At 37.8% G+C, this 144179-nt stretch overlaps 6 protein-coding genes across 9 annotated transcripts; 2 read left to right on the top strand and 4 right to left on the bottom strand.

The window, feature by feature from the left end:
• The first annotated feature begins 608 nt into the window (after positions 1–608).
• Positions 609–25288, top strand: ntrk2b (neurotrophic tyrosine kinase, receptor, type 2b). 2 transcript variants are annotated; one of them, XM_053486054.1, is made up of 18 exons: positions 609–1205; positions 3205–3279; positions 6042–6113; positions 6197–6265; positions 6390–6535; positions 7244–7395; positions 10252–10384; positions 11002–11316; positions 11409–11420; positions 14474–14491; positions 14599–14630; positions 14801–14900; positions 16070–16258; positions 16614–16744; positions 18997–19169; positions 19725–19965; positions 21321–21479; positions 24084–25288. In XM_053486054.1, the coding sequence occupies exons 1-18, from the start codon at positions 1033–1035 to the stop codon at positions 24267–24269; spliced, it is 2376 nt and encodes a 791-aa protein (XP_053342029.1). In that variant the 5' UTR covers positions 609–1032; the 3' UTR covers positions 24270–25288. The 2 variants fall into 2 exon arrangements, with proteins under 2 accessions (XP_053342029.1, XP_053342030.1); XM_053486055.1 differs by lacking the exon at positions 609–1205 and adding an exon at positions 1588–1658.
• Positions 25289–31399: 6111 nt separating this feature from the next.
• Positions 31400–46444, bottom strand: kcmf1 (potassium channel modulatory factor 1). 2 transcript variants are annotated; one of them, XR_008356205.1, is made up of 8 exons: positions 46234–46444; positions 36839–37006; positions 36589–36728; positions 34577–34678; positions 33894–34071; positions 33517–33802; positions 32538–32853; positions 31400–32250 (listed from the first exon to the last, which is right to left on the bottom strand). XR_008356205.1 is itself a non-coding variant. In XM_053484747.1 (7 exons), the coding sequence occupies exons 1-7, from the start codon at positions 46247–46249 to the stop codon at positions 32592–32594; spliced, it is 1152 nt and encodes a 383-aa protein (XP_053340722.1). In that variant the 5' UTR covers positions 46250–46444; the 3' UTR covers positions 32361–32591. The 2 variants fall into 2 exon arrangements, 1 of the variants encoding a protein (XP_053340722.1); XM_053484747.1 differs by lacking the exon at positions 31400–32250 and having other exon boundaries at positions 32361–32853.
• Positions 46445–50872: 4428 nt separating this feature from the next.
• camk4 (calcium/calmodulin-dependent protein kinase IV) lies at positions 50873–83537 on the bottom strand. The gene is made up of 11 exons (XM_053484827.1): positions 83096–83537; positions 72344–72422; positions 71351–71413; positions 69133–69215; positions 67361–67433; positions 58825–58915; positions 58573–58647; positions 57065–57140; positions 54662–54788; positions 54371–54523; positions 50873–52940 (listed from the first exon to the last, which is right to left on the bottom strand). The coding sequence occupies exons 1-11, from the start codon at positions 83209–83211 to the stop codon at positions 52782–52784; spliced, it is 1095 nt and encodes a 364-aa protein (XP_053340802.1). The 5' UTR covers positions 83212–83537; the 3' UTR covers positions 50873–52781.
• Positions 83538–88650: 5113 nt separating this feature from the next.
• wdr36 (WD repeat domain 36) lies at positions 88651–105684 on the bottom strand. The gene is made up of 23 exons (XM_053485998.1): positions 105414–105684; positions 104271–104298; positions 104068–104168; positions 103458–103575; positions 103193–103325; positions 102028–102082; positions 101796–101928; positions 100990–101165; positions 100679–100799; positions 100489–100554; positions 97108–97191; positions 94850–95004; positions 94647–94761; positions 94390–94555; positions 93602–93710; positions 93396–93475; positions 92956–93063; positions 90887–90984; positions 90647–90789; positions 90424–90540; positions 90238–90319; positions 89943–90130; positions 88651–88902 (listed from the first exon to the last, which is right to left on the bottom strand). The coding sequence occupies exons 1-23, from the start codon at positions 105567–105569 to the stop codon at positions 88753–88755; spliced, it is 2682 nt and encodes an 893-aa protein (XP_053341973.1). The 5' UTR covers positions 105570–105684; the 3' UTR covers positions 88651–88752.
• A 4863-nt stretch (positions 105685–110547) lies between these two features.
• On the bottom strand, positions 110548–126389 carry slc25a46 (solute carrier family 25 member 46). Its single transcript, XM_053485093.1, has 8 exons — positions 125936–126389; positions 122184–122226; positions 122031–122088; positions 120159–120236; positions 119839–119939; positions 116099–116155; positions 114560–114617; positions 110548–112788 (listed from the first exon to the last, which is right to left on the bottom strand). The coding sequence occupies exons 1-8, from the start codon at positions 126180–126182 to the stop codon at positions 112201–112203; spliced, it is 1230 nt and encodes a 409-aa protein (XP_053341068.1). The 5' UTR covers positions 126183–126389; the 3' UTR covers positions 110548–112200.
• A 276-nt stretch (positions 126390–126665) lies between these two features.
• Positions 126666–138435, top strand: tmem150ab (transmembrane protein 150Ab). Of its 2 annotated transcripts, none has more exons than XM_053485094.1 (8): positions 126666–127009; positions 129932–130174; positions 131220–131267; positions 133883–133969; positions 134080–134147; positions 135173–135300; positions 135381–135558; positions 137931–138435. In XM_053485094.1, the coding sequence occupies exons 2-8, from the start codon at positions 130110–130112 to the stop codon at positions 138239–138241; spliced, it is 885 nt and encodes a 294-aa protein (XP_053341069.1). In that variant the 5' UTR covers positions 126666–127009; positions 129932–130109; the 3' UTR covers positions 138242–138435. The 2 variants fall into 2 exon arrangements, with proteins under 2 accessions (XP_053341069.1, XP_053341070.1); XM_053485095.1 differs by lacking the exon at positions 126666–127009 and adding an exon at positions 128517–128568.
• Positions 138436–144179: the final 5744 nt, after the last annotated feature.

The raw sequence follows: 144179 nt of genomic DNA, 5'->3' as shown, positions 1-144179 counted from the left end.
TTATGTTTATAATTTATGAATACAAGATGTGATTCTTGTGTGTCTTTGCTTAATCGATATCCTCGTGCAGGAAGCTCCTCTACCTCACTCTCTCTCTCTCTCTTACACACACACACACACATGCGCGCGCGCGTTCGTTCTGTGCTGGATCAGGCGCCATAACCCCGCGTGCCACGTTATACCATACACCACGCTGCGTTATTATTATTATTATTATTATTTATTTATTTATTTTTCTCCTTCTTCTTCAGGAGACGTGGATGGTGGAGTTTCGCCTGCGTGGACGCGCAGCATCACCACCACCATCACATCACTACATCACTACAGCACATCACTTCTCCTCCGCGTTATTTCTTCTCATTAATCTTTGCGTGCATCAGCGCGTGATGCTCAGCTCAGGATATGTTTATTATCTAGTGTTTATTTTGCCAAATCAAAGGGTCAAACGTTTTACCTCCTAGTCTTGCTCAGGGGGGGACAAACAAACGGGAGGAGGCGGGATCGCAGCGCCGTCAGACAAGCGCTTTTGGATAGTCTTATTATTGGTCGGAACCAATCCGGCTGCGCTCTCATCTCATCTCATCTCATCTCATCTGCTCTGCTCTGCTCTGCTCTCTGCTTTACGCACTCCAATACTGAAAGACGTGGTTGCTTGTTTTTGCTTGTGCTTTTGCTTGTTTTTACAAAAACTCATCACCTGAGATCAGTGAGCACAGTATTACCCTGGCACTGTGTGTGTGTGTGTGTGTGTGTGTGCCGACACATGATGGTGTGATTCCAGCCTTGTGTGCGCGCACACAGCAGAAGGCCACTCTCTCCGTGACAGCAGTCTCGCCTCCCAGTCTCGGCGTCTTTGCGCATCAGATTTTAAGGATTTCATTAGAATAAAGACGAGAACTGGAAGATATTTCGGGCCCGTCCTCTTTTAACCACCCTATACCCCCACCTCTCTCTCTCTCTCTCTCTCTCACACACACACACACACACATCACTGGGGCATTAAGACTGGAGCTGGTCGCAGGGTTTACCGGAATGGCTCGCTGGGGATTTTATGGGATTTTGATGGGGCTCCTAAAGCTCGGCTCTTCTTGTTATACATCTTGTAATTGTAACGCCTCGAGGATCACGTGTGTCTCTCAGGATCCAGGAATCGAGGAGTTTCCTACCCTGGTGCCGGAGACCGACATGGAAAACATCACCGAGATGTAAGTAGCAGCTTGGGCTTGGATCAGAGAGATGCAAGGAGACGTGTCGTGCTGCTTGGATTGCTCATTGCATGGCTTTTTTTTTTTTTTTAAGAACATCTTCCATCCTGCATGATTTTCTGTGACATCCTGATAACCTTCCCACAGCCTCCTGGTTCATATTCATCATGCTTAATGCATTTTTTTTTTTAAAGAAGGGAATCCAGGATGCTTATTAGTATTTATTTTATTGATTGGGCATTCATAAACAAAATCAAAATCTGTATATTTATTTATTAACATAAGAGGCCGTGCGTGTATGTGTGTGTTTATATATATATATATATATATATATATATAATGTGTGTGTGCGTGAGCATGCGCGCGCGAGTGAGAGCTTAAGCGTATGTGTTGCGCGGGTGTGCGTGTGCGCGCGCCGACGGGAGCGCGCATCTCCAAGGGGTGGGTGTTATGGTAAATAAAAGTAGATGCAATTTACACTAGGCGAAATCTACTGTAATTAGATCCTTCCAGCTTATGCAGTGAAAACAATTTAAAAAAACAAAAAAAAGGATAAAAATTATACTTTGTATCTATTAAGATCTAAAAAAAATCTGTGATGATGATGATGATGATGAACTGAAAACAGTAGCCTTTCTGAAATCCACTGCACATGCATGAAATGTGGAATAGAAATGTAGCCTATGTAATGCCAAAAAAAATTAACACATATATACCTTTATACACACACACATATAATTTTTTTCCATTATGGTGTGTGTATGTTTCAATTCAGAGTCCGCAGAGCAATAGGCATCAGCGCCTACACAAATATGTCACTCGGTTGCCATGCCAACGGCGCGGCGGAGCTACTTCAGGCGCATGCGGAGCAATCACGTCCCCTTATCCGAGAGCTCCTATGGCACAGTTGTAACTACAAAAAAAAAAAGGCCAAAACGTATACAAAATAAGAGCGTTAGAGATGCCGAAGAAGCGATCTCAGAATTAAAGGTACCTTGTCAGTGATGGTACCGTTAGTGCTGCATCTGTCGATCTTTACTATAGTTGTAGGCCTAAGTAGGCTCGTACCTGAAAAGGTGCACGAGGAAGATCCATGGCTTTAGTTATCTTTTTAGAGAGGTGTAGAGGGTTGTGTTGACTCGTCACAGCTCCAGGGTTTGTTCCTGATGTGATTTGTGTGTGTGTGTGTAGTTTCTCTAGATGTTCTGCCTCATGTTGGTGTGGGGGTTCCTCTGGGTTCTTCCAAAAATGGCAGCAGGTGGATTAGGTTGGTTAGGTTAAAGATATGAGTGTGTATATGGTGCCGTTAGATGACACGTTCCCACATCACTGTGACAAAAGATAAAGCACTTATGAACATACTGTAAATACCTCCCTCATTCAATGATTGAATGAGGGAGGTATTTACAGTATGTCCTGAGGTTTGAGGAAACTCAGCTATTTCCTCACAAATTTTGGCAAAAATATGTCTATGGTTTGTGCCTCTTAACTCCAGTGAAGGTAAATTGTAATAGTACATCGTACATTACACAGATAGTCAACTCTGTGCTTCAAACCTTGTGGTAAAAATTTGGGAAAGATCCATATACAGTTTCAGTATGACAGTCAGGTATCCACATCCTTTTGGCAATTTAGTGTATTTGCTACTAATTTCTACTATAGATATACATTTGATAGTATCAATCACTTGACAAGGAAAATAATATATTAATTTCTTTACGCCTTTCTGTTTGCTTCTCTATGATTTTATAATCGCCAAAAATCACAACCAATATTATCTCAATTATTAGTTATTAGCCAGTTTAATTGGCTTCACTTGACTAGAAAAAATTGAAGTCAAAGTGTAAATAACGTCATCCTGCAATCAACTCATTTCTTGATTACTGTAGCTGCAAAACATTTAAAACATTTCAAAACACTCCAGCTTATTCATTGGAAGATAATGAATGGTGTCGTAAAAATGATTAGCAATCATAAAACTGATTCTCTTTGCTTCCAGGTACATCGCCAATCAAAATGGACTATTTATACTCAATGAGGACTACATGAAGTTTTACACAAATCTCAGGAATTTGTGAGTATTTGTCATCATTTCTTTATGGAATAATTAGTAAAACTTTTCCTGAAAACATTTTATTACTTTTATACCATAACGATTTGCCAATTACAATTTCATTCCTTAATTAGGAATGACAGGTCATGCTTTTTAAACATAACCTAATAATTGCATTATTTTAAAAAATCATTTGGAGCAGTAATTTTTTTAACTCATCCAGCTTGATCGAAATGTAATTTCAGTTGAAATGAAAGCGGTTGTGTGAACATTTGATAATTCCGTTCAATAGTTAAGTATTAGTTATTTTAACACTTGATCTGATCTTTTCCCACTTGATAAAAGAAATACATTCTTTTTGTGATATTGGCCCCACGTAGGGGTAACATTAAGGCCCAGGGGGTGAAACCGGGTCTTTTGTGGAGAAGAGGAACTGAATGGCTTACATTATACATGTAGCAAAGCATCTAACCAATTATAGATGAGACTGAAAACTTGTCAATCATCACACAGAAGACAAAATATATCAGAAAAGAAATTTGAATTAAACCGGTGGCACGGTGGCCTACTGATTAACACTGTCGCCTTGCACATAGGTGTACAGGTTCAGGTTCGATTTGTGCTTTAAGTCTCCTGGGATAGGCTCCAGGCCCTCCACGGCCCTGTATACAGGATAAAGTGGTATAGATGATGAGTAAGCGAGTGAAGATATAAAGACATAACCTAACCTAACCTCAATGCCGGAGAAACAAACTTTCTTCCACTGTTAACTTTTTAGCAGATAAAACATTTAGCGGAACGCAAAACCACTTTGCGTATGCAAACAAAGTTCAATGATTTAAGCGAGTGAAGCACATCAGATCAGCCTTCATGTAAACAGTTCTGTTGGACGCTCTGTAATCAGAATAATTTCAGTCAGATTTAAGAAGTATAATTAATGTAAGAAGTCGATATAGTTATATTGAATGTTATGAAATGTCCACTAAACATGTTTCTGTTGTAAATTACATTATAGCAACTATAAACAGTTGTTCACCAAAATCTTTTTTTATTATTTCTTTCTCTGTTGAATGTGTATGTGGCGTGTCCAACATGCATGCTCCTGGGTTATTTTACTGCTCTAAGGCATCTTATACCTTAGAGGAATTAAACAACCTGCTGCTAATGTCTTGGTGCCAGACATTCATTTGTACTGGGTTTTTTTGTTGTTGTGATTTCGTGGTTTACTTAACGTTACGAATCATAACATTGATCAATATTTTTAAGATGAATTTTGGACTTTATTTTGTCATTTATTTATTCATCAACAGGTACAGTGTATTTCCTGTAAAATGTATGCTTCCATTGCATTTCCTTAAAATTAAACAGCTTTTGAATGAAACATAAAACATATAGCAGCTCTAATAACTAATTGTAATTTTTTTAATGAATAGTTAATGAATTAGCAATTAATTTTAAGATGTATAAAAAAATCATCATTATAATTCCAAGGCAGAACCATGGAGGATTCCTTTAGATAGATGGTGAAAGATCCTTCTACAAATAATATTTATATAGAAAATGCAATGAGTTTTATAAACAACAATCATCCATAACATTACAACCATTGACATATGAAGTAAATAATATTGATTATCTCATTACAACTGTCATGGGGTGGGATACATTAGGCAGAAATTGAACTTTCAGTTCTCAAAGCTGAGTGTTAAAAGCAGGAAAAGTGGCCAAGGATGTGAGTATCTTTGACAAGTGACAAATTATGATGGCTAGATGACTGGGTCCAAACATCTCCAAAACAGCAGGTCTTGTGGGGTACTCCCAGCAGACAGTGGTTAGTACTGTACGTATCAAAAGTGGTCCAAGAAAAGACAACCGGTGAAGGTCTTGGGCACCCAAAGCTTACTTGGGCTAGCCTGTAAAGTCCAATCCTATAGATGAGGTATTGTAGCAGAAAGGTGTCAGAACTCACAGGGCATCACAGCTGGCTGTGTATGGTGCTGAGTAGCTGCAGACCAGTTAGGCTGTTCACGCCAAACCTTGTCTACCAACAAAAGTGTCTATAATCCGCATGTGAGCATCAGAACTGGAACCTAAGTTGACTTGGTTTGGTCCAAATCCCCCAAATCTCAACCTTACTGGGTATCTCTGGTTTATGCTGTCTAATGGACAAGTCCAATGCATGGAGGTTCCACCTTATATTTCAGTAGAATTAAATGAACTGCTGCTAATGTCTTAGTCCCAGACAGCACATCTCATCACAGAGGTCTTGAGAAGTCCATTTCATGAAGGTCAGAACCAGAAATTGTTGTTTTTTTTAATGATATGGCTGATGAAGCACTTTACCTTTTTCTATTTTACTATCAAGAGTAAGAGATAAATGAGAGAGTAGATTCAAACATAATTATTCAATAAACTGAACATATAGTTTCAAATCTGAAAAAAAGAACAGATTGTTTTTAAAAAAAAAAAGGAGAAATGAAATTTATGGGGTGAAGGAGCTGCGTATTTTTTTGGGAGGAAGTATGAACCCGTTCAAAGGGTTACTTCCCTGTTTGGAGAATCTGCCCACACAAGGGCAAGAGGTCGTAAAAGTGCTGTGGCATGAACTTTTATGACAAATACCAAGAATTAGTGAATGAGATCAAATGGAGAGTGTGGTGGGAAAACGATGGTGGTGAGGACATAGAAGGTGGTGGTTTTATTGCAATATTACCATCAGTGTCAATTCAGTAGGATGTTGGTTTCTTATTATACTAACATTGATAATGATGTGTTTGATGCAGAACAATAATCAACACCGAACTGACGTCTGTATCTACAACAGCCTTTGTCTACAATTCCAAACTTCAGTTTTTGTAAGTACATTTTTCCATTTTCAAGTGAAGGAGTAGAACCATTCAGTACACAGTGTGCTGTAAGTTTTCATTCTGACTTGTAGGGATCTCAGAGACAACAGACTTTCAACCCTGTCATGGACAGCAATTCGCAATTCCAACATGTCAACACTGTAAGTGATTTTTCGCACCAGCGTCTTTAATATGGACACACACACACACACACACTGGTAACACCTCAGCATATGGGTGAACTGCTACTAAACAGGTAAAACCTCACATTTATGATATGTACAGGTTGCTGTCCGGGAATCCGCTGCAGTGTACATGTGAAAACATGTGGATCAAGTCGTGGTTGGATCCGAGCGAGAGAGATCAACTCAAGTGTGAGCAGGAAGGCGGAGGACTGCGGATCCTCTCCAATATCACTGTCCCTTCATGTGGTAAACCACTGACTCCATTCACATGTTCATGGAAACACTAAGGAGAAAAGTCTAGCTCGAGTTCACTACATCGTGTATGAGTGTCATTTCTTTGTTTTTTGATCATACAAATAAGATGCAAATTCTTTTTTAAATAATGGTTTAAGGGGTTTTTTTAATACTGGAAGGCTTGATTTTGTTTGGATCTGCTTTTTCTTATGCATTTTTTCTGCGCTATCTCAGTGTCAATTCTGTCAACTTTCAGCATAGCCGGATATCTCTCCTGTAACTTTGAAAATGCTTAACAAACAGAAACACAACCAAAATAAATATGGCAATGTTTTTCCAGGATGGAATAATTTATTTTTGGTGATACGGATAAGACCGAACGTAACAAATGTAAATGCTGATCAGTAGTAGTAGATTTAAGGGTATTCTATAAAAAAGGATTAAATTCCAGTTTTTATTCCATAAAGAATCAATTAGAAACATTTGATTTTTCTATTTCTGAAAAATTAAGGACAGCAAATGCATCCCTAACTCCTCATTGCATGTTGTAATGAAGTTGTAATTTGCCCTTCAGGCATTTGAAAGGTTCATGAAATTCATCCTCAAGTATTTAAACTTTAAAAAACCAAACTTGACAAATTTCGACCTTTTGCTGTGATGAATTACTTTGGCCTAGCTGAAGAAGTCATTGAAAATACATTTATATTTCTCACTTTCTAGAGTTTCCACAGGTCGAGGTTGTCCCGCCTGTTGTTAACCTGATGGCAGGAAGTGATGCGATAGTGGCATGTAGCGCTTCCGGATCTCCTGCTCCTATGCTCTACTGGAATTTGAACACCACTGAACATCCACCGCTAGCAACCAGTCATGAGGTAAAAACACATCCCCAAGTCTTTATACCACAGTGCTGATAAATGCTCAAATCTAAATGGTCAGCAGGTTCAGACTTAATAGGAACCCTATGGTAGGGTGACTGTGGTAATTTGGCTGTAACGACATTGTGAAAACATCCATTGTTTTTAATAGTTAGAACGACTTTGGTAACATGACATTGAGATACAGTATTGCTGAATGAATGTTGCAAATACAAATTTTATTGGGAGCATTTATGTCAATAAACATGTATTGGTTCCTGAAGTTTCTAACAGGGTTTAGAATTCTGATCGGCACAGACACAACATCTTCTCACACACAGCTTGTGTATCACATTATCATATTTCGTTATGATATTAGCGTGATGTACATCTTAGCTCCCAAGTTACTGGGTGTTTGTGGGACTCATTGTTATGTACGAGCCTTTAGGGACACCAACAGCATGTCTACTTGTGGACGTTATGACCAAAGCCACCAGAACTTAAACCCTGCTTAGGCCATCGAATTGACGTTGATGTGTAAGGGTCATTTTTTATCCAACTGTCATGCAATCAAAGTTCATCAAAGTATTTTTAACCTTTAAAAACAATCAAACACCAATGCTGTCCCAACACCCATAACGTTGTGAAATCATCAAAAAAATGTATGTTTTCTGAAAGGAGAAGTTTATTTAAAAATTATAAAAGAAATCTCCAGTGTCAATGCTTTGTGGCTATCTAAAGCCTTCAGGACTTAAGGATGTGTCTAAATAGTTTCAAGAGAGGAATAAAAGAAACTACTGATGGAATGATCACTTATACAGTAGTGACAATAACATAAGTGATAACAAGAAGTAGCTTGCCATTCCACAACATTAAAGAGAACTGTTAATTGCAGTATGTATGCAATCGATAAAACACCGTGTGCCCCTACTAGGAAATAAACAACTTATGGGTGGAAACAGTGGTGCCTCGTCACCAAATATTTCCCACAAATAATTACATTATTTTCCAATAATACCATTCCCTCAAGAGTTGTATTCCTTCCCTTCCCTCATTTGTCATGACTAACCAAATTTTTCAGCTTTCTCTGCCACGCGTCCACTTCAAAATGTATTGGATTGTATCATAAAACCTGAAATGCCCTGTGTATAACCACAGAACCCTCATGCAAGTCCTAACCACTCTGTACCACTGGTACATTAAGAAGAAGCACTTAAACACTTAATTGCCATTACACCCAGTAATGGACCTGTTAATCCCGATAAGACGCTCAGACCGCGAGAAACTGGCTCTAACTCCTGAAAGCCCCATGTTTTGTATTAATATTTAATGTCACCAATATAATATTTACAACAAAGCGTCTCTTGTGCCTGCTTGGAAACAGCAGCCTGTGGGATACAGATTCCTATGTAGTAATGCTGTAAGTTAGAGTTATGACCTACAGTCAATGCTTATAACTTTACTTTATGTGTGTGCCAAAGAAGCCGCTTCTGAAGTTGGAAGTGATTAAAATTTGCTTTCCTTAAAATGTTAAGATGCTAACTTGAGATGCCGATTTTGAGAGATGATTTTATATGTGCCCCAAAAGTTGCCATTTTCAGCGTTATACTGTCCCGCTTCAAACAAAAATAATTTAAAATGAAAATTATTCATATTTCTAAATTAGTATTGAATGTAAGCTTCTGGAAGCATAAAAACTGTAAAAATTGTTTGTTTGCTTTTTTTTTGCTAAAAGCTTAAAAAGAAAAAAATATGTAGTGTTTGTAACCATGTCAAATTCATATTGCAATACCTCAACAATTTAGCATTTTAGAATAATACACTTTTTCAGGTTTATGTCTTTTCGTGTGAAATCTAAATTGGCCAAGTTTCATCTGAATAACAATTAAATTCATTAAAAGATTTGAATTACAAAAAGTTACAGACACTACAGACATAAAATGGCATAAAATTGTATTTATTTATTTATTGTATATATTTATTGTATTTTTAAACAAAGTTTTTGTTTTTTTATTTGATGAAAATATAAATGTGTATGCGTTCACAAAAAAATGAGGCATGCATCGGGAGATAAAAAGCATTAATAAGTTTCATCTGAATAACAATTAAATTCATTAAAAGATTTGAATTACAAAAAGTTACAGACACTACAGACATAAAATGGCATAAAATTGTATTTATTTATTTATTGTATATATTTATTGTATTTTTAAACAAAGTTTTTGTTTTTTTATTTGATGAAAATATAAATGTGTATGCGTTCACAAAAAAATGAGGCATGCATCGGGAGATAAAAAGCATTAATTATTATGAAAAACTGTGCTATATGATCTTATCTGAAAAATTCACTTTTTCACCTAGGTGAGACACTTTTTAGCACCAATACCATGTTTTGACCAAGTGTATTATGGATTTTCCTAAACTATACATAATAAGTATTTGTGGTTAGGCCTTAAAGGTCATATATTTTACTATTTCTTCAACAGTTCCCAGAGCTCCCCAAAGTGTGTCCTAATGCTCCAGCTGAAATAATCCTCAGATAATATTTTTTTACAGCAATGAGAACAGCAAAGCTGAGCAAAGCTGAGCTTTAGGAGGAGCTCTTCTTATATAAGGTCACACTGCAGGTTTTGTTAATGTTTGATTTTGTTTAAAACCTTTGGAGGTTGGGTTGGTTTAACTCCGATATCTAGTGCAGTAAGTTGCCTTGAAAGCTTATGTTTGGGGTGTCTGTAAAGGGGTGCTACCTGGAACCCCATTTAACAGGGGAAGGTTAATGTGGAAGTTCAAAGAATAATAACACATTGTGCAGAATCTGGATGAACAATCAGCTTTAAATTTCGTAAAAACTTCTTGCATTTTTCCCTCAACCAGATAAACACAATTGACCTGCAGTCCATGTTGACACTGAGGAACCTCTCCCACAGCGACAATGGCCGAGAGATCACTTGCAGCGCTGAGAATATTGTGGGTCAGACTGAGGCCTCTGTCATCCTCAATATCCTCTGTAAGCACTCAGTCGTGTGTGTGTGTGCATGTGTGTGTGTGTGAGTGAATATGTGATGAACTACTTTGCTGCCATTTATTGCACTGAGGATTTATTTAACTGTGTGTGTTAAAACAAGCAATTTTGTTGCACGTTAGTGGGCTCGCATGCAGTTTCTTCTCTAAACCACCAGCCCTATAATTAGTTGTGTTGAAAACGAGTCCTGTGAGACTCCACTGATGGGCTTCTTTCTAGCTTTAACTAAAGCTAAATATAAGTAATGTACCAGCGACGTTATTACCAGTATTTTAACTCTGTACGTCCCATTGTGTTATCCAAAGTGCATTTTATTTACTGCTTGTTTGGTGGTTTATTGTTTGGGCTTATCACCCCTTACGTTCCAGAAAACCTTTATATTTCTTACTGTTCTGTTCAATTCCTACTCCTAGTATCCCCTCTGTACTGTTCCCTTTCGTCACATTCTTCCAAACCGAACAGCTTCTAAATCTCACCACACTCCGACTTCACCCCTCTGGTTTGTCTCCTGCCATGACCCGTGGTCACACTTCCTCTCCTCTCCTTTTCTTTCCCTTCCTTCTCTTCCTCGCCTCGCCTTTCACACCTTTTACCGGTCTCAGTCCGTCCGATCATCCTGGACCTGGACAAGCCCCTGCGCAACCAAGACTGGTGCATCCCATTCAGCGTGACGGGGAATCCCAAACCTGATCTGCTGTGGTATCATGAGGGCCAACTCCTGGAAGAGCAGGACTACATCAAGACTCAGATCCACGAGTCGACGGAGAGCGAGTATCACGGCTGTCTGCACCTTGATATCCCCACTCACATCCACAATGGTGTTTACACTCTGTTGGCCACCAACGAGTATGGCAATGACCAGAGAAACGTCACCGCACACTTCATGCTTATCCCTGACGTGGAGCACTCAGGGGCAGGTGGGTAAATCCTTTACAAATCCAGACATGAAGATGGTTACAATTTTGCATAATAATAAACATGAAACTAATTGAAACCATCTGCTTTACAGGGTTCTACTACGGTAAGTCACTTTATCACAATAACCATGCTTATAATTTCGTTTTCTAATCTAGAAAATAAATGTGGCAACGGTATGTGAAGGTTGCATTACAGTACATTGACTTCCACTAGAAGGTTTCCATCCCATGTCAGACTTTTATACTTGGACTGTAAGATACTGTAGTTTCCGCTGATATTTTCCAATGTTCCAGGAACATGCCTGTAGGGCTGCGGGTAAAAACTCAATACTTACTTCCTAGACCACCATATCCGATACAACATTTGCCAGACACTTCTTGTCCAGAGCGATTAACATAAGTGCTTTGAAGTTTTCATCGTTGAATATATCCTGCAACCATGTTTAAAGTCTACCAAAAGAATTTCTTCAAAATGTTAGTCTAAGGTAGTTTGCAAAGCCAACAGTCAATAATTGAACATTTGACAGCAAAATGAGATAAATGACATTTTTAGATTTTTACTTTCTTGGGGCGAATTATTGTCCTTTCACACACCAGGTTATCTATAACAACAAATTTATAGTTTTGAAAATTGCTATTCGTTCTTCTTTTCGTACCTGTGAAATATTACTTGCACTGGTTTAGCTGCATTTAAGAGCCATGATGCATGATGATATTTAAAAAAGTTATATTTACAGAAAATAATTAAGCAGAGAGATAATGATACAACAATCAGGAGACGTGTGATTGCTTTGTGTGCACTGATACTGATGGGAAAGCTGTTGAATTCGGTACGGCTTGGTTATGTCCGCTATGCCTCGTTCTCCTGTTGGGATTTCAAACTCTACTAGAACCTCGAGGGAACACAGACCTGTACTGTATATGCTGATGTTTGATGTCCAATCTGACCTTATACAGCACATAACTCCTATAATTCTTTAAATATTATGGAAAGGCACTGTTGTCCAAAACCAAAGTGAAGCAAAAAAATTTAGGGGTGAGAGGTTGATTTTGCATCGTAACCTGAATGTTCTGTACTATTATGAATGTTGTTATTGAACTTCAACAAACTATGCAATTAAAAAACTTACTGCCAGTAACTCACTACAAAAACACAATGAGCATGAGTTTGCAATATTAAAAAAATAAGAATAAATTTAACTCAACCAGCAATATTATTGAGACTAAATTGCATATATACAGTGGGGCAAAAAAAGAATTTAATCAGCCACTAATTGTGCAAGATAGGAGAAGCCTGTAATTTTCATCCGAGGTATATCCCAACTATGAGAGACAAAATAAGAAAAAAAAAATCTAGAAAATCACACTGTAGGATTTTTAAAGAATTTATTTACAAATTATGGTGGAAAATAAGTTTTTGGTCAATAACAAAATTTCATCTTAATACTTCATTATATACCATTTGTTGCCAATGACAGAGGTCAAACGTTTTCTTTAAGTCTTCATAAGGTTTTCACACACTGTTGCTGGTATTTTGGCCCGTTCCTCCATGCAGGTCTCCTCTAGAGCAGTGATGTTTTGAGGCTGTCATTGGGCAACACAGACTTTCTCCCTCCAAAGATTTTCTATGGGGTTGAGATCTGGTGACTGGCTAGGCCACTCTAGGACCTTGAAATGCTTTTTATAAAGCCACTCCTTCGTACGTCCACGTTACATCTTCAATGCCCTTGCTAATGGAAGGAGGTTTTCACTCAAAATCTCACGATACATGGCCCCATTCATTCTTTCCTTTACACGGATCAGTCGTCCTAGTCCCTTTGCAGAAAAACAGCCAAAAAGCATGATGTTTCCACCCCCATGCTTCACTGTACTGTAGGTATGGTGTTCTTTGATGCATTCTTTATCCTCCAAACACGAAAAGTTGAGTTTATACCAAAAAGTTCTGTTTTGGTTTCATCTGACCGTATCACATTCTCCCAATCCTCTTCTGGATCATCCAAATGCTCTCTAGCACACTTCAGAAGGGCCTGGACACGTCTGGCACTGCAGGACTTGAGTCCCTGGCGGTGCAGTGTGTTACTGATGGTAGCCCTTGTTACTTTGGTCCCAGCTCTCTGCAGGTCATTCACTAGGTGCCCCCGTGTGGTTCTGGGATTTTTGCTCACAGTTCTTGTCATCTTTTTGACCCCATGGGGTGAGATCTTGCGTGGAGCCCCAGATCGAGGGAAATTATCAGTGGTCTTGTATGTCTTCCATTTTCCAATAATTGCTCCCACAATTGACTTTTTCACACCAAGCTGCTTACCTATTGCAGATTCCCAGCCTGGTGCAGGTCTACAATTTTGTTTCTGGTATCCTTTGACAGCTCTTTGGTCTTTGCCATAGTGGAGTTTGGAGGGTGACTGTTTGAGGTTGTGGACAGGTGTCTTTTATACTGATAACGAGTTCAAACAGATGCCATTAATACAGGTAACGAGTGAAGGACAGAGGAGCCTCCTAAAGAAGAAGTTACAGGTCTGTGAGAGCCAGAAATCTTACTTGTTTGTAGGTGACCAAATAGCTATTTTACCAAGGAATTTACCAATTAATTTATTTAAAATCCTACAATGTGATTTTCTGGATTCTTCTGTCTTATTTTGTCTCTCATAGTTGAGGTATACCTATGATAAAGAATTACAGGCGTCTCTGACTGTATCTTTTTAAGTGGGAGACCTTACATAATTGGTGGCTGACTGATTACTTTTTTGCCCCACTGTACATGGCCACAAGCACAACTGACGGCTGATTTATCCTCTGTGTCCAAACCGTGTGAGCTGGAATTATAGCATTTTTGCAAAATAAAACAAAATTTACAGTTAAATAATCATATTTTTTTTACTTTGTGACTTAAAGAAACAATCAACAAAATATTTTATACATCTCGTTCTACATGAAAATGGATATATCTCATTTTGCTGTCAAACCGATCTTATATTTCCACTTGTGGGAAAACGGCGGCCAGAATCACAATTGCACTTGCATTTTTTTTCTCTGAGCTCGTTAAAGTAATTATTTGAAATATTTATATATGTATTATTATATAATGGTGAATACATACTTGTGATGTAATACATTTCTGTCATATTCTGTTGGTTCGCTGTGTGAATTCTCTGCTTAGACACAACTGACATTCCAGGTATGTTTGTTAAAATCTTATTCAGTGGGTTACTTCTTAATATTCACTAAATCTTGATTCATTTTAGAAATCATATTTTGTTTTTACCGTTGTTTTCTTCCCTTCAGAAATCCCAAAAAGCCAAGAGGGCAAAGTTGCTGTAAGTTTTAACTACATTTCAAATTTCCATACTGATAAATGCATTATATTACATTATGAGGTTCATCAGGTATTTGTTAAAAACTTAAAAAATGACTACAGCAGAACTATAACTAGGTGTTTTTCATCAGAATTAACTCTCATAAATTTTTTTTTGCATCTTTGTTCCAGGTTTATGCCGTGGTGGGGATCGCTGGGGTTGCGCTCACTGGGTGCATTTTAATGCTAATCTTTCTGAAGTATGGTCGAAGCTCGAAGTTTGGCCTGAAGGGTAAGAATGTGCCACAGCAGCTACTGGCACGACTTTAAATAAAGTTCTAGATTTTACGAGAATGTTTTCAAAGACAGCTTATCTTATTGTGAGATTAGGTTTAATATGCGGCTGGAAGGCAAGCAGTAGTTTATAGTTGCTTATAAATGATATATGTGGTGGCCTGGAAAAAACCTTGAGTTGATTAAATCAGTTTTCAATTTAGGATTGATTCACTTTTGCTTTTTAAAATATTTAAATAGATTTACAAATGTTAAATGGTTTAAAATTGACAAATTATTAAAAAATACACCAAAGCTTTTGAAGAAAATAGAAACCGTCTGCAGGCAGCACAGTGACTTAGTGGTTAGCACTGTCGTCTTGCTCCTCCAGGTTTCGGGTTCGATTCCCGTCTCGGGGTACTCCGGTTTCCTCCAAAGACATGCAGATTACTGTAGGTCAATTGGCATTTCCAAATTACCCATAGTGTGTAAATGAATGTGTTTATGTGTGTGTGCCCTGCGATGGATTGGCACCCCATCCAAGGTGTACAGGTGCCATAAGTCTCCTGTATAGGCTCCAGACCCCCTGCGAGCCTGTATACAGAATAAAGCGATATAGACGATGAGTGAGAGGAAATTTGGAGAGTGAAAGTAGACTTGGTCTGCCCTTTATTAGTCAGTGGTTTGTTTATTGAAAGTCTGCACCTGTCTGTGTCTCGGATCTTTTCAGAGCCTTATTTTCAGTTCCACATACAGTTTATCTTGTTTTTGGCTTTTTTATTGTAGATCATCTTCACTCATTGTTGCCATGTGGACTAAGCCTTGATTCTTGAGTTTGGCAAAATAAATAAGGCCTGTTACATGTATGTTACACAAGCGTGTGGAAGAAGAAGAAAAAAGAAACTTGTGCATTATTTGTGCAGCATTTATCTCACTCACAGCATTCCAAAGTTTGATAACCATTAAAAATAAAAACAGAGAAAATTAATCATGATGGATATTTCTACAGTCAGTATATCATTAAAAACTGAATTGATTAAACACATTTCCAACATCTTGAATGCTTTTTCTTCCTCCAGACCATCACATATATATTACTGGAATCAAATCTATTTTTCGAAACTGCTAATTAAACTCATAATCACCTGTCTGTATTTCTGGCACACTGCTCTCCCTTCTCGACTGCAGGGTCCTCCTCAGTAATCAGTAATGACGACGACTCAGCCAGCCCACTCCATCACGTCTCCAATGGCAACAACACACCGTCGTCGTCCGAGATGGGCCCAGACGCCGTCATCATCGGCATGACCAAGATCCCGGTCATCGAGAACCCGCAGTACTTCCGCAATCCTGGCAGTGTGCTGAAATCGGACACTTGTGAGTTGCCATGGCAGACCAGACCACCTTAAAGCGTCTACAACAACACACACACTCGCACACGGACGCAGTACACCACCTCATTACCTTCACTCCATTCCGACCCTCTGAAACTGATTCCAGACGTGGGCTTGCCTTCGCTTGTCGTCATCTTAAACTCACCTTCTCTACTGCCATGGCAACAATACTGAAGTGAATCACTAGATGCAGATTTAACAGATAGGAGCTCTGTGCTTTCTTTTACATGATTCATTTGCATGCTTCGCTATGCTGTAATTCTGTCCTGTTGTTTACACCTAATGCCTAATGATTTCTGATGCGTTTTTGTTTTTTTACATTTTTTTTTTTTTTTCAGTTGTGCAACACATCAAACGTCACAACATAGTCCTGAAGAGAGAACTAGGAGAGGGAGCTTTCGGGAAAGTGTTCCTAGCCGAGTGCTACAACTTGTCACCAGACCAAGAGAAGATTTTGGTGGCTGTCAAGGTACGAGCCTCTGAGATCCATTTGTAACTTAAAGACTTAAAGTCTTCAGAGGAGCCATCTTGCAAATTAAAGTGTTCCCTGTGTTGTCCCTTTTACAGAAAGTACTATGTGGAACCCTACTAAAATGTGATTTTCCTTTATACAAGGTTCTAGGTAGGATCCTGTCAGGAAGAGGTTACGTATTCTTAATTATCACAAGGAACCTAAAAATATCGCTAGAGATGTCCCAGTCTTTGTCCCAGTAAGGGGAAACTGGAAGATTCTTTGTAGAAGCACAAAATCAGGGTCGAAGTAAACTCCTTTTAGCAATGGTCCTTAATTATCCCAAAGAACCATTGAGTAAAGACAATAAAATGAACTTTGTTATAGCTTACAAAACAAGAAATGCATAATGTGGAACACATAAAGGTTGTTTGGTTGTTCTTAAAGGTTCTACATTGACCTTTAAGAACAACCAAATAACTACTTTACTACATTGTGTCATGCAGCAGAGGGTCATTTGCTGTAATTTGACGATTCTTTGACAATGACCTTTGTTGTAGAACCTCTTACGCTTTCTTTCTTGTCGTGCATGGAGAACCCTTAAGTGGTCTATAAAGAACCCTACAGCAAACAGTTTCTCTAAGATCTAAGTAGAACTCTTAAAATGTAAAATGTAGAACAATGTGGAAACCATGGTTTTTTTTTTTTTTACTTTAAGGGTTCTAAGGATAGAATCCTGAAACATAACTTCCTAATTAAAGTTTTTTTAGGAAGCGGGTAGGGTCAATTATTACTCACGAGAAGTACTTTTGCTACGATAACAGTTTACAAATGGTGTACGGTGTATGTGAAGTATACATGCTTAGAAAAAGTTTGCATCTAGAACCTTTAAACTTTGTTCAACTGGGGAACCCCTTATAGAAGGTTCTCTTTAATACAGAAAGCAGTGATTTATTTATGATTAATTGTGTTGCAGTGACGAGTGTTACTGTGCATACACCAATTAGCCATAACATTAAAATGTTAAGCTAAAACTAAGCCCAGTATTGTGCAGTTCCTCTTGTGCCAAAAGGGCAGCTATGGCATCTAGGGGCATGAATCCACAGGATCTCTGGGGTGAGCTCTGGTGTCTGGCACCAGGACATTGGGAGCGGATATTTTGGGTGCTGTGGGTTATGGAGTGGCCTCCATAAATTGGACTTGATTATCTGGCGCATCCCATGGGTGCTTGATCAGATTGCAACCTGAGGAGTTTGGGGCTCAAGTTGATGGTCTCTTTGCCCGCTGGTCCCCATGTGCAGTGGGCTGTGGTGCACTGGGTGTCCTGGTGTCTTTCTATCGTGGCAAACACTGACCTCTTTTGGTGATTCATGGTACATTGGCTGTTCTGTGGGATCAGACTGGATGGGCTGGCCTTTAGGTAATCCTTGAGAGTCCATGATTCTATCACCAGTTCACTGATATATAATTGCTAATCATTGCTAATGGTAATGTGTTAATTTTTTTTTTTTGCTAATCAGTGTACATTCAAGGGGAAGAAAAAAAAAACGAAACCTTGAACTTTTATGGGTTATTCCTGGTTTTGTATTGAAAACCCTAAACGGTTCTGTATAGAACCCAAAACAGAGCGGTTCTCATTCACAAAGGGTTCTAATTAGAACCGTTAAAGATCCCAAAGTGACAATGAATTATGGTTTAATAGAAGTACACTCTAAAGCTGTGCAAACAGTAAAGGTTCGACAGAGTTGAATGTTTGAAGCTGTGAGATTTTTGAGGAACTAATTTCTGAACAGTTTACGGTGAACTGGGTTGTAGCATGCACTCTTAGAAAAAAATGGTTAAGGTCTAAAGAGAACCCTATCACAGAGGGGTTTATCTTTCAAAAAGAGTTCTAACTAAAATCCCACAAGTATCCTTGTGCGAAGGTTACATGTTATAACAAACTGTGCCGTTTGTTCTTATTTGACCCTTAAAGGTTCAATATAACACCATATGGCAAAGGGTTCCCCTATCCAGAGCATATCCTTAATTATCACAAAGAACTTTGCCGCTAGGTGAATTGCATACACTCAGCAAAAAAAAAGAAGCTAAAATCTTGAACCCTTAAGCGGTTCTCCATGTCTCAGCTGGAGGTTTAATAAAGGATGCTAGAACAATGCATGCCAGACATTCATTATTTGATATTAGTAGTAGATCTCTTTTAATAATCATATCAAGTAGAACCTGAGAACTTTTAAACAAAATGTGTTTTTCTTTTAATAATCTCACAGACCCTGAAAGAGGCGAGCGAGAGCGGACGGGCCGACTTCCACCGAGAGGCGGAGCTTCTGACCAACCTGCAGCATGAGCACATCGTCACGTTTTACGGCGTGTGTGTAGAGAGTGATCCCCTTATCATGGTGTTCGAGTACATGAAGCACGGAGACCTCAACAAGTTCCTCAGGCATGTGTTAGCCCCGGTTCTAGAGCTCGTAGCTAAAACTGAAATGAAAGAATCAGGTTCTTGTTGGCAAAACTGTCACGCTGATGGTGTGGATGAGTGGGACATTTCGTTACCATGACAACATACGCATATCTTTGGACTGTGGGAGGAAACCGGAATACCTGGAGGAAACCCACCAAGCACAGGGAGAACATGGAAACTCCATGCACACATACTCGAGGCGGGAATCAAGCCAGTAATGCTAATGCTAACAAACCCTACAGCTAGACACTCGCTGAACGCTAAAGCCATCATTCAGATTACACACAAGTGTTTGAAGAATAAACTGTTACCTCTGGATGCTTAGAAATCATCTCAAGCCAGCAGTAGAACTTGTAAAAACCTCCACAGTTGCTATTTTTTAAAACTCCCACTCCTGATTAGATAACGTTTCGGGCTCTTAAACTTGTGCAGGAAAAAAAAAACTTTTAGTGGTTTTTTTGAACAGCACCACAACACAGACATGCATACATATCTTAAGTGGTACATGACGGGTCTTTTCTTACTCTCTCTCAGGGCTCACGGTCCAGATGCGATTTTAATGGCAGACGGGCAGCAGAGTTTGCTGGTGGAGCTGACTCAGTCTCAGATGCTGCACATTGCTCAGCAGATCGCAGCCGGTATGGTGTATCTGGCCTCACAGCATTTCGTTCACAGAGATCTAGCGACACGCAACTGCCTGGTGGGGGAGAATCTGCTCGTAAAGATCGGAGACTTCGGCATGTCCAGAGATGTGTACAGCACAGATTACTACCGGGTAAGGAGGCTGACAAATCAAGCATTATTATTTATGAATGTCTCCAGATTACATTCGCACTCCTATACATTTAACAGAAAAAGAAAATTCCAGCTTGAATGAATTGCTTACTAATAATATTTATGATTAATTAATGTCACCTGTAGTTGACGCTGCACAAGATTTTTTTCGGTTGTTGTTAACTTCTTAATTAATGGCATTTAGCCTCTCTATGTACAGAAGCAGGATTCAATCTTTACTCTGTCCAGCTCTCTGATCTCCTCGTCTCAGGACACATCAGCTTCCAAAGCTTCCACATTTATGCTCCATCAACAGCATCATGCTCAGCCTCTCCAGCATCACTAACTAGCTAAGCCTGTTTGTTGCTGTAAAACTGTAGTGGCGATGCATTCTTTGAGTGCATGTTTTGCGTAAACTTTTCTACCACTCATTAAAATGACGTCAAGTGTAAATGAAAACTGATGAGTGCGGAAGGGAAGCTCCTACTTATTTGTTTTTTTTTTACAATGAACTCTATTGGACATTTTTGTTAGTGCGCTAGCAATAACCAAGTTTCACAATCTAACAGGAATAAGGAAAACTACAGCAATAATCGATAAATTCTATGGATGCACTCGGGACGTTCAAGCAAGTCAAACTGGGACTTTTTACATTTACATTTTACAGAATAACAGAACACAGTTACTAAAGGTAAAACTTTTTTTATTTCTCTATATAATCCCCTGCTACACTTATCTAGTTATCCCAGTTTCACTAATGCTTGATTCCCATTAAAAGATTTCTCAGTATGCCGGACACATGGTCGGACTGCCTGCTTCTTATCTAGCCTCCCAGGAGCTCCTTTAATAGCCCAAACATGTGGAAAACAGTTGGAACGAATTCAGGACTGTACAGGACTGTATGTGGCAATAACTCCATTCACATGTTTTACTACAGTTAAAAGTCTCATCACCGTACTGTGCTGGAAGTCTTTCATCGGTTTTTACATATTCATTCATGAGAAATTTCACGGTTTGACTAGAACGGCCCTTGTATACATGACGCTTAAACTGACGATTAGGTCTAATGAAATATGAATGTGTGATTAAAAAAAGAACAATTTCCTCCTGCTGTTAGTTGTTCCAAAAAAAGCTTGGACCATATGACACTGAAGGGCTCTCCCAAATCTGCCCTATGCGAACACTGCCAGAAGCACACTGTGTGTATGTGTGTGTCAGCACTTAGACTACCAGCTCCCTCTCCTGTAACATACCAGACACTGAAACGACAGATATGGGACATTTCATCAAGACGTATATCCCAAATGTTTTGTTAAAAGCCAGAGTTTAATAATCCAGACCCATGTGTGCTCTCAGGTGGGCGGTCACACCATGCTACCCATCCGCTGGATGCCTCCTGAGAGCATCATGTACCGGAGGTTCACCACAGAGAGTGACGTGTGGAGTTTGGGTGTGGTCCTGTGGGAGATCTTCACCTATGGCAAGCAGCCCTGGTACCAACTTTCCAATAACGAGGTCAGTCTAAGGGTCAATAGATCACTTATCATTCTGTGGAGCTCATGCTAGCATTCCTCTAACAGTTTAACAATAATTTAGAAATATTTTTCAAAGCCAGAACAAATGCCTGATATGCTGCGCAGATGTCTTTTTTTATGTACCTGATGTGTTGAGATTACTCCCATGTGACTCTATTACTATAAAAATAATATAGTCACTGTTAAAATAATGATACAGCAGCTTCTCTTTTGTTTAATCATCTTTTCGTTTAGCTGACTGAAGGGGTAGTCCAGGGGTAAGGTTGGGAAGGGGGTTGGACATGGTGTCCCCTTAAAATGAGATGGCCACCCCATTTTAGCATGTGATTAAAAATTGCGTGAGCCCACCATACGTTTATATCCATAGCCAGGCCACCCCATTAATACCTTAATAAACCCGTAACCTACCCCTAAAACTGCCACTGCCTGACTAAAGTGATTTATTCGCTAGGTATTTTATACTGGCAGTTACATAATACGATGGTGCCTTAGCATACGAATTGAATTCGTTCTGAAGGTGGGTTTTTAAGGCGAAATTTTTTATTGCGAAATGCATTTTCCTATCGAAAATAATTCAAATGCAGATAATCTGTTTCAGCCACCCAAAAATATTACCAATATTATATTTAGAAAAGACATGTAAATAAAGATTCCTGAAACTTTTCTTTTCACGGTGCTATGTCTTCAGTAAATCTTGTAGAGATGGGAAGTTCGAATAATTTTAGTGACTCGGTTCTTTGAATCTCGTTCATCAAAATTTTTATCAGAAATAAATTAAAATGTTGCGTTTTCAATAAAAATACCCCCAATACATCTACATGCACAAATTTTGGCTATAGTTCCAGTTATTAAAATATTACAATGCAACCAAGGACATATTATAATAAACAGAATGAGCAGCTCACCTCTCATATCTTCCAATCGGAGTCTTTTAAATCTATTGCACCGCATAGCGTCTATGGTTTAGCGTCACCACATAGCGTCTATGGTTGGTTTGGCTCAGTTCGTTTGCTTATATGCCAAAAAATGCTTCTTATCTTGAGGCAAATTGCTTGAAAAATCTCAGTTCTTAAGGCGAAAATTTGTGAGGCGAGGCCGAGGTTCCACTCTAATTTATATTCCTAAACACTAAGTCAGAACAGGTTTAATTTTTACTTCTTTACGCAGATTCCTACCCCTTTAATGCTAGTGTCTAGTCTAATGCTGGTTTGCAGGTAGCCATTTTGTTTTTATCATTGTACATGGCTTGCTAGTTCCTGTCCCTTAAACACTCTATTATTAGCTTCCATAGCTAACTGATATCCAACACTTCACTACCTTTATGTGTTTTATGTCAATATAGATAACCAAATGACATGTATACAAAATGAAAGTTGAGTAAACATATTTTGAAAAGTAATCCATTACCTAAACCATACAAGCTGCACTCTGGCTAATTAGCTCAAGGTACTTGCTAGCTTAGTTTTATCATTTAAAATTTGATCAGTTAAATTTATCATTTTACATTTCATTCTTACTTTCTAAGTTAGCTCACACAGTCAGTCTATCAGTACATAAAAAAAAGATGAATGATTGGATTGTGCTGGAGATTTTAGGCTGCTATGTGAAGCTAAAACCTCAGTATAACTCAGTAGATAGCAAACAAATTAGCAAAAACAGCAACATCTTCTACATAACTTTATATATATATATATATTTTTTTTTTCTTTACAGAAATGAATGGCTAGCATATGCTAATTTACTAACATAACTCTGCTGGTTAATGTTTTTTAACATTTCCTGTCAAATGTAATAAACTAAAAACCTTATTAATGTATAGAGCCTTTGTTGTTTGTATATTTACTGAATCAGTGATACTATTACATCTGAAATTAGCCAGTTGCTAGCTTTGTATTTACTTTCCTAGCCATATTATCTAATCTTTCTTCTTATTTCTGATCAAATAAATACTGTATATGTATTAGGCTTATTTATTTTATCACTAAATAAAAAATGAGTCTGAAACAGTATGCATATATGACACCTCAATAGACTAAAACTATATAGTGCTAAATGGACTCATCTATTTGCAGTTGCAATAAGTGATAACTGGGAGCCACGGGTACACATATAGAATTTTTTTTGCCTCTTTTTTGGAAAGAAACAGTGACGTATTTATCTTTTAAGCATAACAAAATTTGTCACTTACTGTAGCTAACGTTAATTGCATCATTAGTTCTATATAATATATTTTTTGTTTATTGGTATTGCCATCATAGTAATACTGAAATCAAAGATGCACTGTATCAAAGACATACAGTACATTGAACTCAATTAGCTGCTACTTAGTTTAACCAAGTTTCCAATGTCTTTTAGTTCAAATATAAACCTAAAATTGCATTGTTTCTTCTTCTAAATTGAAACATAAGTGTATGTAAATAAGCACATATATGAAAAGATAGTGTATTTAAATAATAAATGTTTAATATTTATGTATGTACCTTATACATATTTATTCTAATGAGGTTTGAAACATTTGTATTCAGACAAAAGCCTTCTTGATGGAGAGTAACATCCTGTCTGTAATGAATGGCTCCCCCTGCAGGTGATCGAGTGCATCACACAGGGCCGGGTTCTGCAGAGGCCTCGTACCTGCCCCAAAGAGGTGTACGACCTGATGCTGGGCTGCTGGCAGCGTGAACCGTACATGAGACTCAACATTAAAGAGATTCACAATCTGCTCCAGAGCCTGGCCAAGGCCTCTCCTGTTTATCTGGACATCCTGGGCTGAACATCTGCGTGTGTGCGTGTACATGTGTGTGTGTGTGTGTGTGCGTTTGTAAAAGAGAGAGGGAGAGTGTGTACAAGAAATTGGGCTTAAATGTTCTTGCTTGTGTTTCTGCCTCTTTACCACATAGACTAAAGGCCTTAAAGTTGATTGCGTACATTTCTGCCTTTTATTTCCCTGGGACATCCATATGCTTCAAATTGTACTTTTTTTTGTGCGTTTCGACGGCGAACAAATGGAAACAGGCCGATTTTTGTAAATACTTCTGGACCTTTTAGGAGGCTTCTCTTCGTTTTCCTTCATCATAGCGACTGGAGAGACAATTTGCTGAAGTACAAGCAAAAAAAAAAACAACAAAAAACGACAACACAAAACACATTGAGAAAAGGGTTATGCTTAAATGCCAGAGATGACAGACTTTTGTGAAAACTGAAAAGGGAAATAATTTTTTTGTGGATTTTAGCCTCATACGCTTTTTTGTTGCCACCGTGGTGCCATTCTTTTTATTTATTTATTTTCTAATTTACACTTCCAAATAAATGGAGAAATCTGAATTTCGAGTCATGAAAGACTCGATGAAGATTTATCAGCACAACATTGTCACCGTCCTGGCTGTAAACGTGGACTGCAATACAACTGCTTACACAAGTTGGAGGACCATCAAAATACAAGAAAAAAAAAAGTTTGGATTAAGGGAAAACCAGTGGTATTTTTAACTTAAGCACAGTGGGAAAATCGAAAAAAAAAAAAAAAAAATTTGTGAAGTCTGTGAATTCTGGTTAACCGGCTCTGTAAAGCAGTTGTGCAAACGTCAGGACGGCTTTTGGTTTCATCTGTTTCTCGTCACTTTTTTTGTGGTTTTGGTGAGAGCACAGTGGCCGAAGTCACCAGCAGTGGAACTCCATGTGGATGGTGAACAGACTGCCCTTAAAACACAAGGGCTTTTTTTTTTCTTGACTAAATCGAAGTCACAATCCTGGTGACTAGATGAGAGGATACACAATGGCAAAAAAAAAAAAAAAAAAAAAAAAAATGGCCACATGTATATTCCATGCTGATTTTAGGAATCAAGGTGGGTTTTTATGAATTGACGGAGACATGTCGAACTAATACACGAAGATGGATTTCATTTGCACTTATGATTATAATCATAAATCATAAATAATTATGTATGGGTTTTTATAGGCTCTGTTATTTACTATGACAAAAAGAAAACTGATTTAAATGTGCCCTATGCTACTGTATGTTCTGTTTTAAAAAAAATTTATTTGTTGTGATTCGAAGGCGGGTGTTTGATTTCAGTGGGCACTGTGAAGTGACGTGACACAAGCTGGCCTTCCCTGAGGTCATTACCCGGATATTAAGACCCTATGAAGGGAGCCAGGATAAATTTGTGTGTGTGTGTGTGTGTGCGTGTATGAGTGATTGGGTCCCACCTGCTTTGTGAAAGGAGGAGGTTATTTCGAGAAAGACTTGCATACTAACCCTAGTACATTCGTAAATCACTCTAACATGAATAAAGTTAGATCGCAGTGATTTAATTGGCTAGTTCTCAAAGTAAGTCCTCCTCTACACACATCTTCTAGCGTTCGGTGGGCGTCCTCTCCGCTAGCGCTCCGTGCAATCAAAATGTAAATGCTCACCAGCTAACATTTAGTGTCCTTCGTACTCTGATGTCGAACTCTTTCTGAACGAGAAGAAGTTATTTATTTGTTTATTTCACGAGTCGCAGAAAGAATGATCAGCACTGTATTTTAAAAAAAAAAGGAGAAAAGAGATTTTAAGAAAGAGAAAATGCACAGACTTCGTTTTAATTATCTAAATAATAATAATCCTTAGAAGATCCTTAAAAAATTATGGGATTTTGTTTATTTCGGCTCAATTTAGATCCGTAAAGAAATCACATGATGTCTTAAAATGTATTGAATAATAAAAAGAAATCTTTAAGCACTATATTTGATCGAAATCTCCCAACGTTTCTCTTATTTTTAAATCATTATTTAATTTACTGAAAGTGTGCAAACAAATTTTTTTGTCCCGCTACAAATATAAAGTATACGTATTAAAACCCAATGCTGGCAGATGAAATCTGTGTATATAAAGAGTGTAATATATATAAATATAAATATATATATATTAAAAAAACAATCTGTTTAAAAAGAGCTATCGTCAAACGAGTGACGCTGATCTAACGAGGGGCCGCAGGCGTGTAAATACAAATTATTTTGTCTGACAAAATGTACTGTACAAACTTCATAATATCAGCGCAAACAGCATCAATTTGTTTGTTTCTTTTTGTTTCAAGTTCCATTGCTCTTCTTGTTGTGATGATCTCGTTGCCATGGTGACCCGCATCCAGGTTCGAGTTCATCCTCTTCATCCTCATGCTGTTTACGTCCTAAATTACATACATACATAATATTTCCTTTTCAAAATAAAGAACTGTGACTGGGCACTACTGTATTTCTTTTTCGTTGATTGAATTTACACACAGCGAGGATTTTATCAGTATTTCTTTTTTTGGATTGTAGCCCATCCTGGGTTCAAATTAATTTCCTCCACTGGTTTCTGATTTATGAAACTGACTTATGGAACTTTTTTTATTTTGAAGAGCTCTTTTTTTTTTAAGAGTAACCGTTTGTTTAAAGGAGAAAAAGAGTATGAATGCAAGTGTGTGCGTGTTTGCAAAAAATTGTGCATAGTACGTGCATGTATGAGAGTGTAAAAAACAACAAAAAAAAAAAACTGCCCCCGTTTTCTTTGCTCCTGGCAGATTCAATCTCACTGCTTCGAATCGATCAGTATTCTCTACGCTTTGTGCATCCTGAGAGCAGCTTCTCTGCAGTCAGTGGAAATGTTCCTTGTACTACTGTGCATTTAATAAAAGTGGTATGTCTTACAGCGCTGCCTTTATTTCAAAAACCTACACCTACAAGAACAAGTCTGTTCCATAATATGAATTATGTAGATAAACAAACATCCATCTTTAAAAGCTATTATCCACTTCCATAGTATTGAGTAGGTCCCCACTTTTGCAGTGATGTTCTGACATCTTTTTATTAGGATTAAACTTTTCAGCAATTTGACTAGTTATTTTATTGGATCGGACTACACAGGCCAGACTTCGCTACCCACATGCTTTACCGAGCCTTGGCCGTCTATGACCCTGTCTCTGGTTCACCGGTGTTCCTTTCCTTGGTTCACTTTTGGTATGTCCTGCCCGCCCTCTACAGACCGGGACATCCTACACAAGCTGCAGTTTTGAAGTCGCTCTAATCCAGTCATCCAACATCAATTATCAATTTGTCCCTGTCACTCAAATCTTTACACTTGCCCATTTTTTCTGCTTCCAACACGTCAACTTCAGGAATAAAAATGTTCACTGGCTGTATAATATATCCCACCCACTCCCATTGAATGAATGATTATTGTAATTCTAGCCATCCTAAATCAGTGTATTACCCTCCTGGTGGGAAACGCAGGAACCTTTTCTAAATATTAAGTGTGAAGTCGGTCATAACTTTATGGCGTGATTAGTGTATAGCAATTTCTCAAATTGATGGCACTTGCGTATACGTGAAATACAAGAACATCAGACGATCTTTTAGGCATCAGTACCGATGTTGCATGCAGAGATGAGTTTCTTTTGCAGAACTGATTTTAAAAGACTGCTGATCTCAAATTCCAAAAGTCGAGTGGTGTTACAGAAGGTCTGGTGCTGTGTGTTCTACAGTTGTTAGTTTGGAAGCCATACATTTTCGCTCATAAGGAAAATGTCTACAGAGTCAGTGTTTTGATTTTGTGTGTGTTTTAATGACTAAAATTTAAATCATGATTAAACACTTTATATTATATATTTAAAAAAAAAACAAAAAAGGCCTTTTCAAGAATATTATTTTTACGTCGTGACTCTTTTTGTTGTTGCAGAAAGCATGACAAACGAACTTTGCATGTCTTATAATAAGTAATACTGCAACGTAGGTCGGTAATTGGAAATATTAATAAAAGGTGATATTTGTCATGAAAATACACACACAAAAAAGGTCACAACACTGAAAATTGTAAGACAGTTACGTATACTTTACCTACGCAAATAAGATTTATATGACATTACAAAATTCCAGACAAAAAAAAAACCAAAAAAAAAAAAAAATTATCATCAAAAACGAGAATGTATGTTAGTTGTGAGGGGGATTAAAAAAAAAAAAAAAAAAAAAACACCAGGCAGCTAAATCAAAGACGCTACACTTCCACCCTCTTGTTTTTTTTTTTTTTTATTGGCTCACAAGAGCAAGATCCATGAAATTGCATGACACCAGATAAATTTTCCAGTCAGAAATATCGCAAGGATGATGTGAATCTTAGGACAATGTCGTAATTACTACATGGGAACCCTGGAGGCAGGTCAGTAACTAAAAGTCATAGCGGCCATCAGTATGACAAAGGTGGCAAGATTTTGCATGTCACTGATCAATTAAAAAATATATATTAATAAAAAGCTTGTCATAGTAATCGCTGACAGAAGCCAACCCTCATCTTTTGTCTGCAGTCCTTTTCCCTTCAAGGGACTCCTTTTTGTGACTTCTGTCTTAGCGGAAAACATCAGAACCGGGCTTTTATATCAAGTGCCTCCTGTAGCGTCATAGCAACAGGTGAAAAGTTGTGCTGCTAAACGACCACAAAGCCTTTGATGAAAGAAGATTGAATTTTAATAATTCCCAGTGTTGAGTTCCCCTGTGTATGGGGGGCACCTGGAACACCCTGTATTTCCGTTCCTTGCAATAATACGGACATGGTGACAATGCTGCTATCCACACTGTCTGGCCAAAAATAATAACATTTTAAAAGGGTCAAATTATCTGCCTGCATCAAGCAGAGAATACATTAAAATGACTGGAATTGGGGTTAGACGTGTCCAACACACTATTAAAACCTGGAAGGCCAGGGCTGAACTGTCAAATTCACAGAAAAAAAAGAGGATCAGAAAAGATAATTATGATCAAAGGACACTTAAGTGCAGTTCAGAGCCATGTTTAAAAGTTAGAGGATTTCCATTCTCTCTCTCTCTCTCTCACACACACACACACACACACACACACACACACACACACACACACACACACACACACACACACACTGCGAACTCACTAGACTTGGACTCGCTACTAGACCAAGACTGGGTCTAAACAGCTGTGTGTCCATAAGAAAACCATTTGTTAAAAAAACAAACAAACAAAAAAAAAAAAACACTTATATCTGCAAGGAAGCATAAAGATTGGACTTTAAAGCAATGAAAAAAAGTTAATGTCTGATGAGTCCAGATGATCAGGGTAAGAAGGGAATCACATGAAGTGATGCGCCCATCATGCATAGTGTCCACTGTCTAAGCCTCTGGAGGCAGTGTTATGATCTGCGGTTGCTTTAGTTGCACAGGTCTAGGATCAGCAATTTTGTTATGTGTCAATAAAATGAAGTCAGCTAATGACCTGACTTCAGTGGATGACAAATTATTTTCCCAAATTAAATAGCTATATCAATAATGAAAGGCTGTTAAATGAAACATTGGTGTGTGGCATTTTTTTTTTTTTCCCCTCACAGGTCCTGTATATACCTGTTCAGGTTAAAGTTAGTTGTTGTGAAGGCTTATGCAGGTGTAAACACGTCCCTTAAGTAGTGTTATGCACTCGAAGATAATATATACCGAGTCCAACATGGAGCAGACTTTAACGGAGACGACGACGACTGCTACTGATGTTGTTGAAGGTGCCGTTTGCTCAGAAAGATCGATACTTATTCTGAAATCTACATTAAGCTTTACTAGTTTTTAGACCTGTGAGAAACAGGAAACATGCAGTTTAAAATTCTATAAATTAAAACTTTTTATTTAAAAACCTACAAATAAAAGATTCAAAACCTGCAAATTAATACATGATTTAGGTATGGGGTATATTTTCATGTTTCTATGATTTAATTAATTGTTTAATTTAAAATGTGTTGACTATTACATGGGTAGAGAAGAAGGAAGTTGTAATATTTAAATTTCGTACATTTCTCTATTTTCTTTCTGTAATCTTAGCTGACATTTAATTTTAATAAAATTTTTATTTTATGTGGTTTTGCACAAAACTCACTTTTGAGGTGGCAACAACTAACGAGTTCAAATTCTGAAGTAAATCAAAAGACTCGTGATGAAAGTGTCCATAACACACCGAGTCTTGAATTCTGTTCAATTTTAACTTTATATAAATTTTTTTTTATTGTAAAAAAGGAAGAAAAAAAAAAAACTTCAACTTCAAAAAAAAAAAAAAAAAAAAAAAAAAAACGATACACTGTTAAAATCCAACCTTAAATCCTGGCACCACAAATTTCTCAAAATGAATTTTTTAAAGCTTTTTCCCTTCTTTCTTTTTTACATGACTATGCATAAAGACCACAGCTGCAAAGAGCGAGAGGACGATGTGTTTCTTTTCATCAAAAGCTGTGCGCCGTTTTTATTGTAGTATTCTAAATTTACATTAAAAAAAAAAAAAAGAAAAAGGAAAGTCTGCCCATGTCCTAAGAACCATTATGAAAGTTAACGCACAAATTCAATATACATCTCATTGTATTTTACATTGAGGCTAAAAGTATAGGCATGGAGGTGGCATGATTCAATCACAAGGCTTAAAAAAAAAATAAAAAGAAAGAAAATAGAAAAGAATCCAAAAGAAAATAAAACCTGAATAAATAGAAGGTGCTATCTTATATTTCCGCCCCATTCCGTTTCATTTTAGCAGAGCAAATATGAGATTAATTCTTTTCCGGTTTTTATTTAAATTTTCTATTATTAATTAATTTTTTTAAACCCAAACTATGTGGCAAAGTTTCCAACTCTCCTTCACTGATTGAAGAAATAATAATAATAATAATAATAATAATAAAACACAAGACAAAAAAAAAAAAAAAGAATAATTTGAGCTTTATGAGCAGGAACGCTGATGCAGGCGCGAATGTCTCCTGTGTACACTGATTTAACCGGCCGGGGGGGAGGTGGGGGGACAAAAAAAAAAAAAAAAAAAAAAAAAACAACTCATGACACGGTGTTTCTGCACTCCGGCTCAGTTTGGGGGGGGGGGGGGGGGGTTTGGGGGGGAGCAGCAGGCGCTATTGGAAAAAGCAGAGCAAGATGAATCATGTATGGAGAGGCTAACTGTTCTGTACAGGTGCAAAAAGTGAGAAAGTACATCTGGTGATTACACAGTTGTCACAAAAACATCGTCATTTACCAAAAAGAAAGAAAAAAAAAAAATTAACAGAAGGCGGGTTATATTTTTCGCCTGTATAGATTTCGTTCTTGGGGGAAAAAATAAAAAATAAAATAACAAAAAAACTATACTATTAACTTGCATTTGTCCCCCCTCTTCATGTTCTTTTCTTTTTATTCCGCAGCACTGGCCGAGGATCGGGTTCGCCTGGAAGTGAGGCAGCCTGGAGCGGAGACAGAAGGTTGCGTTGCTTTCTTATGAAGCTACTGCAGATTTCATTTTTAAAAATCAAGGGGGGGAAAAAAAAAAAAAAAAGAGATTTGCTTTTGCTTTTATTTCCTTTTTTATAAAATATTTAAATAAATTCTGATTCTATAATATTCCATAGATTCAAAACATTTTTTAATCAGTTCAAGTAACTCTTAAAAAAAATTAAAGAAAGCTTTGGGTTTGTTTGTTTTTTTTTTCTTTTTTTTTTGTTTTTGCCATTTTAATGACAATGTCATTAAAAATCATGCACACTGCAAATAACCTCATGCAGTAGTTATGGTAAACCATCCAAGCACTTTTTATTAATTACTATTCATAAATACACACAGCAGCTTCATTAGAGAAGGACTCTGTCTTCAGTTTTAGAATGTGGAGTATTTATAAGGAGAGTTGTTTGTCTTTTTTTTTTATTTTTTTCTTTTTGTTAGGACACAGGACGCGAAAGGTCTGCCACGGCTACCTACGCTTACCTGCTAAAAGGAAAAATAATTAGTCATGTGGAACTGATTATCAACAACACACGTACATCATACACTTTTCATTGTCTCGTGCGCGCTCGCTAACTCCTCACACAAGTTTGTTCTCTCCCTCTCTCTCTCTCGCTTTTTAACTTCTCATTCGTGCTCTTTATGGATTTTTACAATGTAACAGGTGACAGACCTGGAAAAAAAAAAAATCACCAAAAAAAAGTAAAATTAAAAGGAAAAAAAAACTGAAAAAGAAAAAAAGAAAAAGTGAGAGCTGTGTTTTTGCCCACCGTCATTGGCAGTTACAGCACAGAGGACATTGTCTGCGTGTTGGTGGGATATCATCAAAGAGGAGGAGGTGGAGGCTCTTTGCCTGCAGAGCTCTCCTTCAGGTTCAGGCTCTCCAGTGCCACGTCCAAAGGCATGATCTCCACGCAGCCCATGGCGCCGAAGTCGGCGAAGTCTCGCCGCTCGTCCTCGTCCGAGGAGGAGCTCTCCTCGCGCATCAGCGTGGACAGCAGCAGCTCTTGCACGAACAGGCTTCGGTCTGCGCGCTCGCTCTCCAGAGCCTGACGCTCCGCCTCCGACATCTTCGGCTCGTTCAACCTGAAGGAGGGGAAAAATTATTTTAAATGTTTCCTCTTTGCTAATTTGTTCCAGGATCATATAACATTCCTTAGAGATGATGAAGCTGTTCGAGGGCATGATTGAACAAATCGTTAAAATCTCCATTCGAGACCATCGTCCAAGCGTTATATCGGTTATTTCAGTTTGCGACACACAGACGAAGCACAGCCATGCTCCATAAGGAGAAAAGTGGCAAAGCTAGATTTTAACAGGACCCAAAAGCCCACTTGTAGTAACGAGAACCTCATTTGATCTTAAATGTTTAATTAAACTGCCGGTTACTAAAGAAACTCTGATTAAATGAATGAGTCATGTCTGCTTCAAGCTCAACACTCGCACATTACATGCACAGCTCTTATCGAAACCCACGTCGCTTAAGCCACGAAAGACTTTGTAAACCAGCTGTTCACTTTATTGGTTTCCTCCTAAACTTTGGCAGGTAAAGAGGTAAAATGAATGTTTTCAGCAGGTAAGACTCGAGCATAAACTTGCAGTAAATCGCTGGTTTTCACAAACTGATGCTAGAAAAGAGGAAACTCGGGCGTTATATTTATATTTTGTTTAAAATGTGTTTAGTTCCTAGAGTTGGGCTTAGTTGTTGGATCTCCGTAATGTGGAATAAATAATCTTCATGATTTTTACCGTGTGAGGAGGAACTGGGAGCTGTGGGAGGCCATGGGGTTGCTCTCGGTTATGGATGTGTTTGTCGCGGTGCTGGGCGGCGGCACGCTGGCGCTAATGTTGCTGGCGTTGCTGCGCTGGCGTGTGGCGTTGCGCGCCGTTTCTAGTTGCTGACGTGCCGCCTGTGCCTGCTGCCTCTCCAGCTGCAACTGCATTTGCAACTGCTGGAGCTGCGAGGCTGACGGGCCTGAAGGGTTCAGCTGACCGCCAGCCGAGCGCCGGACGCCAGACAGCTGGGACAGCAGCTCTGAGAGACCGCAAGACACACGAGACTGTTAATAATATTAAAGAAACAAGACGGACGAAATAACACTACACAACAATCATGATACACACACCTGCTATAGGGTCCATGGCTTCCCGATTGCTCGGGGAGTAAGAGGAGCTTTGTGAGGATGAGAGCCCCCCAGTGGAGCTGCTGGTAAAGTGCATGTTAGTCCTCCGTGCCCGAGGGCCGCCCAGTCCACGCCCCGGGTGGAACATCCTGCGCACGTGCCGCACCCCGCTGCTCTCATCGTACACACAACGTAGTTAAGGACTCAAAGAGGGACAATCAAATTTAAAACACACTCATCGTATGTCAAAAAGTGTGTCGCATCACATTAAGCTTGAGATAGGATGCCAATACTTTTATATTTGCACCACAAAAAAAAAAATAAACGACAGCTGAATGCTACATGCACAGTGTGTTAAAAGATGTTCAAACAATCCATACTGAAGGATTTGATGAATCTCAGACTATACGTCATGTAAACATTCTACGTGAGTGTGATGTCATATCCTGTGAAACTAGCCTAGTGAACCTGGGACAAATGCTAAAGAGAGTTTAACTACGGGAGAAGAGATGATGCTGTGTTGTGATTAAGGCGTTAATGCTGCAACACAGACTCGCAGATTTTACTTAATCTAGAAGCAATCAATCGCCCACTAGATCACAAAATTAAATGTTTCATGGACACTTCACACACAAACAGAAATCATGAGGAAGGAATCAAAATGTACATGAGAACTGAAAGGATATTAAATCTCTTGGTGCTCTGTGTTCAAGTGTGAGATGAGCAGCGAAGTCGTCCGTCACATGATTGGGGTCGCCTCCGGGCAAAGCTGCACATATGGGGCAGATCTAAGGGAGGGAGAGAGAGAGAGAGAGAAAGAGAGACACACACAAACACACACATACACACACACACAGACACAGAGGGTCATGGGCTTAACAGCATGTTGAGAAAAAGCAACTAATTAAAAAAAAAAGTGTGCGTGGGGGTTAAAAAAAGAAAAAAGAAAAAAGGTCATGTGTAGGACCAAATTTCAACTTGATTTCGACATTGTGATTTTTCATTTTAAAGTTTACTGTTTTCGGTTTTGAAGTGAAGAAAAATACATATAAATAAATAAATAAATAAATAAACTCAAGAAGAAAAAGAAGCAGCAGCAATATTCTTGCAAAATATGAATTTTTGTGGAAAATGCAACAGTTTGTGTTTCCTCCTAAAGCTTTATGTTTTTAAGCAGTTGCCAATTTCAGACAAATTGAAGTAATTCAATTTAATTTGTTCATTATTTAAAATCGATTCTGAACCAAAAACCGACTCATTTCAATTAATTCATCGACAGCTCTGGGAGAGGAGCCATGACAGATTGTTAAAGAAATAGTAAAATATGAAGCATTTAAAGCTTGTAACCTTGCTCTCCCCAGTCTACACAAAATCACCCTAAAAACTTGGACTTGTTTCTCAGTCAGAACAGTTCCTCAACACAGATAAAAAATAAATAAATAAATAAATAAATAAATATATATATATATATATATATATATAATAATAAAAAAATGTTTTTAAAAAGTTCAATAGGATGGCTGGTGAAAGGACGTCCTACCATCCGGAAATCACTAGTACGATTTTCTGGGTGGTGATGTAGCCCCTAGCAGCCGAGGGCCTGAAGAAATCTGATTGGCCGAGCTCTCTCAGCGGGTTGGGATGGGAGGCTTTTAGAGCTCTCACATCAATTACGGCTCTACAGCCAATCACGGCCGTCGGTGAGCTCACGCGAGCGTAAGGAGCGGATAGTAGTGGGCTTAATGTGAAAGACCCCTAATTCAATTCAATTCAATTTTTTTTGCAGTAAATGATCTGCATTTATACAGTGTGTAGGGTGGGAGGCAGTTCAGCTATAATAGCTGATGTTAATTGATGTTAATATGGAGTCCAGGTAGTTATTGAAGAACCAGGTAGACTTGTAAGAAGTTCCAGTCATGAACTATCGAACTGTCAAGTCCCCAGAGAAACAGTTGCCAACACCAGTCAAGGCCAGAACCATTTTCTAGGTAATGACAGGTGAGAATTGGATTATGATTATTATAATTATAATTATTTTATTTATTTATTTTCTCACTAATTTAGTCATAATCCAATTCTCACCTGTCATTGTCGATTTTCAAAGTGAAATCTGCTTCCTGAGAGACGCGTTTTTGTAAATCGTGGTTAAGTGGTAGACCAGACCGTCTCATTTCATTTTCTCAGTACACGAGGAAGATGAGGAGTGCAGGAAGTGAGGAAGAAATGGTTAATTAAAAAGAGGACAGACCAGGATTTATTACATTCAGACAGTTTGACTCGCTGATCGCTCACAGGAGCGACTGCAGGGCGGGATTGACATTCAAACGTTTGTACCATTCAAATGTTTTTTTTGTTTTGTTTTTTTACAGCGACTACGAGTCTGATCACCATGCTGCGCTTAAGTCTTATAAATGATGTCAACCGCTTTCACATCTTTACCCTCAAGAGATTTTATCACGAGTCCCGGGTTGACTTAAACGCCAATTTTTCACAACAAACAACAGCTCACAGGCTCATAGTGAGTTTAAATTGCATGGGTGAGCCAGCCTCACTGCTGTGTGTATACTCTGTGTTTTACGGTGACTACCTTCAGATGGACGGGATACGGATCTGACCTGTGCGAAAACGTGGAGCGCTGAAGTATGGCGCGAAAAAGGGAGCGTGGAAAAAGATGCGAACGCAGTGTAAATACACTCACCACCTCTGTGGTAGTCTCTGCGTGCTCCGAGGTGACGTGTTCCTGTAGAGACGTTTCTGTGTAACCCATTTTTCCACAGTAGGGACAAGTGAACGACTGGGGCTGCTCTACTGAAAACGCCTCTCCTCCGTAATACAGATCTGCACAAAAACACAAAGACAGAGAGGGAGAGAGAGAAAGAGAGAGGTTATCATTATCATGATCACACCGGAGAGCTGAGAGAAACCATGTATAACTGTCCAACTCTTACCAAAGTCTACCCTGGTTAGTATGCACTGCATGGGGTGTTCGGTGGTGTGTCGGGTTGTGGTGGCTCCACTTTCGTAACACGACGCACACAGATCGTAGTCGTAGCAAATTAAACACTTGTATCGGCGCCCCCTGAAGTTCCCTTTTAAACACGCGTCACAGCTCACACCTGCAAGACAAGAAGACACAGTGAAAACACAACGCTTAACCCAATTACAAGACGCATTTTTCAGTTCTGTCCTTACATTACCTGCCTCATGATTTCACACTCTTGCTTTGTCTTAGGTGCGTGATGCACTTTTATTTCGAATGCTGTGATTAAACAACAGTTTTTTTTTCTTTCCTTTTTTAGGTGAGGTCTGAAACCCTGTTCTGCCATTAATCTATTTTGGTCCTAATTCATTTCACATCATGATGACTGTGTGATGGCTGCTCATTAAAAAAAAGGATGAGAAGAAAAAAAAAAGGGAAACCTGTTAACAAATCCTGCAGTTTTGGTGTTTAAAAAGACGCAACACTTTTGAAAGGCGGTGTAAAAGTTTTAAGGGTTTTAAAGGCGCCGTCTGATCGTGTCGGTTCATGACCTCTACAGAACAAACCCAAATTCGAGCAAGTGATAGAGGTGTGTAAAACTACATAAAACCTACAGTGAAACCTCGGACTGCGAGTAACGCGGTTTGTGAGTGTTTCGCAAGATGAGCAAAGATTTTTAATACATTTTGCTTTGAAAAACCAACAATTCTTGGTTTTACGAACACCGAGTATCATGTATCACGCATGTGCTTCTTTTTTTTACGCAGAGCGTCACGTGATCACAACTGAGCCAACGTTATTTCTCTCTCTCTTAGCGCGCGTCTCTCACTGGTATAAATCAACATTCATGCACACGTTTACTGTTTACTATAACACTGTGACCACGTGTGTGTCTGTAAAACATATTTTGTGTCTGTATGCGTGTGTACAGCACACGCGTAGTGTTTATTATAACATTGCCATTTTGTCTCAGAGCTGTTTTCCAGTGTACTGGACTGTGAATGGCGAAATTAGGATTATTCACCATCAGGACAGCTTTACAGAACGGCCAATTTCCATCATCCTGCTCTTAGACTGATTCATTGGAACCGGTGAGGCCGACTCACTTCTCCCGTACACACACACACACACACACACACACACATACATATATATATATATATATATATATATATACACACAATATACCGAAGTTTAAACATTTTATTCATTCACTTACACACTGAAAATATTGTATATAATAGTAAATATTGGTATCTGGTGCACTGCAGTGTCTATTTTTTATACTAGACTATATGTATAGTATCTCTATGTATAGTATACATATATAGACTATATGTATAGTATCTCTAGTAAGATAAGCAATTTAAATACAGAAGCTGAACGCATCTTTTTTTATGTTAGTTCTAAGCTCTCTCACTGCAGTGGGACTAAATGTAACTAATCAAATTTAATACTATATCAAGTCCTAATCTGATTTATTTTTGTATTTGATTTGCTGACATGCAAACTTAGCTCAATTATTATTATTATTAATATTATTATTATATATTAACAACAAAGTATTAAAGCTTCATTACAGATCATCTTCACTGAGAACCTGTTAAGCAAAAAGAAAACTGTTTTTGCTTCTTCCGTGGAATTTGCAAACAAAATCTTTACCCGAGTTGCATGCAAAAGATGGGAGACAGCTTACAAAAAAAGGGGGGAGGGGAGGAAAGAAATAGTCACACAACAACGGCTAAATAAAGCACAGTAGTCTATAAAAGTGGGTTTTAACGAGTCAATATACATTCATTTTACTGAACTTTTGCAAAAGGCAAATTTTATGATCATTTTTCGACATAGCCTCCTCGCTTTTCCATTGACCATGGCTGTTGTCCATTAACAAGCTTTCGTATTTCCTCATTAATTAAAAAATGTCCTCGTAGGGCGGCTTATAGGACCAAACCAAACAGGTGAAAGTCTGATAGTGAGATCAGGACTATAGGGAGGCAGATTTAACACCTGAAAAATAAGTTTTTTCAGAGTGTCGACAGTGTGAACAGAAGCATGTGGACGTGTATTGTCATGCAAGATCACCACCACTGTAAGTAGGGATGCACCGAAATGAAAACTCTGGGCCGAAAACGAAACCGAAATTTTTGGATGCACTTGGCCGAAAACCGATACCGAAACCGAAAATGGCTTCATTAAAAAACATGTTTAAAATATTTTCTTTTTGTTTGTATTAAAAAAATGTTGCATATTGCAACTTTGCTGTCCTCATCTGAAACTTTGAAGTGCTTCCAAACCGCCGACATACTCCGTGTTTGATGCGTAATGACAGCGCGAACGAGACGGGAGGATGGGAGAGGCGTGGCGATAATTTCGGCTTTTATTTTCGGCGCTTTCTTACGTTTCGGCCGAAACCGATAATGCTATTTCGGCCGAAAATTTTCGGCGGCCGAAATTTCGGTGCATCCCTAACTGTAAGAGTTGATGAATTTTTCTGCTGATGGTTGACTTCTAATCCTTATATCGGTCTGTGATTGAGGATAACATAATTGTTCCCCTTTAATTGGATTTCCTTTTCACAAGGATGGTTATAAAATAAAAAAAAATAAAAAACGTGACATATCTTTTCTCCATACTTTTCTTATCTTTTCCAAGCTCTTCATATGCCTGAATCACCAGAGCGTTCTGTGAAATCATATTTTGTGAATAAAACCTTTGATGAGCTTGGTGAAGTACAAGAACAGGAGACGACATGTGACGGTGAAGTGTGAGAAGGAGGTGAGAGACACCCGTCCCTGTCTCTGCTGTGTTAGCTCTGGTATGTGCTACATGTCCTATATATAAAACCTTCACAAAACATATGCGGACTACGGCCTTAAATGACCTCACACGTGAAAAAAATTCTCCTTGTATTTAGTTATAATCTTACACACTTGCTCTAAAAAACATCATCGGGCTCATTAACCGAATCAAGGTGAAAGGTGTATTACACAGAACCATCCCCAAACATTTTAACATTCGCTACCAGTGATGGTTGGACGAAGCGGTTTACCTTAAAAAAAGTCTGTTTGCCCAAAATCACATCTTCAGCATGTCTGACATACTTATGATTGGACCCGAATTTCTGTCCTCACTAGCCACATGATCTTCCAACCCTCAGACATCATGTCTCTGCTTTCGTTTTAGTTTTTTGCTCCAGGGTGATCGCCCGAGTGCCGATTTGTGAAGGCTTCATAACCTTCGCACAAGTACTAGCATGAACAGGTATTCTGTAAGTCTTTACGCTATTCTATGACCTGAAAGCCTCAAATGCTGCAATTTAATCCCTGTGGCATTACCTTTTATTCTGTTCTGAGGAGTGAGGTATCTACTGTTCAACAGAAATTCATTTTATGCAACGGCTACATTTAAGGAAAGTCTCACAAGCCAGAATGCCAGCGTTCACATAAAAATCTGGTGCGTTTCAATTGATGTGTACAAAATCCCGCCCACTTTCAAAGAGTCACTTTGATTGTCAAGGCAGATATTCTCTGATAACTTGTATCAAAGACTGTATGCTGTTACTTTTGTGCATGCAAATAATAGCAGACACGAATATACAGACAGAACTCAACGATTCTGAAGCTTGGACATGAAGATATTGGACGTGACAAACATCATACACATTCTAAGACTGGTGAAGCCCAAGTCTTAATTTTAAGCAATACAATTATCTTTTTTTTTTTTGGCAAACTTCACACATTTTTCCTAAACCAATAATTGGTTAATTATTAATTATCATCAGTGACAAGACGCACATTTGTTTCTCTGTTTAAAGGTCCCATATATTACTATTTCTTTAAGAATTTAAGACAGGTCTCAGAAGTGTCACCTTCAAAGTGTTAACGCCCCAGCTGAAATATCCCTCCATTAAATCATTTTTCACTCCCTCTCGTTCTCTTCCTCCCCCTCACTCCTGCTCCAAATGCACCATTTCAGTGTCTATGTAAATTACCGCTGAGCCACGCCCACCCAGAGAACAGCAAAGTTGAGCAACAAACCAGAGGAGGGGCTCCTCCTACATGAGGTCACAACAGAAGGGAAATGTTTAGACTTTTGTCTTATTTTTATTTATTTTTTATTTTTATAAACTGGGCTGGCAAACCCCTTTTTAAATCAAATACTTTCTTCCTTGTTCTCTTTCTACATTTTCTAAAAATACTCTTCACAGTGTGCTCAATCTTTCCAAACGCCGACCGTGATCTTTGCACCCAAATGTCTTCAGAACCTCCTCAGAGCTTTAAAAAACATTTTTGGTCTGCTTTGTACAGGTTTAATGCCCCCCCCCCCCAAACACACATTTTTTATAAAATTTTAAAAAGGTGCAGTACATATTAAAATGCATCTTAAGAACTTGGATTACAGATTTGTCCTCACACATTTTCTAGCTGATTATTACATCTCTCACACACTAACCACCGGAGATCACAACTCTTTCTTTCAGCATCCAGAGTTTTAACCGTCGCCGAGGCCGAAACCTTTTCTCCACTACCCCCCCCCAAGAGAAGACAATGCTGCAACAAACAACCAGAAACTTTTCCAAAATTTGGCAGAATCTTCCATGAATTTCTTATGAACTTTAAATTCTTATAATTCTCTTTTAGAAAAGCTTACTGTGCAGCCTTTAGATTAGCTGAGCGCTCAAAAAATATGCAGCAAGTTCCTCAGCTAACTTGTAACAAGTTTGTGAACTTGTGAAGTTAAAAAAACAAAACAAAACAAAAAAAACTTGGGATTTGAGGCTGCACCTTAAATCCACAACCCATTTCTGGGAACTCAAATTTTTTTCTTTTTTCTCCAGGCCACCAATTTTACCAATTATCCAAAACTTTTGTGTTTTTGCACTCCCAATTTTCACGGGCTGCTGACAAGCCTGGCGCACAGTCGACTCCTGAAGCTGCTTTCGCTAATTGATTACGTCCCCAGGGGGAAAAAATCCTCAAAAATGGTAAACTCTGACCTGAACAGAGTTTCTGAGGCAAGTTTTCTAAAAATAACCAGGTCTTGGATAAACCAGTAGAGAAAGAATCCAAATCTGAAATGTTCCTTTGATCAGGAAACCCGGACTGAAATCATTGCAATGTACAGCGTTTTGAACACTGAACGTCACCAAAATCTTACAGTCAAGGACTGCGATTGTGCATTAGTGTGATACATAAGAAAATTTAAGAGGAGCGAATATTCTTCAGGTAAAACAGACAGTCAATGAATAAACAGTTAACAAGAAAACCTACACCTGGCCCTTGTCTAAACAGATGTGGAGAAAACTCCTAGTACCTGGATGGCATCCAAGCAAATGTCCCAGAATGGAGGGTGTTTTAAACTTGTCCGCTTAAAGACACATTACTGCCAATCAATACAAAGTTCTGTTTACTAATCACTTTACACCATGATGCAACACATCCACTGGGTGTGGTCTCTTTAAAAGTGGGTCTGCCTCCTATCCCAGGCATCACATGGTTTAATTCAATTTAAATCAATTTTATTTACATAGTGCTTTTAACACTGGTCATTGTCTCAAAGCAGCTTCACAAATATGGAATTGTGTAGGAGAAAGGAAAAGTGTGTATAGAGAATAAAAGATGTAAATAATCAAAATTTTATGCCCAGTTAGCACAGCTTTGAGAAACTGCCATGTTTGACAATTAACAACCAACCAAGCTGTTCTGGAGACTTGCTCTGGCTTAACACTTTTTAATATTAACACACAACACTGAATTTCCCTTTGAAATGTCAACTCTGTATACAATCAAGGTCAGGAGGATGCTGTTTCAATGCTGTACTTAATCAGTCATCGCTCAAAATCTCCCTGACATTCCTTAATCCTTAGACAACTTCCACCCTCACTCGTCTACACAAAAATGTGCGTTTCATGATGCTTAAAGGGATTTATAACATGGAGAATCCATGGTACGAGAAAAACGAAAATAACCATCGCATCTGGAGGATTATGACCGACTAATAAAAGCTGAACATGCCAGTTTACACACCTCCAGGATGACACACAATGTTACTATGATTAGTTTTGTTAAAAAGTCACACAAGTGTGTAACACAGTTGGATAAATATTCTGGTACTAATGAAACAGTACCAGAATATTTATCCTTTACCATATAAAACGAGTGCATTTCTACATTTACACTGTGTGTTTGTACAGTTGTTTAAGACATATACTTTGTCACATGAACATTTTCCTACTACTAAGACCATGCAATGAAGAAAAAAAAACACTAAAATATACAAGAAATAAATAAAACAAGCAGTATATACAAAAACGCCAAGGGAGGCAAGAGAAAGTTTTGTCTCTCATAACTATAAATAATCAGATTTCCCCTGCAATATGATTAATGTGTTAACATGCATTAAAATCTGATTGAGTTGTAAACATATTTATCACTCACTCTTAAAACCGCTTATCCTGTTCAGGAATGGTAGAAGCCTGGAGCCTATCCCAGAGGACTCAGTGCATGAGGCAAACTACACCCTGAATGAGGTGCAAATCCATCGCATAACACACACAAACACAAACAGACACACACAAACACACACACACTGGGAACTTTAGAAATACCAATCAGCCTACCTTGCATGTCTTTGGACTCTGGAAGGAAACCTGGAGGAAACCCACCAAGCACATGGAGAACATGCAAACTCCACGCACACACACCCAAGGCGGGACTCGAACCCACAACCTTGGAGACGCGAGGTAACAGTGCCCTCATAATTATTTTTACATTAGTTGTGTTACTTTCTAAGTCAAGTGGTTAAACCGCTGTAAACAGTTTATTAAAGTAATTCAAGTTTAACCGCGTAGCATACAATATATACAGTTATAGATTAGATGCAGGATTTTTTTTTTGCAGTTTATGATTACTAATCATCTCTACATACTTTACAATCCGCCTTTTTATATTTAAAGTAAACAGATACCAGGTTTTCCACTCCTATTGGCAGAAATATTTATAACAAGTAATACTCAAACTTTGCAGTAGACTTGGGATAAGAATCACCAAGGACGACCCCAAATGATATTCTCAAGATACTTCAGTGCAAATACGATTCTTGCAGTATCACGATTTTATAAGTATCCTGATAAAAATTTTTTTTTTTTTTTTTTTACAATTTAAAACAAATAATTTGCTCAGAACTGCCACACAAAAGAAATATGAAACATAACTGGACGGGTTCTCTCCCAAACTCTCACACAGTATATACCCTTTATCACCACAAATGTAAACAAAATATAATTGTTTTTGTTTTGTATATTTTATGTATGTATACTGTATATAGATTCATATAGATACTATATATCCCTAGACTGCCTTAATGTGAATACAATTTATTTCTATATACATGGGACAATTAATCACCACAGATGTAAACAAAAGATTTCGCTATCCAAGAATCATCACTGGAATAATCGTTTAATCGGATTATTACCATCCCTAATAACTTCCATTATTCACAGGAAACATTATACCCGATTAATTCTGTTTTAATACAAAACAGACAGACACTAAACCGATTCATGGCGTAATACGTCACAACATATGTTCTTCACACATGAATAATCTAAATCATCCGAATCGGATTATTAAGTATACACACATGCTTAACGGGTGGCTCTATGACATTTCTAGAAACAAGATGTGATTGAACTTAATCCACTTTTATACATTGTTCACACAACTGAATAATCCACTTTTATTCAGTTTTTCGTGCAACTGAAAATTCTGAATCTTTACACATGCTTGACAGGTGGCTCTATGAGATTTCTAGAAACAAGATCTAATTAATCCTAATCCACTTTTATACGTTGTTCACATATGTGCCTCCAGGGACACACAAGCGTAAAAGGTGTCTATGGGTTTTGTTGAAACAAGAACTGATTACTCTTATTCCACTTTATTACATTGTTCACATATGTGCTTGAAAAATCTGAATTGTCCGAATCAGATTATTTCGAGTACACAAATGCTTAGTGGGCGTGTCTGTGGGTCTTTTGAAAGCTATTAACAACCTGATTTTAATCCATGTGTATACGTTCCTGAATAATCGGAATCATCCAAATTGGATTAGTCCGAGTACACACAATCTTAACAGGTGTCTCTATGGGATTTCTAGAAACAAGAACAGATTAATCTTCAATCCACTTTAGGAGGCGGATATCATTCAATGCTGGTTATGTGAAGATTGAATAATACAAATTAAGCAAATCGGATTACTGGTGTAATGTAAACTTGCTCAAATAAGATTTTGAAATAAGTAAAATAACTAAAAAACCAAACTCAAAGTCAACAGTCATATGTGTGTGTGCAAATGTGTAAGAGTAAAAATAGATAGTATTCATATTATATTGATATATTTATACATAAACCCTAGGTAAAAGTGACTTTCTGTCTGATTCTGTGTCAGGATGTCTGTAAGCAAGTAAGCTAATCACTCAGGTAAACTTAGCTAGCATATCTGGAAGACTTGTAATACACCTTGACGGCTAAACAACTCGGCTGTGACTAAGATATTAAACAAAATATTGCTTATTTGTGTTTTGGTAAACGAGTTTATGACGTTCTAAGATATTTATACTCGACGTGTTGATAGCAAAAACGAAGACTTGGCGTTAGCTAGCACACGCCAGGTGTAGCTTCGTGCTAATTTCCAGACGTGCAAGTCATTCACTTTTACAGCACTTGTAGATAGCGTGACTGGAGGCTAACGCTAGCTTCAACCTGAGCTACACGAGTGAAGCAGCAGTAGCAGTAGCAAGGGCGGCCCAGGTTCATCCGAGTGACCGCCACATACCGGCGCCTAGCCCGGCTTAAATTAACATAGCTTAGCTTAGCGTGGCTAAGATTTGCTGGATCATCCTGCTTGACTCGGATTCAGCTGGACGTTTTATAAACGGATTGATTGTAAAGCAGGGCCTCGATGACACTGCAGTCACCTCTGGAGTCTCGGGACAGCTGAATATTTCACTCGGGGCTTCGGTTCGCCCTTTACACCAGGCCAAAGCCAGGGGCGCTCGCTAACGCTAGGTGCTAGCGTGAATGCTAAGTAACGTCCGAGCATTCTTGTCGAGCGACTTACAAGGCGGACCGGCACGAGCGCTTCTCAGAATTCTAGAATTTTCCACAAAGGGCTCGTGAGAGAGGCAGAGAGAGGGTGATACGTTAAAGGAAGTGAACATGGCGGCGGCCATCATGAGCCTTTCCCAGTGCATTTCAATACAAAACATGGCAACCCGCGGCTGCTCAAAATTCTTTTTACGCAGCAATCGACTGTGTGTATGTGTGTGTGTTTTTCTCCTTCTCTTTCTTTTTACCTTACCTTCATGTCGGGACATCCTACAGACAATGACACAGCCCCCACCTCGGGCTCCCTGACACGTATTTACAAGGAAGGATGCCGCTAAAAGAAACGAAATAAAACTGGTGGAAACGCGGTCTCTTTCCTATTTTCTCTTGAAGATGGATCCGCGGCTTCCACTTCTTCCTTCCCCCTCCCCGCCTGTCATGAGCCGCCGCTGACCGAGCGCTTACACCCTGGTGCCTGTAGGGGGCGTCAACGGCGACAGACGAGTTTTTCCCCCCTTCCTTTTCTTCTTCTTCTTCTTCTTTTTGAGCGGTGATTAAAACTGAGGTAAACTCTAAGAGCGCTCAAGCGTGGCCAAATGTTTGTGTACACCTTACCAGTACGCCCATTAATTCCAGTAAGCAAAGAAAAAGTCAAGAGAGCACAGTAATAAAATAACTCTCTCTCTCTCACACACTCCCTTACTCATTGTCCTGTACACAAGGTCACAGGGGAGACTTAAGGCATGAGGTCCCAATCCATCAAAGGACACACACACACTCATGCTCATTCACAGGCTAAGGGCAATTTTTGGACACCAATTAGAACGCTAATCTGCATTTCCTTAGACTGTAGGAGGAAACCGGAGTACCCGGAGGAAACCCACCAAGCCCCAAATTTGGTTAAAGAAGACGCAGATAACATATGTAGTTTGTAATATTTGCACAAAATTCAAAAGCAAATAAAAAAGAGAGAAAGTATGGGGCAGAACAGAAGAGAGGAGAACTATTATTATAGCAGGGTTAAAAATAGGGCACACAGGATTAAACCATAGTCTTAGTGTAACGGGCCAACCCAACTAAAAAAAAAAAATTTTGTGGACAAACAAAGGCATCTTCTATTCCACTTTATCCACTACAGGTGCGAGGGGCCTGGAGTCTATCTCAGGAGACTTAGGGCACGAGGTGGGGTACATCTTGGACAGGGTGCCAATCCATTATCAGCACACCCATTCACATGATTTGGGAACACCAATTAGAATGCTAATCTGTAGGAAGGAGCTGGAGGAAACCCACCCAGCACAAGGAGAATATGCATGCACGCAGACTCTGAGGCGGGAATCGAACCGGGACGTCTGTGTACTTTATATCAATATAAATAACCTGGCACTGTTTTTTAATATAATTGTTTTTGTTTTGTATATTTTATGTATGTATACTGTATATAGATTCATATAGATACTATATATCCCTAGACTGCCTTAATGTGAATACAATTTATTTCTATATACATGGGACAATTAATTGGACACTGTTCACTGTTTTATATATACTTCGAGAGGTTAACCACAGATGAGAGGTTCACTTGCTCATACTGGTGTATTTAACCATTTAATATGTATGATAAACCCGGTAAGATAGATAGATCTGAAAAAATGGATCTGAAAAACCCTACCTAATTTAAGCTTTGAGAAAACAATGATTCAATATTAAAAATATAACAAATGCTAACTGAATACTAAGAGAAGAATAATAGCAGCAATGAAAACATAATGACACCCCAGCCCTATTTAACCGCTGTATCTATTCTAAATTAGCCAACGTACAACAAGTGCATCATGTATATTGGATATTCATTATCTTTATCTTACCAAACCTTTATTGGATTAGCCACCAGTGATCACCAACAGGGGCTCGTTTAACCACGATTAGTCTCATCTCACTGCTGGGCGGCTGAGAACCACTAATCTATTTTCTCTTTTTGTCAATAAACCTGTCTATCAGTTTTTTTGACCGTGTGTGTTGTGTATTCCCCGTGTTAAGCAGCTGTGTTTGCACTGTGAAACTACAAACGAATTACTATACAGTTTAGGCCTGAAAAAAGAATAAAATGCCTATAGATTTAAACTTTTGGCCCACGCTGTATATGGCAAAAATCAATTAAACAAAACCTATCAGGAATTTGAATATTCTTTTCTTGTAGCTGAGGTTATATATTTTTAACCTGAGTCAAGATTTAGTTCACTATAATAGTTACTACATACTGTACTATACAACATAGGATAGGCTACATGTGAGACTTATTATCCGGTGTATTACATAATATGTGACTGCCTACTACAAGGTACATTCAAGTCAAACCAGGATATGTGAAATTTCTTGTGAACGAAGGTTTAAAAACAGTTTGACATTTACAGAAGACTTCAAGCAGAGTATGGTAATGTGACTCTGAACCTGCAGTAAAACATTTAAATATTGCAAATGTTTTAAAGAAGCCCATACGTCCGTGAATGGCGATCCTGTCCGAGCTGGTTTCCTTTCTGTAGTGTCATGACCCTAAATATGTGACTCTCATCCAACTGAATTGTTCAATTAAGTTAAATTATAAGCAGAATTGTAGAACAATATATTGTATTGGATACTTGTATACTTTACTACAAGACCTTTGGACACTAAAACTAATAATGTTTCATTTAATTTAATGAACAGTAACATTGCTGGAGTAACCTGTAAGGTATACTTAAGGACATACTAAAGTACAAACTGTAATGTTACAATATGCACCCTGTTATGAATTAGGAATAAATTATTCGCAATCCAATTGCTTTTAAAATTCTGCACACAATAATATCTCCTAATATCTAGTAGACCTGTGATTAAACCAATTATGCCTTTTAAACAATCCGTCTAATCAGTTTCATGGGCCAGTTTTCGTTTCATAATCAGTTCAGGTTTTTAAAATGGTCCTTAATATACTGTATATTTCAGCAAACCACCTGCAATTTCAGCAAATACTTGCATTTCTTCTTCTTGTGGGTTTATGCCATGGTTGGAGCAATGCTGCCACCTATTGCACTGGGGTGGGAAGTTGACTATTGGCAAGAGAAAGTATTATTACAGTCAACCCCCGCGAAGCTGTCGCTCAGTCGTTTGCAAATTCTTTCTTAGAAACCGAAAACATCCTTCTCAATTTTTATCATTTTTTCATGCGTTTTCATGCTAAAAAAATTAAGAACAATGTAATTTACTCGTTTTTTAATATAAATATGAAGGTATATTTAGATAAATTTCCATCTAAAATGTAATACTGTATAGATTTGTTTTGGTACTGTAGAGAGAACACAAAGCGACCATCGAGGAAAAGACAGCTTGGGATAGTGAATTATTACCGTATTTACTCTACAGTACTTGAGAAAGAAAATGACAGGGTAACATCGGTTTTTATATTCTAGCACTTCAGGAGACACAGCAGTACAGTATTCTACAGTATATGGGTTTACCTTTACTTTATTCCTTTTTTTTAAGGGTAATGTATTAAGCTAAGTAGTTGATTAAATTAAATTAAGGTGCTTTAGGAGCATATTTAAGGTTTAAACTACTGTATATAAATGCCCATAAATGCCATTAATAGGCATTGAAAATTTCCATTTTTTCCACAATTCGCAGGTTCTCTAGGAACGTAACCCCTGCAAACTTCCGGGGGGTCGACTGGCATGACAAGGCATGACATATAAACAATCAACACCATGTTACAGAGTATTTCAGTGTTTTTGCATACTTTTGCTAGTCTTTAATAGTTCAAAAGCTGTAAGAAATATAACTGACAATAAAAACACTGGTTCTAGTAAATCAAGTCAAATCGAAAATAGCAATGCCCAAATATCCAGTCGAATCGCATCGACAGTCCACCTACAATTCACAGCTCTAATATCCAGTATTAACTGGTTGATTTAGTCATTTCTGCTTCCAGGCAAGATAAATCATATTAAATAGTCAGGCACAACACTTCTCTTTTACTGTTTTTACTGTAGCTTTTATTTCTGCAATTAATACACGGTATCATTTTCATAGTTTTTAAAATTAAAATATTATAATAGAAACAGGCAGATATACAAATTTGACCTCTGAGTCTCATACAACGTGGCCCTCAAACAGCCTGTAATATCATACTGTATAACACAATTAATATTAGTAAAATATGTGCACTTTAAGAAGAAGAAGACATTTGGAGCTTGAGAACATTCCTACATGCAATGCAACCTCTATAGAGTACGCCCATGCTACATTCCTTTCCATACGTCTTAACGAAGAATTCCGAAACAGCATTTGCTGATATTTGTACATAAAAGCATGCTATAACGTACGTAAGTAACATTCAATCGATCAATACACCTTTCAACTCCTTTCTCCAAAGGCTGATCAGTCAAGACTGTGACAAACACAATAGCTTTTAAATATAAAATGAAGAAATGTTAAAGCCTTAAAACCTGAACATAAGGTCAGGTCTAGAATTATTGGCACCCTTGGTAAAAATGGGATCAAGTGGTTATGTGGAAATTATCTGTGTTTTTAATAGAAGTGTTCTCACACTTAAAATACTGTATGGGGGGAGTAAATTTATGCAAAAATGTATATATAAAAATAATAATAATACTTGGCACCCCTAGAAGCTGTTATGAACATAATGTATCTGAAGAATGTGCCATTTTCTGTATATTCCACAATTTTTTTAAGGTTCACCTGAGTGTTTAGGGACGCTCATGCCAACACCCACTGTAGGTGCTTTTCTTCCAGGGTGTGAATATGTTATGAGGATGATTCCCCAACTCCTCTATTCATTCATCAATAAAGAGAGCATTAACAAATACAAAAATGATGTTCATACATCAGCCTAATGCCTCCCATCAGTGTTGATCATGAGGAAGATTAAAAGTCGCAGGGTGTTTCACCCTCACACACAGTGAGGAGCTAAATAATTCTCCCAAAACCACAGAGCGACCTTTACACAAGATGGTAGCAGTTTGGGGTTAGGGTCCAACAATTAGTCCATGCTAATGAACTATTTAAAACCCATGCCAGGAGAAAGCTTTCTTTGGATCTATACTACCAGTCCAAAGTTTGGACACATCTTCTAATTTCGTGGTCTCTCCTGATTTTCATTTCGTTCTACATTATGAAACTTGCTGAAGGCATCAAAAATATCCGATAATCTCCTTTGAACAGTTGACATTGAGATGTGTCTGCTCTGTAAAGCCTTCATAATGGCTCTAATCTGAGGTGCTATTTGGTAGTTGGAGGTAAGTCTTGGTCTTTCTTTTCTGGGAAGGTCTTCATGAGAGCCAGTTTTATCATGGTGCTTGATGAGTTTTGCAAATGCACTTCAATACAACACTGTTCTTGCAGGAAATATTTCAGAACAGCTGACATTCATGTCTTAACATAACTACTGATTGTTGTTGTTGCTGTTTTTACTTATTTACATAATCCCATGTGTTATCTAATAGTTTTTAAATCTCCAGTATTGTTCTAGAATGTAGAAAATAAATCACAAAAAAAGAAAAAAACACTTAGAGGGTGTGTCCAAACTTTTGACCGGTACTGTAGTTTGGTGTGATTATGCAACATTTAAGGTGGGTTAAATGTTTGAATTATGTACATAATGTTCGATTATGGAAAAAAAGAATGGAATACCAAAATAATAACTATATTACGCTGTTATGTTGGCAAGCAAGGCTGCACAAAGCAAAGTCCTCATAATTGTGACATGAGTTTTTTTTGTTTGTTTGGCTTTTAAATGTATATATCCTGTAATTTAAATATGGGATTTATTCATTAATTTAATCACTTTCTATAACGCTTATCCTGAACAGGGTCACGGGAAGGCTGGAATCTTTCACAGGAGCCTTTGGGCACGAGGTGGGGTACACCCTGGACAGGGTACCAGTCCATCACAGGGCAAGGGGTTTTACATTTACTTTGATTAAAAGTAAGCTTTTTATTACATTCGCATTGCAAGACCTTATTATGATACTTTTTTTTTTTTTTACCCAAGGGTGCCAACACTTTTGGAGCAGACGTTGTGACTTTCTGAGGTGCGCAGAAGGCTTTTGGCGCCGCTAACGATAACTGATTTGTGCATATCTCCTTTTTTTATTATTATTATTTTTAAACCATGCATCATGTACTTGGTACTGATTCTTAGAAAAGTAGAAAACAAGTCCTTCTTCGACAACACAAACATTATTCTAAGCCCTTTCGATTCAGAAAATAAAAATCAGGATGTAAAGCAACGTTATTTAAGCTTGTTCCTAGAATATGAGATATTTCTTGATAGTAAAGAATAAGTCCCTGTTTGATAATACAACATCCAAAGCATGAGATTTGGCTTAAATTGTTATTTGTACTTAGAGTTGGCAAATATGTTTGTCGTAATTCAGATATTCATAATATCTTACAGTGATTTAAAACCTTCTGATTCAGTTTTCTCTTTAGGATATAACTCGAACATAATGATCAGCCGATATCTGTTTACAGACAGACGTTCAGTTCACCTGGTTGACATACAGCTTCGAAATACATGATACAGATATCAAGATGCCTTGTATTAAAATGGCATGATGTGTGGGTTCGTTTTCTTTTTATAACCTAAAATCAATCACATGCATATCAACAGTTCCCAATCCGTTCATGACTCAGTCCCGTCAGGACCCCATGGTTTCAGGTGTAACCCAACGTGTGAGGGAAAAAAAAAGTTCTTTTAATAACGATTCGTAAATTTGTTCCCTCGCGAAAACCCGTACACGTCTACGAGTCTTCCAGCTTGTGAACTTCTTTTTCAGGCTGCTCATCGTCTTCCACGTTCGTCTGCTCGGATGGAAGAGAGTTCGCCTTGCTCGCGTCCGAGTTGCTGTGGCTGCTGGCGCTGCCCAGCCGTGTCGAAGCCACCACCGCTTTAACGGCAGCCTGCAAAGACCAGACCATCACGGGTGATTAGGGGTGCAAGGAATAATCGACGTGTGTAATCGACGAGTCGTGCTTAATCTGTGATTAATCAGTCGATTATTTGGTGACATGATCGCGAATGTATGTCATATAAAGAGGACATAATAATTAAAATTTTATTTAATCAAAAAATCTGTAGTGACATACAGGCAGCAATCTGTAAAATAATAAATAAATTTCCATACATCTTTAATCAATTATTATTATTATTATTATTATTATTAATAATCAATAATTTATTTACAAGTTGTACAAGTTTCAATAGTATATGTTTTATAATGGTACCAGTTTTTGTTTCAATAAATATTCAATATTTAATGGGGCCAGGGGTAGCTCAGTGGTTAAGGCATTGGACTACGGTTCAGAAGATCCCAGGTTCAAACCCCACAACCACCAAGTTGCCACTGTTGGGCCCTTGAGCAAGGCCCTTAACCCTCAACTGCTCAGATGTGTAATGAGATAAAAATGTAAGTCGCTCTGGATAAGGGCGTCTGCCAAATGCTTAGATGTAGATGTAGATGTAATGTCCGTAGTGTGAAATTTCCACAGCAGCAGCGACAGGTATTCGAGGTAGTTATGTTACCATGGTAACACACGGAGGAAGTGACGTCTGCGCTGGTGACTCAGTGAGGTGTTCCGAATGGTGAGGTGCGTTCCAAACGACTTCAAGTACCAGCCATGTTAAGTGTGATTCCAAACCACAGGGAGCGAAAAAATGTTCAGTTCAAAGGGAACTTCGGACGGTCTAGGTAACAACTGAACAACACAGGGAATGAAAAACTTCCCATCGGTCATTGCATCTCGCTGAAGTGTGAAAAAAATGGAGTTTGGAAATATATATATATATATATATATATATATATCATCATCATTTCTATCTAGGACGATATCTTATTAAAAGAAATACATTTTAATTCAATCAGGAAATCCTTAGTGTTATATAGGCTAGTAATAAATTATTATTATCTATATTATTAATCTATAATTTATTTACAAGTTATATGCGTTTCATAGTATGTTTTATAATAAATATTCAATATTTAATAGCCATAGTCTGAAATTTTCACGGCAGAAGTGACAGGTATCCGAGGGGCTTATGTTACCATGGTAACGCATGGAGGAAGTGACGTCTGCGCTAGGTGACTTTGCGGGGTGTTCCGATTGGTGGTGTTTTGTCGAAGGAAGTTCCCTTGAACGCCATCCCATGCAAACGGAGCAGGAAGTAGCGAAACTTTTTAAAATAAAACACACACACATGCTTGCGCACGCACCTTCTTGTGAGCTCTGCGATCCGACTATTAAGACAGTTATCAGTCGCAGCATTATTACTGATGTACACTATTCACTCTACACCTCCTCCTGAGGGTGAGTATCAACCATCCACAACCAACCTTGAGCTTTCTTCTTGCGTTAAACTCCTGGAGCTTTTTCTGAGCCGTGTCCATGTGGGTGAAGTTTGCGGCTTTCCCGGTCACCCACGGGTGCTGCAGGGCCTGCTGCGTCGTCAGCCGCTTCTTCAAATCCTTGACGATCAACTTTTTTACCTATAAAACAGAACGAAGCAAACGGTGATCAAAAAAACAGAAAGAGTGTAAAAAAAAAAACTTACTGTTAGGCTACTCTACTGTAAGGTCAGTCAGGAGCAAGCGCAATGAAATTGTTCGTTCAGTTCATTCACACACCAGGTCCTTAGCGTTAAGAGACACATTGTCCCACCAGGGGGAGACAAACTCATATTCGCAGTTCAGGATGCGCTTGAACATGTACTGATCCCCTCTGTCGTCGAAAAAAGGCTCAAACCCGCACAGTCTGCAAAAAGAGAAACAAATTAAAGAAATAATGATGAATAAAAACACAATTATTCTTACGATAATCAAATATATATACATAAAACCTACATAAAATGAATAGAAATTATCTGACCCTATACTTGACACAGTATCACCCAACTCTACAACTGAAAATAAAGGATAAAATCGAGGCGATGTATACATCTGATGCTTTAATGTGTTATATATTGTGTGTTCTGAGATGCTTTTCTGCTCATCGTGGTCTGTAAAAAGTGATTATTGAAATTACCTGTCTGCTCGAACCAGTCTGACTGGAGGTTTTTTGTTTTCCCACCACTCTGTTTAACACAACTTATCTTTAATATACCATGACACGATCAAAGTGACTAGGCTCAAGTTTTGTTCCTCTCACCAAGCTCACCAATAAGCCTTGGCTGCTCATGAGCCCGTTGTCAGTCCACTGGTTTTCTTTCCTTAGAGTTTTATAATGTTGCTCTGATCCAGTCACCCAGCCATCATAATTCGGCCCTTGTCACAGTAGCTCCAGTTACAATATCTCGTTACAATAGCACCTGGAAGTGAGTGGGATATACTGTACGGTATGCAGCAAAATATACAGTACTGAAACTTGCGCAACACAAACGCGAATAGTTCAGCCGCATGAACTAAGTAAACTAAGTAAACTGCTCGCCCTATCATCCGGAGATCGCTGGTTCGGTTCCCGGGTGAGGCTGTAACTTCTCGCAGCCAGAGGTCTAGAGCTTCCCAATTGCCAGATGAGAAAGGAGAAGGGTGAAACAACAGCGCCACCTACAGTGGAGGATTCTCATTGCCCTATGCACCGATCGAGCTGGTGGCATTAAGGATTAAGGAATACATAAGTGGTTGTGAATGTGGAGCAAGTTTGAAAGTGGTTTGCCAAACAATTCCGAGATAGATTTAATAGGACGGCACCAAAGTAACACAGTTAGGCTGCCTATTGTTGTATGAAACGACATAAACTCTGTCTACTGCGAGGCGGTGCACACACACTTCAAACACTTACAGTACACTACGCATACTGTGGTAAATCAACGCGCTAATAGTGTGTATGTTAGTTTCTTTCAGGAGAAATAAAGTCACAGATGACAACAAACTGATGAATTCGTCTTTTCATTTCAGCAGACTGTATATTTTGTCGCATACTGTGCTAGGCAGAAAGTGAACATTTTGTCCATGAAATTGTTTTGGTCAAGCATAAGGATTCAAGCGATTTTGAAAAGGGCCTAATTGTGATGGTTAGACGACTGGGTCAGAGGAAGAAAAAATGCTGAACTGTCGACAGGGTTACGGGTGGCCAAGGCCTGTGTAGTCCGAACCAATAGAAAATCTATTAGCTCAAATTGCTGAAAAGGTTACTGCTGTTTTCCATAGAATGGTGTAAGAACACACAGCATCTCGCTGTTTTTCTGACAATAAGCATTTAAACGCTGTGTAATTTGTGCTGTTGATTGTTTAAGTGTTATGACTCGATCATCAAAAGCGATCATCTTTCTCGTCAATATTCTGCTGCTCACTCCAGTCCAGTAGGTGGCGGTACTCTGTACCAACTGCTCATAAACTCAACAGAAAAAAAAAACATGAGCATTTGCAAAAGATGCAAGCAGTATTAAAAGCTGTTATCCTTTTGAGGAATTTGTCAATTTTATAGAATTTATCATTTAAAAGTTTCCGTAAATAATTTTAAAGTGAATAGATTCTGAATAAAAAACTGACCTAATAATTCAATTATCTGAATCAACCAATGAAATATCATTTAAATTGCATATCTGAACATGATTTTGTCTGAACATTACCCAAACCATCTAGATTTTAATACTAAGAGAAGAAGAAAACTAGTGGCATAATTTTTTTTTTTTTCTGTCAAAGTACTTTGGTCTGTAAAAAAAAAAAAAAATGGTAATCAAAAGTGCTTTAGAAGAAAACGCATGCTGACCACATGTACCAACACGTAGATAATACATTAAATCATATGGAAGTAACACATCGAATATTTCTCACATATTAGTCGAAATGTCAGGGGAACAATATGCTCTGGTCATTGAGTCTATTTTTGAGCATCAGCTGTGACTCATCGCCATTAAAGTGGACATGAAGACATTATGATAATGAATACACGAGTCTGAATGTAAAAGAATCATATTAATGAAAGGCAAAGCGACATAGCCTGCCTGTCCTCGAATTTTAATTTAAATGACTGAAGGTGCTCTGAAACCATGTAGCTTAGAGAATAATAAATTAAGGCGCGTCACTTACAAGATGTACGTGATAACTCCTACCGACCACATGTCAACTTCAGGCCCGTAGGCACACCCCCGGAGGATCTCTGGAGCTGGGAATGACAGAAACAGGGGTTATGGCTTAGGTTTTGCACTACAGATATATTGCAAAATATGCCACATCCAAAAAACCCAATTGCGTTGTTTTATTTCCTGTGACATGATCAGGAAAGCAAAACTACTGACTGTGCCATCATAAAACAGCAGCTGCCATCAGTGAACTAAATGTGTCTGATAGATTTTTGAAAAATGTTAAGGCCCAAAAAAACATGACATTTACAGTTTGTTACTGTTACTGCAGTTTCCCCAGCAGTCATGGACTTACAGTATGTAGTAGAGGTGCTGATGAGGACAACGCTGATGATTTATTATAAATTGAACTTTGTGTATTGTTTTTAATATTTCTCATTATCGTCCGCAAAAATTGTAATTGAAAAAGTTTTGTGTGCAACAAAACTCAACAATTTGTTCCTTGTTTTAGTTCACTGCCAGTGACTCACTAAAAAAAGGCAACCAAAGCATGAGTTCGCTCATACACATAATATATTCAACGAACATAACTAAACTAACATATGCTTGATACTAAACTGAATACACACAGGCACAAACACACTGATACACACACCGATTGACAAGTTATGAAATAAGGACGGGAGGTCGATTTATAGCATTTTGCCAAATTAAACAAAACCATACTGATATAACCAAAACTATTTTAAACTTTTAACTTTTGACCAAAAAACATTTAACACACACACACACACAATACACATATAGCACATGTTTCACTGCTGTCTGTTTATCTTCAGAAACCCAGTTTTCTGCCGATCCATAATATATTTTTTGCTATTTAAAGATTTTGCACATGCAAAGACTGACAACTGTTAATTATTAACTGTTTCATTGTTGATTATGTACTGGGAGCATTATTTGATGGAGATATTTGTTGATCAGAATATGCTACCCCAATGTCTCCAATACATATGGTATAATAACTTATTAAAATAGGCTTAATTTACTGTACTACTACATTTACCGCTTAAGTGTTTAATATTTTTTGTTAGGGAAGCATAAGTAGATAGAATCTGCTATCAATTCACACTGCGGTAGCATTTTTTGACAAGGCAACAAAAATTTATAGGACACCAGCTAGCTAACGTCATATGACAAATTCTAGACAAAAAATGTTGGCCTATTTCAAAGATATATAATGTAGGTTTTAAACTATATTTAGATCATATTTTAAAAGAAAATTCAGATTTTGTTAACATTTTCTATTCAATTTTTTTAAAACTTTCTAATGCCTGATTACAGCAGCAAGGTACATCATGGCTAATATCTTTCAATAATTTATACTGTATATTAATCTCTTTATTAGTCTCTTAACCTACTTGTCCCTGGAAAGTCATTTCCTACCCTGAACTTTTTTTCTGCACATTTAACAGTGCCACAGACGGTTTACTGTGTTTACCCAGACAAGCTTACCGCAATATCCCGGAGTCCCGCACACCGTCTTCATTGTCACCTGGTCATCTATTATTTTCGAGAGGCCGAAATCAGCTGAAGAAATCAAACCAAAACACATGACAAATAATCTCCCTGGTGTCCTACATACACTACAAACCCTAAAACTGGTACATAAACAAGCAACTATATGGAAAAAAAAAAACATAAACATTTCCTCCCATCCCATCAAGATGCATGTCCTAGACAGGAAACAGAGATCAATAGCCATACCTATTTTAAGAGGAGCATCTGGTGCTGAAGTGGCGTACAGGAGGTTCTCAGGTTTCAGGTCGCGGTGCACGACACCGTTTTCATGCAGGTACTGCAAACAGAGACAGACGCACGTAAATATTCATCACCTTCATCTGGTCCAACAGCTGCTTCGGTGACTCCAAGGTGCGCTAAGTTACAAATCCAAATGTCCTCTTTAACCTGAAGGAATGAATAAGGAGATTCATAAGAAAGGTGTTTTGCAGGATCAGTCCGGCGACTCAACTCCTCTCGTCAATCAATCATAGAGTATCAGCCAATCATAGAAGTCTGTGAGCTCAAGGAGACAAAAGAGCAGTTAATATCTTCTCAAAGTGAGTTTAGATGCCGTGTGCCAGTTTGTGGTTCAAAAGGTTATGGAAAAGGTTTGTTGAAAGCATGTTTCACCTTCACTCTTACAGATACCACTGATTTATCCTAATTCTTGTGTGAAACTAATAAAATAAAACAATATAAATTATAAAACCTTTCATAAGCTTTTACCCAGCTGAAATTTTTGGATGTCGAAACAGTGTTGTGATGTTAAACTGGCAACATTATGGACGTTGGGGCAACTTTGGCAAACTTTTGACAATGAAATGTCAACCTTTACATCCATGGTCCCTTAGGTTTCTAATGTTGTTTGAAATTCTGATTGGAGATCGGGATGTACACAACAGCTTCCCTCACACAGCGTGTGTATCTCTCGTCAAGCTTACCTCTCACGTTACCTCTGTTTCATTTCCACTGTTGATGCTAGTAAATGTGAGTACATACTGTAACATGAGCGCCACAAAAAAATTATTACATAAGAGTAATTTGGGACCTAAGATGAACATTACAGTAATATTTAAGAATGAAAGAAAGAAAATTTGTATTTTAATAAAGCGGTTAAATTGAATGAATTAAATTGAATACTATTTAAAAAAAATAAATTGATGAAAAACCGTCATTGTGGTTATTTAACAAAAAATATGACAGAAATATAATTATAGATAATGGACAGAAATTCCCTAAGTAGCTCTTAAAACATTAAATTTCACAACTCAGATGCATCCCTCTTCTTTTTGTCCCTTTTGTCCCCACTCTTCTGCTCTCGCCCGTCGATTCTCTAACATCTCTTTCCTGCCAGCCACTTTAACCTCGTCACAGCCTCATTTCCTGCCGTACACATCACCAATTGGATGTAACCGCCTTCCCGGCTTTCTGCTGCCTTCATGTGCTTCCAGAAAGATCGTTAATTCTAGTCTCGTAATAAACTGCTGCACATGAGCGTTCCTTCAAGCCACGATTTCAAGTGGGCACACAGGAAATCATTTTGATTCTTGAGTTTCCGACTTATTAGTAGTGACTGATTCCGGGTCAGACAATAGATGACAAGTGGAAAGAGTGGGCACATTATGTTTGTTTTTACAGGAAGCATAACTGCTATTACAAATACTGTAATAGATTAGGGTTTGGGATTAGAGTTTCCCAAATGTCTCTTTCATTAACTTATCTCTTTCAGAGGAGACGATCTTGACCTTAAGATGCTTTGGGTTCTGGCTAGACAATGCTAACAAGCTGATGGCTTACTGAGAACTGGGTCTTTCTATTTCACAGCGTGTGACGTCCAATTTTGTGCTTATATTAATTCATTTATGCCATTTGAGGCATTTACAGGATGAAGTCAATGCATAGAGTTTATTTTAGCCTCCTATAATAGGATTTAATGAACCTGAAAGTCACTTCAGGACAGTGAGAGCAGGCCTAAAATCATAGAAAGACCATGTATTATGGACATTATATAGAATAATGAAAAGTGAATGGATGAAAAAAAAGAAGAGTCTATTTATTTACACTTAACAGTTTTGACTATAATTGTTGTTCTGAAACTTGATGCTTTTCCAACTCTTATCTAATTCTTGATTTAAGTATTATTTTTAACTAATCCTATTATACTTGAGTAATGAATTTGGCCGCTCTAACACTATAAGGAAAGGGATTTTAGAGCTCACCACAGACTCTAAGACAGTAAGAATTTGATCCACAGTTTTGTTTTTCCTTCACCTAGACCACTAGGACCTAAAACCACAACAAACACACAGCCAGGCTGTAGTAGCTAGGACATTAACATATCCTGTTACACAGGTATAAGATTACCTACGCTGGTGCCCTTTAGGACGTATTGCTGTTTATTTATTTCATTTTTTTTTTACTACTTTTAGTCATAATGGTACAATAGGTGTTTGTCCCTTTCTGAACGCCTAATAACGCCTGGGTACATTTCTAATGTCAACTGTAAAGAGGAAACGATGTCAATCTTTACATTACATCTACAAACCAAAGCAAGTGGTGAAGCAGTTATTTGTTGGGAACAACCAAAGACCTAGAAGTGATTTGCTGATTTAAAAACTAAACTTCATTTTGTTATTTTTTTTTATTCTGTGTGTTTTTTATTTTTTTTAGACATTTAGTGGCTACTTATGCTTACAGTGCAATAATATAACCTGGAAATGTTCATAACAAATGTATTTTTTACTAAATTTACTTATTCTCCTTAGTTCTTGTTTCTCTGTTCAAAGTGATTTACAAGGCTATTAAAAATAATAATATATCAAGCCGAGGAAAACAAACCCTTAACAGTAGTGCTGAATTTTTATATAAAGTAATAAAAAGTAATAATAATAATGATGATGATGATGATGATGAAGTGATGGCGATGATGAAGCAGAAATAAAACCAACCCAACAAACAAACAACCAAATAACTAACTAAATACAATTTCAAAAGTTTTAATTAGCTTATTATAATTGCCATATATGTTCAATGTTTTTTTGCTTTTTATTCTTAAAAAAAAAAAATCATAAATTGTATGTTCATTAATTAGTCACAATAATTAAAAGTCTGGGTGCTGAATTCAAAACATTTATTGACTATTATTATAATAATTACTATTTTCAAATATTATTATTATGATTGTAATAATTAGTTTTATTTAAATATAATATGAACTATCATTAAGACCTGCATTTTGTGGGGGGAAAAATTGGATGCATTCTAAAGAGGGAGGTAAAAACAACAACAATCATTATCATCACCATATCATCACTGTTCTAAATCGTAGAAATTAAATCACTTGTAATAAGAAATGTTGAAATACTGCTTTTATAACATAAGTTTAAGCATAATATATTGAAATAAAAAAGGATGAAGTTTGCTATAGGGTTCTATAATGTTTTATAGGCAACACTGTTACCCTGGAAACTCATTAAACACAGCAGCGCAGACCAGCAGAAGTCTGCCTGGTTACAGCAGAACCACATGCTGCTGCCCACACACACACACACACACACAAACACACACACAGACACACACACACACAGAGGGGCTCTCAGCCAGAATTAACTTCTTGATCATGGTTTGAATATCAGAAGAAGAATGTTAAGTGAGCACATGATGCAAATGATATGTTAATTATACATTAATTAGTCCTGATTTATGAAAGCCATGTACTTGAGATGGGCTTCAACTTCAGACTTCCAGAGACAAGCATTGCATTTTATCCCAAGCAGTGCAGATATAAAAGTATAATAACCAGAAACACAAATATGTTCTATGCCAAGCTATATCTGAAATAAAACAGGTCAGTGTTTTACTCTATTCTCACCAATTAGGCTGACATGCCGGAGTGTTATCATTGTGCACTGTCCGAGGGGAATTCTTTCTGTGCAATGCACAGTGGAGCTGACATACATACAGTATATTTTCTCTCTCTCTCTCTCTCTCTCTCTTCCTCTCTTGCCCACTCGCTCCTCAGTCTGAGGTCTATTTATCTCGGTTAATGGACCAGCGCAGCTCATCAGCACAACAGAAGCTGCATGTGAACCCTTATAACCCCTGTCAGGGCCGCAGATACAGAAAACAGTAAATGCTGCATTAGCTCTTGTTTCTAGATAATACAATACGTCAACCCTTCCAGATTTAATTTAAAAGCAAATTAAAGTCTAGAAAGAGATGTTGGTCTACCATAAAAGTGTAAAAATATCACAAGCAGGTACAAGCATAAATAATAACTACAAGAGTAGGTGGGATTGATCACAACATTGGATTAGTCAAACTTTCTCTAAAAGGAGTCTAAATTTATCATATCTTCTTTTATAACTGGATAAAATGGTTCAATTCAAGATAGGACAGATTGGACAACCATGCTGTTGAAATGGGCAGGACTGGCCAAGATTTTTCAAAAGGGTTTAAAATTAGGCAAAATTGCTCCTGGAACAGGCAGGATTGGTCAAGATTACAGTTAGTCCCCAACATACGAACGAGTTCCATTCCGAGAGCTCGTTCGTAAGTCCAGTTTGTTTATAAGTCCAACAAACATTGTCTAGGTATTAGGATACTAACACAATTGGCCATACACCAACAAACAATGTCTGCCATCTTTTCACCTCTCTTCATTTTCTCAATTATTTTTAAATTCGTATTCATTGTTATTGCTTGGCGCTTCTTAGCAGTACCAGTTTTATTGCCCCTGCTTTTACGCTTGCTTCCAAACATCCTGGGATGTATGCTGCATGAACGTGACAACGTATGCTGGACATGTAATCTTCTGCAACTTCGGCAATTGAACATGTTTTATCTAAATCTACTCTGAAAGTGATTGGGAATGGTCAAAACATCTCCCTGGGAGCTCCTTAAATTTTGTACAGGCCAGAAATGGTCAAAGCTTCTCAGAAAGTGGGTAGGAATAGTCAAACATCCTTTGGAGGTTAACAAAGAATGGTGAAACTTTGTCTGGGAATGGGCAGGAATGGTCAAACTTTCTCTGGGAATTCCTCAAACTTTGTACAGGAGTGGTCAGGAATGTCAAACATTCCCAGGAAGTTGGTAGGAATGATCAAATTCTCTCTGCAGGTTGTCAGGAATGGTCAAAACTTCTCTGGGAGTGGGCAGGAATGATCGAACCGTCTCGGAGATTTGCAAGAAATGGTCCCTGGAAGCTGTTGGCATTGGTTTGAGGGTGCACAGAATTGGTCAAGCATTCTCCTGTAAAGGTTTGCTCCAATGTGACCAAGGGATGGTCAAAGTTTTTTCTGGGATTCAGTGGGATTTGATTCAAATGTCTTCAGGAGCATCATGGTCTGGTCAAACTTTCGCTGGGAGTGAATAGAATGGTGAAACTCTCTGGGAATGGGAAGGATGATCAAACCTTCTCTGGGAGTGGCAAGAAATGGTCTTTGGGAGCTTTTGAATTGGTCAGAATTTCTTTAGCAGTGGTTGGAATCAATGAAAGTGTCAGGATCAATGAAAGCCTTCAGTGGGAGTGGGCAGAACTGATTAAAAATTCTTCAAGAGCAGGCGGACGCGAACTAAAGAAAAACAACAATGACGCATGATGGCTTCCTTTAGCATCTAGTCTGATCAACCCAGAGGTGCTTCTCTGGAAAGAAACACATGCACACACACAAATAACACGTACACAAACAGAATGTGTGGAAACTCCTAGTTGATGTACACAGGGGAAAATTATGTGGTGTGATATAAAAAAAAAAACAGGCAACACTTCTAAAGGGGGCGGCATCAAAGCTCACTGTTCCTCCACCCGGTGAGATGTGGAGAGTCTGTGTTTACTTATTGTAGCCTGCCAACTCTCTGAGCCGAAAGCCATGCATGAGCAATGTGCCCACCGTCCTGCTATCTCATCTCCTTGGCAACAGTCATCCTTGGTAAAATGAAGGCCAAGAGGCGAGAATACACTTTAAAAAAAACAAAAAAAACATCCAAAACTACAGACGCTACTGTACACCCCTGAGGACAGATCCGGTTTTTGCAACGTGACAGCTGTCTCAGTTACTTAGTCAGTGCGATGGATGGAGCTGTTGCCAGATTACGTGTTGTGGTGACTGAAAAAGGTGGCAGAACAGCTCTGATAGTAAACACGTGGGGGGGAGAAAGAAACTGAGAAATGGAGAGAGGAAAGACAGTGGGAAAGAGAGAATAGAGAATAGCCATCTGTGACCTCTCGGTGGGGTCTCGGTTCTCCAGCTGGCTTTAAAGTAGAACAGTGAAAGCACTAGAGCTCTTTTAGTGTATCTCCAAGAGTCCAAAAGTATAGGACCGAACAAAGTTCACTAAAGCCCCTTTATGATCGCAGCGCTGAATAATTAGTCAGACTGTAAAAGTAGATTCGTGTTAAACGTATAGACTGAAAAAAAGATATTATTATATTTTATACAGAAAAACATGTTTTTTGTTGTTGTGAACTGTCCAACTAATGCAAAATAAGTTAATTAACGTTAATTAGAATAATACAATATTTAATTTAACCTAGTCATCGCTTCTTATCAATAGTGTTTCTTTTTTTAAAGACGCTTCTGAAGATCACCAAAACTACCAGGGTCGCTAACGACCCCTAATTTGGTTGCCAGATCCTTACCACATGTCCTTTTTTAATACCCTTTAAAATACTTCTACCTGAACCACCTTCTCTAGAGGTGTGTGGATGATTTACACTCATCCTAACCTTGCTGGTTTAATATGAAAAATCCTGAATTATGGGAACCAAAATGCAAATCACTACCACATCTTTTGGGAATTCCGGCTATCAGTCAGTACTGGAAAGAGATTTATAAAGCCCTACACGTTAAACATTTTTAGATGTGACGTACCACAAGGAATCCAGCTTGATCTGCCATGACTGATGATCAGGAGTGCAGCCTCGGATAAAATCGATTCTGTATCGATTGCGCACATGTGCTCGAGTGACGCAACACAAACACATTTAAAAAATTGAATCATGCTATAGCCTATTTTGGGGTACATACATAAATATAATACTGTGCAAAAGTCTTAGGCACCATATCATTTTTAGTACTATTTTTTTATTTATGTTCACAATTTCTGCATTATTATTTACAAAATCATTCACCATTTCCAAACACAACTTAATAATTCATTAATGAATTATATTACAGAAGAATATCTTGCATGATAAAAAGCAACATATTGCAGGACGCGTCAGTTTTTTAGATTTTTCGCGTAAAAATAGAAAGGAGTGAGTGTGACAAAGTTACCAGAAGGACCCGGGCATATTCTCCAGCACGCTCAGTAAAACCTAACAGCTGTTTTAGTTCGAAAACTGCACAAACCTGTATCTAATACTTTTGATTATTTTTAAGCAAAGAGTTTTCACACTAAATATTGACTGTTTTATTACTTTTTAGTGCTTTTTATATAGAAGTTTATTTTATGTCGATTTTTTTTTACATGTGCACAAAACGTTTGTGTATATATACTGCCCAAAAAAATAAAGGGAACACTTAGTCCCGGTTTGACTTGAACCATACATACACATATGAGAGATACACATATTAATATGTTATATATATATATATATATATACACACACACTATATATATATATATATATATATATATGCAGTATATCTGTCTTATTTGTTCATAGCCAAACTCAGTACTGGCACTTATTGGTCAAATGTATTATAATTATTGTATCATATACCATATATACCTACCTTAAAATTGTTCAAAAATGTATTTAATGGTGGCAGGTAAAGAGACCTTGAACAAGAAATGAAAACTCACGGAAGGAAATTACAATGGACATTTATAAAACATGAAAGATCACAGCATCACTGATCATAACATAGAACCATTTGTTTCATACTAGAGAAATGGCTTCATTATGTAACGGCTCACAGACCGGATTTTATTTTCATAATTCAATGATTACGGTGGAAATAAAAAAACCTCTCCTTATATGAATATTACAGATGGGAGGAAAATTGATTCAGTGACATCTCGTGATTTTTTTATGTGGCAATTCATGTATATGGAGTCCAAAATCCATTTCTTTAAATTAATGTTTCATTTCTATACATTATGTTTGCATATAAGGTGGTAAACTGTTGCTGTTCCTCCAGGTGGCATCGTGTGTGGTTAGAGCAAACTATAAAACATTATAATTGTAAAATCTGAAGAAAAAAAAATTATATTGAATCTGGAAATTTGTAAACCCATGATACATGCAATATAATAACTTTGATTGAAACTTACTGTGATAATATTGCATCAGGTGTTCCCTGGTGATTCCCATCCCTAATGTAAATCGTTTTAATATTCCTAATAAACCCTAAATTGAGAATGGCATCAAACATAAACATGTGACTTATACATACTGTACAATATAAATGTCGATGCTGAATTACAGTAAAAAAAAACAATGTTTACAAATAAAGAAAAATCCTGATACGTCCACAGCAACATGGTTAATATTAAAGTTAGCCGTACTGCATAATGTCATGAATCTAAATGGGATGGAGGCCAGATGGCAGCTTTACGAATGAGAAGATCCACACCTGATCCAGGTCGGCTCATTATTCATGATTACTGATTTCGGATGACTTTTCTGACTCCAGACCAGTCTCGATGCTTGTGTGATGGATACCCAAGAGCCAAATCAGATCACATGGAGCAACACAAGCCGGTAAATCAAACTTAGCGAATGGAGACTCACCGCGACGGCCTCCAGGACCTGTTTGATAGCGTCTGCTGCGTCCCGCTCGCTGTAGTAGCCCTTCTCCACCACCCTGCAGGAAGGAAAACCTCGTCTGTTATGTCTAGATGATGCCACGCTGAGCAGCAGGGGAGCACCAAAAAAAAGGCTTGACTGAGAGATTTTTATGATTTTTTCACTTTATGGTTTTCCAGCTTTAGCGTAAGCTGGCGACTCGAGTGCAACTTGGCGCGCATGAAGAGGTGAACAGAAACACTTCCGCTGATTAGTCATTTCTCATGGGGGGGAAAAAAGCCTTTTTGGAATAAAACAGACATGGTGGTTTATGCTTTGAGCTGTAGCGTACGAGAAATGAAATAACACTGTGGTGTAGGTGGCAGAGGACCGTTCAGATTTAATCGTTAAGGAACGATAAAACACTTAGCGGACTGGTGGTGATGTTCAGTAATCGATGACAAAACCTCAGCGTTTCAGTAAGAGCAAGAGCTTTATTCTTCATAAACCACTGCAGTTTGCTAATGATTATCCTTTTTAATTTATTAATGAACGATCTTCCTGTACAACATCCAAGAACAATAAACTCCTATTATCATTTAAAATAGCAGCTTGAGTTTTTAGGTTCCAGTGTTACAGATGTGACATTCGGACTCATTACTGAACAAAAAGCCTCAATATGGGTAAATAAGTTAATCCTTGCAGCTAAAAATGGATTTTTTAATTCTTATAATTTTAAGAATCATTTACATCCCGAATATATACTGCGATTTATCGAAGATGTGGTTGTGACGTCAAATGGAAAAACTTTTATAAGGGAGTATAGGGTTTAAAAAAAAAAAAAAAAAAAACTCAATAAGTTTATTTTAAATGCAGCTACAGAAAGCATTACACTTGATTTAGAGGATCACTTTCTAACTCAGTGGTCATTCCTGATTTTTATTTCTTTCTACACCGTAAAGCATTAAACTACAATACTCACTCACTCACTCACTCATCTTCTATACCACTTTATCCTCTATTCAGGGTCACAGGGACCTGGAGCCTTTCCCAGGATGCTTAGGGTACAAGGCGGGATACACCCTGGACAGGGTGCCAATCCATCGCAGGGCATACACACATACACACACCCCACTACAGGCAATTTGGGAACACCAATTAGCCTAATCTACATGTCTTTGGACTGTGGGAGGAAACCCGGAGTACCTGGAGGAAACCCACCAAGCACGGGGAGAACATACAGACTCATAAAACCTTCATATCTATTATTGCAGATTTCTTTTCTTTCTGTCCTCTTTCTTTTACATATCCAAAAAAAAACAGACCAATCACATTGCAACATCTGATAGATCTGATATTACGAGGGTCAGAACTTTGAATGAAGGTGTAAAAACCCTCAGTAGAACAATCTGATCTTTAAAAATTGATGGATATTTTGTCGCTAACTTTCAGAACAGACACCATCTGTCTGTGAGAACTGTACACACAATCATTCATGCACTGGGAGTTCCTGGGGGGCCAGTGTTTCAGACATTAAGCAGACTAGGATAGATGCGTAAGTGTAGCAGGGATTATATAGAGATTTCATGTTTTAATATGTGAGATTTTTTTCCCCCTTATAACTGTGTTCTGTTGTTCTGAGGAACATCAAAAGTCCCGGATTGACTTGAACACCCCTTGTATTATCTCTACTGTTAAACTATTTACACAAGTTTGTGAAACTGCAAAAGCGTCTAAATGAAAGATTATAAACATTACACCCACACCCATCTACTGACCTGTCAAATAACTCTCCTCCAGTGACGAGCTCCAGAACAAGACTGATCTCTGACGGTGTCTCGAAGATCTCCTTCAGCTTGATCTGCCATGAAATAAAATGTGTAAGACAGAGCGCAAGAAATGAAAAAGTGATGCAGTTTAACTATGACGTAATTAAAACACTGTAATAAATAAAGACTGCAGGGAGACTATTAATCGAAGTTGCATTTTTGTGCCAAGCTCTGAAAGCATGGCCATTTCACACTGACACCCTTAACTCGCTCTTACACCAAAACAATTCAAATAATTGGTTTTCGTGGACTGGAATTTTTTTTTTCCGAATAGGCGTACAGTACGGTGCTGAGACTTTTGGATGCAATAAAACATCTGAACGGTGCAAACATTTAAAAAAGCCTGTACGTCCACGAGTGACGATCCTGAGCCGAGGAGCCCACGGGAGTCATTCCTGAGAACATTCAGCGAGTGGAACTCCTGATCCTTGACCACTTGAACCAACACCACTTACAGCCGGGAGTTTTAAGTCCTGACATCGTTCCAAGCCATTTCCACATGTTTCGGCCATTAAAGGAGTCCCTGAGAGGCCAGCGTTTTAGATGTGAAGCAGGTAGGTTGATCATGGCTCTGGCGTACTGAGAAAACTTAGTACCATGATGGTATCCAAGCACTAGTGAAACTCTGGGAAACGGGTATTAGTGTAGCAGGGGATTATACAGTCAGTCATGTGTTAAAGTTACCAAACCTCTCCATGAATTTTGTGTGCTTTTGTGTAAAAACATAATAAAAAAGCTTTATCTGTCGGACAGATGGCCTCACATTTGCCTCTAGAATACTCTTGTATGCAGAGGAGCTCATGGTCGACTCAATGACTGCAAGGTGCCCAGGTGCAAAACAAGCCCAATTGATCCCCCCTCCACCGCCGTGCTTGACATTGGGTATAACGATATAATGACACTTGAAACAACTACACTTGGGTCTCATCCGTCCATACAACATTGTTCTAGAAGTCTTGTGATTTGCTCCCATGTTCCTTTTTAGACAGAAGAGACTTTCTCCTGGCAACGCCTTCAAACAAACCATACTTGTTCAGTCTTCTTCTAATTGTGCTGTCATGAACTTTAACATTTCACATGATCAGTAAGACCTGTAGCGACATGTGCTGCTTAGCACTGTCGCCTTGTACCTCCAGGGTCCGGGTTCGATTCCCAGCCAGGCTCGATTCTTGTCTCTGTGTGCATGGAGTTTGCATGTTTTACTCGTGCTTGGTGGGTTTCCTTCTACAATCCAAAGACCTGCAGTCTAATTGCCGTTCCCAAATTGCCCGAAGTGTGTGAGTGTGTGTATGTGTGTGCCCTACAATAGATTGGCTCCATGTCGAGGGTGTACCCCGCCTTGTGCCCTAAGTCTCCTGGGATAGGCTCCAGGCCCCCGCGACCCTGAATACAGGATAAAGCGGTAAAGACGATGAGTGAGTGAGTGAGTGAGACCTGTAGGGTCTGAGATGTAGCTCATGTTTTTTTTTAGATTTTTATGAACACTTCAAGGTCTGACTTTGGGGTGAATGTGTTTGGACGTCCACTCCAGTGAATATGGCAGTTGACTTAATTGCTTTCCACTTGTGAATAATCTTTTTCACTGTTGAACGTTGAACTGGTTAAAATGGATTTATTATTCTTTCCAGATTGATGTGCAGCAACAATCGCTTCTCTAAGACCATTGTATATGTCTATGATCAATTAAGCAGGTTGATCAATTAATCAATTAAAAGCAGTAAAAGGGTTGTATTTGTATTGCCAACATGTTTTTTTTCTATTAGGCTTTATTTTGGTTTAATATATAAAGGCACGATAAAAAAAGTTCTATGTTGTTAATCGCCTAATACTAAAACCCAAATTCTTTTTATTTTGTTTTTACACGAAAACACATAGAATTAAAAGAGGCCTGACCAACTATAACACACGACTGCAAAATCAAAAGTCCCGGGTTGACTTGAACGCTCCTAGTAGTAATCTACTCTAAAGATAACTCTAGTCTAAGTGCTTTGGGAGGTTAACATTTTTTTTAACACCATAACAGTATTAAAGACTGGTCTTAGCTCAGTGTAACCTGATATTTAATGTATTCTCTTCACCACAGGTTACCACAGACATACACAGACTGTTACATCCTCCATAACGCTGAACATTCAGACATTACAATGTGTTTTATATCCAAACTTACTATATTTGGATGAGAAAGGCGCAGCAGGACCCCGATCTCCGTTCGTACAATCTTCTTGTCAACCTGGCGGAAAAAAAGAGCAGGGGTTGTAGTTTAAGGAAGTTGATGCTGTCTCGACTGAAAATAAAAGGTTACAAAGGCTATACTGCTATATTACATGCTTTGTTAGTCTAGCTTTTAAACAACTTAGAATACATTTTTTCTTGTTAGTTAAGTCTCCCCCGATTTTCTCCCTATTTTAGTCGTAGCCAATTCCTCCCCATCACTAGGGGGCTCCACATTCAGGCTACTACTATCACTCAGTCGGGAGGGCCGAAGACTATCACATGTTTCCTCTGAACCACATGACGTCAGCCGACCGCATCTTTTCGAACTGCTCGCTTACACATCGCTGGACGGGAATCTGGTGTAACACGCTCGAAGGACAGCGCTATCCGCTTCTTCCGCTTGCACAAGCTCACAGACGCCCCTGATTGGCTGTAAAGTCGTGATTAAGCACTAAGTACCTCTCATCCCTCCCCTGTGAGAGAGCTCGGCCAATCAGCTCTCTTTAAACCTCAAGCTGCGAGAGGTTACAGCATCACCCGGGAATCAAACTCGCCATCTCTGATTGATAGGGCGAGCACTTTACCACCACCTTTTAAAGCATGACCCCGTCCTTACTGGCAGGGAACTAGAGCTTAAAGAACAGTGTGCTGAGGATGAAAATGTCGCAACATTTCAATCCGGTTCAAATTTTCAAAATGTTTTCGCTCCCCAACCTTAGTATTAACACTTTAACTGTGAGAATACTTCTTAAAAGAACGGTGTTCGAAAGTCTTCTGGCAGATTTTTTATTTCCAACACTTTACTAATTTGATTTATTTTGTTTTTGGGAAGTTTGGGAAAAGTTAGGAGGTACTTTAAGATTGAAGGGGAATCTGATAAACTAAGTCTTCTCAATGCAAGAAGAAACAAGAACAGAAGAAAGCCTTTGAGTTCGACATTACTCACTGTTTTCTTCAGCTTCTTCACTGCGTACGGCTTCTGGGTGCCTTTTTGCCGACATCGAAACACCACCGACGTGGCTCCCCTAAAAGCAGGAAAAAACATCACACAAAAAAAACACAAAAAATCTGTTATGTGTTACGAATATCACAGCATATTCATAAGAAAAAGGTTACGTAAATGCTATGGAATGAAATAATATACTGTGAATATACAGTACCTGTAAAAAGTTTGGGCATACCTTCTAATTCTGTGTTTTTTGTTTAGTGATTTATTTCCTACATTCTAGGACAATACTGCAGATTTCAGAACTATAAAATAACACATATGGCACTAAGCGATTAATTAACCACAACCACAGTCAGTTGTTATTTTAAGACATGAAGGTCAGCTGTTCTGGAAATGTCCTTGCAAGAACAGTATTGTCAAGTGCATTTGCAAAACCCATCGAGCGCCATGATGAAACTTGCTCTCATGAAGGCCTTACAGAAAAGCAAGCAAACCTGGGACTTGTCATAAAACCGTCAGTACGGTGATAAAACTCTTACAGTACCTGCAGTGAAACATTTCAATGGTGCTGACCAAGTCATTTCCACATCTATGGGCCATTAAAGAAGTTCCTGGGAGGCCTGCGTTTCAGATGTGATACAGTCAGACTGATCATGAAGAAAAACTACCTTAATGGTGTCCAAGCACTAGTGAAACACTGGGATAAGTGAATTAGTGTATCAGGGGATTATATAGAGAAATAAAAGTAGTTTTTATCCTCATAACTGTGTTCTGTTACTCTGCATGACATGCAAATCCCAGGTTTGCTTGAACGCCCCTCGTATATACAGTATATATTGATACTGTATTGTAATTTCACAATGTGTCTCTTTGATGAGTACTCTATAAATAATACGTATTAATTCATATTCAAGGTCATTCCTAAATCGGAGGACAATTTAAGGAAAAACTGACCCTATTTTTATGTAAATTTTTTACGCTATGCAGTAAAGAAAAACAGGTTAGAAACTTAATTATAATAACTCATTTGATTCGACTGGCTTGAGCATCAAATTAACATTTTTAAATAGATGTTTTATTTGTTGTGTTGTGTGCGCTATTAAAAAATTTTGGTCGTCTTGCAAAACGCATGCAGATCCTTAATCTGACTTGCAATCCAAGGTTCCACTGTACTCATGAACCTTATATACAATATATATATATATATATATATATATATATATATATATTATATGATGAAGGTCTTATTATATCAAATATATTACATCAAAATGATAATACACCAAAATATATTACAAGTATACACTCACTCTCAGCCACTTTCATGAACTACTGGCAATTTATGAACACCAATGAACCTAATCTGCATGTCATTGGACTTTCAGTGGAAACCGAAGTACCTGGAGAAAACTCACCAAGCACAGGAAGAACATGAAAATTCCATGCAATCCGAGGTGGGAATCGAATCCGAACCCTAAAGGTGCAAGGTGACGGTGCAACCCACTAAACCACCCATTTAGCACTGTGGCTTAAGTCCCCAACCGACAAACAAGTTCCGTTCCCAGAGCATGTGCGTAAGTTGGATTTGTTCTTAAGTCAGACAAAGTGAGTCTTACAAGCCTTTGACACTGATATACAAATGTAAAGCATACCAATCCACTTGACTGAATCTTTGTCCTCCACACTGCCATCCTGAGGCCAAAAACCGTAATCATGCCTAAGGAAATGAATCTCACACATGTCATATGTAACAGTGTTGTTTCTGCACCTTTAAATCGTTAGGAGAATCCTGTACAGCATTTTGTCTCAGAGCTGTTTTCCACTGTATTGTACTGTTTTGTTGGGACGAAACATAATCAAAATTATGATTACTTAGCATTTGGACAGCTTTACAGGACAGACATTTTCTATCATTGTGCTTCCAGACTGATTTATTAAAACCGGTAAGGCTGACTCATTTCTTCCACACCCCCACACATTTACAATATACCAGATTTTAGATATTTTATACATTCAATTACACACAGAAAATACTGTATATAACTGTAAATATTGGTATCTGGTGCACTGCAGTGTCTATTTTTTTGTACAATACACGTGAGCTACTGATTGAACCAGAAGTGGAACTGTGGTCCGTTCATATCTGCGGAAATTTGTAATTTATCGGAGTCTGCCTGCATACAGTATAATAATAATAACAAATTATTATTTTACCATTATTATTATTTTTTTTATTAATTGTCTAATCTTATTTTAATCTCATCAGATCCAGATTTTAATTGTAGATTAATGTGACAAATATTTATCCAATATGAACCCCATTTTTGTTTTTTAAACTTGCCTAGTTGTGTTTTTTTCTTTTCTGCTCCGTATATAGTTTCAGGTCCTCACTTCCAAATTTGCATATGACCATAAAGTGAACTTACCGTTTATTAGCTCTAATTCCACTGCTCGCTTCAAGTGTCCAGGCCCACACTTGGGTGCTGTAAAAGCTCGGCTTATTTTCCACCTGTCAGCATCTTTTGTAGCATCAGTGATTTGGTCCTTCAGTCCACCACATAATCAGCTTAGGCCAGCAATCAAACCAGGCCTCAGGCCAGCACAATATGCTGTGGACAGAGCCTGCCTCGATCAGGTGTCTCGAACGGGGATTGTGCAACGTGTAAATAAATAAAATGTAGGTAATGCAATAACAGGCGGAACAGGTACCTTATTGCTCTAGAAGCACCATCAGGATTTTGTTTTGGAGGTTTATTGAGAATATACTGTAGCATGGACCGTTTCTGTCTTTTTGGCTATAAATGACACATTGATGCACACACACACACACAAACACACACACAGAGTAAATGTGAACAGACACCAGGCATGCATGACCGCCAGCTCGACAATCTGCTCCTCGTAATTACTATATCCCGGAAAACTGAAGTGTCCCCTACATTCCCACCTCCCTCACTCAAACAAGAGGATTTCACCAGGCACGGACACCACAGGGAAGTATTTTTATACAAATCACAACCCATTACATGGAGAAATATCTTCAGGAGGGGTAATATATATTATTTTAAATAATAAGAATAAAAAAGAAAGAAATTGAAAAGACACCGTTTAATCAATTCTTTTAGTTCTTCATGTCTCTTTGTCTTAATCCTCGGCTTGTGAGCCTCATTTCATTTCATCATTAAATGTTAATTAAAGAAGCTGTATTAATGAGGCGGCTCTGGAAAGGGTGATGTATTAGAAAAAAAAGGGGGACACATTTGCTCCAACACTGTAAATGTTAAAATCATACAAGTGTTATGAATCAGACGTGTCTCCTGGTAGTTTTGAAGGGAATAATAATAGTAATAATAATTGTAATAATCCTAATAACAATGATAAAAGCTAAATTGATGATAAACATTCCTGTAAGGCACAGATCTGCCCCTCGCTGAGACCAATTACAACTTCTAATTACAATCTGGATTGTTTAGGCCACGCCCACACCGGCTTCAAACCTGAATACAGAGTTTTGGACACTAAACAGATCCAGATCCAGCGAGTGCCATTCCATTACGCCCCTAACACACGTGTGGTCACTCACTTATCCTTAACTTCTTTATTAAATCCGACCTGGATTTTTCCGTTCCTTTTCCCTCTCCACCATGCGGACTATTTAGCGTTTTAGCTTGATTTACCTCCTGAACACTTTGGCACATTGTTTGAATTCTTCCTAGGCACTGTGAGGAGTCGTTTTATTTTAAGGCGCTTACATAACCCACATGCAGAGTGGGACTCAAGGAACAACTCAACCCGGTTTCCACAGCCGGCAGGAAAAAAAAAAAAAAAAAAGTATAACACAGGTCCATTTGCTCTTATACTAATGAAATGAAGCGAGTCTGATAATTTCTTCCCCTTTTTATGTGGAAATATATAATCATCTAAAGAGGAGGCAGATGGGTTTGTCATCCAAAAGCCAGACCACAGGGCTCTACTCATCACCAGTAATACCCTGAATCCAATCAATATTCATCACCGAAATAATATTACATTACGGAAATGAAGTCCCACACACACACATGCACACACACATGGAACAACAGTTACAGTAAAAATCAGGCAGAATTGCTTATTAATGGCACTCAAAGCCTCCATTAGTAAATTTTCACCATACTGATCTAACCACGCTGAGCGCTACGGTAAATGGATGGAAATATGGTGGAAACGTGACTAGCCATGATCACCCCTAGCAACAGGGAGCATATTAAGTTTTGCCTGTAACTTGTGAAAATAGACCAGTTAGGCAAAAAAATACAGTAAATTTGACAAAATCTGATTTTTTTGTAATATCAGGAGTCTGTATTTAGAAGATTTAGGATGTCAGGAGTCCTGTACTGTAAATACCCCTGACTAGCTGCGGTTACATGGACCATACAGTATTTCCTCAATCCGATTTAGGATTCGGACTTCCGATCTGATCCTGTTGATCTTGTTTACGTGCTCGAAGCATTTATTCTCCTGTTCCTTCTCAATAAAGCACATTCTCGGAGATAAAAGCTCCTCCTCCGATTTTTAAACAGGAGGAAAGTTCGAGAGGCACTGAGCCGTTAAAGGGAGAGGGGAGGAGAAAGAAAATACGTAGGGAAAAACAAAGGTCACTTAAGAAGAGTCATTTCTAAAAATAACATCTAATATCACATCCTTAAATTTATTTATTTATTAATTTTTTATTTTTTGCTTATTTCAGTTATGTTTGCTATTCTTCACATCTTCTTTCGACAAATCCCGCCTTCTCTGTTATAATCGGTCCTGAGATTTCAGTCTCATCCATGATTGGTAAGATGCAAGTGAAATGCGAGCCAACAGTCCCTCTGTCTCCATCGAGGACCAAGACTTAGTGGACGATAGTTTAAACTTAAGACAGGTAAGAGAGAGTTGTTTTCACAAAGTTGACTGATCAGGAATTGAAGTGAAATTTCCCTCCTGAAAACTTGTTACGTGACTCCTCATGTTACCCCCATGTAGGACAAACGGGCAGAAGGATTATATTTATAAAACCAAATAAAGTGTTTACAATCCTTTCAGTATTTACCTTTGTTTTAATATATCTGGTTACTTTATTAAAAGCGAATACTTAATCAGAAATACTTAAGGGAAATAGAAAATTAAAAACCTTTGATTTATTTGGTAAAAATGATGTCTCGCGGCCCAACCGCAGTACTCTTACAGCCCACACTTTGGGAAACACTGATACCTACAGAACAGTATATTAAATTTTAGGAGCCATGTACAGTAAATAAATCAACTCTAGCTCGAGGTTTTGTATGACTCTTTTAATGATTCCTAATATGGTGAATAAACATTAATGAAGTAATTATAATGACATCATTATATAATGAAGTCATTTAAATAAAAAAAAGGATTTAGTATTATAAAAGTAAAAGATGACAAGGCACCCAATTGTTATAATTATTTCTACATATTGTTTGTTGTTAGTTGCTCTTATGCTCATTCCTGACTAGCAGCCACCTCTCTCTATCCAAAGAACAACAAAGTAAAGACTAACATGTGCTTTCTCTGAGATAAATTAAGCTGTATGAAGCATAAGCAAAACTACATTTGTTACAAGCTGTTACGAAATATTTTGTGCATTGTGTCTTTGATTCACACTGGTGTTAAAAAGCACACACGCCAAAGTTTTATGATTATATAAGCTTGAATTTTTGGATAATTTTGCAAAACGCTGCAACTCCACATACCACATTTTTTGTCATAATTGTCATGTATAATAGATCAGGCTGTGGTTGTGTTTGTGGTCATCTAGATATGAAATCTGATGATTATAATAGTGATGGTTGAGTTTGAATTTTTTTTTTTAATATATTGCAAACTCATAATCTGATTATGTTTTTGCAGTGAGTCATTGGCAGCAACTCGGAGTTTGGTTTGCAAGCAAAACTTTTTAATTAAAAAGTTTGTTAAAAATCATAAGAAACCTTTCAAACAATGCAAAAAATCTTGTTTTCAGCATCATCAGGCTCTTTTTTCCTACCAGCTTTATATCCTGACTACAGCACCTTATGGTGGTTCAGGGATGCACAGTATAAGGTCTAAATGTGCATCAGGCTACTATATCATATACACCAGGTCACAACAGACTTCCGGAGTCCTGATTAAAGATTGAGGCATAGCGGACATAACCAGGTGTACCAAAACCAACAGATTCCTGCCAACAACATCTTTATCTTGTGTCTATTGTACACAAAATGATGGCAAGTGTTGTAGGATTATCTCCCTGCTTAATTTTCTTTTCTAAATATTACTTTTGTAGATGTTGAAGTGCCTCACGGTTCCCAAATTCAACGAAACACACGCTAGTAATAGTTTAGCCTTTAAAATTTAATTCTTAATCCATAGAGTTTGATATGATGTTGGCCCCGCCCCCTTTGCAGCTATAACAGCTTCAACTCTTCTGGCAATGCTTCAGAAGGTTTACCAGTGTGTTCATGGGAATTTTTGATTTATCCATGTCTTCATGGACCTTATAGCTTCTTTTACTGGAAGTAAGCAGCCGAGCCCAATAACTGAAAACAATCCCACACCAGTTTCAACATGACCAGTCCACAAAGCAAGGTCCATAAAGACATGGATGAGCAACGTTGGTGTGGAAGAACTTAACTGGCCTGCACCTCAACCCGATAGAACACCTTTGGGATGAATTAGAGCGGAGACTGCAAGCCAGGACTTCTCGTCCAACATCAGTGTCTGACCTCACAAATGCGCTTCTCAAGGAATGGTCAAAATTTCCCATGAACACACTCCTAAACCTTGTGGAAAGCCTATCCAAACACGTTGAAGCTGTAATAGCTGCAAAGGGGGCGGGGCCAACACCATATTAAACCCTATGGATTAAGAATTGGATGTTACTCGAGTTCATATGCACGTAAAGACAGGCAAGTGAGTACTTCTGGCGATATGGTGCATCAGGGTTATTATTTACTAGCAAGCTTGTGTACTGGTCTTAGAGTTGGCTAGCTTAAATTTGCCAATTTACAAGTATTCCCTGTCCCTAACCAAGAGAAAATACTAAATACGGTTTAAAAACATACGTATAGGGCACATTTAAGCAATATCTGTTAAACTAAGCAAACTACCCATATAACAAAGCTCATAAGATTTTTTTACTTGTGTCAAAATTATACTAAAGATAAAACACGCTCGTACTTACCATTTTCAATTGGATTAAATTTAATTGAATTCCACTAAGAGGTTTGTACACTTTTTGAATCCAGGACATGTTTATCCACTGCTCTGATTTGTGTTTTAAATGAGTTAAAAAGTTCCAACCGACATATATTTCCTTTTAGTTTCGGAGATCTTCGGCTAAGATATTTCGTGGTGATCCGTTGCCGCGACTTGTGACACCACAGGAGACGATCTGACTGGCCACTGCACCAGTATATCTGAAGTGTATTCTCATTTGAGTTGAATGTTCTCAGCTGCATAGGGCTGCTGAGCCATCGTGCATCACCGCCCTGCGTTGCGGCTGTTGCGGTATGCGTTTAATCACCTGCGTCTTCCTGTTTATGCGGCACAGCATGTTCGCCTGCCTCCATAAAAGAAATTGATGGCGCAAAGATAATTTGCGCTCGGAGGATTTAGCTCCGGATCAAATCCGATTGAATATCCATGTTGCACAAGTAATAGGAGCTATGGACGGCTTTCATTCCTAAATTTGATAAATTCTGCACATGCAACCTGCACATTAGGTCCAACTTCACATAATTTATAGGTTCGCTAGTTTTTAAAAAATATATTTTATTATTAAACCCATTTCATTAACGCTACCAATTAGACAGGCTAATTACTACACAAACTCAAAAATAACTATAACCACTATGATAATGATAATGGTGGGTTGTCATTTCTACCATGAGATTGTGGATCTGCCGGCTATGTTTCACAAACCCAAATTTTGAGAGCCGCTGCCTTAGGGCATTTCTCTGCAGTTTCTCTCAGACAGATAGCTCCGCAGTTGTAGCTGCCAAAAGCTCTACTTCTGAACATCTTGTGATTCTTCCATCAATCATCCTGCAAACCTAATCCAACTTTTGATGAGCGTACAACATTTGCAAAAGCTTAGAGGAGTTCTTAACTCGATAAACGTCTATCATGGTAGCCACTTAGCGATAATGGATTTCCCAGCTCTATTGTTTCTATGCGCTTAATGCATGGATGACAGGGAGGCAAGCAGCATGAGGGAGTGTGTGTGTGCGTGTGTGTTACCCAAGCTCTTCACTCCGTTTCTGTTTTCTGCTTGCCCGGTATTATATAATCTCAAGCAACTAAAAGATGGAAGGAAATAGAAAGACAGAGTGGGAGAGAGAGAGAGAGAGAGAGAGAGAGAGAGAGAGAAAGTAAAAGAGAAAGAGCAAATCTCCCTAGATTCATTACAGATTCACCTTGCATTGCTGGATTTAGGACCCGAGGGCTTTACATTTGGCACAGCTGATGAGAGCGCTCCTTCCGAGGCTTTCTAAGTGATTCATCACCTTGTTCTCCATGATATATAAAATCCTGCCATGCTACGGGGCCAAGCACTAAACACTGTAGCCAATAAACCAAACAACCACTTCACTAACACATATAATGTACTCATCTAAATGCTTTTGATTTTCACCACTGTGGCGTTTAACTGCCGGTCCTAAATCCGCAAGACCGTCTACTCAGCAAGCCCCCATTCCTGCAGATTCCTGCTGCCCATCCTGACTCCATATGGGAGCATTTCACTCTAATGTTCTGCTAATTCCATGCACTCGTTCTCTCGCTTTCTGTCAGATGAAACAGCTCTGATTATAATTACAATCCAGCCTGCCAAAACCTTTTCAGTTGACTACAAAGCTTCAGTGGAATAAACGCATCAAAGCCACGCTGGAAGCAACACAAATAGAAAATTCACACTTACCATATTCACCAAAGCGGAAGCTTAATTCAACTAGAACTTGAACAGCTCCAGGCCCTGGAAAATCTGGATTAAACACAGACTACTAGTGCTGTCGATATAGATTTGACGATCTGTTAAGTATTAAGCAACCATTTGGATAAAACTTGTTTAAAGTTAATGTGTTGCAGGTCACCAGTTCCCTCCTGAGGTCTGGTTCATGTAGGGTCCGACTGAGTTTCCCCCCTGGTTTCCTCCTTCCATGCAAGGTGCAGTTGTACCTCTAAATTATGCATGAGTGTGTGTTTGTGTGTGGCATCCTAAAATGGACAACCACCTCATCCGGTGTATTCTCATTTCGCACCCAGTGTTCCAGGGACCGGTTCTGGATCCACTGGGATAAAGCGATTACTTCAGACGAATGAATGAATGAATGAATGAATGATTCACATGTCAATGTGGGTTTACACCTTTTTTATGATTAATGCATACTGGAATTACAGTGTTCCCTTATTCATGTTTTCATGGTGTACATCTCACCTTCCGACTCACCATCTGTTCTGAAACAGCAAGCAACAAGGAATCTCCTCATCCTTTTTTTATAGTATTATAAGGATTTAGTCAACATAGTGTATTTTTTATTTATTTATTATTTATTTATTTTTTTTACTTTTTAAGTTAGGTCTTGGCAACATTTTAACAGGCAACATTTTTAAAAAAGAGGGAGAGAGAGAGAGAGAGTCTTATGATCTTAAAATAATAGTCTTAAAATATGGAAAATTTATTAAGGATTAAAAAATATATACACTGCATATAACTAACTTAATAATATATATTCTGTATAACCTCCTTAAAAGAGACAAAATTAATGCAACATTGATATTTATTATAAAAACACAAATGAAAAAAAAAAAATTACAGAAACAGATTAGAAATATCCAGATTTTTAAGCAGAATATAACAGAAAAAGACATACAAAATGTAAAAATTACTTTAAACTCATAAATAATAATTATTTGAATATAAAGAAATCAACTTAACTAAAATAACATGTTTTCCTTAGAAATTAGATTTTCTTTCTATTAAAAAGGAGACATAAAAGAGTATCGATATAAAAAAAGATAAAATTAAGCTAAATAACCTAAATAATAAACTTTTTAAAAAAGACTTTTGCACAGATGTACATACTATTTTATGTATAAATATTTAATAATAAAAATACCAGTAAAGATACAGGCTTTGTAAGAAATTAATTTTTGTTTTTTAAAAAAGAAAACATGCCAGAGAGTTGACACCTGAGGGGTACCGAAATGTACTGATGGGTACTGAAACTTACCAAAAGGTACTGAAGAGTACCGAAATTTACTAACATTGAGAGGTACACTTTTAAGAGGTAATGAACTTCACTAAAAGGTACTGAGAAATACTGAAAGGTACTGACGGGTACTGATGCGTTTTGATAGGTACTCAGGGGTACTGAGAGCTAATAAGTGCTGGGACATACAGTACTGGGGTATTAAGAGAGATTTAGAAGCACTGAAAGTTATTGAGGGGGTACTGTGATGAAATGTACTGACAGGTAATGAAAGGTACTGAAAGTTATTAAAAGGTACTAAGAGGTTCTGAGAGATGGGGTGTACAGAGGGGTAATGAGAGGTGCTGAAAGAGATACAGAGAGATGATTAGAGGGACTGTGGGGTACAGAAAGCTATGAAAAGGTACTTGATGGATACTGAGAGGGAATGCGAGGTAGTGAGGGGTACAGAAGGGTACTGAGGTGTACAGAGAGCCACTATCTGGGGTACAGAGGGGAAGTGAGGAGTACTCACCGTCCCAGTTCCGACTCCAGCTCGTAGAAGTCCCCCAGCGTCTCTTTATTGGAGCCATCAATCCAGTACTCTGGAGCTGCGCCTGGCCTGGAGCTGATCATCCCCACTTTGAGCATCTCAGACGCAGTGATGCTGCGCTCCCTCTCCACCTGCGCTCTGATCTCCCGCTTCACCCGGAGCCGCGCTGCGGAGCGCACTGCTGCCTTTCCGCCCCCCGAGTCGGTGCGGCTCACACCTCTCACACACTACACACACTACACACACCCACACACACTACACACACACCGGCTCGGTAAAACTGCCCTGAACGGGAGCGACAGGGACACTGAGCAAGGGTTCTGTGTTAAAGCGCGCGCAATACAGAGACGAGCAAAGGGGACGCGCGCGCGCCTTCACCGGAACGACCACAGCAGCGTCTCTCAGTCCGGGGGAGGGGCCGGCCGCTGGGCTTCCACTGGGTCCTACCGCCGACACTGTAACGGGCAGTCAGCGCGCGCTCGCCTCAGCACCGGCGTTATGTAACACACACACACACACACACACACACGCACTGATCTGAGCTCTCATCTCATACACATCATCATCATCTAAAGAAAAGGAACAACAGAAAATAACACCAATTATTATTATTATTATTATTATTATTATTAAATATCTAAAACAGTACTGTATATATAAAGATTATAATTATTATTGCTATTATAAATCGAAATATCTTAAATAGATTTAAATAATAATCAGAAAAAGAAACGACAAAATCAATTGTTACTATTGATCTTTTATTATTATTATTATTATTATTATTATATGCAATATCTCAAAATACTAAAATATCTCAAATATTATATATATATATATATATATATATATATAAAATAATCTTAAAATAATAATCTTCATCATCATAACATCATCATAATTACATAATGTAAAATTATGTTTTACAATAATCTATTATTATTATACAATATCTAAAATAGTACATACTGTATATATATAATTGTTATAATAATAATAATAACAATAAAAATAATAATAAACATTACATAATGTAATTTTTTAAAATAATAATATGAAAAAGAAACAACACTACTACTACTACTACTACTTATTATTATTATTATTATGTACAATATCTAATACTGTATGCAACTGTTATAATAATAATAACAACAATAAAAACATTGCATGATGTTGTATGTTTTTTTTTTTAATTACACTATTATTATTATTGTTATACAACATCTAAAATAGTACATACTGTGGGCATAGATATAATTGCAATAATAAAAATAATAATAATAATAATAATAATAATAATAAGTGAACAATTAACATGTAAAACATTTATTGCTGACCCTACGTTTTTCTAAACCTATCATATAGAACCTATTTTTTAAAAAAAAACGTTTTTACATTTGGAGTTAAAAAGATCTTTTGATTTACCTAGCAGATTGAGTAAACACTGCTGAGGACAGGCTTGAAGCCTCCCTCCCTTTCTGGACTCTATCTTGGCTTGGACGACCGCTCTGGAGCATCCCTACACAGTGCGACCCATCTGTTCTAGTCCTGCTCCTTACCAAATATCAACCTGCATGTTTCCTCACAAAACACACACACACCCCCTGCCCCAAGCTTATCCATCCAAACACCCACACATGAATGCTTTTTTTGGAATAAGGATATAGAGCTTGCTTTAGTTTGCTTAAAAGGAATACTTTAGTGATTTTTAAGCTAATTTAATCCTATGCTAGCAATGTGCAATTGTAATCTTAATGTATAAAAGGGGAGACATGCGCTGTCCCCTCTAAACAGGTCGAGCACTGTCTTTATCTCCTGCATGAGGACAGGCTGCTCTGCAATTAACTAGAGGCAAAGATAAAGAGAAATAAAGTAAAGAAAATGTGTATAATCACAGAAGAAGACAGTGTTCATACTATTTCTACGGACATTTGTTTCCAGCCAGAAAAAGGGTTTCCAAATGAAGACTGCAGTCTTGATTTATATTGATGTGCAGAAAGCTAAAGATGAGATTTCATCCTTCAGAATCACAGCCAAGTTCACAGCCAGAAAAGTGTACAAAATATGCCTGATATAATTTGCTTAATTTCTTTAAAATGAATACTCCAGTGTTTTAAATCAAATTACTGTTAATGTCATCTCCACAGATAAGATCACAGAGAAGAATAAATCTTTATTTGGCCGGAGAAAACAACTAAAAAGAAATCTCAAATCTGATCTCCCCATTGCTAGTAGGAGGTTTTATTCCAAGTCAAGTTCAAGTCAAACCAGGACTTTCGATTGTGCAGACTAACAGAACACTTATGAGAGGTAGAACGTTTTCTCAGTACACTAGAGCCATGATAAAACTGCCTGCTTCACATCTAAACGCTGGCCTCCCAGGAACTCCGTTAATGGCCCAAACATGTGGAAATGGCTTGGAGCGAGGTCACGACTCTATGTCCCACAAACAGATACGTCTTAACACTTGTTAGCACGCTTACACTGTTTTTTTTTTATTGTTTTTTTTTTTCATCACTCAATAAAATATTTAACCAAATATTATTTTCCTTAGCCTGCTAATAAAAATGGATAATGTTTGCTAATTACCGACAGCAAATTAGTACAATACAGTGCAGTTTCCTGCAGGTTTACACAAAAAAAAAGTTAGCCTAATGTTAGCTTAATGAGTTAGCCTGTTATGTTAGCTTGCAAGCCTCATTTGGATTTTGTTTTATACAAATACAGGTTAACCTCATGTTAGTTAGCCGTCTAGTATTTTAACTAGCTTGCAAATGATTCATTACTTTTGTTAATGAGCGTTGTCTGCGGGATTTTTCTCTCTCTCTCTCTTTTTATTCATACAACATACAGTGGAGCAAAAAAGTATTTAGTCAGCCACCAATTGTGCAAGTTCTCCCATTTAATTTTCATCCTAAGTATATCCCAACTATAAGAGACAAAATAAGAAAAAGAAAAAACCCAGAAAATCACATAGTAGGATTTTTAATGAATTAACTGGCAAATTATGGTAGAAAATAAGTATTTGGTCAATAACAAAATTTCATCTCAATACTATGTTATATACCCTTTGTTGCCCATGCGATGTGTTTGGGATGATTGTCATGCGGAAAGACCCAGCCACGTTTCATTTTCAATGCCCTTGCTGATGAAAGGAGGTTTTCACTCAAAATCTCACGATTAATGGCCCCATTCATTCTTTCCTTTACACGGATCAGTCGTCCTGGTCCCTTTGCAGAAAAAAACAGCCCCAAAGCATGATGTTTCCACCCCCATGCTTCACTGTAGGTATGCTGTTCTTTGGATGCAACTCAGCATTCTTTCTCCTCCAAACACAAAGTTCTATTTTGGTGTTATCTGACCGTATCACATTCTCCCAATCCTCTTCTGTATCATCTAAATGCTCTCTAGCAAACTTCAGAAGGGCCTGGACACGTCTGGCACTGCAGGACTTGAGTCCCTGGTGGCGCAGTGTGTTACTGATGGTAGCCCTTGTTACTTTGGTCCCAGCTCTCTGCAGGTCATTTACTAGGTGCCCCCGTGCGGTTCTGGAATTTATATATATACTCAGCAAAAAAAGAAACGTCCTTTGACTTTCAACTGTTTTTACTTTCAGTAAACTTAATGTGTAAATATTTGTATGAACACTAAAAGAGTCAACACCATAAGACATAAACTAAAAATGTTTCACAATGTGTCCCTGAATGAAGGGAGGCTCAAAATCAAAAGTACCAGTCAGTATCTGGTGTGGCCACCAGCTGCTTGAAGTACTGCAGTGCATCTCCTCCTCATGGACTGCCTATTGCGGACAGTCTGAGCACTGATGGAGGGATTGTGTGTTCCTGGTGTGACTCGGGCAGTTGTTGTGGCCATCCTGTACCTGTCACGCAGGTGTGATATTCGGATGTACCGATCCTGTGCAGGTGTTGTTTTCACTGCAAGGATGATCAGCTGTCCTTCCTGTCTCCCTGCAGCATGCCTAATGCACGTTCACGCAGATGAGCAGGGACCCTGGGCATCTATCTTTGGGTGTTTTTCACAATCGGTAGACAAGTCTCTTTAGTGTCCTGCGTTTTAAGAACTGTTACCTTAAATGCCTACTTTCTGTAAGCTGTTAAGGTCTTAACGACCATTCCACAGGTGCATGTAAATTAATTGATTATGGCTAATTGAACATGCATGGAAAACATTGTTTAAACCCTTTACAATGAAGATCTGTAAAGTTATTTGGATTTTTACAACATTATTGTTGAAATACACAGTCCTGAAAAAGGGACGTTTCTTTTTTGCTGAGTATACATATATATATAAAAACACCTGTTTTTACAGTGTTTATATTTTAATATTAATTTAATACTTTTGCATATTTTTCATATTCTGGCTTAATTCTTTGTTGATATATATCTGTTTTTTAAATATACCTGTTCTTTTCTCACTTACTTATCTTCTATTCAGGGTCGCGTGGGCCTGGAGCCTATCCCAGAAGGCTTAGGGCACACACACACACATACTACATGGAATTTGGGAACACCAGTTGGCCCAACCTACATATCTTTGCACTGTGGCTGAAAACCAGAGCACCCAGAGAAAACCCACCAAACACGGGGAGAACATGCACACACGGAGACGAAAATCGAGCCTGGCCGAAAATCAAACCCGGACGTTGGAGGTACAAAGCAACAGTGCTAACCACTACACCACCCACCTCTTCTTTTGTATACCCATATTTATTATTTTTTAAAAATATTTTATTCTATTTTTGTGCTTATTTTCTACTTTTTTAGCAGCATTCATTAGAGGGCCAGCAAAGAAAGAATTTCATTGTACGGTGGGAACATTTTTCTCTACTGTGCATATGACAATAAAACACAACTTGACATTAGCGTCACTAGCTACTTCTATGGCTACTATTACCTTGTGTAGTATTACCCTACCTGGCAGGGTATATTAAAAAGTCTTTATTTCAGTAGGGTCAAATTATTGACCTATATCAAACACAGATAACAGTTAATGTGATTTGAAATGACTGGAATTGGGTTAAGAACACATTATTAAAAACCTGTAGGGACTATACAAAACCTCAGAAGAGATGTGGTGAGAATTTTTTTAGTGGAGATCCATTAAACGCTTAGTAAAGATGCATGGTTAAAAACTCAACAGTAAAAACCATAGTGTCTTTAAGTCAATAGTGACATTAAGAGCGTTTCCATATGAACACAATGTAATGAGAACTCAGGATTGGGACTAAACAGCTGTGACGAAAAAAGGCTTTGGTTTCCTCTGCATTAAGACTGGACTTTGGAGCAATAGAAAAGGTTTTATGTGGTCCGAGGAGTCCAGATCACCCCTATTCCAGAGTGATGGGCAAATCAGGGTAAGAAGGGAATCACATGAAGCAATGCATCCATCATGCAACAGCTGGCTGCTGCACAGTGCTCTGGAGGCTGCTTCAGTCGCTCAAGTCTAGGCTAAGTTCTTAAAAACAAAGTCAAACCATCAATGTTTTTTTTTTTAAACAATGTATTTTTGCATCTGTATTCATATGAAACAAATGTAATAAAACAATAATTGAAAGTAATATTATTATTAGCACTATTTAAAAAAAAAAGTTTGAAGGCAAATCTGGAAAGAGGTTTCTAGAGCAGAGCACTTTTGATGTAAGACAGGAGACAAATGTTCTGGTTGAGGAGCGTCTGTATGGTGGTCCACGTCCTCTCTAACAGCTTGAGCACATTTTCCGTCTCCTGCATGAGGACAGGCTGCTCAGCGATTAACCGCAGGTGAAGCTAAAAGTGAATAAAGTAAAAACTAGAATGAGTAACCACAAAAAAAAGACTAGAAACAGTTCAGACTAGAAACTATTTTGCTTTTATCTCTGAAAAGGAAAGTTTTATAAATAAATTGAAAGTGTTAATTAGCAAGATTCTGAGGCTTGTGGCCAGGAAAGTGGAAAAAAAGATTTCAGACCCATTGATTACGAGTGAAGCGAGTGACGTCAAAGCTGTTGTTTAACTTTTTTATAGAATAATTATTAAGGGGTAACATGAATGAAGTGGTTTGAGAGATTTAATTACTGATTTATCAATAATATAAATGACAGAAAACAAAAGTAAGTACTAATAAATAACATATTTTAATAGAGATAATGAAGTTCTGCTGCCATCTGCTGGCTAAGTCCAAAAACTAATTTTGTCTTGCATTGAAAATAACAGAAATGTCAGGCATTATTTTAACGGGTGTTCAAGCCAAACCAGGACTTTTGATTGTGCAAAATAACAGAAAACAGTTATAAGAGTAAAAACTTCCTTTATTACTCTATATAATCCTCTGCTACTGTAATACACTAATTCTATTGTTTCCTATCCTTAGTGCTTGGATTTTTCGTAAGCTTGGATGGCTTAGAGCGAGATCAGGACTGTATGGAGTATGTGGCAATAACTACTAGCGGGGTTCCTGTAATGTGCAAGTGGTGTTGGTGAATGACTGTGTGTACAGTTCCCACAGACAGATGCGTCTCTTCCGTAAGACAAGTGTCCATCAATTTTAGAGAATTAGGCATTCCACCCGCTGAATGTTTATGGGATGACTGCAGCAGAAACATCATTCATGTTCTTTAAAAAATTTGCACCGTTCGGATGTTTAACTACGGCTAAGCGCATCATCATTCACAAGACACTGTTAACTTGAACATACCGTGCATACCCTCGAGAGATTTTTTTTGAGGATTCGTAAAAAGAAAAATAATAATGGATGCCGTGCATGCTCTCTAATCTACAGTGTAGTAGTTTAAAAAAAAAAAAAAAAAAAAAAAAAAAAACACACACACCTTCAGGAACAGAGCTAGATAGGCCTGCGCCAAGTCGAAGTCTTGATTTAGCCGCAGCATGCTGCTGATCATCCTGAGGAAGCTCTGCATGACACTAAGGCTCCCACCCATGTCCGGTGCCAAGCTTCGCAGCTCTGTGTCAATAGCAGCAGGGCCCAACTCCTTCAGGTGCCTCACTGCCGCCTCGTCTGAAACAGGTGAAACAATAAAATGCAGTACCCAAAATAAAGAAAGACTTGTAGTTGGTTACGTGTGCAGGCTCAAGGCGGAATCTTAAGGAGATTATTGGCCTTACAGAGATTGCTGTCTAGTGCTTCTTCGAGCAGGACGTAGAAAGGAGATTTTTGGGCCAGAACTCCAAAGTTGAAGACCTTGGACTGTGCAAGAGAAAGATAATAAATAATAAAAAGATAACAAAAATACAATATTAAAGATCTGAGCATGATGAGAGAGAGTGAGAGTGCACTAATCGTCTGTTTACCTGCTCTTCTGATGACTTTTCAGGAAGAGCGAACTGCGGCACAAGTCCAGGAACAGTGGGGATAAAAAAGGGTGCGGCTTTGGGCACTTTAGGAGGCTCTTTCGGCTTGTTTCTTTTCTGTGATGACAAAACTGAGTGTTAGTTAATAGTGACAAAAAACTAAACAAGCAAAAAAAAAAAGAAAATAATCTACAGAAGAATTTTACAGTACACACACACGTACCTTAATGATGTCCAGATGGAGAAGATTCTTCCAGCGTGAATCCGGCAGCAGAGAGAGAGTGACTAGCTGCTCGTCCAGCTGCGCAGGAGACACATACTCATCCATTTCCGAGCTCTGGTCTTCCAAGACCTCATCTTCGTCGTCTGTTGGCATACAAGCCACAACATTGATCTCAGCATGTGTAACAAACAATGATGCTAAATTTTCTTTGATGTGAGCGGATATGAAAAAAACCCTCACCTTTGCTCGGGCAGGTGGCAGGTAGCATGACCACTGTAGGTTCATAGTCTGTAGGTAGAGGGCGCAGTGACACCAAGCTACACAATGTGGTGTTAGACCTGGAACACAAAAGGTGCTGGGGTTTAGGCATCAATTAAAGAAAACCAGAAATCTAGGAATAGTACTTTTTTTTTTTTTTAAATCAGAATAGCTTTTGGGTGCTCCTCAGGTATCCATGTTAGGTCCTTAAATGTTTTTAAACTATATACAACAACAGAAACGATAAGAGTCACGCTATTAATACCATACAGTGAATACATTTAATTTGCTAAAGGCGTGTCACAAGTATACAGCTAGTTTATTATTTATCTGCCATGTTAGAAACATGAAGCATGAATTTGTCATATGGTTGCATGCCACATGTAGAGTTCCTCCTTTTCCTCTTAAGTGGTTTTAAAGAAAAGTAATTTAAGTTTGGCTAATAAGATATTTTTGGGACATCCAGCATTATGGATGTTCTCATTAAAGTGTCTGGCAGGCAATGCTGTAAAATTAATTGCCCCCTTTTTTTTTTTTTTTTTTGCATATTTGTCACACTTAAATGATTGAGATAATCAAGCAAATTTTAATATTGCACAACAATAACATGAGTAAATACAAAATGCAGTTTTTAAATAATGATTTCATTTATAAAGACAGAAAAAAGGTTGTACAAGCCTGCTTGGCCCTATGTGAAAAAGTAATTGCCTCTAAACCTTAAAACTCGACAACAACTGGAATCAAGCATTTGCGATAATGCATCTGTAAATGAGTCTTTCACATCGCTGTGGAGGAATTTTCACCCACTCTTCTTTGCAGAGTTGTTTTAATTCAGCCAGATTGGAGGGTTTAACCTAAGTAAGGTCCTGCCACAGCAGCTCATACGGAGTTAAGTCTGGACTTTGACTAGGTCTTTAAAAACCCTTAAATATTAATGATTAATTTTTTGAGCCATTCAAAGGTAAACCTGCTGGTGTGTCTCCTTCAGGATTTTCTGGCAGAGCAATTGCAGAACTCATGTTTCCATCAATTATGGCAAATCGTCCAGGTCCTAAAGCTGCAAAGCAGCCCAGATCAGCACACTACCACCACCATGTTTCACTGTTGGAATGATGTTCTTTTTACGCAATACTGCAACTACTACTTAAATGATTAAAATTAAACAAACTTTATTATGACACAACGATAACCTGAGTAAATACTAAAAGCAGTTTTTAAATGATGATTTCATTTATTAAGGGGAAAAAAAGCTGTCCAAACCTGCCTGGCCCTATGTGAAAAAGTAATTGCCCCCTAAACCTAATAACCGGCAACAACTGCCATCAAGCGTTTAAGATAACTGGAAATCAGTCTGAGAATTTTTTACCCCCTCTTCCTTGCAGAATTGTTTTAATTTAACCTGTTTAAAACTGGACCTTAACTGAATGAGGTGAGACATGCACATAGATTCCTATGTGTGTGTGTGTATGCATGTAGAGTTGTTGAGATATGGTGAGGCATGGTGCACATACAAACAGAAGGCACCCTATTTTAAGATACACAGATTTATTATCTAGTCATAATTAGATGAACCATGACATGCGTTGTCTGTCCGTCAGTAAAACCCAGCCCACACACACATTACAGAGCTTGTTTGCTGTCATACTGTGTCATAATTTAAGGTCGTTTAGTGTCAGGGATGTACTTACAATTTTAAAACCAAATTTAGATCCTCATAGAGAGAACTTAAATTGGGTAGAAAAAGGGGGTTAATAATCACTTACACAGGGAAACAAGAACATTCAGCTTGAGTATGAGTGCAGTCGTAAAAGAAGCAGAAAAAAAAGCAGAAGTACTAGGAAGATAAGTAATATTAGAAGGGTAAAAGGAAGTAGAAGAACAAGTAGTAGTAGCAGCAGAAGTAGAAGTAGTAGAAGAAGGAAAAAAAGTAGAGAATGAAGTAGAAGTAGTAAACTGTAAAGAAGCTGAATAAGTGAGTAAGAGAACTACTACTGTTATTGTTGATCCATGGACCCAATGAAACAGCTACAGCGAAGACGAAGATTTCTTACCAGAGATAAATCCCCAGACTGTCCACGTGGGCAGAGGCTAGGACATTCCCTGTAGGAGAGAAGCTGACGCTCACGGCTGCCGTGTCTACCAGGAAACAGTCGACCAAACTGCATCCGTAACACAGTAAGTGAGAGTAAGAGAGAGAGAAAGCGAGGGAGAAAACGTGTTTACCACAAGGCCACAGGCACAAAGATAACCCATCATGCTTAAAGCCTCGCTATTCGAAGCTAAACAAGATAAACATTATCTCTAGAGACGGTTTCACTAGGCTGCGTTCATTAAGAAGCGAGCTGGATGACTCGACAAAAAGGTCATCGTACACAATCAGGCAAAGTAAATCATTCAGAAAGCGAAACCGAGTAAACGCTTGGCCTTCCCCTCTTTCAGATGAGTTTACTTTTGAGACGACGTCATTGTCTGTCTGAGAAAAAAGTCTTACCTGCCGGATGGAAGGTCCCACGTCCTAATGGTACAGTCCATGGAGGCTGTTATCAACCATCGTCCATCTGGGCTGAAAGTCTGCCCAGGTTAAAAAATTATTATTATGATCAAACCAAGATGAACGCACGTTGAACCTCAATAAGTTCAGAAATTGTGCAACCTTTTGGAAGAGAGAGAGAGAGAGAGGAAAAAACAAAACCTCACCATATCATTAATCTGCCCACGCTGGCCAGAGAAGTGACGCACGATCCGCTTCATCTCCACGTCGAAGATACTGATCGTGAAGTCATCGAGAGCGATGGCCAGCATCCCACTGAGGAAAATCGTCATTTATACATTATAGAAACATGTGGGCGAAAAAAAAAAAACAGCTGCTTCTTATAACAACAAAAAATGCTTCCGTATTTTTAAGGCAAATGAAAGATGCTTGAATAACACATCCACCTAGAACTGACAAACTCTATATATATCAGCAAAAGGTCACACGTTTTTTTTTTTTTTTAATTATTATTTTTTTGGATTTTTTCCTGATTTTCTCCCTAATTTAGTCGTGGTCAATTCCTCCCCATCACTAGGGGGCTCCCACATTTAGGCTACTACTACCATTCAGTCGGGAAGGCCGAAGACTATCACGTGTTTCCTCCGAACCGCATTTTTTTTCGAACTGCTTGCTCACGCACTGTTAGGGGCGGAGTAACACATTCGAAGGAAAGCGCTAGCCACTCCTTCCGCGTGCGCAAGCTCACAAACGCTCCTAAATGGCTGTAGAGCCGTGATTATTGTGGGAGCACAAACTACCTCTCATCCATCCCCTCTTAGAGAGCTTGGCCAATTAGCTTTCTCTAGACCTCTGGCTGTAAGAGGTAACAGCATCACCCGGTGATCAACCAGCGATCCCCAGATTATAGTTTGAGCACTTTACCACTGCGCCACTCGGAGGCAAGGTCACACTTTTTAAAGTTCAGACTTACACCTCAGCAGTCCGCTCTCACCTGTCTCTGTGCAAAAGTGTTGAAGCCGGCGCCGCTTGCAGGCTGTGTGTGTTCAACAGTTCTTTCGATTTGAACTTCCACACCTTCAGCAGACGATCTGCTCCGGCGCTCACCATCACCTGGTTCAGCGCGTCCACGGAGACGCCACGGACCGGCCCTGAGTGTGCTGCAAATACATCAAACATGAGCCTTCTGAAACCATAAAAGTCATTTAGTAAGGCAGCTGGGAGTGACGTGTCCCAGTGTTGTGAGCTGACCTCGATCTTGGCCGTACTGTCCTCTGTGAAGTCCTGACTGCATGTTATAAGCGTCTATGTGTCCCGAAGACAACGCAATCACAGCAAAGTTCCCGCAAGAAGTGATGTCTACAGCCTGTTGGGGCAAGATTTTAAAACTGAGATATTATGTCACATTTAATGTTAAACGATCAATCTTGTAAAAAACACACACAAACACAGACCGTAGCGTGAACGTTGAGAGCCCGATTCTTGTTGAAATGATCCGGTTCCAGCCTGTGGGCGCCCATAGAGCCTTTCCGATAATTCCAAGTCGTGGTCAGGACAAAACCCTGGTGGCAGGCCACAATGCCGTCCCAGTCGCCCTGACGTGCCGTTTCTATACACGCAGAACCGACATGCAAGTGAATATCTTGTACATGACTAAATACCACACTCAATATTTAAAAGGACACATTCATAAAAATTGCATAAACCTTTCAACTGCAGAATCTATTAAAGTCCTGTGTTAGATTTACAATGTGCATTATGACTGCATTTACATTAACGAGAAAAACATCCTCCCCGACTACTGAAGACAAATTGTTAATTACATTTTTTTCATGGTTTTCTTGCAAGCTTATTTATCACATCACTATTCATTAAGCCTCATCACTGTAGGTAATACACAACGCTCTGAGCAGGGTTGTGTCTCCTTGCTTGTATGCAGCTTTTGACATTTATTGATCACAGTGTTGTCCTTGAGAGATTAGAAAATGTTGGACCAGTTAAAGGAACAGCTCCCTCCCTAAGGACTTATTTTACTCTAATTATTCTGCGGATGTAAATAGTGATTTCTCTATGGATAATAAAGTAAAGTTTGGTGTTCCACACAGCTCTGTTTTAGGCCCACTAATCTTCTCTGTATAAATAGCTTAACCACAGTAGATGCTAGGTATCTTCTTTCTCCTTAATTCTGACAAACCTTCAAACAAACGACTCTGCAATATTATGTCTAAATAACTAATGTCTATGTGTTAGCCATGAAACATTAATGTACTCAAACTACTTTCAACTTCGTCAAAACTGATGCCAAACTATTACAAACCACAAATTTTCCACAAAGCTACCTACAGAGAACCTACGCGACCCCATGTTTTGCTATGAATTTTCAAGACTTGTCAAGAACTACTAGTTCTCTCAAACTTTACACAATTAGGAAAGACTTGCTACATTTTGTTGTTATGAAAGGCAACAATTTTTGGGACTTTTTCTAAAAAGTCTGTTTTGGATACCTTCTTATGAACATTCTTTTTAGAAACATTTAAATCCAGATGGCTCAAAAACAAATACATCTTCATTTACGCACACTACATTTCCGATGGAAATAGTTAGCTAGTACTGCACTAGTTGTGAACCCGTCTATTGTCCAGTAGGGGAGGTGTCATAAACCTTTCAGCTGCAAAATCTAGTAAAGTCCTGTATTAGATTTATAGTGTATATTATGACTGCATTTACATTAACGAGAAAAGTATCCTCCCTAACTAAAAAGGACAAGTGCTAGTAAAAAATTTCCATGGTTTTCTTGCGGGCTTATTCATTACCTGATTATTCTTTAAGCCTCATCACTGTACCGAAACAGCGCTGGTTAAAGTGGTAAATTACCTACCTCGCCAGTCAGTAGTGGGTAATACACAACCTTCTGATCAGGGTTAAGTGAACATGCAGTACACATTTGCAGAATGACAGTAAGTGGTTCTTAGAAGAACCATGGCAATTTTTGAGGCACTCTTAAGTTGAAAATGTTAGGGAAGTTTTGAGGTTGGAGAACAGCTAATTGTAGGAAGTTGGTATATTTGTGGACTATATTAGGAGAATTCTACTGATTTACCTGCATTACCTGGCCATATAAACCAAGTTACCCCATTTTCTTTGCTAATACCAGGTCGGATGATTCCAGCAGCCAAAATGCACAAAGTGACTAAGCTTTTCAGGCAAAACTCTGTACTTGCTTTAAAACAAAATCGCAGTTCAAGATAACGAGTCGTAATATTTCATACAATTTCATTGGTTAAATCTTTCATCTTCAACATTCTATTTCTCAATTACAGTTAAACGTAGCAAACGTGATACTTTAACTCAAAGCTACGTCCATTCCCATGAAATTCCATTCTCTTATCTTGACAAATTATGCTTAAACCCTAACCAAAACTCAGCAAAACTTTATGAATGTGCTTCATAATAAGTGTAATAAGATAAGTATCAAGCGTTTACAGTAACGCAGTAATCTTCAACAATCTACCCACAATGATGGGTGAGAGGTTTTCTCTTCTAAGTAAACACACCGTCACTTAAAAAAAGAAGAAGAAAATTTATGCTCTGCTTACGTATGTGATACAAAGGAGGACAAAAGGTCAAAAGAATTTAGTGACATACGACCAATAGAGAAAGAAAGAAAGAAAGAAAAAAAAGCAGTTAAAAAGAGAGGTAGAGAGATGCATACCTGAGGCAAAAGTGGTGATGGGTGGAAGTTTCGCGGTGTCGTACGTCACCCCTTTCTTTTTGGCTTTCTTCTTGGTAAAAGACCCTGGATGAGAAATGATAAAAGAAATGCAATGAACAGGGCCAATTGCAGATTCGAGAATTTCCATGCGTTTCCATTACTACGAAATAAAAGTGATTCTCGATCCAAAACAAAATAAATAAATAAATGGAAACACCATTCACTCAAAGCAAAACCAATTCTTTTAAAACATGATTTTGTCAAACATATCCATGAATTTCTCAAATAACTAAATAATGTTTGCACATCAACCTGCAAATCCATATAATGCATTAATTATTAAAAATGTAAAAGCTCGGACAGCTTTTGTTCTGTTTTTCAGATGGAAAAATAAATAAATAAATAAATAAATACTTAGTAGTGTATTGTTTCAGTTTTGGATAAATCTTTTTTTAGTTTTGACTGAGTAATCAGATTGGACGAGAGGCGTTCCACGAGTCGTGTTAACAAGCATAACAGCACTGGGACGTGGAATCATATCGATTAATTACACTAAATAGGTGAAAGTAGGTCTGTACGGTCCGCAGTACTGATGATAGAGCAGCTGGCTACCTAAACCATTCAAAAACAGTCATGGAAGCACTTTCTGCAAGACAATACACTTGATCATATGATGTCATCATAAACAGCACTTTTTCTCCTCCGTCGTTCTGTTGCCTCTAAACGTTCGTGGCAAACACGAGCTATCTAGCTAACTTATTCTAACACAAGGCTGAATCCCAAATCCCCCTCTAATCCCTGATCAAGGGCACTACTTGAGAAACAAAGAATGTGTAGTGAGTGGATCAAAGGATTCTACACCCCACATATTCCATTTAATGCTATTTGGGAATTAACCCTACAACCCTAGAAGTTTCGCAGGTTTGTCCACCACCTGTGCATAGTTTATTCTACTCAGCTTTGCCTTCATAGTACCAGAAAGAATTACTTTCAAGTACAAGAAGAACTACTTTTACCTCTGTAACTTACACTAACTGGCGGTCGCCAGCTCCGGTAGTATGCATGTTGGTGCAGCAAAATACAATGAAATAAACAAATCCTAATATGTTGATGAATATCACTCGGTCTCGTGTGATATTGCTTCATTTTACCACAGCGCTGTTTGATTCTCAAATCTGATTTGAAACGAGGCATTGATTTACTTTCTACGGCTAGAAAGCAAAAAGGTTCATATTAATTAGGTTTGTATTAATGGACTTTTTGTTTCCATAATAACATCTCACACGAAGACTTGCATGACCTAAAAAAACTACACATTTTAAAGAAAACATTTCTAATCTTATAATCAGTGATGTTTTGAAGTTGTCAGCGATGGGAAATTTTTCATGAGTTGGCACAATTCAGCTTCTCCTTCTGAAAAGATGAGCTAATGTTAAATTTCATAAGACAGACAAGAGAGAGAGAAAAAAAAGGCTGATGAGGGGACCTGTTTACTGTTTATACTGTATATGATTACCCCAGAGAACAGAACAGGAACTGACTTGTTCTGCGGACATTCCACAACATTTAACAGACCTATAAATGGCGTGTGATTAATAGAAAACCACAAACATACAGTATTTACAGTTTAAAGGGACACTCCGGCCAAAATCTAAAATGAAACCATTGACGCAGCAGCAGATGTAATGAAGTCATGGTGAGAGTTCCCAGTCTGAACACAGAGAAAAGCCCTGCTGATTATTGATAAGCAGATTTAAATTATGACAGAGGTTATGGTGGATATTTGGGTGGGAGGACAATAGGGGTGGGACGAGATGGCAATGGAGGGCGGTGCTCACTAGAAAACAATAGACAGAAGGATTATGCAAGTCACAGAAATGACTGGAAGGAATGACTTTTTTTTTTCCCTTTAATTAACTATGAAGACCACCAACAGGAAGAGAAGACCCAAGTATTGTTTTCGAGTCAAATAAGTGAAGTTTGCAACACTATATTATTATATCACTACTTTAATGTAGGCTCGCGATCTTACATGATTTTGGTGTTCGTCATCTTGCTAACAGTTAAACGAGCAAAGCAACTGTTAGTGGATGTTAACTAGTTATACTTGCTTTAAAGTGCTGACTGTGCACTACATCTCCAATTTTACAACGGTAACCGCTTTATAATCTGACCCTAAAAGACAAGGGGGTGTTCAAATTACACCGGGACTCATGAATGAAGGTGTAAAACAGGGTGACGTTTCCAGAACACTTCAAGCATGGTACTGTGATGAGACTCTAAGCCGGAGTGAAATATTTGAATGGTGCAAACCCTGGGATAAGTGTGTTAGTGCATTTTACTTTTTTAACTGCGTTATATTATTGTGTGATCAAAAGTCCCGGTTTGACTTGAACGCCTCTTATATCAACCCATAGTAAAACAATCAAATTGAGGAACTCCAGAAGATCTTTCTGATTTGGTGTCCGGTCAGGAGATAAATGATGTGCTTGGACATACAGCACTGTGCAAATCCTTAGGAACCATATCATATGCTGTACCAATTTGGTTATACATGTTTATTATAGCTGCATAATTATGTACAGAATCATTCAGTATTTCCATATATAACTTAAAAATAAATAAATAAATAACATTAAAGGAGAATATATGCATGGCTGTAAAGAAAAAAATATATAGTACAATACAGGCCAGTTTTCAGATGGAAACAAAAAACCTAATGTACGCCTCTGGGATTTGCATAATAATAGAAAGGAGCGGGTGTGACAAAGTTACCATAATAAGAATATATTATCCAGCAAGCTCAAAAAAAACTAACACCTGTTTTACTTATAGTACTGTGCAAATGTCTTTGTTCACATACAAAAATATGGCATAAGCAAAAGATGCTTTTGAAAACATTTCTGCATAAAAGAAACGTATAAAGAAAAATAAAGAGTAATAAAAGAAAGGCAATATTTAGAGTGAAAACTCACTGCTTAAAATCAAGAGTTTTAGGCACAATTTTGTGTAGTTTAATAAGAAAACAGCTGTTAGGTTTTATTAAGCATGCTGGAGAATAAGAGTTTTATATATATATATATAAATACAATACATGTGATCTACTTCTATGATTTGTTCGCATTTATCCATTCATAAATCGAGGACTTACTGGAAGTGAGACCTGGAAATACCAGGTACTGTGCTGACTTCATGACTTCATCAGGGCAAATATTACATTTAATTCTAGTTTTATAACAGAGTCTACATATAACTCCTGGGAAATGATATCGAGTCGTGACTTCGATGTAGCTTCACTGTAGTGACTCAGTACTTATTACATAATACGCTTTTAAGACTGCAAAAGGTTGTATAGTTAGGAAGAAGAAACAAAAGTCCTACCATGTCCCAGACTCTTGTTGAACCTTTCATGAACAGTAGAAAAAGACTGCAGTGAGCCATCTTGGCCTGAAAATATCAAAAACGTATAGATCATGTTATCTTGTAAAACACATAATAAAGTTAGATTTCTTTTATTTTTAAATACTTAAACACATAAGAAAACAAAACAAAACAAAACAAGAAAACATACTGGCACTGAGGATCTGTTGTCCAGTCTGGTCATAGTGTTTGATCTTGGTGGGCGGGGCACTGTGACCCATTCGAAATCTCAGCAGACGTCCCTCACCTCCGGCCACGTCAAAAATCCACACCTACAAAGGGAAAAAAAAAACAAAAAAAACAGGAAGGTCTTTGTTTTACTTCTATGTGATTAATAAAGGAATGGTAAATCCAATGACTACAATAGAAGCAAGTAGAAATTTCTTTGGTGATCAGGAATGAGGAGACGGGAAAAAATGTTGTGGAGGGAAAAAAAAGCAAAAACAAAAAAATGTGACGAACCCGGATGGCATTATCAGCTCCGTTAGTGAGGAGCAAGGGTTCTCCGTGCAGGAAGGTGAGACCAGCTATGGCCGTGGTGTGTGCGTCTCTCATCTGACCAATCAGCTTCTTCTCTTCCAAATCCCATAATCCGATGTGTCCGACAGGACTCCCAGCAGCCATTACTGAATGTCCATCTACATGGATAAAATAAATGTGGAATATTATTAGTATTAATACACCATATAAAAAACGAAAAGCAAAACACAAGCGTTTTGAGTTCTCAATTCTAATTAGTCAGTTGCAGGAGAAATACACTTTTTGTAATATGTTGATTCCATAGCAACAGCTAAATGACATGAACAGATGTGCCACGTAAACGTAGATGTTTATAAAAAAAGATGTTTATTTAAGAAAGGAGTCTCCAGTGTCGGAACTTTGGAGTTGATTCTTTAACACTTTTAATGTGAGAAAGTCTTTTAGGTGCTTTGCAATAATTTAATGTTTTTTTGGCTACACGACAAAGAAAAAAAAAAAAAGAAAGAGAGAGGTTGTTGGGACAACTGCTATAATGTATAAATAAGAGCATGAACAAACTTTGCTTTGCGGGCGATCCTCAATGCGACAAGAAATAGAAAAGAAAAAGTGCATAATGTAGGAAAACTTTACGAGACTTTATGTCGTTATTTAAATAACATCTATTAAAAACGTACCTCGGAGCCATAACTGTGATTCTTGGTACAGTCATTGATTACTTCCCCACAGCACACTTCCCCTGCTTTTGTTCTTAATTACTTGTATATGATACAAAGCAATGGCAAAATGACCTGTTCTGAAGGACAAGGCGGTGATCGGACCCCAATCTTGCTGAAACTTCATCAGAGTTTCGTCAAATTTGATGTTGTGGATGACGATCTGTCCTGATGCCAAGCCCACACCCACCACGTCCACTGCTGGAGTCTAGTACAAAAGCCATTGAGAAAACTGGATTAAATATTTATCCCTTCAAAAAAAAAAAAAAAAAAAGCTTTGACTTCTTTTTAAAAAAATCTCTCTGACCTGCTGAAGAACGGTCACTGCCGATCCCCAACCAGGAAACGTGAACAGAAGTTTGCTGAGGACAAAGACGCAGGTCTGGCAAGGTTACGTTCACATAACAAGCCATGTTGCACAATTATGATTTTTCCGGTCAAATCGGATCTGTGGTTCACGTTCATAATTACAAGTGACTATTATCTATCTCTAACGTAGACGTGACTGTCTGCCAACCCACACCAATACATCTCTGTGCAGTGAAATCCTCTCGAACTCTGTGCAGAAATTACACAGGCATTGAAAAACTCTCAATGCTCTGTTCCTCTAGGTTTTTGTTTGGACAGACTCAAACGTCTACTAAAATCACTGGTTTCTCCGCCGTCCTCCATTGTTAAAATGAAATCCCCCTCGAAGGCAAGAAATTGCATATCGGAGACCACATACGAAAGTGACTCAAATCTGCTCTGAAATCATCAGACGTGTGCATTTGAGTCACTTTAGGTTGGTAATGTTAACGTTGCCCAAATGTACACATGCAACACCAGGATGGAAAAAAAAACAAAAAAAAAAATCACTCTCTCTCAATACAACTAACAACCATCTTTAACCACCTAGAACTTGAAGAATAATTTAACTCACAGCTCGAAACCAATTCTGGAATCTGATTGGTCAGAATGTCGATTCGTTTCCTCTAACATTAGAATCATCTACATGGTTTATAATAATCTGTTCGTTGCTATTAGGAGATTATATAATCTATACATCCATACATATACTAATTAAGGTAACATATACGCTTTGTTTTTATCGTTGTTTCAATCATTTATTTTCTTACAACACCAGCACACACCACACTGTTTAAATCATACCTCTATACATTCACTTGTTCTTTATAACGCTTATCCTGTACAGCTTGGCCTTGGCGGGAGGCCTGGAGCGCATCTCTGGGAACATTCGGGGCACGACACAGGGTACACCCAGGACGGGCTGCCAATCCATCACAGTGCACAAGCACACACACTAGCACACACTGGGCAATTTTGGAAACAAAACCTCGACCTTGGAAGTGCAAGGACACAATGCGAACGGCTACATCGCTGCGCCACCTAGTGCTTTATAGATTTTTTTTTTATGATGGACATTATGCTGAAAGGTTAACAAGGTGTTAGGTTGCTTTAAATCATCATACTTTGATTTGACGTTCCATAACTGAAGAGTCCCCTGACTGCTCCCAAACAAGATCTTATTCAGGTAAGTGCTCGGGTGCATAACGGCCCGGACTTCAAAAGTGGACTTGTCAAAGGAGATCTCCAAGTACACTTCTAAAAAAAAAGAAGAAGAAGAAGAACATAGGTCAGGGTAAAAAAATAAAAAATCCAAATAAACACTGTGACATCAGTGGAATTAACGTGACTTTCAAACTTGCTGTATCGTCAAAACGTTTATATAAGCACCTTCTGACTCGACGTCCCAGATAATGACAGCATTGTTCTTGTCCACAGATATCAAATGGTCTCCAAATGGAAGCAGTAGATGGACATCAGCTTGGTGGCCTTCGTAAGTGTGAACGACCTGAAACACAGATTATGACACATCCATGCATACACATCATTTTTTGTTATTTTTAAGGTAGGAATCAATTAGGAGTCTTAAATTTTTTTTATTTCTTACATTTTATTACTTGTCTGAGATCTCGTTCTGAGATGTGTTTTTTTCTGCTCATTCCAGTTGCAAAAAGCGTTTTTTTCCTTTTTAAAGTTACTCTAGCCTTACGGGGAAAAAAACTTTAAACTTATCTGTACATTCTTCTGAATCTTTCTCATCAAGGAGCATTTTCTCCTACAGATCAGATTTTTTTTTCCCCCCATACCATTCTGTGACTTTCGTTTTTCAAAATCATCTCCGATTGAGATCAGTGTTTTTCCCCTGATTCTGAGGTTTGATACAAAGCACTTAAGGTGTATAATTGTATGCACAGCAGTACTGAGACAGGATTGGCTGACTGGGTAACTTCATGTCTACAGGTGTTATTAACTACTAACTAATGTGCAGTAGAAATTTCACCTCAGTGTTCTTTGCAAAAGCCGAAACGCCTTTGCCGTGTGCAGCGTAGACGAGCATCCTGTCAGCGGCGAGATAGGCGATGTCTTCAGGAAGCGCGTTACCTGGATAACAAACCAAAACGCTTAAATAAAAAATTTAAAAAAGAACGTTGAAACAAAAAGAATGTTGAAATATTGTCCCGAAAATGTGTGTGTACTACTTACTGACAGCGACAATTCCAAGTTTCTTAACCTGCAAAAGGTTAGGGACAGGATCAGATTCCAGACATAAGGAAAATTTTTTACTTAATTTAATGTGTTAATAGTCTAGAGCGCACCACCTGTAGGATTATAAAGGAAGGGCAACATTTTACCGGCTTAAATGCAAACATGTATATAGAGATACATCGGCATACGGATGGCCTCCCTTACAAATTTTTGCATTAAGAATTTTGCAAGAAATTAACATCGGTGTACGGAGCGTTTCGGCGTACGACCAAACTAACGAATCAAACGCCAGGTAAGTTGCAGGTACGTCCACGAGCCGCTTAAAACTTGTTTGCATCAGTAAACAAAGTGAGTTTACAAATTTTTCGCATTCATTTCAGTCAACAAAAGCAAATTCAAAAGAGTCAACCCACCATACCAGTGTTGACTTCGGTACGAGTTTGAAAGCTATGTGATTTTTCTTGATTTCCGTTCTTAATATTGGTAATATTTCTGGGTGGCTGGAAGGGATAATCTGCATTTATATTATTTCTTATAAGATTTATATCACAATACGAACAGATTAGAGTCGTACGCTGAGGTTCCAATGTACATTAAAATTAATTTTATTACAGTCAGTGGGGCAACACATGAATTGCCTTACAAAATAAATGAGATACATTGCTGAATCACACTTGCACACCACATCTCTAACCCATATAGTTCTTTGCAAAATTATATTTACAAACTATAAACAACAACAAAAAGGGTGGCTTTTTATAACCTCCCCCAGAGCATGGATTTGTATCTTATGATGATAGTGGTCCCTTCAGTGTCCGCGCGTGCGCGTAGATACAGCGCGCGCGCTCACAGCTTAAATGTTCCGTGCAGAAACCGGTCACGTGATCAAAACGACATCATTTTAAAGCTCTCGAATGTTAATTTACGCGTAAAATAAAACCGAACACATACATTATACATTTTATTACTTTTTTTATATATAGGGTGATAAGTAACAGTTTTAAACACAGTTGAATGTTAAGGTTCAGGTTTAAACCAACTGCATATTTAAATATGGTTCAGACCAACATTTAGATTTTAGCATTAAGATCCAAGCACAATATTATAACAATGACGACTGAGCTGTTTTTGTTGACTCACATTGTAGGTGTGGAAACACTGACCGACCGCCGTCACCACGTAAAACTCCCGGTGTTTCTTATGGAAACGGAGCACGTGCGGAAGGTGGCTGGAGTAAAGCCCGAGTGCTCTAAATCCAGAGAATATCGCGCTTCCCTTTTTCCCCACCGCGGACATCGTGGAGGTCTGCGTCTAACCCGGACTTGTAGAATGTTACATATAACGCGTAGACTTAAAACATGTTTTAAGCACTCCACTGCTCGCACTGCGTAAACGGGCGAGTGGTGTTGATATGCGGTGTTACACTCAAAAAGTTCCGAGTCGCGCTTCAGCACCACGCAGTCAGTTCCTACGGCATGGACTTTGTAAAGATAATTGGAAAAATGTAAATAATTCATTTTAGTAAAGTGCTAAGTTTATTTCTTAAAAAACAACAAAACACAATACAGCAGATAATTTAAAAAATGAAATACAATGAAAGACATTTGTAAAAAGGATTTTAGTCAAAAAAGTGATTTTAGTTTAAAATTCGATACTTTTTTCTCTTTTAAAAATGTGCACATTTATTACGTAAAAATAATATCAACACAATTGAAAAACAATACACAAAATTTTAAATAATGAAAGAAATCTGTAAATAAAAAACAATATGTAACTCAAAATAAGTGATTTTAGTTAAAAAGTTTTATTTAAGATTTTTTAAAATTTTACTAAAAAAAGGTAGTGAAAAAAAGGTGGTGTAAGAACGACATTTCTTATAAATTTTATATTAAAGTGTATTTCTTAAAGAAAATAAACACATTTTGAAAATAAATAAATAAATCAATAGATAGATAAATAAAATTGAAAAACCCTGAACTAAATCTAAAAAAAAAAGATTTTAGTCAAAAAGCGATTTCAGTTAAAGTGTTTATTTCAGATTTTTTATTTTAGTAAATAAAGTATTTGTTAAAAGAACTACAGTGTACAATTTCTTTTTGTTAAACTTTATTTTTTAAAAATAACAAAATAACACTGTTAAAAAACATTAAAAATAAATACAAATTAAAACCAGGAAAGAAATCTGTAAAATTAAAAAACAAGAAGTAATAAAGTTCATGTTTGCATATAATGTCTAAATAAATAAAGGCTTTAAATAGTAATCCCTAATCACAGCAAAGTTACAGTGCTACACAGTTTAGTGTTTTCACTGCATTAATACAACAACAACAACTCAACAACAAAACTCCTTCTTCCATCAACCGAGTCGTCCTTGAGACGAATCAGGTTTTAAAGCCAAGAGCAGAGTGAGTCAAAAACTCTAATCCGAGATCATTGGCAGTAAACAAAAAACATAAAATAGGCATATAAATTACGGGTTCGTTTCCAGATATTTGCACCAACATCTCATGAACCTGCGCACACAATCTTCTGGGCTGCAGACAGAGGTTTGCTGGCGTTTCTGGTTAGGACAGACGTTCATCTGGTATAAAATGAAACAGAATGAAGTTAAAACTTTTTTGTAATGCTTATCTTTAAACCACCAACTCAAGTAAAGTAAAATAAATGGATATGGCCTTACAATACTGATATTAAGGTGCTTCGTTATTTTTTCTAATTGTTTTAACTCCTGAGATTCCCTAGGTTCTGTGTAGAGTACTTTCCTCCATTTAAAAATGCATCTAGTACTATTTGCCATCTGAAAAGGAGAAAAAAAACAACTGAGAACACAATCTTTTAGACTTTCAAACTTGATTGATAGTTAGTAGAGACATTGAAATAACGTTTATATTCAGCATTGGAATAAAATACATAATGACGCTTACCTTATGATCTTTTATTTTCTCACAATTCACTGAGGGAAACTAAAAATAAATAAATAAATCAAATAACACCAGTTACTGTACACTGTATAATCAACAGCAGTTGAAAGTTTTTACATTTTATTACAGTTTCTTCACTACAACATAGGAAAATGTCAGATTCTGGAAATCATTTAACATTTAACTTAACAGATAATATTTACACATAAAAATCTCAGACACAGAATAGTTTCAACAACTGTTAAAAACTCACATTCACTTCAGGACTAATTAGATGATGGGCATACTTGTGCAATTCCAAATGACAGGAGTCCACTGCTTTGCTCATGCCTGATTTTAAAGTCAGGACTGCAAAAATGAGGCAAACCACTGTGAAGAGTAGAAAAGAAATTCACAAGTTCATTCCAGCTCCAAGCACCAAAACAGACAAACCTTCACCTTCTGAACAAGGGTTAATCTATCTCTTACCAGCGAGCCTGTTCTTCTGCATCTTGAGCATCCCTTCACCTTGACTTGACTGAGGTTCGACTGCCTGAGGTTCTTTTATACCCGAACCCGGTACAAATTAAGTGCTCCAATTTTTTATCAGCCTTGTTATCTTTGTTATTTTTCCCCCTTTTTTTTGTGGCATTGGAGAAGTGCTTACACATCTCTGACTTGCTATATTTGATGAGTCAAAATCTGAAAACCCCACATGTTCTGATGCAGTTGACTGGACTATAAGCGTTCCATGGCAAATTCACAGAATTATTCGAACAGCGATGGACGCTAAATTTTGATTGTAGGTGTCACATAGCAGACATGACTCATAAAAATGATCGAATGGATAAGTCTCTAGAGGTTTCACCACATCACAGAGACTTTCTCTAATCTCACCTCAGTGTATTCTTAAGTATTATTGTTTATCATGAGCTGTCCTGCAGGGTTTACTGGTACACATTGTTACTGGTTTATATATACGTATATAGTGTGTATTTATAGAACACTCAATGTGGTTATGGATAAAATGTATAAAATGTCCCGATATAAAACACTATGGGTTAATATTAAGTAAATGGTTAATATTAATTCATTTGTTCTAATATATCATCACTTCTACAGTAACAGCTAACAAATTAATTAAGGGTGGGGGGACACAATTGAGAGACATACTGTATATGGAAGGAGTCTCTAGTGTCAGTGCTCAAGCTGTTACTTGACAAAAACATGACAAACTGTGCTTTTTTAAAAGACTATTTGTTTTCATGCAAATGTAATTGAGAATGGATTTTAATTATTTTTAAATAAAAAAATGATTGAAATGAATAAATATGTTATAAATATAAAATAATTATGTTATAGGAAACAAAATAGACTTCACACCAATGCATTATTGTTTATTGTCCCATAACAGCATGTTTAAGATATTTGCTTCCTCATTCAAATGAATTAGTAAATGTTACATGTAAGGCATTTTTTGTTTGTTTGTTTTTTGTTAAGCTGTCAGGTCAAACTAGGACATGAGGTGAAATTTCTGGTGAATGAACTCATAAAATCTTTTGACATTTACAGAAGACAAACATAGACTCTTAAACATTTGAACAGTGCAAGTATTATATATATAAATTATATTATAAATATCTGATTATGGCTTCGGTGTACTGTACTGAGAAAACTTTCTACCTTGCTGGCATCCAGTCACTAGTGAAACTCGTGGGAAAGGGCATTCGTGTAGCAGGGGATCATATGGTCATGTGCAAAAGTTAGCAACCTCTCTTTCAATTCTATGTGGTTTTGTGTAAAAAAAAAAAGTAATAATAAAAGCAGTAGTGTAGCAAGGGATTATATAGAGAAATAAAGACTTTTAAAACTGGTAATTGGTGGTTTTTGAGGCTGGTACCTCTAAATTAAGCAGAGGTAAGTTTGATAGTCTTCATGAGAGCAGGTTTTATCATGACGCTTGATAGGTTTTGCAAATACATTTGACAATATTGTTCTTGCAGGATTATTTTGCTATTCCAGAACAGTTGGCATTCATGTCTGAAAATACATACTCAGTTACAGTACATAATACCACATGTGTTATTTCATAGTTTAGATAATTTTTTTTTAATCTGTATTGTTCTGGTATGTAGAAAATAAATCTAAACTTGTGTCCAAACTTCTGACTGGTTTTGTATGTATATTGTTTTTAGATAACCTTTACAAACACTTTTGAAAAATAAAAATGATGTATTTAAATCATTCTCATGGCTTATTCAGGAACTGTCATGAATGTTAATTTCCCCTGTATATAGAGACTTTTGAGATCTCCTTTACTGCATAAAATTCATTAAGACAAAAATCATTAAAAAAACGCAATCAAATTAAGATAAAGTAAAAATAATTTTTTTATCTGCGTTTACAAGTAGAAAAAATAATATTAAATTTTGACATTTTTGTTGTGTAACATACTGTATACCCAAATGTCTGTTGGTTGAAGTATTGTAACATTGTAAAGCTGATTCCTCTAGAGGAAACTGAATCTCTAAACTGGTTACTGTAACTAATTAACTGTAAAATAAAGTCCACCGAACCCCTTTGAGAGTTTTCATTAGAATTCCATGACACCGTTTCTACCGATTAGCACCTAAGGATTATTTTTTTTTCCCATTTTGTTTCTTCAAGGATAAAGATTTAAAGCAGTCCTTCTAGAATCAGGATCCCTCTGGGTCGAAGAAGCACAGCCAGGAGGATTTGTGCGTGTTTGTCACTTATTAGTTTTTGTTAAAATGTAATACTGTATACTACATATTACGGTATTGTCAATATTGACTGACCTATTAAATTCAAAGTTATCGGTAACTGTAAATAATGTGGGCTTGGACCAAATCTGTTAAAATTAATACCACTTTAATACTGATTGAATAAAACTAGTAAGGAATTTATTCTAACATTTAAAGTGATTCCACAGCATATGACGTTCTTCAAGGACATTTTAAAGATTCCCTCTGAGAAACAGACAGCTTCTTCTGGCCTCCCAGGAACCCCTTTAATGACCCAAAAATGTGGGCTTGGATGTGGCGGCAACTCCCAGCCGAGTTCCTGTAATGTTCAAGCGTTGTTTGGAAATGATTGTGTGTACAGTTTCCACAGACAAATGCATCTCTGCAATAAGATGGCGACAAGGATCAGGCGTTCCAGTTGCTGAATGAATGTTAACAGGAACGTCTTGGGCCGGGATCGCTATACACGGACATACTGCCTTCTTTAAAACGCTTGCACCATTCACGTTTTACCGTACCGAAGTCCTGATTTCCCCTCGAATATTACTCATTTAAAAAAATAAACAATAATAATAATAATAATAATTAATGAATTAATATACACACAAATGATTCCACACATTTATTTTCAATCACAGTACCCAATATTGTATATATTATTTTTTCTGTTAAGTGCAGCTTAAAACAATACATTTCCTTCCAGACAAAGTGCTGCAGGCGACATTTGACACGATAACTATAAATCAGTGCTAATGCGATACGGCACGCTCATACTGTACACCCTTGCAGAAAGCAGATTGGAAACATTTCCTCTAATATATACATCATTACAAATATTCACCAGGGTGCAAATAACTAAATAACACTTTACAATTATGTTCGTGTAAAACAAATAGCCATACACTGGTCCTGAAGGGGTTAAAGGAAAACTTTCTAATTGCGTGTTTGAAAAAGAGAAAGTGCTTCTACTGAAGGCAAGACTGTAGAAATTTGGGTTGTGCAGAAAACGCAGCAAGCGCACGACAGGGAAAGAAATCGTGTTAAGGAAGAACGAAGAAAAAGAGGGAAAAAGAAAAATGAGAAAGATATCCACACACACACAGACAGAGAAAGAAAGCTGTGGTGATTTAGTAGAACAAATGAGCTTCAACCTTTTAAGATGAAATCCTTATTCTAAAGGCAGCTTTCTCACACAATATAAGCACACAATCCTACAAGAACACTTGTATTCACAAACATTGGGGGTCTGAAAATAATTTTTAATACCCGCTTTTTAAAAAGGTTCTAGGTTAGAATTCCAAAAAGAGGACCTGATGAGAACAATGGTATTGATCTCCTTGGGACTCTCCCTTAGTTGCAACCTTTACCACGAGTCCACTCATTTTTTCACTTTTACCCTAAGGGCAAAAACGAGCTGAACGCCCATCTCTTATCTGTGTCTTAGGTCTTGGGTTAGAAGCACCGGGGAAACTTTGTGTAGCTTTTGCCAAATCAAGTTTATTTAGTCATTCAGTCGTTATCTAAGGGTTGTTTTAAGGTGAACAGAACAGAAGAATCATAAAGCCCTGCCACTGCTGAGGTTTTCCCCTCCGTCATACACAGTAAATTGAAAAGTCCAAACGGTTTAGGATGCCTGAACCAATCTGGTGAGGACATGTCAATGTCTCATCAAGTCTAGTGAGAGATTTGATTCGTTTGTAGTTTTTCGAAGAGAATGTTATAAGCGACACAAACTATTTAAACAAATTGTTTAAACACCAGTTCTACGATTAGTAATACCTCCCCATCACGCCTCCATATGTAGTTAATGAGGATAAACTTAGGATAAATGACAGAAATAAAACTTGAAAGTTTTAATCTCACGCTGTCACCTACAGTATGACGGTGTCTCCATGTCCTAGTGTGAGCACAGGGTTACTGAGGGAGTGTAAGCAGGTTTAGGATTAACAATGCCATCACATTTTTTCTTTTATACCATCAGTATAGACAAACTAGCTGATCTCTAGCCTATGCAATCAGAAGCCAGACTTGTTAATCATAATAATAGTGTTGTTATGATTACAGTGCCAAGGGGTGTGGCCAACAATTTCTCTTTATAAAAACGAAACAAAAACAGAAAAATGCAGAGTGCGAAGGCAGCCTGACATTACTTTTGCGAATACATCAAAGTTTCATGCAAGTGCTTCCTGAAATCATAACACAGATGTCTGACGAAATAAAGAGTTCCAAGGACCCGTGAGCGCCGTATTCGATATGTTCGCCTCAGGCGTTTTGCAGCAGTGTTGAGTAAATCATCTTGGTGATCTGCAGAACCGTCGCGTGTAGCGAGTACTGAATCACGATGGTCCCAAAGCCCTTGTAGAAGCCCAGCGGACCCTCTTCGCGCCGTATTGCGTTTATGCAGTCCCTCATCCCCTCGTACTGCGAGTTAATGGGAAGCACCTCGAAGCCCAGGTCGGTATTATCGATGATGGTGCGCGTTCCCTGAACATGCAACCGGTGCAGGACGGTCTCCAGAGGAAACAGGAGCACGTCAGCGCACAGGTTGGCCACGAAGCTAGCGATCAGCTCCGGGAAATAGGCGTCCAGCATGTTCTGGACCGTCTCCGTTCCGAATTCAGTGCGCTTGGGCGACGTGTTGGCGGCACCGCGGCGACGCAGCACGTACAACACCAGCTTCTGCACACTGGAGCTTATGATGTAATGTAGGACGCCATGGAGGACGGTGGGAAAGACCAGCGTCCACAGGGGAAGGAGCCGTTTACTGTGGGGCACGCCCAGACCCAAAATACGCCCAACGCCCTCCTTGACACAGTCCAGAATGCCCGGGTTGTCACGAATGATCTCGCTCTGTATAAAGAATTCGGAAAAACATTTGGTTCAATTACATAAAATAAATTCATAATCAAATAAAGCAAAATAAAATACAAAAGAATAGGCCTGTGAAATTTTTGCCTATGTGCATATAATGAAAACTATTTTTGTTTTTATTTCTATTTTAAATAGGTGTTAAATAGATTCTATTTTAAAATAGTTACATTTTTCATACATAATAAAATATATTTCAAATTTTCATACATAATAAATCCAGAAATATTGTTCATGCTCTCAGAAGAGAAATATGTTTAACAAAGTAAAGCTTGTTTGTAAAATCTTAAAATATCAATCCAAGTTATCAACGTTTTAAGGCATTTCTCCTTCAGACCCCATAAATATTTATACAAATATGCATTTCATTAAAGTCTGTCAAACAAGATTTTTAATTAAGACAAATATTAATTTGGATAAAACTTTTTTTCCTTATAAATGCGATTTCATCTCTAGTAAGTGTTATGATTGACAAATAAATAAATATACACTTGCTGTGCACGTCATTAGGAATACTATAGTGTCAGATCAGAACTACGGTTTGCTTTTGAAACAACCTCAATTCTTGGTGTGGATCCCACAAGAGTTGACTGCACATTTGTAGGAACTGGAAAGGACATTGAAGAACTCACTAAAATCAATAACTTGCTGTCATGTTCATAAATCTAGTTAGAGATGATTTTTGATTTGTCACATGGTATATTGTCATGCTGAAGGTCACTATTGGAACATTGTGACCACTGTGTACAATTCTCAACCAGACTGTGGCATTCAAGCGATTATTCATTGGACTTAACCTTCCCTACATCATTACACTACCACCACCACTAGTCTGGACTGTTGACTCATGACAGGTCCATGGATTCAGGCTGTTGGTGCCAAGTCTGACCTTACCGTATATTGGACCATTCATCAGACCAGGCTACATTTTTCCAGTCTTCACCCATGCAGTTTTGGTGATCCTGTACCCCTTGACTTGTATTTGGTGGCGTACGAGCTCGGACCATGACATCGTCGTTTTCTGTCTGTCGCTGTAGCCCACCCGCCTTAAGGTTTGACATGTTGTGGATTCTCACCACAACTGCACAGAGCAATTTTTAACAGATTTTCCCTCAAGTTTTCTGTCTGATAGAATTATCATTCCATTTATTGCCTGTTCTTCTGTCTGCAGAGACGCAACTTACTGGATGTTGTTTTCTACACTGCACCTTTTTGAGTAAACTCTAGAGAGTGGTGCGTGTAAAAAAAATCCCAAGAGGTCAACAGTATAAGGTTTTCTCTATTCTAATGATTGATGTGAACATTACCCGATGCTGCTGGCCCGTATCTGCATGGTTGGATGCGTTGCCCGGGTGAGATACAACTGTCTGCTTAGACAATGCTATTAATGAGTAGGTGTTCCTAATAAACTGTCCAGTCAGTGTATTTCAAACACGTTTGTAACAAATGGGAGGAGCTTGAGGATTTAGATTAGAAAGCTGTACCAAAAACAGTGATTTTTGTCATCACTGATATCAGAAATCATACCATATAAATGCATTTTGATTGGTCAAGTCTAAAAGAGATATGAATGTAATTGTCTTTTTTTGCAATTCAAAAATTCAAAAAAGACTCAAAAATCAAAGTATATATAAATTAAACTCATCATTGTTTATGCAAATTCAATTATTTTTTCTAAGCTATTGCTAATTTTCATGCATGTGTGTGTTTATGCTTATCACTTAGTAAATCTAGATTTAAACATGACACTGACCTGGACGGTTTCAATCAGGCTTGCTGAGTAAAACGGCAATGCAACCACATGTGTTAAACTGGAGGAGAAAAAAAATAACTCGTCAAAAACCATGAAACAGCGAGATAAGCGAGTCAAGTGCTAGAAGTTCCCTCTCCACAAAATAAAAACCTGACTAAATCCCAAACAAGTCTGAGCAAGTGTGTTTTCTTCAGAATTTCAGATGTAAAAGTGAGGAAAGTGGACAAAAAAAAAAAACAGATAAGATCGCAATTTAAAGTCACTAACAGCAAGACGTGAGTGAAATGGCTAAATTCCTGAGATACCAGATCTGTTATCATGGGGAGTTTTTTTTTCAATATTACACTTGTGATATAACCCAAGCTATTTTTGGTTTCCGATGCTCGAGTGCACGGTTACACTGACTGGAACTCTGTGCATGTATTAGTCACATCTGTGCTTTCAACACGGAGCAGTTTACAACAGAACGCACTAAAGATAAGCTCTCGAGGGTTAGCGATGCGTTCTGATGGGATACATGCAGTCGGTTACCCTCTAATCTTTCCTAACATGACAGGAGTAAAATCCTTGGGATTCTAGTTACATTAATCCACCTGCTAACTCTTGAGCAAAGCCCAAGACTGCAGGCAGATCCGGTTTGTTTTATAAATCTGATCTTCACGACTGACTGTTCACTATGATATGTGGAAGTAAAGTGGCTCTGTTCAGCCTTAATCTAAAATATTGGCGACCTATCTGCATTAGTTGGTGTGGTGATGCTGAGGTTCGCATATATCGCCCTGTTTCTGTATCTCTTTCATCTAGCTCTGCTTGAGTGCTGAGACATTTTAGTTTGAGACTATTTTTCTACATTTTCATACCGCAGTTAAGCCAGGCACCATGTCCAAAGTGAATGCGCTACGCTTTGGGAGATCAAGAAGGGTCTCTTTTTTTAATGCTATGTATGTAAAAGCTGCACCCTTGAATCTTAAATTGACTGCGTTTGTAAGGAAGAGCAGCCGGCTTAACGACAACATTTTCATCTTAATTGCTTTCATTTCTTCAGTAGACTGTGAGAAATCTTCAGAAATCTGATTTAAATCTCTGGATTAGCAAAAATCTAATTCAAAATATGTATTTATTAATAATTCTTTTTACTATTCAGAATACATAAGAAGTAATCTGATTCCAGTCTGGATATATATTTTTAAAAAATGCAAAAAATTTCAGTTCAACAGAAAGAAAAGTTCAAGTCCCACAATCTAATCAGGTCATCTCATGGTTATAATCAGACCTCAAGAGACATCTTACAAACTTTCAACCACTTACGCTTGACATAATGAGATTTAATCTCGGGTAGGTCCACAAAAAAACGGACAACCCGAAAACATTCTGCATCAGTGAGGTATCCACCTGGTCATACTCCCCGACCACCCGTGACACAGTGTGTGAGTTAAAAAAAAAAAAAAACCCTATGCACCTTAAGACATTCTCATTCTCTGTCTCTCAGATCATATCATGATGTTACATGTGATGAATCATGCATGTAAAACACCTTACCCTTTCAGAAGAAAGTGGCCTGCGATTTGTTTGGGATTCCATCTGTGTGGCAGCTCCCTGCGGAAAAATAAAACATTCAGAACAAAATTGTTCCCCATATTGGAGAAAGCTGACGTGTTAATCTGCGTCGTTATTAAAAACTGAGATTTCCTTGATGTAGGAAGGAAATGAGATAAAGGTGTCCTCCACCGGATGTCACGTCTGTCATTAACGTCTACGCTATTGAAAAGGTGCCAACACTGATAAACGAGAAAATTCAAGCATGTGAAACTTTAAAATTAATTTTAAAAGTTAACTTTTTATAAATGACTTTATATGGTTTAATGTACGGAAGGTAACTTTTTGGTTTACACAGGAAAACGCAGCAGCGGGTGGGTCATATGAGGAAAAAAAACAGGGGTTCCCAAAGACATTTTTACAACATGCAATATATTAGACAGTAGATATTAAAAGTCTATACACTCATATTAATTTTTTTTTAGTAATTTAAGAAATATTAACCAAAGAGCAATCATATCAGCACTTTTTCTACTTAAATCTTCCATTCCATTGTTTTCACAGGTGTATTTGGCCGAGCTTGAGGTAACATAAAGATAGGCCTTGTTTCAATGCAATCGGCCCATGGGAAGTGAAGATATGTTACTCTGAACTGGAAAACACCCTTACATTATAAAAAAAAAACAATAAAAATTTATTGTACCTTAAAAAGTTACTTACATTATATTACTTCATCACAAAATTCAACAGATGGCACTGTACATTTTTTTTAATACCCGCTTAGGACTGTGCGATTGAAATCTCCTTTTTCTATTTTAAAGACATGAAGGTCCGCCTTTCTGAACCAGTCCTTGCAAAAACATTGTTATTGGTAAAGTGCATTTGCAAAACCCATCAGGCACCATCATGAAACTGGGTCTCATGAAGACCTTCTCTGCTGCAGGGGAGAAGTAGTCACAAGTTACCTCAGAAACACCAATTCACAAATTGTACCTCAAATTAGAGCCGTTATGAAAGATTTACAAAGCATGAGTAGGAGATACATCTCAATATCAACTGCCCAAAAGAGATTATTGTGTATGGTGGACACAATAATTCATCGTCAGTATTGTTTTAAAAAGTGTAAAAAGAAATAAAAATCCGAAATGACCATGGAGTTAGAGGATGTGTCCAAACGTTTTGATTGGTAGTGTATAAATGTCCAGTCATCTTCTAGTTTCTGTGATTATTAACAATGACAGAATTATAAAAGTACTGAATAATAAGCCAACTGCCAGTGAAACGATTGTCAACTACAGTATAATTATTATAGTTTTGTAACACAATACTATTAAATTGATCAAAGTGTTAGAAATGTGTTCAATGTTCAAAGTAGATTATTGCACATTTTGGACGCCTTCCGCATTGCTTTACAACGTATAAATAAAAATCAGAAACGACCAAGGGAAAGTGATTACTAACTTTGTTGATTTTTCATATGATTTAAATATTTTTTTTTGTGTGTGTTAGATTTTTTTATGAATGATTAGGTATGGCTGGAGGTTTATATATATATATATATATATATATATATATATATATATATATATATAGGGTTAGGGTTAGCTACTAATAAAAAAAAAATCTAACACAAAAAAAGAAAACAACAAAATTAAATCATATGAAAAATCAACCCTAACAAAAAATAAATCAATTAAATTAAACAATAATAATACTAATAATTATAATAGTAATTATAATAATAATAATAATAATAATAATAATAATAATTATGATTATTATTAATTATTCATTATTATTATTATAATAATTCAGAAAAGTGCTTTGTAAAAAAACTTTATAACTATATTGATATTACAGCTAGGCTATAGGACGATAATGATATATTCTGCTAATGATATATTCTTTTCAATAAAAAAAAAAAAAACTTGATAGGATGGCTGGTTAAAAGCAATGCATAAGAAGACCACATAGTTTAAAGACTGATTACATCATAGCGTTGTGACTAACGCTGTTACATTTTGAAGGCTCTTTCAATAACAGGGGATCCTTTGCAAGCTGAGGAAGAGACCAGAAGGAAGGATTATAAAAAGCAGGACTAAGTGATATCTAAAAATAAATATATTTAAAATATATAAAACAGAAAAGAACAAGGGGATTTATGTTAAATCCACTCCCTGGGAGACACAAGAGTAACCAATGGGAACTCGGTTCTGTAGAGCGGACTGTCTCATTTTAGTTCCGCCCCAAAGCAGTGCAGAACATGAGGGAGAGTGTCACACCAAGAATCCAACAAACAGATATTAAAGCTCACTTATAACAATGTTATAACTTTTCCCAACTTAAAAGATATTTCTAATATTTATTGCATTTAAACGATGTCTGATCAGAATAGCAGATTAATTTAATTGTTATCTTTATTTAATTTGACTCGAGGTAAGATCACTCCGTTGTCAGAATTTTTATTTAATTTAATTTAAGTACTTCTCCATCCTTGTGTGCCTTGATAAATTAAAAAACTTAAATTAAAACCTTTTCTTTTCCTGTTTATAAAAAGGCCTTGTAATAAATCATTAAATCATTATTTATATTAACTGAAATAAAAAATATATATATTGTGATAAAATTTCTTGCTTTATTGTGCAACTTTAATTACAGCATCATATCACCTACCTACAAGTTGCATCAACAGTAGCTGATTTTTGTGGATGATTTAGTCATCATCTCAGGGCAAATGTTTTAATATTTATTAGATATAAGTAAAATAAAAAAGAAATACTTTGGGCCTTGATCATGAAACGTATAATAAACTTAGTTTATTATAAGTTTATTATAAGTTCCATTATTATAGGAAAACCTAAATTTTGAGAAGACTGCAGGTTTTTGGATGATATTTAAGATCAGAAATTCAGAAGCATGAGTGGTTCACGACAATATTACCTCCACCCTGATTTCAGACAATGCCAGGCTTCCAATGGAGCAAATGTTAATTTTTTCCTTTAAATTAAATATAAAATATGAAGAAAGAAAAAAGAAAACAGAAACCAGTGGGAATAGTTTCTCAAAATGAGGAAAACTATGACACGCTGAGAAAACGCCTTAAGCGTCAGGATGAACGTGTAGATCATGTGTTTTAATAATTAAAGCATGAGTACGAGGAGTGTTTGTGTCAAACTGGGACTTGTGATGAAATTTCTGGTGAATGAAGGATTAAAATTTACAGAAGACTTCGACTGCAGAACAGTATTGAGATTTTATCCTGAGTAAAATACATATAAATAATATAATAAAATTCTAAACAGTGCAAATGATTTAAAGAAGGCCATACGTCCATGAATGATAAATTTATTACCTATAATATACTGTTATAAAGCCCAATTAAAAGTCCCGGTTTGTCTCACTATTGTTTTTTGACTGTGATGTGTTATCTCTTTGTTTAGGAGGACATTTTAGGTCATATCTGTGGTCAATTTTTTTTTCCGGACTTGAAAAAATCTATTTACCAAGCAATCAGACCTAACCACTATTAAAATAATGACTGAGAAATTGTGGTTCAGTGCTCTAATGAGGAATCTGTAAAATTCTGGACCCTCATATATAACACTCTCTGTCTGACTCGTGCACTTTCATTTGACTCAGCATCTGATAACCATTAACTTAAAACCAAGAGGGGAGATTCTGAGGTGACTGACAAGATCACCAGATCACGACAACAAAGTGAAAAATCATCAGATGTCGCTTGCCTTGGCAATGGGGTGCACTCGCTGATGATGCCCTCCGTCCCGAGGGTCACCCCCTGGACCACGAACGTACTCCCCATCCCTTTCCATAAAGCCTTTGGACCCTGACACAGATAAACAGACACACAGACAGACAGACAAACAAAAATAGAAAAAGAAGTACTGAGATTCATTCCAGATCTCGAGTGCAATCAATTATTGATAAGTTCAGGTTTCAATGGTTTACTTATAGCAGCTTTAAGTCAGAAACTGTGTTACACTTATGATATACAGAGATGTACGCTGGACATACTAAGAACATCATGAAGCCTTCTTAAAGTTACCTGAGATTTGGAGACGTTGTACATCACATTAAGAGCTGATAAAGGTGACAGGTGGTAGCATCTGGCGTGGTAATTCACCTGAGAAACATTATCAAGAAGCCGAAAATTATTTTTTTTATTACAGTTCAATTAATAGAAGTGAAGTTAGGCTTACTTTGTGTTTCTTTTAAAATCATATCTACACCGAATTAACCTGCAAACGCTACAAACATTAAATATACTGTACATATACAAGGGGATGTTCAAATAAAATCAGGACTTTTGATCCAGAATAACAGAAGAAAGTTATGAGAGTTAAAAATTCCCTTTAGTTCTTCTTTATTTAATCCCCTGCTGCACTAATGCACTCATCCCAGTGTCTCACTAGTGCTTGAATACAATCAAGCTAGAAAGTTTCCGGACTTCCTGCTTCATGCCCCAGACATGTGGAAATGGCTTGGAGCAAGGTCAGGACTGTACGGGGGATGTGGCAATAACTCCGAAAAAAATTATTGCAATGTGCAAGTGGTGTTGGTAAATAATTGTGTGTACAGTTCCCACAGACAGATGTGTCTCTTTTGCAAGTTGGCGACAAATTATTCATTGATTTATAAAGGATCAGACTTGCTCCACTCGCTAAATGTTCACAGGAACGACTTCAGTGGACTCTGAGCCACCTCCGACAGGATTATCATTCACGGGCATACAGACTACTGTAAAAATGTTTGCAACCGTTCAAATGTTTTACTGCGGCGAAGAGACTTATTACTGTACTGCGCTTGAAATCTTCTGTAACCGTCAACCAGTTTTTACGCCTTTATTTATGAGAAATTTCATCACAAGTCCCGGTTTGACTTGAACATCCCTCATATGACTCCTTGATATAAATTCATATAAAACCAACAAGTCTAACTAAAAAGACAAGTCAAGTCTTATCTAAACCATGCATCACATAATATACGCACAAAAATCACACTTTAGCAAGTGACACTTGTCTTGATATAGTAAAATTTATCCAGCGTTTTCTTTTATAAGATTTATAAGATTTCCTGTTATTAAAAATTTCTTATAAAAATAAACAATTATGAAACATGTTTGTGGAATTTTAAAACCCATATACAACATATCCAGGCGTCTTATTCAGTGGACATTATCAACTTTCTCATAATTAATGCTCAATATGAGCAAATCTGCCAATACTATCAAAATTTTTTTTAATATTCCAGAAATAGGTTTCATAAAATAATTGTTTATTTTTTATAAGATTTGTTTTTTAGAAACAGGAACAAGCTGGCTAAACTTAACAATGTTAGCAATACAGTTTTGTTTCATTTTGTGTTTTTATTTTTATTTTATTTTTTTGTCTGTTTATAAATCCATCTGTTTTTCCCAGTTATATTTATCTCTTCTGTGTAGGAGGTTCTTCCATTTCTGTTTGGTAATGTTTAACCCAAACAATCTTATTTTAAATTCTTTTTTTTTTTTTTTTTTAAACTCTGGCTCTCGGTCTTTAATCTTTAATCTCTGTAAAAGGTCAACTGTATTTCATTTATCCTCAACGTTTCTGAATCCAACTGACTTTTACAGCAAGCTGCATGGAAGCTAAAAAATAAACTTAAATAAGACTCAATGTGTAACTTAAGGTTTTTTTCCCTGATTTCATTTTTTTAATCTGTGGCAGGTATTCTACAGGAAAACCCCATTAATGACCAACAACAAAGGGCATGCACTTCAACTTTTGCAATCAACTGTGCACTTACCGTTGTTTCTGAGTGCAGACTTGCCATATTTAAAAATTATATATATATCTATATTTTTTTCTTTTATTTATTTTTTTATTCCTGTCTTTATTTGACAAGTGTGTGATATTATGTTGTTGTTTTTTGTGATTACCTGACATTGACGCCGAAACACAATACACGGGTGGGCTAGAACATTTTCTGTAAAAAGACTGAACAAAGAAAAAACAAAAACAAAGGTTTATTAAAATAAACACCATTGAGACAAAGTTCATGACTCACGTTGAGTGTATTAGGTCTACGCTACCTTGCGAGGCCGATCCCGAAACCAGCAAATCTGTTCAACTGATCTGAAAATAAAAAAGAAGAAAAAGATAAAGAATCACACAACTTCAGTATAGAAGACGCTATAAGATTTTACTCAATGAGCAAATGTAAGACGCACTCATTTAGAATGTTTGATTTTGAAACTTTATTTTCATGTGGTTTTTTTTATTTTATTTTACTGCTATCTTATTGCCATTTTATGCATTTTTTAAATGTTGTGAAGCAATTAAGTTCAACTTAGGTTGCTGTAAAGTGTGATATAAATATTGATTGATTAATTGATGGACAGACATCATAGTGACGTAGAATAGAAACAGCTAGATAAAATGTTAAACATCGCTGTCTGTACAGTTAGTTTAATACTACGCAAAGTGAAAGTCGCCGGTGTGTGAATCCTGTCCTCTCCCTCCATCAATGTCCTAGTATCGCCTTTAAGGAGGAAGGAGGAATGTTTGTTTGAAGCATTTGTGCATATGTTTGTTAAAAGCCAAAAACAGTGTTTCCGTCCAACAGCTGCTTACTGTACATGAATGTACAGCTGGATATTCCCTTAGATGACTCAAACCTTTATAATGAAACATTATTACATTTAAGCTTGAATTCATTCATACAGAAAAGTAAGTTCATTATTCGTTATTTATATTTGTCTGCCTTCATTCAGGATTTTACCTTATTTAATATTTAGGAGTGTAAGAAGAGTGCATGTTTTTTATCTTTTCATTTATATAATCATGAGTTTATTAATATAATCATGGGCTGAATATTTACGGTGTTTATATGCTGACTCACATCATGCAACTTCCCCTTAATATCTGAATTAACATCATGCTGTTTCAAGCTGACGTGATTTGCAAGCTTTACAAATATAAGGAAGGAATAAACCACTCGGGGGTGTTATACGATAATGTGCAGCAATAGAGCACGACATTAAACGAGATTACTGTTACCACCCTGAAGTTGATTTTTCAGATAATGTGTCAAAATTAATTAATTTTTTAAAATTAATCCACAAATGTTCATGGTTTTATTTTTTTAACCATTTATAATTATACGGGTAGTCTCCGACTTATGAATATTAGAGTTACGAATTCTCTGCAGTGCACCTATCATAAAGCAGCATTTCTCTGGTATGCATTAAGTCAAGATATTAGAACGGGATTATAGAAAGTGATGTAAGATAATGTAGTCAGATGCAAGAACCAGGAAACTACAGAAAGGTCAGAGGGAAATAAATTATGGAGAAAGCACACTGGGTAATGTTTATGGAAGAAAGTGATCATTGATTATGCCAGGTCAAAGAGAATATTCTATCCAGGTAGAACAGGCATGTGTGATGACAAAAAGGATGGGAGGGGATAGAAGGGAGTACAGCGACTCTGTTCTGGTGGATGAAGATAATAAGACTGCAATAACAGCCGAGGAAAAGGTGGAAATGCAGGTCAAAAGCTATGTGAGCGTGAACAGTTCCTAAATGAGGTGGAGAAAAGAGGCAGAGACGGAACAAAATCATCGAATATGGAGGCCCTGAGTAAAAAAAGAATCATGGATGGTGAGCAAGATCCCCTGTTAACAATGGCAGAATGGACTGAATAATACATGGAAAACTTCTCCTGGTAAAAATGAAATCTGTTATTGTATGACAAAGCACTTAAGTAAAGTCTGAGTAAGCTGGTGTTGTTGTTATATAATAGGATATGGGAGGAGGGGAGATTACCAGAACATAATAATAAATAATTAATCCAATGTCAGTGTACCAGGGAATTACAGACTAATCACTTTGACATTGCATGTCTGTGAACTAGTGTACTTGATGGAAAAGAGAGGTTTGGCGGCTGCTTATCATAGTGGATTCAGAAAAGGGAGGAACACTATGGACACAGTAAGAAAAGCTCGAATCAATAAAGGAACAGTATCTTTAAAGTCTGTATTTTGAAAAGAGGGACTGCTAATCAATGTGCACATGATGGGAACTGAAGAAAAACGGTTTAATTGGGTTAAGGACTTTTTGGACAGAAGAACTATGTGGGTGAAAATTTGAGCTCAGAAGTCAGTGTAAGGTAGAAAATGGGATTCCTCAGGGGAGCATGCTAAGTCCAACTCTCTATTCTATTCTATTCTATTCTATTCTATTCTGATGAATAATATTCTTGGATATTTTGCTGATGATGTAGCATAATGTTAAACACACAACCCGGAAACATTATTAAAAGTGGAATAAATGAAACTGAAAAAATAAGGTATGAAAGACGTATTTGTATTTTACAAGAAAAAAAAAACTAAATGATATAATCTAAAAATGTATGGAAGACTTTTTTTTGTTTGTTTTTTTGTTTTCTGGGAGTATATATTGATGAGACATTGACATGGAGAGTGTGTGGGATGTGATTAACAAATGCTAGAAAGTGACAAAGGTCATGAGATGTCTTGCAGGAAAAGAGTGCAAAGACCAGACTGGAAAGTCGGCCATAAAGTTTAGGGAAGCTGAGGCAAAAGAGATCTAAAAGGTGGTGGTGATGAACCACCTTACAGAACTCCAGCTTAGTGGTTAAGATGAGCTACTCCTTAAGTTAGCTAGTCTTAACCACTGGTTAAGGTGGACTACTGGCCAGAAGATCTCAGGTTTAAACCCTCAACTGCTCAGATGTATAATGAGAATAAAAAAATTTAAGTCGCTTTAGAGAAGGGTGTCTGCCAAATGCCATTAACGTAAAAGTTGCAGGTGGTACCGAGAGTAAACGTGTCGAGAAAACGTGTGTGTGGAAGTGCTGGATAAAGCAGATTTTTAATTTCACGTTTTATAGGTTGCATCACTGCCACCTACACACCTAAGCTCTCCTCAGCTTAAGTCGACTTTCCTGTCCAGTCTTTCTCAAAAACAACATTAAAGGGAGCAGATAGGCCTTGCCCTTCAAGTGTGTTTTCGGAAAGATGTGATTGCCTGGCATCATGTGGTTCGGACAGTAAGTACAGTAAGTCCCCATCTTACAAATGAGTTCTGTTCTGGGAGCACGTTTTAAGTCAGGTTAGTTCGTAACTCTGACAAAGTGAGTTTTATACACCTTTGATACAAATATACAAAGCATAAACACACAGGTTTGATGTTTACGGCACGTTTAAACGGACGGCATTTTGATTCAGAGCTGTTTCGGACCGTGAACTCGGCCTCTGATTTTCCAAAATTAGGATTATTCACCATCAGGACAGCTTTACAGGACAGACATCGTCTATCATCGTGACTCGTTAAAACCGATGAAGCCGACTCATTTCTTGCACCCTCACACACACGTGTAGTATACCGGACTTTAGACATCTTATACATTGACTTACACACTGAAAATATTGTGTATAATTGTAAATATCGGTATCTGGCACAATGCAGTGTTAAATTTCGTTTGTACAATGCAGGTGAGCTAATTCCGTGATTTGTTCGCAGATCCGTAGAAATTCGTAACTCAAATGTTTGCTAACGTAGTGGCTTTAAAGGGGAGTTAAACGCGACTAAATTAGAAAGAAAATAAAAGGGAAAATACATTTCCAGTCCTGATCAATAGTTGTCTTCACTAATAAAGCTATTATGACGTCATAACATTACCGTGACGTCTTAATTAATGTGCAACTGACATCATCTCGTGACATGAGGGCTGCAGGACACGCCCCTGGGTGTCTCGCTTTATCCCACACAGGATCTACAGTACGTATGGCGCTGAGAACAGGACAGCGCGCACGAGTTACCGGATGGAGGAGCAGCCGACTGGAGCTCGTCCCCGGGGGCTGCAGGAGCCGCTTCATACTGCGGCGAGCCCTCTCCGAAGTGCAGGTTCCTGCTGCCGGGGATGTCCGGAGGCGTGGTGACCCAGTGCTGCAGATCAGCGCCGGACGAACTGTTAAACGACCTTCCCGAATATCCTCCGCCGTATGCCGGCTCGTCCCTGCCCCTGTAGCCCAAGCCGTCGAAGCTGTCTGGGCGGCGGGAGGTCATGTTTATGGGGGAACAGTAGGGCAGCGTTTAAGTCAGCGTGAAATAAACAAATTAACGTTTCCTCTTTAACAACCACGCCAACAACAAAGCATTTCAAACACTGGAAGGATTTTCCGGTCCTGCTGCTGTTTCCTAAATAGCAACGGAGATTTTCTCCTCTGTCAAAACAAGCGCTCCTCAGGGTTTAGCTAGCTAGCTAATTCACCTGCAACCTTTGACTTCCTACGTTACTTCCGGGTGCGCGATTGCCTTCTGGGATCGGTCATACGCGTGTTGCCAGATCGATAGTTTTTCTGCGGGTTAAAAAAACATCAATGGGAAAACTACTGTTTATACTGTACACATTCAGCATGTTTTGGTTGATTTTTACAAAAAGCAAAACACCACCAAAAACGTGTTCTGCACAATTTACCCTGATTATAACACTACATATTTAAAGGTATGAGTTACAACAGCATAACAACAACCTTAAAACCGGTTGGCATGACTCCTATCTAGAAACCATCTAGCAACACTAAAGAACTACTACCAGGCATACTATATTAATATAGAAAAAGGGTTTCCGCCTGTCAAAACCGAAGGCCCGGGTTAGATTCCCACCCAATTCCCAAAGACAGTGGTTGGTTTCTCGCCTGGCATACCGAAGGCCCGGGGTCTATTCCCACCCAGTGCCCAAACTCCAGCCACTGGATGCAGACCTGGTTCCAAGCTGGATAAATATGGTGGGTTGCGTCAGAAAGGCCATCAGGCACCAAACCAGCTCCGAAACAAATGGTCCACTTTGGTGACCCCTCGAAGGGAGCAGTTGAAAGTTACTCTAAGAAAAGGTGGGTTACCATAGCAACCATATTACAACATGCTAGGCACCACCTGGAAAAACATAGCAACCAACTAACAACCAGATAAAATTCTGTATTAAATAAGAACACTTGGACCACAAAGTGGGGTACACTCTGGACACGGTGCCAATGTATTGCAAGGCACACACACTCACACACTATTGGCAATTAGGGAACGCCAATTAGACTAATCTGCATGTCTTTGGACAGTCAAAGGAAACTGGAGTATACAGAGGAAACCCACCAAGCACAGGAAGAACATGCAAACTCCATACACATAGATCCAGGGTAGGAATCTGTCCTGGACCCAGGAGGTGCAAGGAGACAGTGCTAACCACTAAACTGCCTATGTAAAATATGATTTTATAAAATTAATAAATAAAAAAAACAATGTTGCCAGATTGCTGTGGTATAAGAGAGAAATTCAAAATTGTTATTTATTTTATTTTTTTAAATAAAATATTAAACTGGTAGCCAAAAGTATTGTGATAAAAGTGAATTTTTTTAATGACATTCTTAAATTCTAGAAATCATGTCAATCAAGATGATTTTATGCAACAATCAAAATTTTGTATAAAGTCCTGTATTCTTCAAAACCTTTCACCACAAAGTTGACACTTTTGTGCCATTGAGCAAGGCCCTTCAATTGCTCTGATGCATAATGAGATAAAAATATTAGTCGCTCTGGATAAGTATGTCTGCTGTAAATATCACAGACAGTTTTTCGCTAGTTTCTTTTTATTGTCACAACTCTTCAGCATGATAGCCTAGAACTATATCGTGCCATCACCCAATTTGTACGCAGGGAGAATTCGGATAGTTGGCATACTGTATGTTGTCTTAATAATTTTGGCCACAATTATACAAAACCCACAGTAACACAGAAATTTGCTTCACTATACATGGCCACAAATAAGAAAATAAAAAACTTTATCTTTATCTTTTAAAAAAAGAAAAGTTAACCATTTAAATTAAATTTTAATGATTTCTATATAACTTTTAAATTGCTGGTCATAGTTTTGATCTGAATATTTGGTTCACACCTGGCAACCCTGTGTTGTTTCATGGTAAAAATTAAACGTGAAGCTTTTCATTGTAAAAAAAAAAAAAAAAAAAAGTTAGATGTATATTTAATTCCTAAGACACGTTGCGTATATTAAAAATTAATATATAATAAAAATAAACAAATATCAAATAATGGGTTAACAATAATATCCTGCACTGGTAGCTCCTCCCCTCAATGGCTGCCTGGTGCTGTGTCCATGTTGACAGGTACTCGTTTTTCAACCCTTATTTGCAAATTATTTCTTTTTTATTCTTTTTATGTTATTATTATAATTTTCTTAGTAGTATTATTTTTAATATTTTAATGATGTACCTGGAATAAGATAATGATGCATATGTGAGAGTAAGTAGTTAAAACATAGTGTAGGTATAGGGTTTATTTTATTTCCATAATAAAATGCGTAGTTTGGATTCAGGCAGACCTGGCAACCAGCTTTAACCCTGCAACAACATTCATTCATTGATTAGTTGGGATGGCTGCGGTAAGCAAAAACCATTCAGTCATTTCGTTTTTTAAAATGAATTCAGTAATAACACTTATTATATAACCGAGATATAATGATATAAGTGTAACTGTGGTTGCATTGTTTGTATTGATCGGGTGCAGATTGTTTAAAACGGTATCGGAAATGAAGAGGATTAGCATGAAACCCTGATCTGCATTCTTGCTGTTTATAAAGAGATTCTCATCATTTTAACAATCTGTGAACCACAATTTGGTCTTGAGTGTACAGTTTATTTTAAACGCTCTATTAGATTTCTAGCTATCTAGATAAACCTAGCCTATAGGTCACGTGGTTTGTATACAGCGAGCACATCTGTACAGTAGTGTACAGATGTTTCATCACCCCATCAAAGCATCATGAGCACCTCTGGCCAGATGTTTTCCGGGGGATCTTTTCTTAGCGCAGCAGCAAGACAGTGCATGAGATTTCTATAAAACGTGAATTAATATTTCCAATTTTTGGTGACTTTAAATTGCAACCCCAACCCCCCCCCCCCAGCCTGCCTTCCCAACCGAGTATAAGAAGATATCAAAAAGTTTCAAGATTAGTTTTGTAATACGCCACCAGGTGGCAGCACCTACAGGAACAGTCACAGGGCCCTTCATAAGTCAGCGTGCCAAAACACATCGTCCTGCGTACATCGGGAGCTGTGCAACCGGTGCGTTTTTGACCATGTGCGTTACCACTAATGCTATTTCGCCATTGGACAGCAAGTTAGAACAAAGACTGAACGTGAAATTCTGCGTGCAACTGGACAGATCTGCCATTGAGACGTTTGACATGATTTGGGAAGTTTATGGCGATGCTGTGACCAGTCGTTCAAGGTGTTCTGAGTGTTCGGCAACTTGGTGTGTCGGTGTGTCATACTGAACAGTCCAGACAATCTTCATGTGTGATTGAGACATGCGCTGTGTCACTGCCAAGTTTGTCTCCCAGGCTGCTGGCACAGGAGCAGAAGGAACATCGCATCAAAGTCCGCCAAGAATTCCGTCAGCGGACCATGGATGACCTGTTCTTCATTTCGAGGATCATTACCGGTAACTTGGGTGTACGGGTACGACCCTGAGACGAAGCAACAATCCTTACAGTGGAAGAGCCCATCATCTCCACCACCACAAAAAAAGCATAATCATCGAGAATTCGTCTCTGGGGGACAGACCTTTAATGGCGAATTCTACTGCCAGACGTCTAAGGGAGGACATGGCGCAAAAAAACAGAGCTTGTAAACAGAGCTAATCTTGAAACTTTTTGATACACCCCTTGTATGAGTGTGTAGTCACCTTTGATGGACTCGGGATTGACCTGACCTGACTTACCTCTCTCTCTTTTTTCTTAACAGATGTGTGCCAGATGTAGCTGAAGGCCCTGTGCTGTGGATTCCCCACCCCACCCCACGACACTCCTCTCATATTCCCTGCACTGCATGGCTTCAATTGACCGCATCTCTCCCCCCGTCACCGTAGCCCTCATCCGGGAGCCCCTCATGCTTTGGATAAGGGCTGCTCACAGACTGCCTCATGACGGCCTGGATCGTTCTGCCAGTCAGCCTGTCGGCCTTCTCCATCACAGGGATATGGATAGTGTAAGTGTGTGTAACGTTCTTTAAAGACCACAAATACCTGTCATCTAGGGTGTGTATGATACGGTTTAAAAATGGGATCCTGATGTGCCTTGTAAGTGCCTTGTGAGTTTTAAAAAATAAACACACCCAAGTGGACAAAATGCAAAAGCCTTAAGCAGATTAAGAGAAATCATGATGTGGATTTAGATCATCCCAGGTGATATTTTAAGCGTAATAGGCTAATCTCTGTGATTATTAGATTATTAGATTACTGGGGTATAAACCACAGGATTCCAGACTCCAGTACAAATTTTAAATTGTTGAAGTTATAATATCATATAATATATTGTAAATTATTAACCACATAATTTGCCTGTTATGTGATACATTTCAATAATTGCCTTTTAAACTAATGCGTCAAGACAAATAATGTGATTGTTACACACCTAGTTCTAAGTTACAGTATTCAGGTGAGATTAGTTAGATTTTTTTGACTTTTTTAAACCCTCGCTGTTCAAGTCAAACGGGAACGTGTGATGAAACTTCCCGAAACTCTTAGCTGCCATGTTCATCCAGTACAACGCCTGATCCTTGAAAATCAACGGATAACATGTCGCCATCTTGCGGAAGAAACACGTCTATCTCTACGCACAATCATTTCCCAACACCATGTACTGAGTGTGTTGGGAAAACCTTCTACCTTGATGGTATCCAAGCACTAGTGCGGGACTGGGATGAGTGTATTAGTGTAGCAGGTGATTATCTGGGGAAATAAACAGAGTTTAAACTCTTGCTCCTTTGAATGCCAAAACAGATGTACAGATTAATTTCCATGTAGAAACCACAGATCAACACGACAATGTTCGTTTCACAAAAAGTACCTGTTTTACCCATGTCATGGTTTGTCTGAATCACATGCGGATATAATACTGTATCGTTATTGTCCCGCTCCTGTAACAGCAATTAAAACCTTGGTATATGTTGTTATTTTATTTACATTTTCCCTTACGCAGTTACACAAAGATTAGAAGATCAAAATCTAAGCAAGTCTCGTTATGTTTCCCAGGTACGCCATGGCAGTGATGAACCACCATGTGTGTCCAGTCGAAAACTGGTAAGTCGGCAATTATATGTGTGGCAGCCTGGAAAACCCCCCTTGCATGCTGAAGTCTACTATAATCAATCTTCTACACACACTCACTCACATAGCGTGTGTTTTCGGGAACAACTGTACACCTGTTACACAGGAACAGATGTACACATGGTTATCTTATCAACCAACCATTTGACAGCATGAGGTCAAGGGCTATCATCAAAGTGATGAAAAGCGTGATCTCTGTGGCATGATTGTTGGTAGGCAACATGGTGGCTTAGTAGTTAGCACTGTCGCCTTGCACCACCAGTTCCTGGCTTACCCCGTTACCCCGTTGGGTCCCTGTTTATGGAGTTAGCATCCTCTCCCGGTGATTGGTGGGTTTCCTCCGGGTACTTCGGTTTTTTCCCAAACTGGAAAAAAAAAGAAGGTCCTACTACAATTGTACAAATGGGAATAAATACCATGCTCACCATTGGCCTCCACAGGCCCTAGTTGGACTATAGAGGTCCCAGGACGGATGGATGGAGGAATGTTAGTGCCAGACAGGCTGGTTTGAGTGTTTCCGAAATCGCTGAAGGGAATGGCCAGAGAGCGAGGATATCGTAACTTTTTGTATCCGTGTTAAGGAGAAAAGCATCTCAGCATGCATAAAACATTGAACCATGAGGTGTATGGGCTACAACAAATGACCACATTGAGTTCCACTCCTTTCAGTTAAGAACTAAAATTAGCCAGTCTAATCACACACAAATCACACTGTAAAGGCGACGGTAAGACCCCTCCATAAGTTAAAAAAAAAGAATGTAAATTTGGTGCCCTACTACGTCCAAGTGGAGATCTACGGTAGAGTAGGCATGGCATTTAACACAACACCGTCAGCATCTAGTATGTCGTTTACCACATGTCAGAAATACCGCACATAATATTGCCTTTAAAACCACGAGGGTGGGTGAACTGTGTGTTAAGGTGCTATCCATGCACATTTACAACACTCTCACCAAATGCAGCGCTCTGCTCAGAGTGCACTGTCGTCTCAGTTCACTTTCATTTCTTAACCAAACTGCACTGCCTTCACTGTATGTGCCACCTTTTCACTCTAGGATTGGCTCATACAGTATATCAGAGCTTTGACAACCTATTTATACAATCAGAGTCAAAGCCAAACCAGTCATAACACGGGAGGTGTGATTTGTCAGGAAAATGTTATTTTTACTTTATAGTAGATATCAGTGGTCTAATCTACTCTATTTATGATTTGACTTAACCAATAACAGACAAAGCTGAATTCTTATAACCAGTCATAACACAGAAGGTGTGATTTATCAGGGAAATGTTACCTTTACTTTATTTAAATTAACAGTGGTCTGATCTACTCTATATACGATATCAGTTGTCTGATATACATGATGTAAGGTATTAGTGGTCTGATCTAATCTATATAGGATCTATTAAGTGGTCGGACCACTTGATATCATAAAGTGTTCTGACCTACAGACTCTATATAATATATCAGTGGTTTGACCTACTCTACTTGTGTTATCAGTGGTCTGATCTAGTGTAATGTATGTTATTAATGGTCTGATCTACTTCATTTGTGATATCAGTGGTCTGATCTACTCTATATAAAATATCAGTTGTTTGATCTATTGTTTGATGTAAGGTATAAGTGGTCTGATTTAATCTATATAAGATCTTGGTGGTCTGATTTTATCTGTTTATGATATCAAGTGGTCTGACCTACTTTATTTATATCAGTTGTCAAATCCACTCTACTTGTGTTATCAGTGGTCTGATCTAGTGTTTAGCACTGTTGAGAGAGTAGATTAGACCACTGATATTATGTTATCAGTAGTCTGATTTACTCCATTTATGATATCAGGGGTCTGATTTACTCTATATAAAATATCGGTCCTTTGATCTAATCTATATAAGATCTTGGTGGTCTGATCTACTCTGTTTATGATATAAAGTGGTCTGACCTACTCTTTTATATCAGTGGTCTGATCGAGTGATTCGCTCTGTTGAGAGAGTAGATTAGACCATTAATATCATAAACAGAGTAGATCAGCCCACTAAAATTGTATATAGAGAACATCAGATTAGAGATATTATGTTATCAGTGGTCTGATCTACTCTATTTATGGTATCAGTGGTCTGATCTACTTTATATAAAATATCAGTTGTTTGATTTATTTTATATGTAAGGTATTAGTGGTCTGATCTAATCTATATAAGATCTTGGTGGTCTGACCTACTCTTTTTATGCTATCAAGTGGTCTGACCCACTCTATATAAGATGTTAATGGTCTGATTTAACGTACTGTACATGATATCAGTGTGTTAGCGGCTAACTGTTTACTGTCGTTTCAACTTTCTGGTGGTGTCTCACACGTCGCACATCTAAAAATGAACCGATCGTGTGAATGGGGTTTTAGACATTGTACTTACAGAGGAAACCCTAGGAAAGTTTCAGTACATAAAATCCGCCGCACAAGTCTTTGATGGCTGTTTGAAAGAATTCAGCCACTGTGACATCTAATGGGTTTTTCCAGGCCGTCCCGCCTACATGTTTTTTCGAACATCGGCTCCTTGTGTCTATCTCACTATCTAACACACTGCTACATGATTCACAGGACATACAATGTGACTTGTAATGAGGAAACAGCGAAACGGGGCTTCCCCAAGACCTGCTGTACTCCACAGGACATCCCTCTTATCAGGTTCGTTCTCCTCCCACAGCTGGATTCTTGTGCAAAGATCCTCTCCACGACACATGATCGAATCTTTGATTTCTGAAAGTGCTTTTTGTGATTTTTTTTTTCCTTTGCAGTAAATGCGGCTGCTACCCACCAGAGAGCTGTCTCTTCAGTCTCATAGGCAACGTCGGCGCCTTTATGGGTAAATAATCTTCTTATGCTTGTGCCTGAGTATGCTTTATCAGTGAATATGACAGGCTGGGAACGGCGCACCGCGGTGTCGCATTTGCATGCGTGCTTCTTAGTGTAAGGATGGTTTTTCTACTTGAGTCAAAAGCGAAATTGATACTTTTGGTTCGAAAAGATAAGGATCTCAGGAGACTTAGGGCATGAGGTGAGGTACACTCTGAACAGGGGGCCAATCCATCGCAGGGCTCATTTACACACTATGGTCAGTTTGAGAACGCCAATTAGCCTAATTTGCATGTCTTTTAACTGTGGGAGAAAATCAGAGAACCCGAAGGAAACCCACCTAGCATGGAGAGAACATGCAAACTCCATGCATTCAGACCCTGGGTGGTCGAACTCGAACCTCAGAGGTGTGAGGCCACAGTGCTAACCACTAATTAGACATTGGACTACGGTTCGGAAGGTCCCAGGTTGAAATCCCCTGACCAACAAGTTGTCCCCGTTGGGCCCTTGAGCAAGGCCCTTAACCCTCAACTGCTCAGATATACAATGAGATAAAAATGTAAGTCTGGATAAGGGCGTCTGCCAAATTCCTAAATGTGAATGTACGCTGTTTAATATCTTTCGTTTTTTTCCCCCCTCTTTTTTGTTTGTTGGTCCAGATCTCCAGACCATGTTGCATTTCTGCAGCTCTCTTTCAGCTCTGTCTTTCTGCTCAGTTTGTGTCCCGTGGATCTCTTTAGCAGCTTGCATCTACCAAAATGCTTCATATTGTGTTTGATTCACTTGCACAGTCGAATTGATTCAGAGTCAAATCACTTTTGCACAACCATTTGCATAGTTTTTGCTCGTTTTAAAATGAGTCCGTTTGCAATATCTGACGCAGAGCTATATAGATACAAAGAAAGGAAAGAAAAACCTTGTGCAAGAGTGCAAAAGTGATTCGACTCTAAATCGACTCCTGGTGGTGACTCAAACTGTCTCATTAGGTTTTTTGACCATACCTATCTGTTTAAAGTTCTCTCTCTCTCTATGCAGTGGTGATGATTTGCATGTTGCGTTACGCTCATGTGATCGAGCTCAGCCACCACTGCTGGGTCAACACGAGCGCGCTGGTCTCTGGTTGCGTTAACGCTCTGGGCCTCGTCATGGTGGGCAACTTCCAGGTGAGACGAGACAGAAATGTATCTACTATATCGATGACTGAGCTGACTTCAGTTCAATTTATGATCGGTTTCCCTTCCAGGTCGACCACGCGAAGACGCTGCACTATGTAGGAGCGGGTGTGGTGTTTCCCGCAGGGCTGATATTTGTGTGTCTGCAGTGCGTGCTCACGTACCGGATCGCTGAGACGGCGCTGGACTTCTGGATGGCGCATGTCCGTGTGGCTCTGTCAACAGGAGCCCTGGTCTCTCTCATCCTCAGTATCCTTACTCGTGTGTCGTTCTGGATATCAAGGATTTCTTGTCTATGTTAATTCGATGTAAAGCAGAAGTCGACAAGCCGGTTGCCATGCTTGTTACGCAGCAGTGTTTCACTGGGGTTGGGTTGGCACTTGCCCTGCCGTTTCTTAACTAGACAGTACTTTAGCGCCCTGTTATAACAGTGGATTCCAAGCGGACCAAGTTTTGCAAAACTTTGCATAACCATCCTCATGCTCTAGACTACATTACTGTGTCTAATAACTCAAAACTTTCAACATATGAAAATGTTTATGCAGTATATGCAAAGAAAGAAATCCAAGGAATATCTTTAGTACAAATCGGATTATTATGTACAAAAGCATTCACTATTTCCAAACATAACTTAAAATTTTATAAATAAATAACATTACGGTAGAATATTAGCATGCCTATAACGAAATCAACATATCAGTTTTCACATTTAAATAAAAAAAGATATATTCAGTCAAGGCCAAAATTGTTGGCACCCCTCCAATTTTTCCAGAAAATTAAGTATTTCTCACAGAAAAGTATTGCATTAATACATGCACGTTTTGCTATACACATGTTTATTCCCTTTGTGTGTATTAGAACAAAAATACTACAATAATACATAATGTCACACAAAACTCCAAAAATGGGCGGGACAATATTATTGGCACCCTTTTAAAATTGTGGATAAATAAGATTGTTTCAAGCATGTGATGCTCCTTTAAACTCACCTGGGGCAAGTAACAGGTGTGGGCAATATACAGTAAACATCACACCTGAAAGTAGATAAAAAGGAGAGAAGTTCACTTAGTCTTTGCATTGTGTGTCGGTGTGTGCCACACCAAGCATGGACAACAGAAAGAGGAAAAGAGAACTGTGTGAGGACTTGAGAACCAAAACTGTGGAAATAAAAATATCAACAATCTCAAGGTTACAAGTCCATCTCCAGAGATCTAGATTTGCCAACAGTTTGCAACCCATGGCACTGTAGCTAATCTCTCTGGGCATGGACGGAAGAGAAAAATTGCCAAAATATGACCCTGGTCATAGCCAAAATCCTTCTGGGAAAATGTCTTATGGATAGATGAGACCAAGATAGACCTTTTTAGAGGTTTTCTACTGTTTACCGAAAATGGAATGAGGCCTACACAAAAAGAACACAGTACCTACAGTAAAATATGGTGAAGTTCAAAGATGTTTTGGGGTTGTTTTGCTGCCTCTGGACCTGGGGGCCTTGACTGTGTACAAGGCATCATGAAATCTGAGGATTACCAAAGGATTTGGGGTCGCACTGTAGGGCCCAGTGTCAGAAAGCTGGGTTTGTGTCCAAGATCTTTGATCTTTCAGCAGGACAATGACCCCAAAAATACTTCAAAAAGGACCCAGAAATGGATGGCAACAAAGTGCTAGAGAGTTTGAAGTGGCCAGCAATGAGTCCGGATCTAAATCCCATTGAACGCCTGTGGAGAGATCTTAAAATTGCTGTTGGGAAAAGGTGCCCTTCCAATACGAGAGACCTGAAGCAGTTCGCAAAGAAAGAGTGGTCAAAAATTCCGGGTGAGATGTGTAAGAAGCTTATTGATGGTTATAGGAAGCGACTGATTTCAGTTATTTTTTCCAAAGGGTGTACTACCAAAAATTAAGTTGAGGGTGCTGATAATTTTTTTGTCCAGCCCGTTTTTGGAGTTTTGTGTGACATTATGTCAAATTACCTTTTTTTTTCTCCCTTTTTTTTCCCAATACACGCAAAGAGCCCGATAAAACGTGTACTGCAAAACGTTTCTGTGAGAAAGACTTGATTTTCTGGAAAAAAATTTCAGAAAGGCCAACAATTTTGGCCATGTCTATAAAATAATGTAGGCTCCTGGGTTTTCCATGAAAGTAGAAAGGAGCAAGTGTGACAAAGTTACCATAAGAACTCTGGTATATTCAGAACGCTCAGAATAAAACCTACCAGCTGTTTTACTTACAGTACTGTGCAAACATACAGAAACATTGGGAACATACAGAAAAATCTTAACGTAGGAAAAGATGCTTTTAAAAACATTTCTACATAAAAGAAAAAAAACTATAAAGAGCACTAATGAGTTATAAAATAAACACTCATTTTGATATTTGGTGTATATTGTTGATATAAATTGTAAAACCTTGTTAAAAACTATACTACATAGGGGTGTAGAAACTTTTGCACACAACTGTGGACATATGCAACAATCGAAAAAGTAACTAATGTTTTTTTTTTATGCGGTTAAACTAGTCTGATTTTATTCTGCCTTAAACAAATCTAAAACAGGATAAAAATTAAGAAAAACGTTCCATTATTTTCTTGAGTTGTTCCTATTTAACTCCCCGTCCTAACCCAGGTGGCATCTTCTTCATTCACGAGAGCTTCGTGTTGCAGCACGCCGCCGCCATCTGCGAGTGGATCTTCACCGTCCTCGTCCTGGTTTATTACGGAACCTTCACCTACGAGTTCGGCAGCGTCAGCAGCGACACCATGATGGCCGCCCTCATCAACGGCAGGCCGCACGACAGCTCTGGCGCAGCGGTCATCATGGCAGGCATGGGGAAGAGCGTGCCCATGGGCTGTGGTGCTCGCAGCATCAAGTCACCCGGAGGAAGCAGCACCTCCACACACCTCAACTGCACCCCGGAGAGCGTGGCCATGTTATAGTGAACGGACAGGAGGTTAGGGCTCAGGTAAATCACGGCTTGCAATCCAACTGATCCGTGAGGTGCTGGAAGAGAGCAATTGATCGAGTGTAGAGTGCGTATGAGTGGAATGTGCTTGGACGGTTTTGAATAATAAAACAGCATTCGAACCCTAAAAATTTATTAAATCTGGCGGCGATGCCAAAATACTGAAAGTTTAGTCAGCGTTAGTTGTGTAATATAGTGTAATAATACCGTAGGTCGAAGAAGAAGAAGCAGGTTATTAGACCAAACGTAATTATCATTTTATCCATATTCATAACACCTGGGTCAGATTAACAAAATGTAAAAAAAAAAATTTGTAAGGGACCACAGATTTCTCAGATCAGTCAAATAATCAAACTTTATCACCCTCTAGTATTTGCTTAGAAAAAAAGATTCCTAATACGTCAGATTTTTTATAATATTACATTTTTAACCCAGTGTCAATAATTGTAAAATGAGTAATGCTACACAACACCCATGGGACAGCCAGAGATGACGTACAAATGATAATGAGAGATTAATCCTATTATTAGCCAAAGCTCATGGAACGTTATCACACAAACTGTTATAGAAATCAATTTTATTTAACATCTGCGTTCTCCAGCTCAGCGTTGCCTTTTTTAGAATTCCTTCCGAACGAACACAACAGTTTAGACGTCCAGCCGTACAGTTTACATGCTGCTTAGTCTTATTGCTTTTACACCACCAAGCATTACTAGTGCTCATTTAAATACATTAGATTTTTTTTAATAAACACTATTTGTGTGTCTTTAAATTTTTTTTTTAAACTAACCTAGCTTATAAGATATGTTAATTTGTTAGCAATAACCGGATTTAACTACCTGGTGCTAAGACATGGTTGAGGCAGTCATCCAAGACGGTCCACGATGAATTTCTGCTCGTATAGTTTGAATAAAAAAAAATGTTTGGTAGAAAAACTGTTTAGCGCTTGTAAATGAATGCATTATATATTTTTTCTCACACTTTCTGTTTTTTTTTTTTTCATATTGCTTTTTTCATATAATCTTCCTTGTTTGAAAAAAGTTACGATTAATTATGTCACATCAACCTACATGTATTTTATTGTTTAAGAAATAACAGACCTGCTAATGTGAAGCAACATCAAACATGTCCTGAATCTGTACAGTATTTTAGTATTTAGTCCTGGTGATGGAAGCGAATGATTATTATTAACGATGTTCATGATGATGCCATATTGTAGAATGTTGTGTACTGTATATATTCACACGTGTACAGTCACGTGCAAAAGTTAATACCTCTTCTTTTAATTCTTTTTTTTTATTGTAGCGAGTTTTAGTATGAGGCAAATACAACCTCAGATGAACCACAATGTATAACATTTTTTTCACTATGCTATTGTTTATTTACCAAAAATGAAGGCAAAAAAAAAAAATCATATGGGCAATAACTACTAAGTAATAATTTCCCATATGATTTTAGCAATCTTTCACATCATAGTGGAGGAATTTTGACCCATTTTTCTTTACAACATTGCTTTAGATCAATGAGGTTTTTATGCATCCGCTTATGCACAGCTCTGTTAACGTCCTGCTACAGCATTTCAATGAGGCAACCCTTCCAAAAAAACATACTTGTTTAGTCTTCTTCTAATTGTGCTCTCATGAACTTTAACATTTAACATGATCAGTGAGGCCTGTAGAGTCTGAGATGTCGCTCTTGGGTATTTTATTTCTCTGAGCACTGTACAGTCTGACCTTGGGGTGAACGTGCTGGGGCGTCCACTCCTGGGAAGGCTGGATTCATTTTTGTTAAATAAACAATAGCACGGTAAAAAATATCATATGTTGTTGTCTAAGACTTGCTATAAACAGATTATTTTTGTTTTTACTGAAAAACACAGAATTAAAAAGGGGGGGTACTAACTTTTACACGTCTGTATATAATGCATTTATTTGCCATTTCTGACTGACACTGCAATAATGCAATATTGAACTGTGCCAAGCTAGGGCTGGGCGATATGACGATATGATAGTGATATTGTGACGTAACAAGATGAAACACGTTTCTATAAGTTATCTTCTTGTGTATTTTCAGATTCAACTATTTTTGTACTGAGTGTTGAACAAAATTGCAGTTGCTGGCATTTCATTAGCGAGACCTCAGCAAACTTACATACCACCATTCCTGCGTGTCTATACCCCGATCAGCCATAACGTTAATACATTAACGCTGATCATCTATTTTATACCAGTTAAATTGCTAAAGGATCATGAGCATCCCTGCCCAAGGGGACCAAAACCCAAAACCTACTGTATGTAGTTTTAATGTTGATGGTTTTAATACCATGGCTGATCGGTGTCTATGTACAGTACATACACACACAAGTTATTTTCCTATAATAGCGTGTCAACCAAGTATTTTAACATATCATCGTTAACATATCCGACATCGCAGCCATAACCAGTCAATCCTTCACCAGCATCTATTTTTCATAGTTAATAAGACAAAAACTAAGTCTCTTGTCAGGAAACCTGTTGACCCTGAGAACAGACTGACACTGGAGACTCCTTACAGAAAACGTCAATAATACCTTCTGTGTTATTTAAATAGCAACACATTTTTAATTCATTTTATTAACAGGCTTGAGTATCTGCCGTACAATACTAGCTCAACATTCAGGCATTACTGTCAGAGTCAGAGAACATATCAGAGAAAACACGTCTGACCAATCTGATCCAAGAATTCAACAGTGTTAGTGGTATTAACATGATATGTACATGATATATTTGCCATATCGTCCACCCCTAGTGCCAACATACATACCTCTGTAAGAATCTCTGCAAAACTTTTTCTATAACAGTTCAAATTCCAGACTGGAATCAAATCTAGTCTGAAACGTTGTTCTAAGGAAAACGATGTGGTTCACGTTTGGATTTATGCTCCGGTCAAATGATGCAAAGACAAAGGCTGGTACTAATCCTGAATTGTTTATTTAAAAATGTCGGATTTTGATCAGTAATATGTTTTTATTACTTCTGACAAAAGCTCATACAGTAATAAATTTGTCCTGTTACATGATGATTTAAAAAAACTTTCTGTATGGAAGCATGAAGGCTAAATGAATGATGAAATGGATCACCAGAGTGAGAGTGGAGTTTTTACTGAATTATACCATCTTAAAAAATGATTCTACTTCTTAAACAAAATGATTATACTATATATGTAACAAAACAGTTTTCTGAACTATTGCTTATATAGAAGAACACTGCCCAGAACTGCTTTTTGCTTTGATTTAACATTCATTTCTGTTTAAGATTTTGTCTTGAAGTTGGGAGAGTCCGACCGCAGCGTAAATTCTTCTCCAGCATGTCCCAACTGTCCTCAATAGGATTAAGATCTAGACTCTGTGGTGGCCAATCCACTCTTTCACAATTTAAGCCCAATGAATCAGGGAAGAAAAATCCATTGATAGGGAAACCCTGGTCATTAAGTTTATTCGGGCTGTCAGCTGCCATCATGCTCATGAAGGCTTTTTTCCAACCCCATTTCTTCGAAGATGATGGTTCACAACTATCCTTCCATGGCACCACTAAACACCACCGACTGTGGAAACTTTACATTGGAAACTTTACATAGCAGTCAACTGCAACTTGGACTCTGTGTCTCTCCACTCTACCTCTAGACTAGGGACGCTGGATTTCCAAATGAAATGCAAAATTTGCTTTTATCTGAAAACAGGAGTTCTTTCAACAATCCAGTTCTTTTTTCCCTTGGTCCAGGTAAGACACTACTAGACACTGTCTTGGATCAGGTCTAGTCAGGTCAGAGTGTCTTGATACTAGGAATTTCTACAGTTCCAGCCCATTTCCTTAAGAGGTCTGTGCGTGGTGGCTTTTGATGCACTGACTCCAGCCTCACTTCACTCTCCTTAATCAAAGCATCTCAAAGCTATGAATCAGCTTTGCTTGGCTCTCCTTTTTGAGCCAATGATACCTGTTACTTGTGCATCATTTCTTGCTAAATGTTTCCCTCTCAGCCAACTTTCCATCAATATGCTTCACTTTCAGAGATGACCATGGCCATAACGCTCCTTGTGGAGGGTGTCGATGTTCGTCCTATGGACAACTTTCAAGACAGCCGTCTTCGCCATGATTGTGGTTGCATATACGGAACCACACCAAGAGATACACCAAATTTATAATGTATGAATAGTAATTTAATCAAACCTAAAATATATATAATATTCTAATATTTTAAGAAATTGGATTGTTAAAGCTGTATCTATTGAAATGAAAACAAAAAAGTCTTGAAATATTTCACATTACATATAATGAATCTTTAAATTAAATTACAAAAGAAACTTCAATATTTCATTAAATTTCACAGTTTTTTAAAATACTTTAAAGTATTTAAATAAAGTTATTAAAGTAATTAAAGTTTTTCATCTTTTTTTGCAATGCAGCTGTTTCTCTGGAAATTGCCAGTTATGATACATAATTACATTCAATTCAGTTTTATTAATATAGCACTTTTAACAAGGTTCATTGTTGCAAAGCATCTTTACAGAATAAAAAAATAAAAATCAAAAATAATAAAAATGTTTCATAAAAATGTTTACAGGTATCATGATTATGACATTTTTGTGATTTCCCCCTTATCTTGAAAGTATTATCTACATTGGTCAAAACAAGACCAAAATCACATTTAATTTGTGTTGTGTTCTTAACAGTTCCATTTTCACAAGGCAGATTTTAATTTTCTAAAATCACTAACTACACCTGATTTTATTATATTTTTAAAACTTGCAAAAGGATCATGAAGCACAATGAGATTTTATTTAAATACATATGAATATAATGAGGGCTTCATATTAATTAGTATAATTATGTTTTCATTCATGTAATAAAAGAACACACCCCGGATGAAACACCAGCGCCCCACACACAAACACACACTCATACGGTACCTACAGTCACTAATTCACTCACATTTTTTTGGCCAGAGGAAACTCGAGAACCTGAAAAAAAGCCCCGCCGACAAACTCGAGTAAGCAACTCAAGCTCTGGTCTGAATCCTGGGGCTGGGAGGCTTCAATGCTAACAACACCATGCTTCCACCACTATGCTGCCCAGAATTAGCTTCGAATATTTACAGAACGCTTTTGAAAGCAGAGGACCTTTAAGCATACAAAAATTATACAATTATACAAGAGGGTGTTTCCTCCATCAAAGTAGGCCATTATGAACTCGAACAAAGAACTTATGCAATCTACAGTACATAAATGTTAATCTACAATCATATTGAGCATGTCATAGCACAGTTATATTATTTTACCATATAAACCTATCCTTATTACCTACTGCACCCTGTACATATGAACCCACAGCCTCATTTACCACAGTGTTATTCATTGTAAATAGTCATTGCACTTATGCACATCTGGTAAGCTGCTAACTGCATTTCAATGGCTTTGGATATGTTCTTTGCACAATGACAATAAATCTAATCTAATCTAATCTAATCTAATCTAATAAATACTACCCAAAAGTACTGTTTACTAAACAGACATGGTTTCTCTGATTAATGTTTCTAAGTTTTAAAATTTGGATCCCAATGTTTAATTCCTGAAAGGCATTTTGACTCACGGTTCTTTTTAGCGTGACAGAGAACAGAAAACGTATCTACAGCATAATTCTTACCTTATGTGGTAGGATTTTTGTAGTGGAAAATGAATGTTTATTGTGGCAACAAAAAAAAGAACGAGTCGTGGCTTGAAATGTTGCCTGACAAACAAAATGGCCTCAAAGAACCTTCTTCTGAATAAGACTGGATGAGGTGAATGCACAAGGCATTGTGTTTAAATTTCGCACATTCACCTTATATACAGAGTGTCTCTTAGGTTGTTTTTCTCTCAGGGAAGCAGTTGTTTCACA

Source organism: Clarias gariepinus, chromosome 24, assembly GCF_024256425.1.
Source record: "Clarias gariepinus isolate MV-2021 ecotype Netherlands chromosome 24, CGAR_prim_01v2, whole genome shotgun sequence".
NCBI lineage: Eukaryota > Metazoa > Chordata > Actinopteri > Siluriformes > Clariidae > Clarias > Clarias gariepinus.
This window is presented reverse-complemented; position numbering and strand designations above follow the sequence as displayed.

Coding starts and splice junctions, on each gene's coding strand:
- kcmf1 (XM_053484747.1), bottom strand. Junction 34,072..34,576: donor ACAGAGCACCAAGAGATTTA/ATATCCTTTCAG, acceptor CGTTGTGTGTAC/GATGAGAGCAGCGGGGTGCG. Junction 32,854..33,516: donor TCCCAGTTCCTCCTCACACG/GTAAAAATCATG, acceptor CCCCTCCTTCAG/GTTGAACGAGCCGAAGATGT.
- ntrk2b (XM_053486054.1), top strand. CDS start 1,033: ATGGCTCGCTGGGGATTTTATGGGATTTTGATGGGGCTCCTAAAGCTC. Junction 16,745..18,996: donor AGATTTTGGTGGCTGTCAAG/GTACGAGCCTCT, acceptor ATAATCTCACAG/ACCCTGAAAGAGGCGAGCGA. Junction 19,966..21,320: donor ACAGCACAGATTACTACCGG/GTAAGGAGGCTG, acceptor GTGTGCTCTCAG/GTGGGCGGTCACACCATGCT.
- slc25a46 (XM_053485093.1), bottom strand. CDS start 126,182: ATGACCTCCCGCCGCCCAGACAGCTTCGACGGCTTGGGCTACAGGGGC. Junction 122,227..125,935: donor GTCGGCTGCTCCTCCATCCG/GTAACTCGTGCG, acceptor TTTTATTTTCAG/ATCAGTTGAACAGATTTGCT. Junction 120,237..122,030: donor TGTTTCGGCGTCAATGTCAG/GTAATCACAAAA, acceptor AATGTTTCTCAG/GTGAATTACCACGCCAGATG.
- camk4 (XM_053484827.1), bottom strand. CDS start 83,211: ATGCTCAAAGTGGGGATGATCAGCTCCAGGCCAGGCGCAGCTCCAGAG. Junction 67,434..69,132: donor GGAGGAGAGTTATTTGACAG/GTCAGTAGATGG, acceptor TCCTTCCTGCAG/GGTGGTGGAGAAGGGCTACT. Junction 58,648..58,824: donor AGATGCTCCTCTTAAAATAG/GTATGGCTATTG, acceptor TGATTTCTTCAG/CTGATTTCGGCCTCTCGAAA.
- tmem150ab (XM_053485094.1), top strand. CDS start 130,110: ATGACGGCCTGGATCGTTCTGCCAGTCAGCCTGTCGGCCTTCTCCATC. Junction 130,175..131,219: donor ATCACAGGGATATGGATAGT/GTAAGTGTGTGT, acceptor TATGTTTCCCAG/GTACGCCATGGCAGTGATGA. Junction 133,970..134,079: donor CAGGACATCCCTCTTATCAG/GTTCGTTCTCCT, acceptor TTTCCTTTGCAG/TAAATGCGGCTGCTACCCAC.
- wdr36 (XM_053485998.1), bottom strand. CDS start 105,569: ATGTCCGCGGTGGGGAAAAAGGGAAGCGCGATATTCTCTGGATTTAGA. Junction 104,169..104,270: donor ACTTGGAATTGTCGCTGTCA/GTAAGTAGTACA, acceptor TTTGTTATCCAG/GTAACGCGCTTCCTGAAGAC. Junction 93,476..93,601: donor GTGGGCAGATTAATGATATG/GTGAGGTTTTGT, acceptor TAACCTGGGCAG/ACTTTCAGCCCAGATGGACG.